Source organism: Mobula hypostoma, chromosome 3 (genome assembly GCF_963921235.1).
Source record: "Mobula hypostoma chromosome 3, sMobHyp1.1, whole genome shotgun sequence".
Classification (NCBI taxonomy): Eukaryota; Metazoa; Chordata; class Chondrichthyes; order Myliobatiformes; family Myliobatidae; genus Mobula; species Mobula hypostoma.
The window spans coordinates 166,766,287-166,910,465 of NC_086099.1; the positions used below are offsets into that span (position 1 = coordinate 166,766,287).

At 40.5% G+C, this 144,179-nt stretch overlaps 1 protein-coding gene across 1 annotated transcript; it reads right to left on the minus strand.

Annotated features, from left to right (window-relative positions):
- Positions 1–8,454: 8,454 nt before the first annotated feature.
- On the minus strand, positions 8,455–74,909 carry dazl (deleted in azoospermia-like). The gene is made up of 11 exons (XM_063042494.1): positions 74,847–74,909; positions 66,225–66,365; positions 63,326–63,417; positions 58,218–58,272; positions 52,267–52,333; positions 49,611–49,738; positions 47,698–47,772; positions 47,316–47,366; positions 46,162–46,284; positions 34,945–35,040; positions 8,455–10,581 (listed from the first exon to the last, which is right to left on the minus strand). Exons 1-11 carry the CDS (start codon positions 74,907–74,909, stop codon positions 10,552–10,554), a joined length of 921 nt encoding a protein of 306 aa, XP_062898564.1. The 3' UTR covers positions 8,455–10,551.
- Between the last annotated feature and the right edge of the window lie 69,270 nt (positions 74,910–144,179).

Genomic DNA, 144,179 nt, shown 5'->3' on the forward strand with positions numbered 1-144,179 from the left:
AACACATTGTAAAGTGGCTACGATGTTACAAAGTTAAGGAGACAGTTAAGTTGTTGAGTAGGTCAACCTGAAATAGAGAAGTGGGAATTTGTCCTCAGTTATCTGTGAACTGTCCACTGCTTTCAGTAAACAGATCCATTTAAGCACATTCTTTGCTGATGAATAAGGATGAACCATAATCCCATTGTCTCAACATTTAAAATGTAACACAGAATTTTCAAAGCTGTGATGCTGATACCAGCAGTGGGTATCTTCAGCTAAACGTGCCATGACAAATAAGTAGGCAAGTAAATGACTCCTTGAAGATAGGGTAGTTACAGTATAACCTCCCTTTAGTGAGGGCACTTGTGGTTATTTTTATCGGATGGGCCTTAAGATCTTTGTCTGAGTTTAGAACTTTGCAGTCAGCAAATTCAATACCATCAAATTAATTACTTTGTAAACAGGTAAATTACAAAGTAATTTAATTGATGTATCAGATTACGTTAGATTGGATAGATTTTAGCGCAGATGCAATTCAGCTTCTGGGAGTCCACAGAGAGTAACATTATCCTCGGAAACAACACCTGTGCGAAGAGTCTTGAACTCAAGGAATTTTGCTTCAGATTTGTTTGTGCAAATGTCACAATGTATCAGGGAAGGGAAGGGTTATCTGGACCTTTAGACCCTGCAGACCTTCAGATTAGATGTTGGTTTACAAAAGGATGATAAACTGGGATGTTAAGCTGGTGAGGGTTATAATAGCAAAAAATCAATATTTGCTTATTTCAGAAGATTTGGTAAGATGGCAGTGTGTTTGGATGCAGCAGTGACTCCAGGGTCAATCAAACGTGTATTTGTTCACTTTGTATGTCTATTTTATGATCACTAGTCACCACTGGATACCAAGAACCACAAGTACTGCAGGACTATCCCACCAGCGAGCTGCTCCATAGCAATGGAGCTAAACTTATCGTGCACCGTTGCTGTGTTGTCGTCTGGACTTGTCATGTACTGCTGTGTTGAGATGGTGTGTTCCAAAAACAGATGCAAGTGATTGTCTTGGACATGTTTGTAATTGCAAAATCCTACTGGGGCTGGTAACATTGAATACTGCAAGTCCACGTTCATTGGTGAGAACAATGGCGGGGGAGCTGCGTTGCCTTAGTTGTGGTGAGGACTTGACTCAAGCAAGGGGCTCGCCCGGGGCAGCCAGCAGCATTTTCCAGTGGCCCAATATCTACTCTCATCTCTCTTATACACTTTAAATATCTGAAGAAACTTTTGGTATCCCCTTTAATATTATTGGCTAGCTTACCTTCATATTCCTCTTTTCCTTCTTTATGATTTTTTTAGTTGCCTTTTGTGGATTTTTAAAAGCCACCCAATTCTCTAAATTCCCACAAAGTTTTGCTTAGTTATATGCCCTCTCTTTGGCTTTTATGTTGGCTTTGACTTCTCTTGTCAGTCTGTTCTTAGAATACTTATTGTTCCTTGGGATATAACTATGCTGTGCCTTCTGAATTGCTCCAGAAAATCAATTTTGGTCAGCTGTCTCATGCCTCTGTAATTCCTATTATTTCACTGTAGTACTGATTCATCTGACCTTAGCTTCTCCTTCTCAAATTGCACCTATGTTAGAATGCTGTTCGTTGACTATTGCTCAGTGTTTTACACCATTATTCCCACAGTCCTGATTGACAAGCTACAGAACCTGGGCTTCTGTACCTCCCTCTGTAATTGGATTCTCAACTTCCTAATCAGAAGACCACAATCTGTGCAGATTGGTAACAATATCTCCTCCGCGCTAACCATTAACACTGGAGCACCTCAGGGGTGTGTGCTTATCCCACTGCTCAATTCTCTCTATACCCATGACTGTGTGGCTAGGTATTGCTCAAATGCCACCTATAAATTTGCTGATGATACAACCATTGTTGGTAGAATCTTAGATGGAGACGAGAGGGCATACAGGAGTGAGATATAACAGCTAATTGAGTTGTGTCATACCAATAAACTTGCACTCAATATCAGTAAGACCAAAGAGCTGATTGTAGACTTCAGGAAGGGAAAAATGAGAGAAGACGAACCAATCCTCATAGAGGGATCATAAGTGGAGAGAGTGAGTAACTTCAAGTTCCTGCGTGTCAATATCTCTGAGAAACAAACCTGGTCCTAACATGGTGATGCAACTGAAAAAAAAGGCAAGACAGTGGCTATATTTCATTAGGAGTTTGAGGAGATTTGGTTTGTCACCTAAAACTCTTGAAACTTTTACAGATGTACTGTGGAGAGTATTCTGACAGACTGCATCAATGTCCAGTATGGGGATGGGGGTGCAATTGCACAGGATCAAAAGAAGCTACAGAAAGTTGCAAAATTAGTCAGCTCCATCTTGGCTACCAGCCTCCGTAGTATCCAAGACATCTTCAAGGAGCGGTACCTCAGAAGACATAGTCCATCATTCAGGACATCCATCACCTAGGACGCCCTCTTCTCATCAGGAAGGAAGTACAAAAGCCTGGAGGCACATACTCAGCGAGTCAGGAACTGCTTCTTCCCCCATAAACAATACCTCACTATTTCTATATTATTTCTGTTTTTTTGCACTATTTTTAACTTAACTATTTAATATACATATACTTACTGTATTACTTACTTTTTTTCTGTATTATTATCTGTTGCATTGTACTGCCGCCACTAAGTTAACAAATTTCAGGACATATACTGGTGGTATTAAACCTGATTCTGATTCTGCAAGGTGAATTCTGTCATATTGTGATCACTGCACCCCTAAGGGTTCCTTTACCTTAAACTCTCGAATCAATTCTGGTTCATTGCACAACACCCAATCCGGAATAGCTGATTCCCTAGTGAGCTCAACCACAAGCTGCTCTAAAAAGCCATCTCATAGAACAAGCTGGAACAGAACAACTAACCATCAATTCTACAATTATGCAACCCAAGCTATGTTATTTAATTTTCTTTGTGATTGCATCTTTTTCTGAAATTATAACCATATGTGCTATGTGTGATGTGCTGCTGGTAATGTATTTTGCATCGTGGCCCCAGAAGAACACTGTTTCATTTGTCTATATTCATGTATGATTGAATGATAATTAAACTTGAACTTCCCGGTATCTATGAGGTACTTTCTGTAGATGTTAACAAAACAAAGATACACAGATCTAAATGATGGGATTCAGTTTCTAAAGAAATCATATCCATATTATTTGGAGTTTAGAGAAATGAAGGGAAATCTTATTGAAACAAATTAAGATCCATTAGGACACAATAGGTTAGGCACTAAAGTGGGAGACTCTCAACCCGGGGGAACAGTTTCAAGATTAGGGGGTGATCATTTAAAACTGAGGTGTGCAGGAATATCTCCTCACAGAAGGCGGCAAATCCCTGGAATTCTCTATCCTGGGGTGTTGTGAAGGATAAATTATTGAGGGTGTATAAAGAGGAAGTGGATACATTTTTGGAAGGTCATTAAATTTAGGCTATCGTGAACTAAAATTGAAGAGCTGAAATCTGAAGAAGAGCAGCCATAATCAAATTGAATGACAAGGCAGGTACAAGGGGCTGAGTGGCCTATGCCTCCAGTTTTGTTATGTTCTTAAAACCATAGACTGTTGTAATTGTTATATGGTTATAAATAGGAGGAAAGAAAAAGAAATAGAGAATGGGATTGGTCTGCATCATTTTAATGAAATGGCAGAGTAGATTAGAGAGAATCTTGTTCTAAAAACTTAATTTCATGTAAAGAAAATCTTGCATTGAATTGCCATCCATATTCAATGTATTATCGAATGGAGCATATGCTTGACTGCTCAAGAAATCTATCATTTTTGAGATAATTGGTAAATTAATTCTTAATTAAAGGATTAAAATCCTTCCATAAGTATTATGCTATCTAGCCAATGACTGTCACTTTCTAAAATTTAGTTCTACATTAGCTACATACAAAAGGGCCAGAGTGTGCCTTCATTTTCATGGCCGTTCACAAGTAAAGAACATGTTGGAAATTGAATTCCTGGGCTTAGTCAGGAATTGCTGAGCCAAGGGGCCAGATACTGTATGGTTTGGATCTGGTCTAAGCTTTATGCCAATCATAGCAGACATATCTAAAGCGGCCCCTTTCATTCAAATATAGTTCCCAATATATAACGTATGTTAAAGACACACAGTGGAGATAGGCAGACAATTGAAAAAGCATTTGAACGGGTGATCAATGTAAGATGTCAGGAACCATGACACAAAAATCAGTACTTGCAGTGCTTCATAGGACACTTCTCACTGCCAAACCTGAAGCTAGAATAGATAATTTTGTTCCTTTATTTGATAAAAGCAGCCGGGATACGCCTGCACACTGGTAAGCATTGCATCAGTGGTGGGGTAGTTACTGGAAGGCATTCGAGAGACAGAACTTATTTACATTTGGAAAGAAAACAAATGACTGTGCTGGGTCCATATATCCTCTTTAAGCATGTAAGATCCCAAAAGTTTGGAGAACAGATACTGTTCTTTTAAGAAGTACAACAGAAATAAACCTGGAAATTACATGCTGGTGATCATTACATCAGTTGTTGGGAAACTATTAGAGAAGACTCTCATACACCAGCTTTACCTTTGTGAAAAATATGGACTTGATAGGGATAGTTAACAGGCTGGCTGGTGGTGTAGTGACACCACCACTGGACTTCTAGGCGGATGGTCCTGAGTTCAAATCCAGTCGAATCCCAACCTGGGCAAACAGCAGTATCTGCTTGGAAGAAAGGCCTGGCAATCTACTTTCATATCTTGCCTCAAAAACCCTATAGACAACATCTATATAGTTTCCATGAGTCAATGACGACTCAACAACAGCGAAAGCAAACATTGCCTTTTGCAATGATAGCTCTTGACTTGTCTCACAAATTTGATTAAATTTTTGAGGAAGTAATAAAGATGATTAATAAGGTAGGGGCAGTGGACTTTAATAAAGAACTTGACAAGATCTCTCATGGAACGATTGCTTAGAAGATTAAGTCAATTTGAGTTAGTAAGTTATGTATAAAATAGGCTTGGTCATAAATGACAGAAAGTGGAGGAATGTTATTCTGACTGGAGGTCAGCGACCAGTCGTATTCTGTAAGGATCAGTACTTTTGTTTGTCATATCTAAATGATTTAGACAGGATATAGATGAGATAAAAGTATGAACAAAGAAGTAGAAAATGATTTTTATCCTGGGCAAGATTGAGAAGTGTTGCAGTCTGTGAACCAAATGCAAGGGGAAAGTATACAGTAAATAGCAGGAACCTTAAAAGCATCGATAAACCAGAGGTCTTGGGATGCAAGTTCATACCTCCCTGAAAGTGGCAACACAATGAATAGGGTCAGAAAGAAGGCATACAGCACACTTGCCTTCAAAAGTCAGAGCACTGAGTATAAAAGCTTGCAAGTTATGGAGCAGCTCTTTCAAACTTCGGTTAGGCTACATTTACTGTGTACTGTGTGCACTTCCAGTTGCTACACTATAGGATGGACCTAGAGGGTTTGGAGAGGCTGCTGAAGAGGTTTCCAGTATGTTGAGAGTATTAGCTGCAAGGAGAGGTTGGACAAAAAAAAGATTGTTTGCACTGGAGGACTGGAGGCTGATGGGATGACCTCAGTACATAAAATGATGAGAGGCATGGATTGGATAGATATTGTAAATCTCTTTCTTAGGATGGAAATGTCAAATACTAGAGGGCAGAAGTTTAAGGAGAGAGTTAGATGGAAATGTGCAAGACAATTTTTTTTATACACTGGGTGTAGTAGGTACCTGGAACACACTGCCAGTGGAGGTGGCAAAAGTTAGTACAACAGCATTTAAGAGGCATTTAGAGAAGTACATGAACTAACAGTAATTGATGGTTGTAGACTACACTCAGGTAGATCGGATTACTTTTTTTAGATTGACAGTATGGTCATCACAGATATAGTGAACAAAAGAACCTGCCCATGTTCTGTTGTTCTGTGTTCTAAACTAGAGCAGAATACACAGAAAAAGGTACAGCCATGTGGAATGTTTCTGATAGACATGGGTACAAGTACATAATTTCCTTAAAGTAGCAACACAGGGCAGTAAATAATGTATGCCATGCTTGCAGTCTTTAGCCAAGGCAATGACTATGGGCTGGGTCTTTGAATAAAACTTCAGTTTGGCTGCACTTGGGAGTACTGTGTGCAGTTCTGGTCACCACACTATTATGAAAGGTATATTTAAGCATGAGAGGGTGCAAGAATGGGTAATGAGTGACAAAGAGAAAATGAATCTGCTGGGTCTGTTTTCCCAAGCGCAAAGGAGGCCAAGAAGTGAAATAACAAAAGTATGTAAAATTATGAGGGGCAAACAACAGGAATTCTGCAGATGCTGGAAATTCAAGCAACACACATCAAAGTTGCTGGTGAATGCAGCAGGTCAGGCAGCATCTGTAGGAAGAGGTACAGTCGACGTTTCAGGCTGAGACCCTTCGTCAGGACTAACTGAAGGAAGAGTTAGTAAGAGATTTGAAAGTGGGAGGGGGAGGGGGAGATCCAAAATGATAGGAGAAGACAGGAGGGGGAGGGATGGTGCCAAGAGCTGGACAGATGATTAGCAAAGGGGATATGAGAGCATCATGGGACAGGTCCGGGGAGAAAGACAAGCGGAGGGGGGACCAGGGGACGGACAAGGGGTATAGTCAGAGGGAAGAAAAGGAGAGTGAGAGAAAGAATGTGTATAAAAATAAATAACGGATGGGGTACGAGGGGGAGGTGGGGCATTAGCGGAAGTTAGAGAAGTCGATGTTCATGCCATCAGGTTGGAGGCTACCCAGACAGAATACAAGGTGTTGTTCCTCCAACCTGAGTGTGGTTTCATCTTTACAGTAGAGGAGGCCGTGGACAGACATGTCAGAATGGGAATGGAATGTGGAATTAAAATGTGTGGCCACTGGGAGATCCTGCTTTCTCTGGTGGACAGAGAGTAGGTGTTCAGCAAAGCGGTCACCCGACACAGACTGCTTTTTCTGAGCATTGAATAGACTGTGACGTCAGCCTCTCCCTCCCACATTACCTCTCCCAAGCTCCCCTTATGCACTGCTGACTGACTTATGGGAGCAAACTCTACCTGTGTAGTTTTTGGTTACTTTACTATTCAACATTGTCAATAAATCTTCATGTTGTAAATAGCATTAATTAAAATCAATTTACAATTTTATTTAAATCTACCTAGCCAAACTTTATAAAAATTAAATTTGTTAAAATTTATTGTTTGCCTTTTAAAATTTAAGGGGAAGGAGGAGATTAATTTTAAGGTAGGTAAGCTACCTTTAACTCTCCCCCCCCCCGCCAAGGTTGGCTAAAAATTCTCTACTCAAGAGCATTGTCAATTATTTTTGGATTATATTTATAACTTACTGATACATTAATATACTGTGAGCTGTAGATATATTTTATGCAGGGATTCCATGAGACCTGAAAATTACTTCAAGGGTTCCTCCAGGGCAAAAAGGTTAAGAAAGGCTGCACGAGAAAAAAAAGGTGGTGGCAGGGGTTGGAAGGTAGCTAGAAGGTGATAAGTGATGGGGGTGGAAAGAAAGAGGTAAAAATGTTTGGTGGTAGGATCGCTTTGGAGATGACAGAAGTTGCAGAGAATGATGTGCTGGATGCAGAGGCTTTCAGGCTGCTAGGTAAGGACAAGAGTCGCTGTTAAGGTGGTGGGAAGATGGAGAGAGTGCAGATGTTTGGGAAATGGAGTTGCGGGTGAGGACAGCAGCAATCGTGGAGGAAGGGAAACCCCATTCTTTGGAGGATATCTTTGATATCTTGGAAAGCCTCATCCTGGGAACAGGTATGATGGAGATGAAGGAATTGAAAAAAGAATGGCAGTTTTACAGGCAACAGGTTGGGAAGTGGTATAGTCAAGATAATCATGGGAATGGGGCTTCCCTTCCTCCACCATTGATGCTGCTCTTACCCTCACCTCTATTTCCCAAGCATCCACACTCACACCATCTTCCCACCACCTTTACAGCGATAAGAGTGGTAGTTAAGGACAGGAGGAACTACGAGCCACCGCATCCAACACTCTGGCTTCTTACCTCTTTTCATTTGCCTATCACCTCCCCTGGGTCCCCTTCTCCTTTGATCCACTCTCCTCCATCAGATTCCTTCCTACCCATCTGGTTTCACTCACCACTTTCTAGGTATCCTCCAACCTTTTTATTCTGGCACCATCCCCTTTCCTTTCTAGTCCTGAAGAAGGGTCTCAGCTCAAAAAAAAAGTCAACTGTTTATTCATTTCCATAGTGTCCACAGGAAGTTCCTCCAGTATTTTCTGTACGTTGCTTTGGATTTCCAGCATCTGCATAATTTCTCATGTTTACTATCAATCAGAATTGTAATGCAATTCAGAAATGGGAAAAAAAAATCACTTTCCAGCCAGTATATTTAGCTATGATTATTAATCTTTACTGCAGATTACTTCAAACTACAATAGATCAAAAAACAAAGGACAGGAATGCATACTGAACCACACATAAATTTAAGCAAAACAATATTTTACAGTGTTCAACAGTTTAGTATAAAATCAGCAAGTGTTTACATTTACAAATTATGATACGTGAAAGTGAGACTTTAAGGCATTCAGCAAAGTATTCTATATTTTAAATCACTGACAAGAAATTCAAAAGTTAAAGCTTCACACATCTACAACTTACAAAGAAATTTTTCATTTTCACGACAGCTTGTTTCTACCAATATGTTAGATTTTTACAGATTTAAACAAAATGCTTTAAGTTTCACCACCAACACAGCTCAAGAATTTTTTTTTAAATCTGAGTTTACATTTTTCCACTGATTTGATACCAGACAACTTGAAGGAAGTACTGACTCTGCTAAACTCTGGAAAGTATGATCCCTATTGAAAGTTAAAATTGGATTTGTCATTCTGTACACAAAAATAGATTTTGCATTAGTGTTACAGTATTAATCACAAACCCAAGTTGATGCCAGGTTACCAAATAAGGTCTTGCATTATTAAAACACACTTTATGAAGAGTGCCAATTAACCTTTATTTTTCAATGCAGGAAGCTCCAATATTTGTACATGCAGCAGATAGACTATTTTATCTAAGGTGTATTCTTCCAAATGGCTGCTTTAAAGGAAAGTAAAGCCAAGTAAATAATACTTGATAAAGATGATTAAGAGGCATGGAGTTTTATTTAAAATCAAGAACTTCAGGAATAGTTTATAGTTCAATCAAGTTAAAGCCTGTATAAGATAGCATTCAGCATGTTAAATTTCTTAATGTTCCCAAGCACTTCAGGAAGCACAAAGCAATCAAATTTATGGAGAAAAACTGTCCAGGCTCTAAAATACTTAGGTAATAAGAAATTTAAAAAGTAAACAATATCAGATCAAACATAATAGTGATGGCAGCTAAATATTGTCACATTTTGTAAAATAAAAGTTGCTTGCATTGTCAAGTTTTATTTGCTTTCAAAGCCATTATTAGTGACTAAATTAAAATTCAAAATATTAAAAATAGATCCGTTAAGTTACTGTAGGTCACAAATCAATTATTTTGGTGAAAGGGAAAGTATGTGCTAAAAAGATTTTAGGTTAGAACTGAGCTTTTAAATGAAGGCACAAGTGATTGAGTCCTTAGTCCTATAATATATGAAAAGTTGTGTCTCATGTGTAAGAGGGCCTGGATATAAAATACAAAATTACAATGCCAATAGTGAAATCTCAATATTTGGAGCAGTACATTGAATATTCGTAATTACATATTGAAATTCATCTACCATGTGACATCCTCTGATATGATAATAAAATCTTTCTCCAGATTTATGGTAATGGTTCACTTGGTCTTTTGCAGCTGCATTAATATTTTTAAAATAGAATGTTGCTTATGAGTAAGTCAATATCACAATATTCTCTTTGGAAGCCATACAATATACTTTAAAGAAATAAATTGTTCATTTCTTCACATATGCTGATTGTTTCTTCAGTATTTTATGCAATTTGTAAAGGTTTGGTCAAATGGGTACTTTAATTAAACAAGTAAGTTTTACTCTTAGAATGAAAAATAATTATGCTCTCCTGAAATTTGATGGTATTACCATCAAGGTAATGTTGCCATTTCTGTTAATGACCATACATCTTATTTTATTCAGAATTCAATTCTGTCAAAAAAGTCAAACTTAAACTCATAGATCACAGGTCATAACCATCTAAACTTCACGAAAAGGCAATTCCAAAGAAACCTACAAGATAAATTATAACCCTGGGACATAATAACCAAGTTTGTACAATAGAAATTGAAATCAGAAATATAAAAAGGGTATACAGTCGATATAGATACAATTGTGATTTTACATAATGCTTCCAGTAAGAAAATGGATTTGTTTTACATGATCAAAAGTGCTTACGACAAAACCAACATAAATAACTTAGCCCAGTTTTAAGGATCAACAGTATAGACATTAGCAAAGATCAGCTTCATCCATCCTATAAACAGGACCAGTCACTTCACTTCAGACACTGAGACTGCTTCTAAACTGTAAACCTGTGTACTCTCTTCCCCTGAACAAAAACAAATTAACAAAATTAGCAAAGTCACAGTACATTTCAACTGGGCTGCTGAGTTATGTACAAAGTGTATAATTTTGCCTTCGTTTTCTCAAATGCATTTTAGAAATATTTTTATTAGTTCAGTTGTTAAAAGCCTGTGTACATTTCCATAGATCCAGACAAGCCAGGAGTCTAAGGAAATGATAGATAGGAGCTACAGGAATGCAATCACATCACTATCTCACCAGCATAATTTCCCAGTGGTCCATTATCAACTCTCATCTCCCTTTTACTCTTTACATAACTGAAAAAACTTCTGGTATCCAGTTATATATTATTGGCTAGTCTGCCCTTGTATTTCATTAGGTTGGTGTCGGATCGCCAAGAGAGGGAACTTGTTGAATGCCTACAAGATGTTTTTTTTTTAATATAAAAGAGCTGCTTGCACTTGAGCCTACGCAGGGGAAAGGCTATGTTAGACTGGGAGATTATTATAACCTGGATCTTAGAGAGCTTAATGTAAAGGAACCCTTAGGAAGCAGTGATCATAATATGATTGAATTCATACTGCAATTTGAGAGGGAGAAGCATAACTCACATGCATCAGTAATGCAATGGAACAAAGGAAATTATAGATGCATGAGAAGAGCTTGCCCAGGTGAGTTGGAGGAGGATGATGGCAGAGCAGAGATGGCTGAAGTTTCTAGGAATAGTTCACAAGGCGCAGGATATGTCCCACAGAGGAAGAAATTCTCAAATGGCAAGTGTAGGCAACAGTAGCTGACAAGAAAAGTTAAGGACTGCACAAAAGCCAAAGAAAGGGCATATAAGGTAGCAAAAGTGAGTAAGAAGATGGATGATTGGAAGCTTTTAAAATCCAACAAAAGGCAACTAAAAAAGCTGCAAGGGAAAAGATGATATATGAAGGCAAACTAGCCAATAATATAAAGCAGTATACTAGAATGTCTTTTTCAGTTATATAAAGACTAAAAGAGATGTGAGAGTTGATATTGGACCACTGGAAAAAGATGCTGGTGAGGTAGTAATGGGGGAAATGGCAGATGAACTTAATGGGCATCTTGCATCAGCCTTCACGATGAAAGACACTGGCAGTATGCCAGAGGCCCGAGAGTGTCAGGGAGCAGGAGTGAGTGCTATTGCTATTACAAAGGAAAATGTGCTAGACAAACTGAAAGGACTTAAGGTGGATTAGTCACCTGGATCAGATGGACTACATCCCAGAGTCCTGAGAGATGTTGGTGAAGAGATAACAGAGGCATTGGTCATGATCTTTCAAGAATCAAGTGATTCTGAAATGGTCCTGGAGGACCAGAAGATTGCAAATGTCACTCCACTCTTTAAGAAGGGAGGAAGGCAAATGAAAGGAAATTACAGGCCAGTCAGCCTAACCTTTGATCAGAGCATCAAAAGATATAGCCAGAAGGCACATGTATGTGGTTGAGTGGAATCCGAGATTAGCCATGATGGAATGGCAGAGACTTGACGGGTTGAAGGGCCTATTTCTGCTCCTATATCTTATGGTCTTATTTAATATCATGGTTGACTAGACCAACCCAAGAACTAATTTTCTTGCCCAACTCAGAAATCTTTAGTCTTTGCTCAACAACAATGCTTAAAAATTCACTTGCACATGCTTTTTTGCCCCTTGAGGAAAAGGGTTCCTAAGACACAGCCCTGATTGAAAAAGAAGTCACCCTGAAAGGGGACAAGTTAATGTGGAGTGTGAGATAAAGTCCAATACAAAAGTGGCACATTTTACAACTTCAGCTACAAATTCACAAGGGAACCAGAGTGCTTCAGAATCATTACTTCCTACATCCTGTGAACATACTGCTGGTATTTTGTGATTTCAGTAATGAAGCTGGAAGTTATCAAAACTTCTTCCATTGCAATGCAAATTAGCTTTCACAGATGTAGAGATACGGAAGCCATATGCCTGACAACATTTGAATGAGGAACTTCATGCTCCAGATAGTGGACCAGTTTGACAAAATGGGGGCTTTGCTGATTTCCTACATTAAACTGTTATCAAGCCCACATGAGCTGGTAAAAGTTGAACAGAGTACTGTAATAAAAATGCATGTTATTTAGTAAATGTAATACATCACTGGATTTCCGATGACTTACAAAAACCCAACTTTACAGAAGATCCCGCATATATTATTAAATAAATTTTCAAGAAAGTAATTATGTTTCATGGTATTCATTAACAACTGGATACATGTATTCCATTGCTTTATGGGTAACATTTGTGATTAATCAATTAAATTTAAAAATATAGCAAATGTAGAGTGATGCAATATTGGCAACTATCAAAAATGGACTTTTCTGACTTTGAGAAAGCGTCTTAGAGACAATTCTCAGGAATGGAAATCTTAAGTTTGACACTCCCTACATGTCAATGGCATTTTCAAAAGGCAATTTATACCAAAATGTAACAAAATTGACAAAACTATAGCACAGCAATAATCTACTACTTAATCAGCAACTTCATGGCTCAGCACATAAATCACCATATTAAAATCAAATCAGATAAAAATAATGGCACTGCTTACAAATAGGATCAACCCTGGAATACACAGTCAAGGTAGGAGCAACAGCAGAGGGCTTCATAATGAAATGCAAGTCTGAAGCTGCAACACATGATACAGTGAAACAGCTTGCAATAAAGATTAAAGACGAAAAAGGATTAGCTTTATTAGTCACATGTACATTGAAACATGAAATTCATCTTTTGTTCCAATGATCAACACATTCTAAGGACGTGTTGGAGAAGGCCCACAAATGTCAAAAACATACCTTGCTCACAATTCACTAACCAAAACCCAGTACATTTTGAAAAGTGGGAAGAAACCACAGCAATAGGAGGAAATCCAGTCACAGGGAGAACATACAAACTTCTTACAGACAGCAGAAAGAATTGAAACCTGATCACGGATCGCTGGCACTGTGAGCATTGTGCTAACCACTACAGTACTACTACAATCCCACAATCAGATCAGATTTGAGCATTACATTCATGGATCCAGTTATACAGCATGGAAACAGGCTCGTTAGCCCAACGCCCATGCGAACCATGACGTCCTCTTAAACCTACTTCCTGTTTTAGCCTGTGGAAAAGTAAATTTCTATCCTATGACTCAAGCTTCTATAAAGTTACCCCAAAGCCATCTTTGCTGAAATGAAAACAGTCCCAGCCTATCCAGTTTCTCTTCATAGATCCTAAAAGAATACCGGACAGGAAAAGGCCCTTGAGCCCATGTGTGTGTCAAACAAAGCCAAATCAAACTAAACCTCTCTTGCATGCACATGATCCATAGCCCTTGATTTTCTGTATATGCATCTTGTCTATCTACAAGTGTCTTAAACAGCACTATCATTATCAGCCCATTCCAGGCACCCACAACTATGGAAAACTTGCCCTGCAAAGTTCCTTAAACTCTTTCTCTCACCTTAACTTCATGTCCTTATTACATGACATTTCTACCCTGGTATAAAGGATTCTATCATTCTACTTCTCAATGTTATACACTTCTATGAAATATACTCTCAGTCTCCAATGATTCAAGGAAAACAACCCAAGTTTGGTTAACCTCTTATAAGCAGCATCCTGGTAAACCTCATTCATACCCTTTTCAAGGCTTTCCTATCATTCCTATAAAAGAGCATCCAAAATTGCACACAATTCTTCAAGCAAAGTCTAAAGAGTCTTGTATAGTTGCAACACAGCTTCCCAATGCAGTGGATTCTGGTTAACTAGGACAGCCGCTCATTTGGGATAAATCTTAAATAACAGAAACTAATCAATAGAATAGCTGGGATTCCATCTGTTGATTTGGGACACTATGCCACTTATTTGGAGCAGGAGACTGTTGCCAAACAGCTTCTAACTAGTATCAGTCATATGCACTTGCAAGGTCATTGGATAACAACCATGCTATGAGTGAAAAGTTTTTAAAATTGTATCAGTTGTGTATGACTGTATTCTAAAAGCAGAGAATTTTGTCACCGAAAGTTGTCAAGAAATAAGCAGTAAGACAGTTTAGAACAGTTCTGCTCACTGCAGTTTGAGACATTCATGCTTGGAGATACCTGGAATGGCAAGTAAAACTAAACCAATTTCACTACTGCAAAAAAAATTAGGAATCATGAAGAACTTGAAAGGCATCAACAATCATCTTGAATGTTACAAATGGAAATGAAGATTTGGAGGATGTAATTGTCAAAAGCATTGTCTGAAGGGAGTCCATTATCTATACTAGTTGTTCATTGACAATCACTCAAAAGAACAACAACAGCATACACCACTCCATCAATGACCATTAGGAATTAATGAAGTTTTGTAGTACTATAGTAGTATTGATAGGGTTCTAATTTTTTTGTTTTGTATTTCATTTAAGTACATAATTTGTTACTCAGTTAATCAGCTGTTTGATTTTTTTCCCTTTCTAAATATTTCCATGAAACTTCGGCTAACTGGAACAGCCATTAAATTGGGCCAATAAACTGGTCCCAATGAGCCCAATTATACTTTATTGTCACCAAACAATTGGAACTAGAACGTACAATTATCACAGCGATATTTGATTCTGTGCTTCACACTCCCTGGATTACAAATATTAAATATTATAAATATTAAAAAGTTAAAATTAGAAAACATTAAAAATTTAAATTATTAATCATAAATAGAAAATAGAAAAATGGGAAGTAAGGTAGTGCAAAAAAACTGAGACGCAGGTCCGGATATTTGGAGGGTATGGCCCAGATCCGGGTCAGGATCCGTTCAGCAGTCTTATCACAGTTGGAAAGATGCTGTTCCCAAATCTGGCCATACCAGTCTTCAAGCTCCTGAACCTTCTCCCGGAGGGAAGAGGGACAAAAAGTCTGTTGGCTGGGTGGGATCTACTGTACTTGAGTTCAGTGGCCTGAGCAATAAAGGCAAGCACACAGTATACCTTCTTTATCACCCTACTTGTGGTCTCTTTCAAGGAGATACTAACTTGGACTACAAGTTCCATCTGTACATTAATGCTGTAAGCACCCTGTCATAAACATTATAGATTCTCTTTGCATTTGACCTCTTAAAATGCAACATCTCACTTGCCTGGATTAAACTCCATTTGCAATTTCTCTGCCCAAATCTGTAACTGATCTATAATGTGCTGCATCTTTTGACAGCCATCTTCACTGTCCGCAACTATCTTGGTGTCACCTGCAAACTTACTAACCCACACATGTATATTTACATCCAAGTCATTTATATATCACAAACAGAGGTCCCAGCACTGGTATCTGCAGGATACCATTAGTAACAGACTTCCAGATAGGATAATACCTTCCCACCAATACTGTTTTCTATAGGCAAGCCAATTCCAAATCCCAACTACCAAGACACCATGGATCCCATGCAATTTTCTGGATCAGCCTACTGTAAAGGACCTTGTTAAATGCCCTATTAAAATCCATGTAGATAGTATCCACTGCTCTACCCTCACTTTCATCAATACCTCAACAAAACTCAGTCATGTTCAAGAGACACAATCTGAATCATATAATGCCACAGTATTACAGTGGAGTGAAAGGAATTAGAGGCATGAGAGGAGCTGGTCAAAGTTGATTGGACAGGGACACTAGTGGGGATGACAGAACAGCTACGGCGTGTTTTTCGGGGGGAAATTCCAAAGGCGCAGGGAAGATTCAGTACATCCCAAATATTAAGTAGGATTCTAAAGGGAGGATGAAGCAACCGTGGCTCACAAAGGAAGTCAAAGACAGCATAAAAACCAACTGAGCAAAAATTAGTGGAAAGATAGAGGATTGGGAAGCTTTTAAAAAAGCTGAAGTGAACAAAAAAAGCTGTAAGGAGAGAAAAAAATGAAATATGAAGAGAAGCTCAGATATAAGGAGCAAAAGAGACAAGAGTGGTTATCGGACCACTGGAAAATAACGTTGGACAGGTAGTAATGGGGGACAAAGAAATGGGAGAGAAACTCAAGTATTTTTCATTCGTCTTCACTGTGGAAGGCACTAGCACAATGCTAGAAATGTGAGAATGTCAGGAGGCAGAAGTGAATGTCATTATTAGTAAGGAGAAAATGCTTGGGAAGCTGAAAGGCCTGTAGGTAGGTAAGTCACCTGGACCAGATGGACTACACTGCAGGGTTCTGAAAGAGATAGCTGAAGAGGTTGTGGAGGCATTAGTAATAATCAAGAATCACTGGAAAATTGCAAATGTCACCTCACTCCAAGAATGGAGGCAGGCAGAAGCAAATAAATATATAAGCCAGCTAGCTTGACTTCAGTGATTAGAAAGAGTTGGAGTCTATTACTAAGGATACAGTTTCAAGGTACTTGGAGGCACGATAAAATAGGGAGAATAAATTGCAGGGTTGCAGGAAAAATAAAGAGTGGAATATAACCCAATGGACTGCTCCTCCAGAGATGGTACCAACCCAATGGCCTTTCTGTGAATTATAACTGCTTGATTGTTACCTCATGAATTATGCTAATTATTCATACCCTTCACAAGCACACACTGAATGCATTATGTACCATCAACAAAATACATTGCAATCATTCAAATGAGCTATTCCAGGCTTCCAAAACTGTTACATCTACCATCAAGGACAACAGATACAAGGAAATTTCAACACCTGCCAATTTCCAAAAATCAGACATCTGATTAATATATATTATCATTCTTTCAGTCTCAAAACTGAAATGTCATTCCTTGTCCTCTTCTTGGACTAGAGCAGCTCACCACTTCTAAATTATAGCTGGAATGGATAAAGCTGCAGATCTTATCAAAATGTCCCATCATTAAACAAGTTCTGGTCTTTGCACTTTAGGAAGGACTTGAAAGGTCTGAGAGGGTACAGAAAAAATATGCAATATAAAATGAGTATTTCAACAGAGTGGTTAGAACATATAAAAAGGTTAATCATACTGAAGCAAAGCTTGACTGAAAAATTTCATAAAGATGTCAAAAAAAATCAATTTCTACATGGGACAAGAGGTAACTAGTCTCCTCAACAAGTGCAGAATATCTATTCACAAACAAGAGAAAGCCTGCAGATGCTGGAAATCCAAACAACTGCTCCCCGCTTTTCTTACTTCCATGGTCTTCTGTCCTCTATTAGATTCCCCCTTCTCCAACCCTGTATCTCATTCACCAATCACTTCCCAGCTTTTTACTTCACCCCCACCTTCCTCCCGGTTTCACCTATCACCTTGTGTTCCCCCCCCCCACCCCCCTTCAAATCCACTCCTCATCTTTCTCTCTCCAGTCATGCTGAAGGATTTTGGCCAGAAACATCAACTGTACTATTTTCCATTGATGCTGCCTGGCCTGCTGAATTCCTCCAGCATTTTGTGTGTGTTGCCAGAATATCCATCATTTGAAAAGATGCAGGTATTCGCTGCACAGGAAATATTTTCAATGGAAGTTCAAGTAAAAATATCTAGGCTAGGGTTGCAAACCATCGACACACACAAAAATTCAGCTCACATGTAGCGTTCCCACATGATTCTTTAAAACCCATCCATAATAAAATACCTGATCATCTTTACTGCCAAATGAAGCAGTGAATGGTGTTTTTTTTTTACAACCGAAGAGTTGTAACATGTTTTAACAAGAAATGCCTCATGTTGGCTTGGCACCAGCTGAACAGTTTTGAGAGTAGGTGACATTAGATGATACTTTTTGTATAGTGTTTGGATAGTAAATGGTTACAATACATTAGAAATGTTATTTTTCAATTTTCTTTTTAAGATTAAAAGTTACATTCATTTTTAAATGTCTGCTATACTTTCAATGGGAAAACAATGAATTACACCTAAAGTAACAGGACACATCCTTTATCAGTAAAGAGCCTAACTGTGACTTAGTTCATTAATCAATGATAATCTCTGCTCAAGATTACTGTGGCACACGATAGAATTTTTTTTTTAAAAAGAAGATTTTTAAAAGATTATTGTCAACATGGGTACATGCTTTCAAAAAGATGTACCACCTCGATACAGGCTCACTGAAAATAAATAGTGGATTCTGGTTAAATGGGACACATCAGGACCAGTACATTCTGCCCCAACTAAGTATTGCCCCAATTAGCTGAAGTTCCACGGAAATAGTTAAAAAGGAATAAAAAAGACAAACTACTGTTTAACTGAATAACAAATTACGTATTTACATGAAATACTGATCAAATTAGAACACATACTATACTATAAAACAGTACAAATTCTTACTAGAGGGTTCATCCAGTGTATACTGCTGTTTTTTTTTTGTTGACTGTAAATGAACAAAATCAGCACAAACACCTAGTGCAAATAATACTTCTTCACACAATGCTTTTGATGATTGCATCCTGCAAATCTTTATTTTCAGTGTAACATTCAAGATGATTGCCGATACCTTCAAATTCTTCGTAGTGCCAAACTTGTTGAAATAGTGAAATCATTTCATTTTCATTCCCAGCATTTCTGATATCTCCAAGCTTGAACGCTTGCAACTACACTGAGCAAAACAGTTCTTAATTGTCTTACTGTTTATTTCTCACCATCAGTGACAAGAGTCATTGCTTTTTGAACACAAACTCACACAACTGACATTATTTAAAAGTTGTTCGCTCTAAGTATGGTGTAGCATCTAACGGCTACACAAGTGTGCACATCTAGTGCTAGATAGAAACAGTTCATCAATAGTCTCCTATCCCAATTCAGCAGCATTGTGTCCCAAATAAATGAAGGGAATCCCAGTTATTTTCTTGATTAGTTTTAGTTCAATAAAAGTGATGACCCAGTTAACAGATGGCCTAATTAACTGGAATGATAGATAGATAGACAATTTAGGGCATGCATCACATTGTGCCAGTGAAGGCCAAAACACTTGTTTCATCTTACAGTTTAGTTTCCATTACAATTATCAGTAGAGTAGTTACAAAAATTTTAGTCTTAAATTGTGAATTTTGTGTCAAGTGTGGTCCACCACATAGTCCCTCTAGTTCCACCTGCTGTTTACTTTTCCAATTACTACTCCTTCCAAAAATGTAGGAGGCACCTCAGCCTCCCACACTGGAAAACAAAATCTTAGCATGTCCAACCCCATGCTCTAACTCAGACCCTAGAATCTTGGAAACAGTCTTGTAAATCATTTCTGAACCTCTTACCAATTTCATAATAGCTTTCCTATAAAAGGGTGACCAAAACTGAACAATACTTCAAATGTGGCCTCTCCAGCATCCTGTTCAACTGCCAATAATCTCCTAACTCGTATACTAAATGCTCCAAGGTCAGCATGCCAAAAACCACTATGTGTCTACTTGTAACTATGTACATGAACTCCAAGCTCCTTCTGTTGTACAATACTTCAATTCTCCCCCCGTTCACTATGAAATTCCTACCTTGATTGGATTTTCAAAATGTTTCACACTTAACCTGAATTAACTCCATCTGCCATTTTTGGCCATTTATCCAGCTGATCACAATCTCACTGGAAATCATAATATTCATCCTCCGCAAATTTACTAAGAAAGCATTGTACATTAGAACATAGAACATAGAGTACAGCACAGTACAGGCCTTCCACCCACGTTGTTGTGCCGACCCTTAAACCCTGCCTCCCATATAACCCCAAACCTTAAACTCCTCCATATACTTGTCTAGTAGTCTCTTAAACTTCACTAGTGTATCTGCCTCCACCACTGACTCAGGCAGTGCATTCCACGCACCAACCACTCTCTGAGTAAAAAACCTTCCTCTAATATCCCCCTTGAACTTCCCACCCCTTACCTTAAAGCCATGTCCTCTTGTATTGAGCAGTGGTGCCCTGGGGAAGAGGCACTGGCTATCCACTCTACCTATTCCTCTTAATATCTTGTATACCTCTATCATGTCTCCTCTCATCCTCCTTCTCTCCAAAGAGCAAAGGCCTAGCTCCCTTAATCTCTGATAATAATCCATACTCTCTAAACCAGGCAGCATCCTGGTAAATCTCCTCTGTACCCTTTCCAATGCTTCCACATCCTTCCTATAGTGAGTTGACCAGAACTGGACACAGTACTCCAAGTGTGGCCTAACCAGAGTTTTATAGAGCTACAGCATTATCTTGTGACTTTTAAACTCTAACCCTTGATTTATGAAAGCTAACACCCCATAAACTTTCTTAACAACCCTATCTACCTGTGAGGCAACTTTCAGGGATCTGTGGACATGTACCCCCAGATTCCTCTGCTCCTCCACACCACCAGGTATCCTGCTTAAACCACTGACATAGATGGCAAATAATAATGTGCCCAACACCAACTCCTGAGACACACCATTGGTCACAGGCTGTTTAATCCAAGTGGAATTTTAAACAGAAGAGATAATACAGATTCTTGAAATCTGACCTGCTCCTTTCCTCCCCCCACTGTACTGATAAAGGGCCTTGGCCCAAAACCAACTTCATTCCTCTTCATAGAAGTTGCCTGACTTGCTGAGTTCCTCCAGTATTTTGTGTGTGCTGCAAATTTTGATTGCTGCCTCTGGAATGCATTTTCATTCCTAGCTTTTTCACTTTTGTTCCAGTTCAAATGCCCCTTCCTTGTTGGGCTTAAAATTGCTCGAGAAGAATTTGAGGTCTGTACCTTCTGTGTCATTCTTAAGGTATTCTTCTCCTAGCTCAGTTTTTTCCCCCTGCATACCAACCTCATCCTGCGCAAAACTTCTCAGCATTTAGACATCACTGGAAGAGGAAACATCTGTTCAGTCCTGATGAAGGGTCTCCGCCTGAAACGTCGACTGTGCTTCTTCCTATGGATGCTGTCTGGCCTGCTGCATTCCACCAGCATTTTGTGTGTGTTGCTTGAATTTCCAGCATCTGCAGATTTCCTCCTGTTTGCATCTATTATCAACTGTTTATGGAAAAGTGCCCGGGGGGGGGGGGGGGGCACATTCTTGACCTGCTGCAATCCTTCTGAAATACTATGATATTGCTACTGAATAGGGCAAGGTTAGCTAGTTTAGATATCAGAATGATACTGTCAGATGTAAGTCATGCAAAACTAGGAATCAAAATGGAGAGATATGGCAGACAGGAAATCTGTAACAAAATTAAAGGACAGAAATCCAATTTGCAGTGGAGCTTTGGCTATATTCCATTTGAGAACTGCATTCAGGTTCTGGGGACAGTCCACATGGATCCTGGGATCCTACAAGCAGGTGGTGAGCAGATTCATCAAAAATGTTATCATACATTAAATTAAGAGAATACTCAAATAGAAACAATGCAACCAGCTTTCCCCAATGCTATTATGTAAAATTTAGATAGGACAGTTTTTATTTCATCTATCCTCCAGTAGGGCTCCACAACAAGGGACAACAGTGTGTCAAGGATTTAGGAGTGAAACGAGAGAATCAGATTGGTTGGTTGAAAGTGAAATGACAATATTCATGTTTGGTCTCAAAGGATAACACAGTCATTACAGCAGTTGGTATTGCTGGAAAAGCTCCAATCACCCAGGTTCAATTCTGATTTCCAATGCTGTTAGTCTCTGATTATGTTTCTCTTGTGTGCTGCAGTTTCCTCCTACACCCCAAAGATGTGCTAATAGGTTGAAATACCCCCTAGTGTTGGTAAGAATACAAGAAACCAGATCCCGCCATTCATTGCTACCATCAAGGAGGTACAGAAGCCTGAAGGCTTCAACAATTCAGGAACAGCTTCTTCCTCTCTGCCATTGGATTTCTGAATGGACATTGAACCATGCAAAGGCAACACATTTCACAACATATGCCAGTGATTTAAATCTGATTCTGATGATCATGCTGATCTACCCAGGCCACTGTCTCAATTCCCTGATTTTTTCAAAAATACCTGCATTAAATAAACTAATGATCTAATGAACTAAGGATACACTTTCACAATCCTCCAGGGAAAAAGAACTCAAGAGATCCAAGCTATGAGTAGCTCCTATGCGCTTCAGCTTTAAATGATCATTCCCAATTTCTGAACTTTATACCGTTATTCCTGAAATAGAGTTTTTGAATAAAAAGTATGAACAAACATTTTTTTACCCAATCAAATTAAGGAAATTGTCACAAAAAGTTAACCAAACACCTCACGGGATTCTGATTAAAGTATATGGATGAAACAAAACCAACACAGGAACCAAGTGTACATTTATGAATTAGGCATTAGACAAATTAATAATCAAATGGCAAAACAGTGTAGCTGATTACTTCAGCAATGCAATCATATTGATTTAGATACAGTGGCATGAAAATGTTTGGGCACCCATGGTCAAAATTTCTGTTACTGTCAATAGCTAAGCAAGTAAAAGATGAACTGATTTCCAAAAGGCATAAAGTTAAAGATGATACATTTCTTTAATATATTAAGCAAGAAAACTTTTATTTCCATCTTTTACAAAATAACATAAAAGGAAAAGGGCACAAAGCAATAGTTTGGGCACCCTTCATGGTCAGTACTTAGTAACACCCCCTTTGGCAAGTATCACAGCTCTGTAGCCAGCTAAGAGTCTTTCAATTCTTGTTTGGGGGATTTTCGCCCATTCTTCCTTACAAAAAGCTTCTAGTTCTGTAAGATTCTTGGGCCGTCTTGCATGCACTGCTCTTGAGGTCTATCCACAGATTCTCAATGATGTTTAGGTCAGGAGACTGGGAGGGCCATGGCAAAACCTTCAGCTTGCACCTCTTGAGGTAGTCCATTGTGGATTTTGAGGTGTGTTTAGGATCATTATCCTGTTGCAGAAGCCATCCTCTTTTCATCTTTGGCTTTTTTACAGACGATGTGATGTTCGCTTCTAGAACTTGTTGGTATTTAGTTGAATTCATTCTTCCCTCTATGTTCCGTGTGCCACTGGCTACAACACAAGCCCAAAGCATGATCTATCCACCCCCGTGTTTAACAGTTGGAGAGGGGATCATTTCATTAAATTCTGCACCCTATTTTCTCCAAACATACCATTGCTCATTGCGGCCAAAAAGTTCCTTTGAAATTTTTCAATAGAACATCTAAACAAGCCTGACGCATTTTGGAAACAAGTCCTGTGGACTGATGAAGTTGAAATAGAACTTTTTGGCCTTCTGCAGGCAAGCCAATTCTGAATCCACCTGGCCAAACTTCCCTGGATCCCATGCCTTCTTACTTTCTGAATAAGCCTAGCGTGTGGAACCCTGTCAAATGCCTTACTAAAGTCCATAAAGATCACATCCACTGCACTACCCTCATCTATATGCCTGGTCACCTCCTCAAAGAACTATCAGGCTTGTTAGACACATTCTGCCCTTCACAAAGCCATGCTAACCGTCCTTGATCAGACCATGATTCTCTAAATGCCCAGAGATCCTATCTCTAAGAATCTTTTCCAACAGCTTTCCCACCACAGACGTAAGGACGTGTGTCCCCCAGATGCTCACCCACTGAGAGATCTGTGACCTGACCCGGTTCATTACCTAGTCCTAGATGTAGTATGGCATTCCCCCCAGTCGGCCTCTCCACATACTGTGACCGGAATCTATCCTGGACACACTTAAACTCTGCCCCATCTAAACCCTTGGAACTAATCAGGTGCCAATCAATATTAGGGTAATCTATAATTACCCAGACTATCCCTACTACCTTTTTTGAACAGGGGGACAACAATTGCCTCCCTCCAATCCTCTGGTACCATTCCTGTGGACAACAAGGACATAAAGATCCTAGCCAGAGGCTCAGCATTCTCTTCCCTCGCCTCGTGGAGCAGCCTGGGGAATATTCTGTCAGGCCCCGGGGACTTATTCATCCTAATGTATTTTAACAACTCCAACACCTCCCCTCCCTTAATATCAACATGTTCCAGAACATCAACCTCACTGATCTTGTCCTCACCATCAAGTTCCCTCTCATTGGTGAATACCGAAGAGAAGTATTCATTGAGGACCTTGCTCACTTCCACAGCCTCCAGGCACATCTTCCCACCTTTATCTCTAATCGGTCCTATCTTCACTCCTGTCAACCTTTTGTTCTTCATATAATTGAAAAATGCCTTGGGGTTTTCCTTTACCCTACTCGCCAAGGCCTTCTCATGCCCCCTTCTTGCTCTTCTCAGCCCCTTCTTAAGCTCCTTTCTTGCTTCCCTATATTCCTCAATAGACCCATCTGATTTTTGCTTCCTAAACCTCATGTATGCTGCCTTCTTCCACCTGACTAGATTCTCCACCTCACTTGTCATGCATGGTTCCTTCACCCTACCATTCTTTATCTTCCTCACCAGGACAAATTCATCCCTAACATCCTGCAAGAGATCGCTAAACATCGACCACATATCCATAATACATTTCCCTGCAAAAACATCATCTGAATTCACACCCACAAGTTCTAGCCTTATAGCCTCATAAATTGCCCTTCCCCAATTAAAAATTTTCCTGTCCTCTCTGATTCTATCCTTTTCCATGATAATGCTAAAGGCTAGGGAGTGGTGGCCACTGTCCCCCAGATGCTCACACACTGAGAGATCTGTGACCTGACCCGGTTCATTACCTAGTCCTAGATCTAGTATGGCATTCCCCCCAGTCGGCCTGTCCACATACTGTGACAGGAATCTAACCTGGTCACACTTAAACTCTGCCCCATCTAAACTCTTGGAACTAATCAGGTGCCAATCAATATTAGGGAAGTTAAAGTCACCCATGAAAACAACCCTGTTATTTTTGCACCTTTTCTAGGGTTACCCATAGCCCTCTATTTTTCTAAGCTCAATGTCCCTATTAGGAGTCTCTTAAAAGACCCTATCATATCCGCCTCCACGATAGCTGGCAGCCCATTCCACGCACTCACCACTCTGCGTAAAAAACTTACCCCTGACAACTCCTCAGTATCAAATTCCAAACACATTAAAACTGTGCCCTCTTGTGCTAGCCATTTCAACCCTGAGAAAAAGCCTCTGACTATCCACATGATCAATGCCTCTCATCATCTTATACACCTCTCATCCTCCACCACTCCAAGGAGAAAAGGCCAAGTTCACCCAACCTATTCGCATAAGCCATGCTCCCCAATCCAGGCAACAAACTTGTAAATCTCCTCTGCATCCTTTCTGTAGTTTCCACATCCTTCCTGTAGTGAGGTGACCAGAACTGAGCACAGTACTCCAAGTGGGGTCTGACCAAGGTCCTATATAACTGTAACACTACTTCTCGGCTCTTAAATTCAATCCACGATTGATGAAGGCCAATGCACCGTATACCTTCTTAACCACAGTCAACCTGCACTGCAGTTTTGAGTGTCCTATGGACTTCGACCCCAAGATCCCTCTGATCCTCCACACTACCAAGGGTCTTACTATTAATGCTATATTCTGCCATATTTGACCTACCAAAATGAACCACCTCACACCTATCTGGGTTGAACTCCATCTGCCACTTCTCAGCCCAGTTTTGCATCCTATCAATGTCCCACTGCAACCTCTGACAGCCCTCCACACTACCCACAACACCCCCAACCTTTGTGTCATCAGCAAATTTACTTGTCTTGTTACATACACCTGTTAGGGTGCATCCTCCAAATACCTTACAAGGTCAGGAGCAGATGTCATCAGGTGGTTCCCAACCTTCACAGAATGTTTTGACCCTTAACCACAACACACTCCAGTTGGTGGGCTGGCAGTGGTAGCCAAATCACTGCCCATCTGCTCCTGGCTTCCAGCTTCCCTCTTCTTGCCTACTCTGAGTCCAACAAGCGGCTCGTTCTGCCTTTTCCCTCATCCTACAAGTTGCTTGTTTTTTGCTCCTTTCGTCCCGGCCCAGAGCTGACAACAACCACCATGCTGATTTGGCTGGGAAACCTCTACAGCCGATCTCCACAGGGAACAACCATGCCTGCCATCCCTTGTCTTTGCACACCTGTACTAAGGGCTGGTACTTCAAGGCCTTTTTCTCATGGGCCTCTTCCCATCTCTCCTCCCACGGCACAGTCAGCTCAACCAGAATTATTTTCCTGTCTTCAGTTGACCACAGTACAATGTCCAGGTGTAGGGTTGTATGCACCACATCCGGGAACTGCAGCCTCCTTCCCACACTACCCTCATCTCCCAGGACCTAGCCATTAGCAGCAGATTGTGCTTTGGTTGTCTGGTTACGAAAGGCCTGGCTCCCTCTTTGATGAAGGTGATGGCCTTCCTCAAATCTGTGCCAGCCGTCCTCTTCTTGCATCTCTCTTGCTCTAGTGTGTCAGCAAGTGCCGGAAGCACCTTATCATGGTACCACCTATACCGTCCTTGAGTTAGAGCTGTTTTACACCCAGACAGTATATGAACCAGTATCCCCTTCTGACCACAGAGCTTACAGTTTGGGTCCTCTCTCATCTGCCATGTGTACAGATGTAATGGCGAAAGAAGGGTGTCATACACAGATCGCAAGAGGAAGGAAATAAGGAAGGGCTCTAGTCTCCATAAGTTTGCCCATGAGATCTTGCGCTTGGGCAGATCCCATTTTGTCCAGGCACCCTGGGAAATTTGTTCCACTGCCTTTGACATCCACCTTTCTTCCTCATGGTTCTGTACTTCTGCCCCTACCATGTCTTGCCTGTTCCTTATGCTTGCGTTTCCCCACTGCTGGGAGTGAACTGAGCCGAGGCCTTGCCGCCCGACGCAGGGGTTGCCAATGATATCTCGCAGCTTCAGAGAACACACTGCCTGCTCCACAGCTGCGTTGGCTGCCCACTTGCACCCAGATCTGGTTGTAACACCTGTTTGCTTTACCAAGATTAGATTATGAGGACACTCAGTCCTCATTTGTCATTTAAAAATGCATGCATTTAAAAAAAAAAGATACAACGTTCCTCCAGAATGATATCACAAGAAAACACAGGACAAACCAAGGCTAAAACTGACAAAGCCACATAATTATAACATATAGTTACAACAGTGCAGAGCAGTACCATAATTTGATAAAGAGCAGACCATGGGCACGGTAAAAAAAAAAGTCTCAAAGTCCCAATAGACTCATCATCTCACGCAGGCGGCAGAAGGGAGAAACTCTCCCTGCCATGAACCTCCAAGCTCCGCCAACTTGCCAATGCAGCACCACTGGAAGCATCCGACCACAGCGGACTTTGAGTCCATCCGAAAACTTCGAGCCTCTGACCAGCCCCTCCGAGCACCATCCTCTGCCGAGCACTTAAACCCCGCCCGCCGAGCAACAAGCAAAGCCGAGGACTCGGGGCCTTCTCCTCCAGAGATTCTGGACCACACAGTAGCAGCAGCAGCGAAGTAGGCATTTCAGAAGTTTCACCAGATGTTCCTCCATGCTCTCATATCCGTCTCCATCAAATCAGGATTGCGCACGGCACCCTACTTGGCAAATAACAGACATCACCACCGGAGTAGCCGCTGCAAGCTGCATCGCACCGCCATCTTCTTGTTTTACGTCATTGGAATCCCTCAAACTTAATAAGGCTCTCCATTTTGCCACCTTGAATTCCTCCACAACAGATGAGAGGGGAAGCTGCAGTTGCACAGATCGAATATAGAGGCCCACTGAAGAGAAGCTTGGGGGAACACCCAACCATCTCCACAGGTGCTTGTTGATTTTCCTCTCGATGCCCTCTACAGCAGTCATGGGGTACTCAAAAGTGTGAAGAGCCAGAGAAGCCTGGGCGGAAGGCCGTATTGGTACAGCCAGGTCTTGAATTTACTAGTCCAGATTTGTCGATCTTCTTCAGCTATTCGTTTGTCTGCTTCACAGCATTGGTGATATTGGCCCCATCTGTCAGTGCCACATTAAATCATTTCCCCAAACATTTTATTGGGTTATCTTTGATTGAAGGGATGAACTCACCCTAAACTTGGAGGCTAAACTTGCTAGTAACTTTGCCCTTTCTGATCACCATGCACCTGGACTTCTTGGCCTTAAAGGACATCCTCACCCAAGTGGCAACATTGTCCAGGGTTTCCAATACCCATCTTGCTTGGACATGTGACACAGTTGTTATAGTGATGTGCCCATGAACCCTCGTAGATTCGGCTGAACAATGCCCAACTCCAGCGTCGGGTCGCGGGTTACATTTTCTGCTGCTGATATTAGGAAGTTCATTCCCATAACAAATAGGGTGGGGGAGATGGTGCACCCTGTTGAAATCCCCTTCTGGAGGTCCTGCCAACTAGTTGTTAAACGGGCTGATGTAAATCTGAGTTTGAATCCTCCTAGGTAGCTGGTGAACATGTCTCAAATAGCCACTGGGATGTAGTAGTGGTCAAGTCCTTCTAGGATGAGGTCATGTGGAATAGATACGTAGGCGTTTGCAAGATCAAACCAGACAACTGTTAGGTCGCCTTTTTTCTGCTTGGCCTCACCGATCAAATGGTTAATCATTGAAATGTGTTCCAGACACCCCGAAAAGCCTGGAATACCGCCTTTGTGGATGAATGTGTTGATATAGTGGTTCTACGTCATGTAAGAAGTCAGCCTTATGAGCACGGAATCTACACTATCCACAACACCAACCGTTGTGTCATCAGCAAATTTACTAACCCATCCCTCCACTTCCTCATCCAGGTCATTTATAAAAATCATGGAGAAGGGGTCCCAGAACAGATCCCTGAGGCACACCACTGGTCACCGACCTCCATACAGTATTTGGCCCACCTACAACCACTCTTTGCCTTCTGTGGGCAAGCCAAGTCAGGACCCGCAAAGCAAGGTCCCCTTGGATCACATGCCTCCTTACTTTCTCAATAAGTCTCGTATGGGATACCTTATCAAATGCATTGCTGAAATCCATATACACTACATCCACTGCTCTACCTTCATCAACATGTTTAGTCACATCCTCAGAAAATTCAATCACACTCGTAAGGCATGACCCGCCTTTAACAAAGCCATGCTGATAATTCCTAATCATACTGTGCCTCTCCAAATGTTCATAAATTCTGCCTCTCAGTATCTTTTCCATCAACTTACCTACCACTGAACTAAGACTCACTGACCTATAATTTCCTGGGCTATCCCTAGTCCCTTTCGTGAATAAGGGAACATCCACAACCCTCCAATCCTCTGGAACCTCTCCTGTCCCCACTGATGATGCAAAGGTCATTGCCAGGGGCTCAGCAAGCTCCTTCCTTACTTCCCACAGAAGCCTGGGGTACATCTTGTCTGGTCCTGGAGACTTATCCAACTTGATGCTTTCCAAAATCTCCAGCCCATCCTCTTTCTTAATGTTTATATGCTCAAGCTTTCAATCCACTGTAAATCATCCCTACAATCGCCAAGATCCTTTTCCGTAGTGAATACTGGAGCAAAGTATTCATTAAGTACCTCTGCTATCTCCTCGGTTCCATAGACATTTTTCCACTGTGACACCTCACAGGTTCTAATCTCTCACGTCTTATCCTCTTGCTCTTCACATACTTTTAGAATGCCTTAGGGTTTTCTTTAATCCTGCTTGCCAAGGCCTTCTCATGGCCCCTTCTGGCTCTCCAAATTTCACTCTTGAGCTCCTTTCTGCTAGCCTTATGAAGTTATTATCCCTCAACCATCAGGCCCTTGAACCAAAGTGGATAACTTCATTCACCCCAAAAGTGAAATGATTCTACAACCTATGAACTCACTTTCAAGGATGCTACAATTCATGCTCTCAATATTTATTACTCATTATTTCTACTCTTTTTCCCTTTTGTACTTGCACAATGTATTGCTTCTTTGCACATTGGCTGTTTGTCCATCTTTGATATGTGTAGCTCATAAGATCACAAGACCATAAGACATAGGAGCAGAATTAAGCTACTCAGCACATTATTCTGCTATTCAATCACTGCTGCTTTATTATCCCCCTCAACCTTACTTTCTTTCTTTCCTCCTGTAACCTTTGACACCCTGACTAACCAAGAACCTATCAACCTCTACTTTAAATACACTCAATTACTTTGCCTTAACAGCCATCCATGGCAATAAATTCCACAGATTCACCAACATCTGGCTAAAGAAATTCCTTCTCATCTGTTCTACTCTAAGTGGATGACACTATTCCGAGGCTGTGCCCTCTGGTCCTAAACTCACCCACTATAAGAAACATGCACTCTCTCTAGGCCTTTCAAGTTTTGAAAGGTTTCAATGAGATCCCTCACTCATTCTTCTAAACTCCAGCAAGTACAGGCCCAAAGCCATCAAATGTACCTCATGCATTATTCCTTCATTCCTGGAATTATTCTTATGACTTTCTCTGGACACTCGCCACATTTTCTGAGGCAAGGGGCCCTAACTCGCTCATGATACTCCAAGTGCTGTCTGACTAATGCCTTATAAAGCCTCAGCATCACTCATCTCAAAATGAATGCATTTGTCTTCCTTACTACCGACTCAACCTGCAAGTTACCATTCAGGGAATCTTGCACATGGACTCCCATGTAATTCTGCATCTCTGATTTTTGAATTTTCTTCCCATTTAGAAAATAGTCTTTACCTTTATTCCTTCTACCAAAGTGCATAACCATATACTTTCCTGTACTATATTCCATCTGCCACTTATCCCATTCTCCCAATCTATCCAAATCCTTCTGTAGAATCCTTGCTTCCTCAACACTACCTGCCCCTCGACTTATCTTTATATCATCCGCAATTACATTATATCAATTACATTATCCAAATCCTTGACATGTAATGTAAAAAGAAGTGGTCCCAATATCAACCCTGCAGAACATTTGTCACTGGCAGCTAACCAGGATAGCTCCTCTTTATTCCAACTGCCTCCCACCAATAATCCAATCTTCCATCTATGCTAGTATCTTTCCTGTAATACCATGGGCTCTTATCTTGTTAAGAAACCCAATGTGTCCCACCTTGTCAAAGCTTTTTGAAAATCCAAGTAAACAACATCCATTGACTCTCCTCTTTCTATCTGTTACTTCCTCAAAGAATTCCAACAGATTTTTTTGGCAAGAATTCCCCTTAAGGAAACGTGCTGACTTTGGCCTCCTTTATCTTGCATGTCCAAGTACCCTGAAACATCCTTAATAAGGAACTCCAGAATGTTGGAGGTGGAGTTAAGATGGCACTAAATGGCAATTCCTTTGCTTGCATCTTTGGAAACAGCTCGATTTCCATCTTTAATATCTTTATTTTCCCTTTTCAGGGTTCTTTTGAAGACCCTGACCTGAAGTTACATGCAGACTTTGGTTCTTTGCGGGAATGGGACCTGTTCTTGGGGTTTCAGGACTGGCCATTGTTGTTCCGCATGCCAAGAGTTCAGTCCGAGAGTCCAGCTCAAATTCGAAAGCCCAAGATCTCAAGGGTCTGGAGACAGGCAGACCGAGGGTCAGTGTCACAGCAGGAAACTCGTGTGTCGTCGGGGAGGCCGGAAAATCTTTCGCTGTGAGACCAAAGACCCGAGATCTTTGCGATCTTCTGACACAGAGCTCGTAAAAAGCAATGAAACAGACTTTTAAACGTTGTAAACCAGCTGGTTATTGTTATGTCTCCTGCTCGCTGTGAAAATGGGGGACACCTCCCTCTCCCTTATTAGGGAGAGAATGAGAGAACCTGTGGTTTGTCAAATGCCGGATGAAATGCAATAGTCTTGGAGTAAGTGCAAGGTCTGTGTCTTTGCTATCACCCAGCTCATGCTTGTGCTTGGTAGCGGGTGTACTGTTTTTTGCTGGGGGGGGGCGAGGGGGGACTTTGGGGTTCTCACATCTAACTGCCGTTCATTCTTTGGGGCACCTGTTTTCGTGGACGTTTGTGAAGAAAAAGCATTTCAGGATGTATATTGTATACATTTCTCTGACATTAAGTTGGACCTTTGAACCTTTGAGCTTCCCAGCCACTGAAGACAAGCTAATTGGCATACAATTTCCTTTCTTCTGCCCCCCCCTCCCTTTTTAAAAGAGTGAAGTGGTAAATTTTCTAGTCCTCTAGAACCATTCCAGAATATAGTGATATTTGAAATATCATTAGAAATGCCTCCACAATCTCTTCAGCCACCTTTTTCAGAACCTTGAGGTGTAGTCCATTTGGTTCAGATAAATTCAGACCATTCCGCTTCCCAAGCACTTTCTCCTTAGTAACAGCAACTGCACTCACTTCTGCTGACACTCAAATTGCAGCCAGACTGCTAGTGTCTTCCACAGTGAAGAATGACATAAAATACTTAAGTTCCTCCATTTCTTTGTCGTTCATTACCTCTGTTGCATTATTTTCCAGCGGTCCATTATCCATTCTTGCCTCTTGCTCTATATCTGAAAAATACTTTTAGCATTCCTTCATTTTATTGGATAGCATACCTTCATATTTCACCTTCTCTCCACGGCTTTTTTAGTTGCTTCTTGCTAGTTATTTAAATGGCTCCCAATCCTTCAACTTCCAACTAATTTTTGTTGTATATGCCATCGCTTGCTTTTATGCTCTTTTATTTCTCTTGTCACTTAAGTTACCTTAATCTCCCTAGCGAATACTTAGAAATATATCTATTCTGTGCCTTCCAAATTGCCCCCAGAAACTCCATTGCTCTTCTGCCATCATCCCTACTAGTGTCCCCTTCCAATCAACTTCAGCCAGCTCCTCACTCTCACACCCCTGTAACTCCCCATACTCCACTGTAATACTGATACAGATGACTTCAGCATCTCTCTCAAACTGCAGGATGAATTCTATCAAGTGATCACTGCCTCCCAAGGGTGCTCTCTAATCAATCTGGTTCATTACACAATGCCTAGTCCAGACTTGCCTTTCGCCTGGTGGGCTCAACCACAAGCTGCTCCAAAAACCCATCCCATAGGCATTCAACAAGTTCCCTTTCTTGGGATCCAGCACCAACCCGACTTTCCCAATCTACCTGCATAGTGAAATTCCCCATGACTATTGTAACATTGCATTTATTACTTTACATTTCTCACTGAAATTTATATCCCACATCCTGGCTATTGCTTGGTTGGTGTATATAACTCCAATCAGGGAGATTTTACCCTTATAGTTTCTTAACTCTATCACAAGCATTCTACATCTTCCAATCCTACATTACCTCTAAGAATTTGATTTCATTTTTACCAACAGAGCCACACCACCCTACCCCCAACCTACCTGCCTGTCCTTTTGATACAACATGCAATTACGTACAATATTCAGTGGAAATACTGAACTATCCTTGGATGTTAAGCTATCAACTATGATCTTTTTTTCCCATCCACATCTCAGTGATGCCCACAAAGTCATACCTATCAATCTCTAACTGCACTATAAGTTCCTTTCCCCAGAAGGTGGTGAATCTATGGAATTCATTGCCATAGACAACTGTGCAAGCAAAGTTATTGGGTATATCGAAAGCAGAGGTTCACAGGTTCTTGATTAATCAGGGTGTCAAAAGCTACAGTGAAAAAGTAGGAGAATGGGGATGAGAGGGATTCAGCCATGATTGAATGGTGGATCAAACTTGATAAGACAAATGGTCTAATTCTGCTCCTGTCTTAAAGTTGTGGTCACTGCTTTCAAAATGTTCACCCAAGTATTATTTCCAGAGTACAGCACTGGTGGGGGGGGGAGAAAGTGGGACCAATTACGTAGTTTATTCAAGTAGTTGGCATTAGTATGACCATTAATTGGTGACCTTTTTCAGACAGACCATTTGCAAGTTTATTGAAACCCTCCACCACAAGCTATTCATAGTTGATTAAACATTTATACCTTTACCCCTTAACATGAACAGAATCCAAATACAAATTTCGTTAGTTCAAAGGGTCTTCAAGACAGCTTTAGAATTTATTACTGGATAGAAAAGAAACTTCAAGTTAGCAATGGACAAAATATAGACTACTCAGTATTAATACACATCTTGAACAAATCACTGAGTAAAAGAGGCATCACCGTAACGGGTCTAACATTGTATTTCAGTTAGATCAAGCTGGTTCACACATACTGCTATTCTGGGCTTCTTATATGAATAGATGAGACATTAGTGTAAACAAAAAAAATATTAAATCTAAGATGATTCTCAGGCAAGAAACAACCCACGTCTTCTCTGGAAAAAGTATATTATGACTTAAGTCTTTGAAACAATGAAAAAAAAATGGTAGGCTAAACCTGAATGTTGTTCAAAGTCAGGTGTTCAGAATATAATCTAAAGATCCATTCGTTCAGATAAATGGCAAAGATAATTTTATGGGGAATATGTCAAATATGAAAAGGACAAAGGAACAATATTCTGCAATGGGTAAGTGTGAAGATATTTTCATGGGGCATAAAATAACCACAGCAAATACCCTGCTCCTTTTCCACAATTTCAATCCTACATAAATATTTAACTATATACATTAAGTAAATGAAAATCCTTCATAAAGAAATTTTTAAAAAAGCAGTACATCTATTCAACACATTGTAAATATAACATGCCTTTATGTAATCATCTGATGCTTGACGTTGGGATCTGTGCCTATTCATTGGCAAATATGTCCATGACTGCGTCTGCACTCCACGATCAACGTACTTCTGAAAAAATAAATGTTTAAACAAAAGCACTTATTTTTGGGTAGAGTGTAAAGACAAAAACCATCAATTCCTGGAAGTAAAATATGCTTAAAAATTGAGATTAATAAGGAACATTTGATCGTCAATGGGACAGCAGAAGACACAAGAACATGTTCTCTATATTAACAAGAAACCGGTCATAAGTCTTGTCTGTACCACAGTGTATGTTCCATTTAAATTTTAACCTGTCCTTCATCTAATTGGAATAATCTGTTGAAAATAAACTCCAGGTATTAATTGAGAGTGGGCCATTGGGGGTAGGCTGGTAAAAACAGAAATGATAGCAGTGGATGATAGGTGGAAGTGACAAAAGGAACATGGAATAAAGGAAGGAAAGTGGTCAGGGAATAACCATTGGGAGAAGTTTGTGGATGTGGGCAGAAGGGAGAGGGCTAGGGAGAGAGAGGAGATAGGGTGAATTGGGCTGGAAGAGGTAAAAAGGACAGAGGGAGTTATCTGAAAGTGAGAGCTCGATGTTCATGCTGCCAGTTTGGAGACTGCCCAAGCAGAATACAAGATGTTGTTTATAAGATGCATTTCACCTCAACTTGGCAAAGGAAGAGACAAAGGACAAATGTTAATGTGAGAATGCGAAGTGGAGTTAAAGAAGATGGCCACCGATCAATAAATAACACTAAAGCAATAACTAACACTATGGGATCTACATGTGAAATACTGCATCATCTGGAAGGCCCTCTAAGGTCCTGAATGATGAAAGTAATGCAAGAGGCAGGTATTAACCTTTGAGGTTACAGACGAGCATGCCTAGAGAGCCAGGAAGATGTCTGGCGAGGGTTGAACAAACAAGGGAGTTATGGAGATAGTGATTCTTGTGGAAAGTGGATGGGCTGGGAGGAGGTGTGATGCAGGAATCCAATGAAGATGGTGGAAATAGCTAAGAATATGCTGAATGCATATGCAGATGGAATGGCAAATAAGTACCAGGGGATCTCTAACAGCCACTACCCTAGGTGGTGGGGGAACCCCAAATTCTGAAAAAGGAAAATATCACATCACATGGACTGGCAGAGAAGGCCTCATCATGAGAACAGCTGCAGCAGAGAAACTGAGAAAACAGAATAGCTACCTTTTAAGTGATAAAGTGAAAGGAAGTATTGTTGAGGTTACTATGGCTCTCAATGGGTTTGTATATGTCAGTGGAGAAATCTCCACCAATAATTACTACAGTTAGCAGACCATCCATATACATTTTCATTTCTCAATTAGGGAGACAGTTTTGCAACTGAAGCAGTGACTACTTGTACTTCTTACAATGTAGTCTATTGCACTGAAGAAACTAAACAGATTACATGATCACGTAATGTCCAAAACCTTCTAAATGCCTGCCATTTTAATTCATCCCACTCAGATCCATCTATTACTCCTTGCGCTGTTAGGGAACCCAACACAAGTTTGAGGAATAACAAAACAAAAATACTAAATCGTTTTCTATACATTTCCACTTGCCATTTTCTATCTGTGTTTATTGTGTGGCCTGCTGATAATATCCCAGACCCATAGCCACAAATTGAACAACCATAGCATTTTATCCCATTTGCCAATGCCACCTCAGAAAATCCATTGATTCCACAGAGTCAATATTTCCAAGACAAGTTCTTTTCTCAAGTCTGAAGGAAATAGGAATACAAATATGCCATCATCTGAAACATTTCTCTTTCCATAGATGCTGACTGGTCTGCATAGTTTTGTTTCCCAGCATTTGCATTCCTTTTGCTTTTCCTGCCTCTTCCCACTCCTATTTCTATAAGCAGAAGCTTACAGCGGCCAACTCATTACTCAGGTCTAGTGCCTTCATGTTCAGGTAACAGTCCCGATCAGGTTCTTCTCCCCCTCCCCCTTCAGTGTATTACACATTCCATCTTCCCATCTACTATAATCCTACACACATTTCCCAGTTCTAATGGATCAAAAACCCAAACTTAGCTGTTTCTCTTTCCACACGTTCTTCACTTGAGTTTTTAAAAGAATTTTTGCTTTTATTTCAGAATATGCTATCCCTTTCTCCATCATGTCTGTTGCAATTTTATATAATTGTACCTGTAACATGCACCTCAACTATCTTGTTTCTTATCTGCATAAAATTCCCCAATTGACTTTCTTGGTGGCAATCTTATAATGATGACCTTTATTTTTATTCTTTCCCACAAATGGAATTAGACAGGAGGAAAAATTGGTCTTTGATCATTTGTGTATGTATGATATCATAACATGCTATTATAGCACACTGCTCCAAAATTAAGTCTCCAACTTCAACTTGTGATAGCTTGCTTTATGTATTGTTAACTCCCCAAACCGTGATCCAAGATGAACAACAAATGGGATTTATATCCAGCCACTTCAACATCTAGCACAGATATAGGAACACAACTTTGAAGTGCAGATGACATTTCCCGTTCATCTCTAATTAGACCTTTCCTTTGCCACTATACTGCTGTTATAGCCTCTTGCCCACTCCCTCATCCATTTCCAGCTTGTAACACCCATTTTTTCCTCTAATGTACAAATCTGGCAGAATCAGTCCTAAAGACTGGAGATGCTATCTGATTTATTGAGTCTGAATTAAAATTTGTTAATTAGCTTCTACAAAAGCAAATTTTGAGATTAATTTGCATTCAATACACACTGATGAGCCATTAAGATTTTCTTAAAAGTTCTAGATGCTATTCACCCTTTTAAAATAGTCTACTTTTGCTCACATAATTCAATGATCATGAATAAAGGTTCACCTGTTTTTACACCACATGAATAGAATATTTTACTAATATTTGTACTAATTCTATTTCAAGGTCTTAACCTGGACCTGGCACACTTCATATTCAATGCCAGTTTACTAGTAAAGCTTGATGCAAGATATGGTTATGCCACTTCATGCTGAGCATGCTTCATCAAAATCTGTTATCAATGCCATCTTTTTGCACTATTCCATATTCATAGATTACCTTCAAATACAGAAAATTATCGATCTGTGATGAATGAACGAAATAGTGTCTCCATAGTCCTCCAGGATGAGAATTTCAAAGACTCACCAGCCTCCAAATGAACATTCATCCCTTTTTTGAGGGGGGAAATTAATCCTCTTGAGCATCACAGTGGTCATTTATGCATGGAGCAGAAAGAAATCAGTAAGAGCGTACATGGAATTTTTACATCTACATTTACTCAGGAGACAAGCGGTCTACAGAAGGGAGGCAAAACACCAGTGTGGTCACAGATTACAGAGGAGGCGTTTGCCATCTTGAGGCAAATTAGGGTGGATAAATCCACAGACCTTGACAAGGTGTTCCCTTCAACTTTCCAGGAGACTATTGCAGAGATTATGGAGGCTCTATCAGAGATACTTAAATCATCCTTAGCAACGGGTGAGGTGCAGAGGATTGAAGGATAGCTAATGCTGTTCCACTGTTAAAAATAAGCCAAGAAATCAGTTCATGAGCCTGATGTCAGTAGAGAGCAAGTTAATGGAAGGCATTCTAAGGTACCAGAATACAAGTATTTGGATAGACAGAGTGATAAGGGATAGTCCGTGTGGCTTTGTGTGGTTGTGTCTGACCAATCTTGTAGTTTTGAGGAAGTAGCTAATAAATTTGAAGGCAAGGCAGTGGATGTTGGCTACATGGACTCTGACAAGGTCCCAAATAAGATGCTGGTCAAGGTGGTTCAGACGCTTGGCATTCAAGATTAGACAACAAATTGGACTAGACATGGGCTTCGGGCAAGAGTGCTAGTAGATGGCTGCCTCTCTGACTGGAGGCTTGTGATAAGTGGTGTGCTATGTGCCAAGTGTGATAAGTGATGGGCATGTTGTTGTTTATCATCTTTATCAATGATATGGATGATAATGTAGTAAACTGGATCAGCAAATTTGCTAATGACATCAACAGTGGGCACATTGTGGACAGAGAGCAAGAATATCAAAAGCTTGTAGTGGGATCTGCACCAGCTGAAAAAACTGAGCAGAAATTTTTCAGAGTGAATTTAATGCGGATACAAGTAGGATGTTACACTTTGGGAGGCCACATCAAGATTGAATTTACTTGGTGAGTGGTAGGGCATTGAAGAATGTGGTAAGAGGAGGATCTGGGGACACAGATACACAATTCCTTGTAGGTGGTGTCAGAAGTAGAGGGGGTTATAAAGAGCTTTTGGCACATGAGGCTTTGTAAAACAAAGTAAGAGTACAGGGGTTGGATGTTATGTTGAAGTTTATCAAGACATTGGTGAGGTCTAATTTGAAGACTTACAAAGATGTTGCTAGGTGTTGAGGACTTAAGTTTATAGGGAAAGGTTGAAATAGTTAGGACTTAATTCCTACAGTGTAGGAGACTAAGGGGAAATTTGAGAAGAGATACAAAATTGAGTGGGTATAGATAGAGGCTTTTTCACTGAGGTTGGGTGAGACTAGAACTACAGGTCATGGGTTAAAGGTGAATGGTGAAATATTTAAGGCGAACATGCGGAGGAGCTTCTTCACTCAACAAGGGCGGTGGGAATGTTGAACAAGCTGCCAGTGGAAGTGGTGGATTCAGGTTTGATGTCAGTACTTAGACAAATTTGCATCAATGCAAGAGGAATATGGAGGGCTATGATCCTAAGAGAGCTACAAGAGATATTGAGGTCGATAGGACAGGACAAATTAATAGTTTGGCACAGACTAAATGTGTCAAAGGGTCTACTTCTGTGCCGTGTTTTGTGACTGACTCAATTGTAGATGTCATTCTCTTTAGTCCAAGACTATGTCAGATTCTAAATTCTATTGTCATACGAATTAGCCAACATGCACACACACACACTGAAATTTGCAACTTGTAACAGCATTTTTGCTCTCATTCTGCAGAGTTTAGAAAATATAGGCCTCAAGTCAATCAACCCCAACAGAGCAAATCCATCCTAGAAACAGTGTAATTAATCTTCACTATGCTACCTCTATTGCAAGGATCTCCTTTCCCAGATTGAGACCAAACAATGCACAAAAACCCTAGGTGCAATCTCTTGAAGGCCCTATATTATTGCAATCAGATTTTCATTCACATCCTTTCACAATGTAGACCAACATCTATTCAACTTCCTAATCTCTTGCTTAATCCAAATGTTGGTTTTCAATTACTCAGATATTTTAGTGCACAAAGCCAAAAGAGCAAGAGACAATGTTACTTTCACATTTTTCCCTATGACAGGCAAGAACACACCTGACACAATACAGTCAGCTTGTTTGTTTTCTTTTGAAATATTGGTTCAAATGCCATAATTTACTCAGCCAAATAACTAATATAAAGTGATCAGTCTTTACAGAGTTCTGACTCCACACTGAAGACATCTGCAAACATGATGCAACACTGCAAATATGTTAAATGGCTTGGAATTGCAACAGCTCTGGCAGCTCAAACTGTGAATCCACGTGGCCACTGCACATCAGCAGCAGCACACACCATCACAATCTGTAACATTGTGGATTATACAGAAACACATCACATCATCAAACCAGGGATGTTGATGCAGGTTGTGTATTTGAAAGATGCCCTTCCAAAAGCCTGGGCAAGTAACTCCAGTACTTTCTATAAATAGTACATACTGCAGCCTGTGTGCTGGTGATGGAGGCAATGGATATTTATGGTGATTGAAACGCCATCAAACAAATGTTTTGTTTTCATTTTGAGCTCCTGGAGAGTCATGGTCCTTACACTCATTCAGGCAAGTAGGAATAATCAAACACATTCCTATGCTTTCACGGTGGGGTTAAAGTCTTTAAGCAGACAGGCTACTCACTATTAGTTCGGACTTCTGACATGCTTGCAACTGATCCATTTGGAGCTTCTGGTCAATAACAACTCCCAGAATAAGTCAACTATAATCACATTAAATAGCGCAGCAACTTTGAAAGGCCAAAATCTTGCTCCCAGTTCATTTGCTCATATGCTGAAAAGTATCAACATTTGCTATATGTTATTTGCAAGTATCAGCCCATGTTTGAATATTGCTGTCATTCTGTACATGCAGTTTTGGCTTTTTTATTAGCATAGCACAGATATACAATTATCTGTCTGTCATTAGCATTTTTGGAAAGGTCATTTTGAGGCAGTTAGATGGTTGAGCATAGGACACTGTTCCAAGTACAACATTTGGGGTCTCTTAATTAAAAAAAGCCTCTCGTGCCAAGTACAATTCCACCAATGAATCAAATTTTACTGGGGCCCTGCGACTCTTGATAAATATTGCTTCCTTAAATGCAGTCATTCACTCTGATCACACCTTTGGAACTGGCCTTTTAGTAGCTTTGTTCCAAAATGACAAGTAGACAAACTAAATGGTCTTGATAAAACCCAAGACGAACATATTACTGACAATTTAAAATTTAGATTTTCATGTTACCACATGACTGCCAATATTTTATCTCTACAATATGGGTAACAGTGCAGTTGCTAGTGGACATTTTCAGCACCACAGTTGGGATACTCATTGTTTCCAACAGTCTCAGGCATTGCTGAGATCAGATTGAATTGTACTGGCTTCTGTCACAGTGAGAAGGTCAGGAGACAGATAATACAAATAACGGATTCCAGTTAATCAGGACAGCTGCTTATTTGGGCCTACTCTTAAAGAACAAAAACTAATCAAGAAAGTAGTCGGGATTCTCTTTGTCTATTTTGGACACTATGCTGCTTAACTGGAGCAGGAGATGGCTGGCGAATTGTTTCCAACTAGCATCAGACACGTGCACTTGCATGGGCATCAGACAACAGTGCTTAGAGTGCAGAGTTTTTAAAATAGCATCAGTTGTGTGTGTTTGTGTTCAAAAGACAATGTTTTTCATCAGAGTTGACAAGAAATAAGCAATGACAATTCTGAACTGTTTTGCTCACTGTAGTTTCAAACATACAGGCTTGGAGATGCCAGAAACAGTCAGGAGTGAAAATGAAATTATTTTACTACTTTAACAAATTTGGAACTACAAAGATTTTGAAGTTATCGACAATCATCTTGAATGTTACAATAATAATGAAGATTTGGAGGATGTACTGTCCATACTTGATAGTAATAGTGCAAGAGTCACTGGCCTAAAATTTAGTTCTGCCTTTGCTGCACAATGCTCGTGGATATCTAGCTTTGGTCTTCCTAATTTGTTTTAAATCCATCGTAACTTCAGAGGTGCCATAAAGTTTGACGTCCTTAGTATGAAGTTGAGACCATCAGAAGTTCAGAATAATGATTACTCTTACAAATATCATGACAGGTGCAACAGTTAATAGTCATACTTTATTGATCCCGGGGGAAATTACCAGAATGGACAGCTGGTTTACCTTGGCTGCTGTTTCTCAGTACCTTTTCAGTCTAGAAACTTCACACTATGATGAATATCAATGTCATTTTCCCAGGAAATATCTACCTACTCTATGCTTCTAAGTGATGTTCAACATGAAGCACTACTGATTCTTCAGCTGATGGACAGTAGATTACAAACATGTAGGAAGTTTTTTGCTACCCGAGCTGATATCTTCAGATTTTATGGAATCCATATTCTCAAGGTCACTATCCAAAATGCACATCAATTCCAGACAACTAATGTTGAGACTTCAAATTAAGAAAAGACTAAGTTCAAATTAGAATTAACATTCTTTACACTGAAAACGCAGTAATCTTCCAGTTGAGGACTACTCAGGGAAAGCTGAGGAAACCAATAGTACAGAAAATAAAGGACTCATTTTCCACTATATTAACCAATTTGTTTTACATTTGCTAGCTTAAGGATAGCAGTTATTATGCTGTGCCCTAAGCATTCATCACCTTTTTACAAAATAAATATGAGCTATTGTTATTTGACCTTTCGAAGACCCAACAGCACCGAGTCTCCTACCATAAACCAACTTAACTCTGATGTTGTGCAAGGAACCATATCAAGCCAGAAGCTACCTCACCTTACCCTGCACTTATGCATCTTTAAAAGAATCTGCAACTATTTCATACTAGAATCACTATTACTGTCGGTCCACTATCTTGACTAGGACATATAGTGTTAGTTTTATTGCTGCTGGGTCAATATTGGAATATGTGTTCTAACGTCAATGTGGAAGTATCAAAGACCACATTGGATAAGACTAATTATCACTTTCTTTGGATAACTAAGATTACTAAAATATGGCCTCTAATTCCATCCTTATCCTGAAATTAAAGTGGAAAGGATTAAGGATGAACAAAACTATTCACTACACAGTTCTGACAGTGGCCCCTTTTCCCTCTAAAAATTACAGCAACAATATCCCCAGCATAACCACTTTGGTGACTCCTACAATCAGTTTGAACTTACATCAGCATTTATTCATAATTAATGTATTAGAGTCAGAGTCATAGAGCACTGCAGCACTGAGACGGACTGTTTGGCCCAACTTCCTACATTTAGTTCATATTCCTCCAAGCCCTACCCTTCCTCATACTTATCCAAGTGCATGTTAAATACTATTGTACCTGCAGAAACCACATGCTCATCACGCTTTACAAAATTAGTTACCCCTCAAGTCCATTTCAAATTTTTCCTTTCACTCAAAATCTGTATCCTCTAGGTTTGGACTCCTTTATCCTGGGGGTAAAGATTGTTGCTGTCTATCCCATCTATGCCTAAGAAATGTTTGAAATTATATCAGGTGGTCTTTCATTTTGCTACATTCTGAGGAATTAAGAACTAGTCTGACCAACCTTTCCCTATGACTCAGGCCCTTTAGTCCTAGCAACATCCTCAAATCCTTTCTTCACTCTTTCCAGTATAACCACACATTCCCCATAGCAAAATTTGTTATAGGATGACCAAAACTGCACACAGTTTTCCAAATGCAGCCACATTAATGACTTATTTAACTGCAACATCTCCTCCTCACTGACAACAGTGCACTTCAAAGACCGCCTTAAACCCGCTGCTCTATTCTCTCTACACCCATGATTGTGTGGTAAGGCACAAACTCAAATGTGATCTATAAATTTGCCAATGATACCTGTTTGTTGGCAAAATCTCAGATAGTGATGAGGTGGTGTACAGGAATGAGGGAGATCAACTAGCTGAGCGGTGTTGCAACAACAACCTTGCACTTAATGTCAGTAAGACCAAGGAACTGCCCATGGACTTTAGGTAGAGGAAGTCAAGGAAACACACCCTGGTCCTCTAAGGGATAAAGCAGTGGAAAGGGAGAGGGATTTCAAGGTCCTGGGTGTCAACATCTTGAAAGATCCACCCAAGCTCCAACCTATTGATGCCATTATGAATGATCAGTGGCTATATTCCATTAGGAATTGGAAGAGATTTGGTATGTCAGCAAAGACGCTCACAAATTTCTAAAGACGTACCATGGAGAGCATTCTAAGTGGTTGTAACACCCTCTGATATGGAGGTACCACTGCACAGGATTAGCCGGCATGTAGTGGCATCCTCATCGTTCTTCAAGGCAAGTGGTCCCGGGTTTGAATCTGGTCAGCTCCTTGCATGCTTTCCACATGTGCTGATTTGAGCACTAAGCTAGCAACTCTGCCTCAGAAAACAGACAAAAATGCTAAAGAAATGGCAAGGTTGCTGCCCAATGTGCCACAAGGCACGAAAAGGAACAGCAACTGCACAGGACCAGAAAAGGCTGCAGAAGGTTGCAAATTCTGCCAACTTTATCATGGGAACTAGCCAGGTTTACCATTCACCTTAACAGAAACATGCCTCTCCAGGATACTTGATCTCACACTCAAAGTTCTTCCACTTACCATTCATTCACTTTGAAATAATTGACATCTGCTGGATTGGGTCCAACTCCCTCAAAATTAGCCCTGCTTCAGTTTAGAAACCTCTCCTGCATACCTACATAGTAATGGTCATTACCAGCTTAAAACCAACACAAATATGATCACTGGTGCCATTCAGGTACTTGTCCTGCTTTGTTCCCCAACAAGATCCAGTTATTGCACCCTTCCAAGTAAGGCCTTCTGTACGTTGACTCAAGAAGCTTTCCTGGTCACAACTCACAAAGTCAACATCATTCAGGTTCCTAACACATAGTGGGAAATATGGGAAAATAGTGGGAAAATTAAAGTCTACCACTTATACAACCCCATTATTCTTACAACTGAGAAAATTCTCTACACACATGCTGCTCGACTTCCCACTGACGATTGTGGGGTCTATAATACAGCTCCACTAGAATGATTCTTTTTGTTTTTACATTCTACCCATATGGTCTCAATGGACAATCCCCCAAGAATGCCCTCCCTTATCAAAAATGCTACACTTTTTCCTCACTTACTTATACATCTGTCACATGTGCAGCACTGGTATCCTGAATATTGAGCTCACAGTACTGTCCTTTACTTAGCCATGTTACTATTATGACTATAACATCCTAGTCCTCAGTCAATCCACACTTGAGTTCATCTGCCTTGCGTGTTAAACCTCAGGCATTGAAATAAATACCACTTAATTAAGTATTCCTTTCCCTGCTTTAACTGTGTCCTGGCTATCCTGATCACTAGACTTGCTCTCACTGGATACGGCTTTATTCCTGCTCAAAGCCCCAATGCACTCACCATTCTAGTTTAAACCTTCCCATGTAGAACAAGAAAATTTCCCTGCGGGATTATTGGTCCTCCTTACCTTGATGTTCCCTCCCAATAATGTCTACCAAGGCTGTAGCTGCTCAACATGCATTAACTCAGCCTCTATGGAGCAGGGATAGGATACCAGTTCTGCCCATTAAAAAAATAATCACATATGAGTAAGGAACTAAAACAATTAGCATGAACCAGCAGATGCATTATTGGAGAGAAGCAGTGAAGGAACAAGGAAAGCGAGGAAAAAGAATCCAAATAAAATTTCAGTCATTTCAAGCAGTATAGGAGGTTATTTCATATTAATACCACAAAATTCAACCTGTGCAGAAATTAAAACAATTATGCAAGGCTATCAACATTTGACGTTCAAGCCAAGGGGACAGACAACAGAACCAAAATAAAATGGAAATTTGGCTGAAAATAACCCTCTTTCTTCTTAAAATTGATTTCATGCAGTTTTACAAGAACAGTCTTTATAGGTTTGTTAATTACCTTTTCTACAGTGTCTGGCGGTGATGTTGAAGTTTGTTGTACATCACATTCCCTCTGCACAAATACAGTTCCTGGATTAATCATTTCAGAACAGGGAAAGTTTGCATATCCCCCTGTGGTAGGCTAATAATGCGAGAAGGGGCAAGAGAGGTGGAGAAGAATAGGAGTTACAGAAATTTTAGTCCTTTACACTTAAGCTTAAGAAAATCTATGTAGGAACCTCAATTCTATTATCTAAATATATTCTAGTTAATTTCAGCTCATACTCAAATGCTACATCAAAGAAGATGTCATATTTTCTAAGCACAAAACAAAAATAAAGGCAATGAAATAATTGAAGCCAGTAATTTCGCTTGAGTGCAATGCTCCTTTATTGCTGAAAAGAGAAAAAAAAACAAAAGAACTGTTACTTTCACAAGTTAAAGTACTGTGGATTACACCTAGCCCTAGGATGCTTCCAAAATGAAAAATTGCTCCCGAGCAAATATCGGGCCAATAAAATTTTGAATGCAATTTTTCATTCACACTAACTGGAATATATGGGCCTCAGAACTCATGGATCCTTAAAATATCTCTGACAAATATTTAGCCCTTGCAATGAAAACAAAAATAATGTTTCCTTGCATTAGCAACAGCCCAATTTTAATTTAATCAGAATTAATCTATATGTATTCATTTATTATACAATGATATAAAGTACCATCTTGTCCTCCATTTCGCTTCATTAATACACATTAAGTGCATGCTTACTGTATGACAGCTACATCCAGTTAATATTTTTGAATTTCCTTCACGTTTGTTAAATGTAAATGTAAACCAATACATTATGTACTCTATTACTGCAGATGCAATTTGTTGCATCCTACAGACACAGATTTTAAATTAAATTTTACTTATTCTTTTTCATAATCAAGATACCTCAATGAATGAATTAAAATGAATGCACTCATATTTACTGTTAGTACATTACTGGACACTATAAAGTAAGGAACCTTTATATTAAGAAACATACATGAAATGATCACTGTCTCTAATCAACTTGCATTTGTGATAGCCCACCCTATTTGACAATTACTTCCAATGTTATGTTAGATATACAGGAAAGAACACCTTAGTTAAAAGTACAACTTAATAGATTTGTCTATTAATTTCACCTGAGGCATCATCCATCTCCATTGACCACCTGGTGACCACTGCGTCGCTGCCTGTAATGATAGCAAAAAAAGTAAAACTTCAAAGTATAATATGAAGCCAATTTGATACCTGTTTTGCAGGCATAACATTAGCATTTTTAATAAACATTAAAGAACTAAAGCTTGATAATTGTTATTCTGAAGGTTTGCTTTTGCACTCCAAAAGTCCACTTTCAGGAATCATCTTCCTCCTTTAAATAATCCAAGCAAATCCAACACAAGTTAGCAATCCATTAAATTCTCTACCAAATCCAAAAATAATCTTTAAAGTTTCTTATTACTGCCAACTCCATGTCCTGTTTATTTCACGTCAAAAGAAATACATTCTTATACAAAATATTACCTGATAATTATACATGGGATGTGAATAACCCACTTGAATTTGTGGTACTGTCTGAGAACTGGGATACGAATAGGTCTGCAGAACAAAATCATGCAAAACTTATTTTCCTTCGGGTACAACTACAGAGCAATTTGAAAATGTAGTTAGTGATCACAATACTGTAACCAAAGGTTAACTAAAATATTTGAAAAATGAATTAGAGGACCATGTACAGTCATTTTTGGACAGTAGAGTCTAAGTGAATGACTCTACTGTTCACCATGTTCATGCACCCATCTACAATAACCCCACCATAGGAAAAGAAAAAGAAAGTCATCCACCTCATCTATTCCCTCAATTTTGTACACCTCCATCATGCAACCCATCCGGCTCTTCCACTCTAGGGAAAAATCAATCCCACCTTATCCAGTATCTCCTTACAACTGAAATGCCCTAATCCAGGCAATACCAGTGAATCCCGATCTAGCACAATCACATCCTTCGTAGATGCGATAACCTCAAATACACAATGCTCCAGGTGTGGCCTAGTAAATTGTAATACGACTACCCATCTCTTTTATGCAACAGCCAATGAAGGCTGAAACCTAATACACTTTTACTTTTTCATTCTGCTACCATTTTTTGTATCAGTGGATTTGTACCCAAAGGTTGCTGGATTCATTACTCAATGGAGCCCTATCATTTAATTATGCATATCCCACCTTTTTCTGTCCTCCCAAAATTCAGGACCTTGCACTTTGAGATGGAATTCCATTTGTCATTGTTCCACCTAACTGTCCACCTGATCAATATTAAGCTGCAGCCTTAAAGTTCTTTGCAATGTCCACCAAGCTTTGTAACACCTACAAATTTATCATATCTTACAGGAACAAAAACTTCATTATTCACTACCAGTCTCCCATTAAGGAAAACCTCTCTTCAACCACCTTTGGCCTTCTATTACTAAATTATTTTCAGAATCAATTTGTCAGCCTCTCTCATAACATCATTAATAGCCTTACTAACCTCCATGATATCTACTGCAATCATATCTACCCCCACCTCACTCAAAATATGGTTTGTCTCCTTAATAATTCAATCCAATTTCAGAATAGGATTTCCCAAGAACAAAGCCTTGCTGACAATACCTCACCAACCCTCGCCATTTCATAGATGCTGTCCCTGAGAATTCTTTTCCCCAATAGCTGGGAAATAAGACAAAGGACGCTGAATAAACAAGACTCACATTTTCCTCCAATAGTTCTCAGGCTATGCACAGTAGACTCTGGCTCTACACCTCATAGTCATACTTTATTGATCCCGGGGGAAATTGGTTTTCGTTAAAGTTGCACCATAAATAATTAAATAGTAATAAAACCATAAATAGTTAAATAGTAATATGTAAATAATGCCAGGATTTCTCCTTGATGTATTTCTATAGGGACTGACTTCTGTTAATTGCCAAATCATCCAGCATACTGTATATCATGATGAAGTCTGTAATAATGCTAATCAGATTTGCGAAGTGCCCATAAACAAATGATGAAAACAATGAATTACACCTTGTTATTTTTCGCCAGTATCCTGTTTCTTCTGCACCTCAATTTTATGACCAACTTCAGTGTACTCTAGTATAATCAGCTGGAAAAGTAGAGAATAGTACATCTATGCAAATACTGAGTAAGATGAGTTGAATTCATAAGTTGCTAAGGGATAACATTTGATCACTTATAATGCTCCTAAACTGCAAATGCAATTAAATCAAACATTGTTGGGATATTTACAAAACAGAGTCCATCCTTAATTTTCTGAATCCTCACCTGTTACTAGGACAGACAGATCTAATACAAAGACACCAAACTTCTAATGCAGCAAGATGTTTAAAATGTTCAAAGTGCATATACATGTACACACAGGAAGTCTCTTTAACTTGCCTGTACATACTGAAGAGCTGACCCAGGAAATGTAGGAGAATGAAAATAGGTGTCTGTGTTTTGGCACACACAGGAAGGTGGTGATGTAATAATGGGAGCTGATCTTGCCTGGACCAAATGAATTGGATCTGATAAAAGGAAAAATAAACTTGATTATTCAAAAAGAAAAATAAAAACCTCAAAATGGAAAGTTCAATGCAGGAAATAAACTCTTACATTATGACATTTAGGTTGTGGAAGTTCACAGTATAGAATTCAAACTTCAAAATAAAATTATCAAAACATATTATACATGCATTACCACCTTGAGATACTTTGCATTCTTGCATTTTCTTAAGATACATTTTCTTGAATTTACAGGAACAAAATACAATCTTATGGAAAACTATGCAGACAAATCACTATACAAGAATTTGAGTAACAGTATAAATAATTCCCAAAAAGAAATCTGTGGAGGGTGGAGAGGGGTGTTAAATAAACAGTACAAAAGAAACATTTCTGTTTTGCCCACACCCCAAATACTTTTAACACATTTAGATAATGCTATATTACTCTATATACGCATACATATATTATATACACATACATATATTATATACACTGCCTAGCAATGTCCTCTCCTCACTCTCCATGTCCCCCTCCAAAGAGCTTTCCATGTTATTACCAGTTGAGATTTTCATCAAACTAATATGAGATGCATGTTTATAAGTTTGTACCTCCATTCAAACTGAAGGCCGGAAAGTGGCAAGTGAAATCACAAGAGGCTGCTCCTGCTGTCATCCCCCCACTCTCCTAGATGCCTCTGCTCTTCCTATGCTTCCCCCTCCACAAATTTATTATCTCTCTACCCATCACACATAAGGTAATTCTTGCTCCACAAAGCAGCATCTGGAATTGCTTACTTCTCCAAATATAGCTAATGGCCTCTTAAAGGAATTGGTCTGGATACTTAAGGCTTTTCCTCCACTATAAACCAGCAGCTGTGGTACTTTCTTTACCATTAAGAGAAAATAAATCTTGGAAGAATACAACTGCAATTATAAATTCGGTGCAGTGGGAAATAGGGTTTTGCATTACTGGTGTCCCCCACTCGAAACCTCACTGTTACGAAAGATCTACATTAGTTACCTGCTTTTGCTAACAGAAGGTGTTTTCACTGTTATGAAAAAAGGCAGCGTGCGAATAAAAAGCAGCGCGCGATAAAAAGCAGCCGCTCTGCCCCGGATTTGGAATGGCATTCTCGCCGGCATTGCTTAAACACGTGCCTGTGAGCAGCCGTTAGCAAGATGAGTTCTAGGGTATCGGAAAAGCCTGAAAGAGCTCGTAAGAGTGTTACACTTAGTGTAAAACCAGACATAATTAAGCGTTTCGGTCGTGGTGAACGAAATAAGAACAAAGTGAGTTTGGCTTGTGAAAGTTGACGAAGATCATATTGAAGAGGTTTTGGCATCCCCTGACCAAGAACTGATTGATGAAGAGCTGATGCAATTGAAAGAAAAAAGGATAACAATCAAAAACAAACGCAGTAGCGAACGGATCGAAAGTGAAGTCATCTAGGAACTGAACGTGAGGCAACTGCGTGAGATTTTCGCTGCAATCAGAGGCAATTGCCGATTGCGTCACCTCTGATCTGGGCCGACATTTACGTGCCGGGCGGCACCTAATTAATTAGCTTGTTTGTTATGGCTTTTCTCTTAAAGATGTGTTGGGTGCGTACCGGGCACCGCTGTACCCCTGCATACTTCGCAGATCGGTATTGGGTCGCTGCCCAGAGGTTGGGAGCCACTGCACCACCCCAACCTCCGACGACTCAGCCTAACACACCATCAGTGTGCTCGGCGCTGTCCCAATTCCGGTAAGTGATACTACACTGTACATACATTATTTCTATTTCTACTTCATATCGGCTGTGTATTTTTACGTGTTATTTGGTATGATTTGGTAGCTTCATAGCTTAAAGGTTACTGGAGAGCGCTTGCGCGGTGTTTTTGCCGAGAGTGCTGCCTGAGATTTTCGCTACGGAGAACGGTGTGGCAATTATTGTGGAAAAGTATTTCTACTTTATATAGGTTGTGTATTCATCATATCATTCCTGCTTTTACTATATGTTACTGTTATTTTAGGTTTTATGTGTTATTTGGCATGATTTGGTAGGTTATTTTTGGGTCTGTGAACGCTCACAAAATTTTCCCATATAAATAAATGGTAATTGCTTCTTCGCTTTACAACATTCCGGCTTATGAACAGTTTCATAGGAACGCTCTACCTTTGGATGGCGGGGGAAACCTGTATACAGAATCATGATACCAAATATTTTCTAGAACCAACTCTTCCATCATAGAGGAATCACTTTTATACCAAACTAAACACCATGGATTCCATTAGTACCCTCAATTCTGGAATCACCTTGAGAATGAAGGTAGTGATGTACAGAGGAAAGAACATTGAAAATATTTTTGTACTTGATAAAGGCAAAATTACTGCTGTGCATACCCCACGTCAAGTATCTGAGATACAACAGAATTGTGATATCCATAATTAAATCAACATCTATTATAATTGAAGCAACTGACCCTAATAAGAGATGCACTGTATCTATACAGAATAATCAATGGAATGCATATAACCTTCAGGTTTAAGGCAGAATTCCACTTACACGAGTCTTGGTGCTTCCTGATTGCCGGTCCGATCTTCAACTTCTTCCCCTTGAAGTTAATCTGAGACTACAAACAAAGAACACATTTTTTCATACCCTGAATTATTGCATAATAGAAATTACAAAAGATACTCCATTTTCCAGTATATCTAGCAATGCAACTGAAGTAATTTGCCTGAACTACTAGACAGAAGTTCTAACATCCTTAATTTTTAATACTACAAATTCCTTGGTAAAGGGAAAAAAAATCATGTCGTTTCACTAGGAATAGTGAAGTGGTTTACAAAGCAAGTTAGGGATAGCTTAATCATTTCAAGTTCAACTCGAAAGTTCAGTAAGTTACTTGGATGTAGACATTGAAGATTAATTGGCTAAATTTGCTGATGTCATAAAGATAGAAAGGTTGCAAAAAGACAGACTATAACAGGTATAGTCAAGTAGATAAAGACATGGCAAGTGGAGGATGCCTCATCAGAAAGTACAGATTAGGTAAGATTAAGTGTTACACCTCCTGCAATTGCAGGGAGAAGTGCCACAGTCAGGGAGAAATGAGCAGACAAGGGAGCCACAGATTAAGTGGCTTCTACAGAAGGCAAGAAGTGGTATGGAGAAGTTGTGGCTGACAGTGGCATCTCGTTGCAGCTGGCAGACATGGTAAAAGATGATAGGCTAAATCACAGATGTTGTTCTTTTACAGTCCACAAGGAATAGGGAATGACTTGATTCCACTAGTTTTGTGGATTCCAAGGTAGCCAACAAGTAAAATGGGGGAAATGCAGATTGGGCAGGTGGTTACTCAGGGGCAGAGAGCTAGGTAAGCTTGAGGGAGTTTTCTCCTCTCACTGCTTAGGGCCTTTGTTTTCCCCAGTGATGACTTCAAGATTCTCAATACCATCCTAAATTCTCCCCCAATTTTAGCAATCAAGCTGAGAAAAGCTTTTCAACTACTGGCGATACCCTTGACAATGATTCCATTGTACATGGCAAAGGCTTGGAAAATAAATGATATTGGAAGAAACATTCTGTGGATCAAAAGCAGACTGATACAAGGGTCAGAGCTTAGGAGGAAGTAGTAAGCTGTAGAGCTGGGGAAGAAACGAGTCTAGAAAGAAATATCAGTTGCTGTCTAGGATTTTAAAAAGCCCATGTTCAATGCCAAGGTCACCATCCAATGGGGTATCAAGTGTTACAGAACTGACATCAGGCTTTGCAAGGAAGGAGTCAGTTCACTAAATGACAACAGCACTGCTTTCATCAACATGTTTCAACCCCCAACAGTGTTGGAGTTAGTGAGCAAGTTCTGCCAGTTCAGCAGGATGATTACCCGAGAGTGACTAAAAGGCACAGAACAATTGATCTTACATAAATTGAGCAAGGAATCCATAACATTTTTAATTGGATTAGAAGTTCTGGATATACAGGAAAAGAGTTCATAGTCCAGAATGAGATGCAATGCTTTGACAACTTCATCAGTGAAAGAGCTCAAAATCATGATGGGTGACAAAAAAAAACAATGGAGATGTAGTGGGAAATAAGGTGTAGACTGCCCTTGGGAATCAGTGGCTGGGCAGAATATTAGAAGTTATAGCAAGTGGATCCTTGACTTCCTCACCACTATTAGTGCAGATCAGACATAACATCTCCTCCACAATCGACAAAGGTGCAACTGAAGGATGCATGCTTAGCCCAATGTTCTATTCTCTCTACACATGACTGTACGGCTAGGTACAATTCAAGTGCTATCTACAAATTCACCGATGGCACTAATGTTGGCAGTATCTCAGCTGGTGGTGAGGTGGTATACAAGAGTGAAATAAATCAGCTAATTGATGGCTTCACAGCAACTACCTTTCACTCAAATGTCAGTAACAGCAAGGAATTTATTATGGACTTCAGAAAAGGGAAAATTTGGAGAACACAGCAGTTTTCAGAGATGGGTCCAAAAATGGAAAGCGTGAGCAGTTTCAATTCAATTCCAGTGTGTCAACATCTCTGAAGATCTACCCTGGGCTCAACATATTTACAAAGAAGGCATGCCAGCGGCTATATTTCATTAGGAGTTTAAGGAGATTTGGCATGTCAAATACTCTAGCAAAATTCTATACACATGTACTGGGGAGAGCACTCTGACTGGTTGCATCACCATCTGGTTCAGACATGCCAATGCACAGGATTAGAAAAAAAGCTCCAGAGTGTTGTAAACTCAGCCACTTCCATCATTAAGGGCTCTCACCATCCAGAATATGCCTTCTTTGCAACACTACTATCCTCGAGGTGGCAGAGGAGCCCGAAGATACACTCACTCACTCTTTAGGAATAGCGACTTGCCCTCTGCCATAACATTTCTGAATGGTCCATTAACCCATGAAGACTGCTTCACATTTTTGTACTTCTATATATTCTTGCTATTTATAGCAATGTTTATGCATTGCACTGTACTGCTGCCATAAATCAAATTTTTGACATACAGATTGCCAATGATAACAATTTTGACTTAACTGACGTGGGAATGGGCTGAAAGAAGTGTGATTAGAGTAAACAGCATCTGAAGAGCAAGTGGGTGTAGGGAAAATAGAGGATCATTCAGGATAGAACTTGCTTGTATTTGGAAAAGCATAAACATTACAGATAGGCAATAACCGTCAGGGACTTCATGTCTTAAGAACTTGAAGTGTGCAATGAAGATAAAGAAGATTGATGAACATAGGGCAATGACTTTGGTAACGCTTTCAACAAGTTCCTTAACAGAAGGCCAATCCAAAAAAGAGGGCCAAAGATCCATGATAATTTGGAAGACTGGATTTAAAAATTGCCAAGGAAGAGAGGGGGTCAATGCTGGGACCTCTGGATAGCAAGGAAGGCTGTCAAAAGATACAGCAGAATATTGAACTACAAGTGGAAAAATAGTAGATATAGTTCATCAAGGTATTGCACTGTAGGAGGTCAAATGCAAAAGTATACAGTAAATGGCAGAATCCTTAGTAGTGATGTACAGTGAGATCTTGGAGTACAAGTCCATAGTGCTCTTAAAGAGGCAACACAAGTAGACAGGGTGGAAAGATTAAGGGTAGCATGCCTTCATTGGTCAGGAGACCAGATACAAAAGTTGGGTATACTATATACAATTACAGTGTCTATTAGAAGTATTCACACCTCCTCCTTAGAAGTTTTCATGTTTTATTGTTTTAATTTAATTTGGCTTTTTTGACACTGATCAACAGAAAAGACTCCTTCGTGTCACAGTGAAAACAAATTTTTACGAAGTGAAATAAACTAATTACAAATATAAAACACAAAATAATTGAATGCAGAAGTATTCACCCACTTCAAGTATGTATTTAGTAGATGCATCTTTGGCAGCAATTACAGCCTAGGATAGGTCTCCATCAGCTTTGCACATCTGGATCCTGCAATTTCTCTCCCCATTCTTCTTAAAAAGACTGCTCAAGCTCTGTCAAATTGCATAGGGATTGTGAGTGAACAGCCCTTTTCAAGTCCAGCCACAAATTCGCAATTGGATTGAGGTCTTGACTCTGATTTGGCCATTCTAGGACATTAACTTTGTTGATTTCAAGCTATTTCTGTGAAGCTTTGGCTTTATGCTTAGGATCATTGTCTTGCTGGAAAACAAATCTTCTCCCAAGTCGCAGTTCTCTTGCAGATTGCATCAGGTTTTCCTCCAAAATTTCCCTGTAATTTTGCTGCATTCATTTTACCCTCTACCTTCACAAGCCTTCCAGGGCCTGCTGCAGAGAAGCATCCCTACAGCATGACGCAGTCACCACTATGCTTCAAGTTAGGGATGGTGTACTTTTGATGATGGTTCAGTGTTTGGCTTATGTCAAATATGTATAGCTTTTTGGCCATCAGACTAAATGCTCAATTTTGGTTTCATCAGACTACAGAACCTTCTTCCAGCTGACTTCAGAGTCTCCCACATGCCGTCTGGCAATCTCTATCTGAGTTTTCGTGAGAGTTTTTCCAACAGCGACTTTCCCTTTGCCACTCTCCTCTAAAGCTGCGATTGGTGATGCACCAATGCAACAGTTGTATGCGCAGAATCTCCCATCTCAGCCACTGAAACTTGTAACTCTCCAGAAAATCATCAGTCTCTTGGTGGCCTCCCTCATTAGTCCCCTTCTTGCATAGTCACTTTGCTTTGAGGATTGCCTGCTCTAGGTAGATTTACAACTGTGCCATATTCTTTCCGTTTCTTGATGACTGACTTAACTGTACTCCAAGGAACATTTAGCAACTTGGAAATTTTCTTGTATCCATCTGACTTGTGCTTTTCAATTATCTTTTTGTGGAGTTATTTGGAGTGCTCGCTTGCCTTTATGGTGTAGTTTTTGCCAGGATACTGACCCGCCAGCAGTTGGATCTTCCAGATTCAGGTGTACTTTTACTACAATCAATTGAAACAACTTGACTGCACATAGGTGATCTCTATTTAACTAATTATATGACTTCTAAAAGCAATTGGCAGCACAAGTGATGATTTGGTGTGTCATATTAAGAGGGGGAAGAATACTCAAACAATCAATTATTTTGTGTTTTTATTTACAATTAATTTAGATCACTTTGTAGAGATCTGTTTTTATTTTGATACAAAAGTCTTTATGTTGATCAGTGTCAAAAAAAAAGCGGAATTAAATCCACTGTGATTCAATGTTGTAAAACTACAAACATGAAAATTTCCAAGGGAGTGAATACTTTTTATAGGCACTGTATGTTCACCACATTATGAGGAGGATGAGGTAACTTTGTCTGGATTGGAGACTATTATCTATAATGAGAGGTTGGACAAACCTGGATTGTTTCTCTGGAGCACTGGATGCTGAGGCGTGACCAAATAGAAATATACAAAGTTTATGAGGGACATAGGATAAGCACAGTTACTTTCCCCTCTAGGGCAGAAATGTCAAATAGTGTGCATGTGCATATTTAAAATTTACCTTGCACATCTACTTTAAACTCCCACACACCTTGGAACATAATACCACAGTGGGTTGTGGAATCAGATATAACATTAAAAAAAACATTTGTACAGGCATGCTTGGAAATCACATACAAAAAAAGCTAGCAGGCAGCATAGTAAGCAAATGAGAAAGATGGAATGTCAGTGTTCACTGAACAGTAATGGAACAAAAAAACTTTTCACAGTACACCATACCCGCTGCACTGCATAAACTATTGATCTCCTTAACGTACTTAAATTACAAGCAGGTCAAAAATGATTCAACTAATCTATTTCAGAACTGTAAATGCCGAATATTATATTCAAGTGTATTGGTTACTTGTTAGTTCACAATATGAGGACTCGGAAAGAAAACAAAACTAAGGCAAAAATGGCTTGACAGGCCTAAAACTTCCTATTCCTATTTTCTTTTTATTCTAGTCATTAACAGGTACATGGGTGCGAATGTACCACGAAGAAGAAAAAAATAAGCAACAGATTAATGATAATTTGGTAAGTACTTTTAGAAAATGATAGCCAAGCAAATGATAGTTTCAAACCGAATTTTAAATAGTTTGTGCAGGCTTAGGAGACAAGAACAGGGCAGGGACCAGATAGATAATTTAAGGCAACACTGGTATTGTGTGTCGCCCCCGATTTTGAAAGGATAAAACTGTGCAACTCTACCTACATAGTTAGGAGGGGCCCAATTCAAAATTTTGTTGTAAGTTTGGTTCCTTTAAAGATACAGATATCTATTTTGAACAAAATCTATTTCCTCTGCAATGAATCTAGTATATCTTTTAAGCTTCAATTACAAAAATTCCAGACTTCTTGCAAGTGATTAATTAAATATACTGATTAATTTTCAAATGCAGTCTCAATTAAAATTAATGTTTAATTACTTTCATTCAAACAATTTTAACTTAAAGACTCAACATACTATAGTTGAACTTTATCATCTTAAATCATCTTTGTGGAAAACTTCACTTACTTCTGAAATAATCTTCTGTACATCCACATCATTGTGAAATGAAACAAAACCATATCTGAATACAAAGAAAGATAGTTTAAATTCATGATTTAATTAGTATCACATAAAAGGTACAATCAACGAATTCAAGACAAGGTGATTTACTTCCAAAAACCACATGTAATCACTGTTGTAAAGGAGGAAACATGGCATTTAATTTGCACGGACTGATATTGAAGCAGAAATATTGTATAGGGACCAAGAAGCAATCCATGGCACTCCGTTACACCACCTCAGTTTTTACTTAGAGTCATGGAGTCAGAAGTACAGCACAGGAACAGGTCCCTTGGCCCATCTAGTTCATGCCAAAGCCATTAAACTGCCTACTCTCATCTACCTGCACCAGGACCATAGCCCTCCATAACCCTACTATCCAAACTTCTCTTCAAGGTTGAAATCTAGCTCACATGCACCACTTGCACTGGCAGCTAATTCCACACTCTCACGACCTTCTGAGTGAAGTTTCCCCCCACCCCCACACATTCCCTTTAAACTTCTCACCTTTCACCCTTCAGCCATGGCCTCTATCTGTACTCCCAACTCAACCTCAGTGGAAAAAGCCTGCTTGTATTTATAGCCTATCTATACCCCTCATAATTTTATATACCTATCAAATCTGCTTTCAATCTTCTATGTTCTACAGGACACAGTCCTAACCTAATCAATCTTTCCTTATAATTTGGGTTCTCCAGACATGGGAATATCCTTCACATAATATCCCATCTTCTGCACTTTATATTGATTTATAAAGGCTAATGTGCCAAAAGCTTTTTTCATGGCCCTATCTACTTGTGACACCACTTTCAACGAATTATGTACCTGTATTCCCAGATCACTTTATGTTACCACACTCAGTGTACTACTGTTCTCTGTGCAACTCCTACCCTGGTTGGTCCTAGCAAAGTGCAAAACTTCACTTGTCTGCATTAAATTCCACCTGCCATTTTTCAGCCCATTTTTCCAGCTGATGTAGATCCCTCTGCAAGCCATGATAGCCTTCCTCGCTGTCCATTACACCCCCAATACTAGTGTCATCTGCAAATTTGCTGATTCAGTTAACTACATTATCACCCAGATGATTGATAATAGATGAAAAACAACAACGGATCCAGCGCTGATTCCTGCAGCATACCACTAGTCACAGGTCTCTAATGAGAGAGGCAGCACTCTACTATCACTCTCTGGCTAGTTCTACAAAGCTAATATCTAATCCAATTTACTATCTCATCTTGAATGCTGACCTTCTGATCCTTCTTCACCAACATCCCATGCGAGACCTTGCCAAAGGCCTTACTAAAGTCCATGTACACAACATCCACTGCTTTGCCTTCATTAACTTTCCTGGTAACTTCTTCTCCATGGATTGTCACCTTGTCGTGGTGGAGAAGCTTGTGTGGTCCTGTGATCCCGAGAGCAATGCCGTCTGGAGCTATGCTCCTGGTAGGGACACCCATGGTGGTAAGGTCAAGGGTGAGGTCCCTGACAAAGAACAATCCATCCAAGACCTCAACGGTGGAACAGGTGGACAAAGTTACTTCAAACTCAATGGCTGTGAAGACAGATGAAGGCTGCAACAAATCCATCAGCTCCAATTGTCGTGGTTTCCATGCCATTGGAATCAGTTGGTTGACTTGTGAAGTATCGTGTGCTTCTTGGTGTGCAACAGCAAGTACACGTAAAACAAATACACGCACAGGCGTCTTCACTCTGTGGGCCACTTCTTCAGAATGAAGACCATCATCCTCGACCTCGAGGGATAGCCAAGACGACGAACTTCCTCGAAAGACCTAAGATTGGCTAGACATGACCTACCATGCACGATGCTGTGCCAAATATCCTTAATCAGTCCATGTTTATCCAACTACTTATATACCCAGTTCTTTAGAATTCCTTCCAACACCGTTCCCTCAACTGATGTCAGACTCACTTGCCCATAATTTCCTGGTCTCTATATACAACCTTTTTTAAAAAAAAAAGTGGAACATCATTGGCTATCCCTCCAATCCTCTGATACTTCTCCTGTTGCTCAGAATTTTTAAAATATCTCTGCTAGGGCTCTAGCAATTTCTGCACATCTCCTATAGAGTCCGAGGAACACCATGACAGGCCCTGGGGATTTATCCAGCCAGATTTGCCTCAGGATAGCAAAGACCTCCTCCGTAATCTATACAGGGTCCATGAAGTTGATGCTGCTTTGCCTCACTTCTATAGACTCTGTAACTGCCTAAGTATATATAGATGCAAAGAATGAATTTAATATCTCCTACATCTGTTTTGGATCCACACTTGGATTGCCATTCTTGTGTTCCAGAGGGCGAATTTTGTCCTTTGCAATCCTTTTGCTCTTAACATATCTGTATAATCTCCTACAACTTATCTGCTAAAGCAACTTCATGCCTTCTTTTAGCCTTCCTGATTTCTTTCTTGTCTTATCTTGCATTTCTTGCACTCCATAAGCACCTCATTTGTTCCCACTTGCCTATACTTGCTATACATCATTTTTTTTTTCTCTTAAGCACACACTCAATACCTCTTGAAAACCAAGGTACCCTACACTTGTTACCTTTACTTTTTCTGACAGGTTATATTATTCTATATTTGATTTTTATTTAATAAAGCAGAGATGATAACCAAAGTTTAACAGTTTATCTTAAAAATCATCTGCCAGGGGCAGCGATATTGAGAGGTTTGGATCCAAGTTCCTCAAGTGGACTATCCAAGGTAAACTTGCCTCACGGAAAGGATCATTTTGATTTTTACAGTCTAACTTTACAGAAGGAAATCAAAACCAATTATTAAGTGATCAGCAGCACTGAGGCTCCACAGGGGACTGTCTTGTCTTCCTTTCTCTTCACCATTTACACCGCGGACTTCAACTACTGCACAGAGTCTTGTCATCTTCAGAAATTTTCTGATGACTCTGCCATAGTTGGATACAACAGCAAGGGAGCTGAGGCTGAGCACAGGGCTATGGTAGGAAACTTTGTCACATGGTGTGAGCAGAATTACCTGCAGCTTTATGTGAAAAAGACTAAGGAGCTGGTGGTAGACCTGAGGAGAGCTAAGGTACTGGTGACCCCTGTTTCCATCCAGGGGGTCAGTGTGGACATGGTGGAGGATTACAAATACCTGGGGATACGAATTGACAATAAACTGGACTGGTCAAAGAACACTGAGGCTGTCTACAAGAAGGGTCAGAGCCGTCTCTATTTCCTGAGGAGACTGAGGTCCTTTAACATCTGTCGGACGATGCTGAGGATGTTCTATGAGTCTGTGGTGACCAGTGCGATCATGTTTGCTGTTGTGTGCTGAGGCAGCAGGCTGAGGGTAGCAGACACCAACAGAATCAGCAAGCTCACTCGTAAGGCCAGTGATGTTGTAGGGATGGAACTGGACTCTCTCACGGTGGTGTCTGAAAAGAGGATGCTGTCCAAGTTGCATGCCATCTTGGACAATGTCTCCCATCCACTACATAATGTACTGGGTGGGCACAGGAGTACATTCAGCCAGAGACTCATTCCACCGAGAGGCAACACAGAGCGTCATAGGAAGTCATTCCTGCCTGTGGCCATCAAACTTTACAACTCCTCCCTTGGAGGGTCAGACACCCTGAGCCAATAGGCTGGTCCTGGACTTATTTCCTGACATAATTTACATATTACTATTTAATTATTTATGGTTTTATCACTATTTAATTATTTAAGGTACAACTGTAACGAAAACCAATTTCCCTCAGGATCAATAAAGTATGACTATGACTAAACAAATACATTCAGACGCAACTTTGTTGCTTCTTAATTCTTTTAAATCAGCCACAGAGCTTGGATTTCAGGATTATTATCCTGATGACTGGCTGAATGCAAAAGAAATATCGGCATTCCAATGTCCACAACACACTCCCCCAGCTCCCTACAAATTCACTGCCACCTACTCATAATATCAATTTTTTCAGAGCAGAAAAGGCATTTAAATAAAACATTGGTTACCTTCTTTGAACCTAGAATTCCATTTATTCATTTTAACTGATGAAATAATTGCATAAAATTAGATGTGTGCTATGCTGTCCCCAAAAATGATTTATAACCATATAACAATTATAGCATGGAAACAGGCCATCTCGGCCCTTCTAGTCCGTGCCGAACTCTTATTCTCACCTAGTCCCACCGACCTGCACTCAGCCCATAACCCTCTATTCCTTTCCTGTCCATGTAGCTCTCCAATCTAACTTTAAATTACAACATCGAACCTGCCTCAACCAGTTCTGCTGGAAGCTCGTTCCACACAGCTACCACTCTCTGAGTAAAGTTCCCCCTCATGTTACCCCTAAACTTTTGCCCCCTCTCAACTCATGTCCTCTTGTTTGAATCTCCCCCACTCTCAATGAAAAAAGCCTATCCACGTCAACTCTATCCCCCTCATAATTTTAAATACCTCTATCAAGTCCCCCCTTCAACCTTCTACGCTCCAAAGACTTTTAAACTTGTAAAGCAGAAGACAATACTTAGCAGCCAAAATCTAATGAAGATTGGCATGATTTCCAGGGTAAAATACAGAGCAAGCAATGTACTCCAGAATACAAGAGTCACAGAAAGTTTAATTTGACATACCAGTTAGGAAGAAATTACTTGTGGGGAAGCAATACAATTTGTAGATTGCACAGTCCTATCTCATTCTATATATTAGAATTCACACAAAATTCATTTATCCCCACTGCAGTGTTAGCAATTTCTCTACACAAACATTTCTCCTGACACTGGAGTTCTAACATCACTACACTATTAAATGCTTTTTTTTATATATACAAAATTCAAATACATTACATCCACTTATTTCCCCTTTATCCACTCAGTATAGCTCAAATTTGTCAAACACTAATTTTCTACCAGTCAATTCCACTTGTGTATTTTGATTTTCCAAGTGTTTTGCCACTATATAGAGGGTTATGAATAGATCTGCTTTTAATAAATTATGCCAAATGCTGGAATTTAGTCAATCAACACTTCTTCCCAATCTTTCATAGTCACCAATACCATAGTGTAATAATTAACTTCAAATAAGGAACTTCTTACCCTCTTGAAACACCACCTCCATCACTGATTATTTTAACTTGCTTCACAGCACCATACTTCGTAAAGAAGTTTCGCATTTCATCCTCACCCATCTATCATGAAAAATAAAAATCAGTAGCATTTGTTTAATAGGGATTTAAATGTTTATGCATTACTAAAATTAGGTAATCTTTACATATCTTTTGGGTCTGCACAGCTCCAGAAAACTACTGAAACCTCAAGACTGATCAATTCTACGTAAAGACAATTGAACAAATGTACAACTCACAAATGACTCAAAGGTATTCTTCAGATGGGCCTAGTGACAAGATAATGAAGTATCATGCTGAAGGCTGGTTAGTAAAGAACAAGCCTAGGTGACCACAACAATAGTCAATGAGGATCGAGTGAGAATTATGAACATCAACCCTGAATGACTGCACAGAAGCCAACAAATATCTGAGAACACAGATATAACTGAGAACACAGAACATTTAAAAAAATTGGAAACACTCAAAGGTGCAACATTAAGCCCAAAATTAAGTCAGGATTAGAAAATTGTGAAGTTTTACTTCACCACGGAACAGAAGACAGACTTTCTGCAGTGTTGCTTGCAAAAATCAAAATATTACTCAATGGGGGCTGTTGTATATTTTCCCCATCTCATTACTTCTGGCTTGAGAACAGTTTTCTACAGCTAATAGATTTGCTTGACATAACAGCACAAAAAACAACCATCCTCCTGATTTTTCCTAGCTTTAAATTATCACACTAGACAAGAGCATTATTTTCTCCTCCTATCTCCATGTACAATTCACTAAGTGTAATTTCCTTTTCACTTTTGGCTAAGTGTAAAGGAGTTCTGAGGGGCACACAGAATGGTGGGTGCTTGGAATACACTGCCAGAGATGGTAGTGGAGATATGATAGATGTATTTAAGGAGGCTTTTAGGTAGATCCATGAATATTCAGCAAATGGAAGGATATGGGCATTATATAGGCAATAGATTTTAGTGTAGTGAACCGTTTAATTACTAATTTAATTATTTCAGCACAACATCATGTGCCAAGGGGCCCATTCCTGTGCTGTACTAATGTTTAAAAAAGCACTCAAGCACATACATAAATATGAAAAGATGTGAGGGCTATAGGCCAAATGCTAGCAAAATGAACTGGCTTAGATGGAAATCTTAGTCAACGTGAACCAATTAGGCCAAAGAGTCCATTTCCATGCTGTATGATTATGACCACAGCTTTTAGAAGTCAGTTTGAGACTTAATTATCTGTAGCATTTAAAAACTCAATCAACTGCAAAATTATTCAATGTGCAACATTATATGATGCCCAATTTTTTTTTTATATATATATATATAAAAAGGACCCACCACTAGGTCTGAAATGAGTAGATTGTCTTTGAGGACCGGCTGTATAGTTAAGATTTGAAACCAGCAGTTTATAATTGAAGTCAGCAGTTTAGAAAGTGAAACAACTTGAAATCAAGAACAAGATTCTGGGGGGTCTTGAGAGGTGCTTATGAAGAATGTTCCCTCTTATTGGATAAGCTGGAATCAGGGGCACTGCATAAAAAAGATCACTAATTTAAGATCGGTGAAATCTTCTCCAAGATTTGATTGAAGCAGAATATTAAAATATTTTAAGATAGAAGCAGATAGCCAAGCAAAGGGGTGAATAGTTATCAGTGGTAGACAAGAATTTGGAGTTCAGATTACAATCACATCAGCTATAATCACATCAAATGCAGAGCAGTTATAGGCTAAGCAGCTTGATTTTCTCTCAATTCCTACAAATTTTCACCAGAATATCTTATAGTATTTTTCTTTGTAAAGGGTATAATAATGGTGTTAGGGAAACAAAGCCCATGGTCTACGTTCATACTCCAGGTTTCCTTTAAGATTTCTTTTTCTAGCCTTGCCGCACCCCAGCCATGTGACTATTTTTCTTGAAGAAACCATACATTTCGGTGCCTACCAGGAGATCTGTCCTCACACTTTAGACATCATAATCCTGGTTAACCTCAAAGCCTGCAATCTTCAGGAACTTTCACAATTCCTCCAGGTGCTCTTTACTTCATTTAATCATCAACCTTAATACTGGGTGGTTGTTACTATAGATAGGTCTCCAGGCAAAGGAGAGTTTCGTGGCCATGGATGGGTAGACAGAAGCTTCCATCACACCAAACAGGAAGGTTACATGAGACCACATGGCAGAAATAGCAACTGCTAGTGGCCCATATTCACCATTCTGGCCTGCAGTCCTGAGCAACAGATCTCAGTGCGAGTGATTGCAATGCTCATTCCAACCTGCTCTATGACAACCATCTCAGGTAGTCATCCATTTCCTCAGAGGCCCACTCCACACAGAGCTATACAGCTGAGATTGTTTTAAAGCATTTAAAGCAGTGAACAGATTAAACTGGGAATTCACACCAGGTTTACAGCACTGCAACCTTTGCACCCAAGAGCTTTCTTATTTCCATATTCATACCTTCGTGTAATTCAGAAGTTGCCAATTTTAACTTTTCTTTTGGCATATTACTAATCTACAGAATGTGTCTTTTCTTCAGATTTTGTCCTATCCTTTACTTCCTTAGCTAGATGCAGATTCACTCTCTCAATGAAACTTGCCTTTGTTGAAAAGCTTCTCGGAGACTCCCTCCTCCTTACCTCTGCTGTTGAATGTCTACTTTGCTTCTTTTCTTCAGAATCACGAAACAAAGGAAAGCTCAGTGATTCCAAATAGAAGAATTGTTGTTTTGCTTGGTATATTTAGACCAAGTTCTTCCAGCAGTGAAAAGTTGTGGAAGGAAGGTATAGATTTTAGTCCTGTTGTTCTCTTAGCTACAGAGGTGCTAAAATTGAGGGGATGAAAGAATGTCACAATCTAGCAAAGTAAAAACATACCTCAAAATCAATTCCACCAACAAAAATAGTGTTTGGCATGATTTTTCCACTTGGCAAAACATATCTTCGATTCACAGCAGATGCTGAAGACTGGCTGTCCAATTCCTGATTGACATCTTGTGATTCAATGATTCTTCCAGACTGCAAACAAAAGGAAGTGTTCAGGAATAACATGAAAACAATTCAACCTATTTTAAGTTCTAAGTATGTTGGTCGAAGTTACAGAGCACATGGAATTAAAGGCAATATACCAATGTGGGCCAAGAACTAGTTGTTAGACCGAAGACACTTTCTGAACAGGTGGATTTTTCTCAGGTTGGCAGGTTGCAACTTGTAGTTCCCCTCAGGATCTCTCAGCCCCAGCTATATTATTTTACCGATGTATTTGCCAAGGACACCCAGTGTCATTTTCAAATTTACAGCTAATTGAAGTGTAGGTTTGGGAATGAGAGATTGTAATGAAATTTTTAAAAAGCAATAGCACACAGTTAAGTCTAAGCCAAGATCAACTTTTTTCAAATACTAAATAAACTTTTGTACCCATTTTGGGATAGATGAGTCAGAACTGCACTTGACAGAAATAGATTCACAAGTCCACTATGTTATGCAACCATCATGCCATCTTTACTAATCTCACTTTAGTCAAAATCCCTCTATGTTCTGCTTATTCAAGGATCTGCCTGGATGTCTCAAATGTTGTACTGCTCCTGCCTCTATCACCACCTCTGGCAGCTCATTCCAGATATCAACTACTCTAAAATTATCCCTTAGATCCCCATTAAACTTCTTTCCTTTCAGCTTCAACTTATGTTCTCTAGTTTTAGACACCTCTAACACGGGAAACTCTAGCTATCTACCTATGCCTCAATTTCATATAATGATCATGTCACTTCTCCACCTCCTTTTCATTGTCACCGAAGTGACCAAAATGTTTGCTACAAAGACAACATGAAATGCATCATACAAGAAAAATGCACACTCACCCTAGTGAACCAGTCAAAGACTGTTCAAGGAAGAATATTTATTGGCAACCACCTATGAGCTGGAGGTGGAGCCAGGAACACTCACAGCAACATACATTATATGTTACAAAATTATCAAATGTTTAAAAAATCCAAAGTATTTTGCCAGAAATTGGGTGATGTTATAAACAAATTAGGTGCATAAAAATTTGCTTTGTGAACACAAAGCTTGATTAACCAAGGAACTCTCGAACCTCCACTCAACTGGATATACTATATGCAGCCCAAAGTCAAATTCCTCAAAATCAAAATGAAACTGTGTACATTTAGTGTAAACCTCATCCACACCAGTTATCAGCATTAGTAAGTGTTCTAAATTGGTTTATTTTATCAGCAAGTCACATTTTACCACTACTCTCACACACCATCCCAAAAGATGATTGCAAAAACAATTTGAGCAATCTCCTCCAAAGACAACTTTTCTTTGAATAAACAAAGGAAATCTAGAATCAACTCAAATAAATTTGACCTGCTCACCAGAGTGATCGGACATGTTATACAAGACCAGGCGCTAAGGACTCCACAGCACTTAAATTTATTTTTTTTTATTTAGAGATACAGCAGGAAATAGGCCCTCCTGGCTCTAAAAGCTGTGTAACCCAGCAACCCTCGACAACTCCAAATTAGCCCTAACCAAATTGAGATAATTCACAATGACCAATTAACCTAACTAGTATGTCTTTAGACTTTGTGAGGAAATCAGAGCACCCAGAGATAGCCCACGCATTCCATGAGGTCATACAAAGACTCCTTGGAGGACACAAGGATTGAACTCCAAATTCCTATGTCCCTCAGCTGTAATAGTATGGCAATAGGCTATGCCATCTTATTTTTGACTATTCTGAGAAACTGACACATACTGATATCAGAGAGCTAGATAAGGCTGTGGAGAGATTTAAGAAGGTTTGGAAGCTTACATAAAAACAAGGCTTTGCTGGAGAGGGGACCAACACAGCCTGTAGCAAGCTGTTCATTTCAAGGATTAGGTAGATTGACAATAAATGATATGCTAGATCCGGAATCAGCAACCTTTCTGCCTCTGTGGGCCGGATCGCGTATTAATGAGCAGACTGTGGGCCAGATAAATGCCATAAAAAACTTGAAATATGGGAATTATCCATTTAAATACATCTAGTTATGTTTTGCCTCAACTTAATGAATAACACATGCTAGAAAATCATTTGTGCTTAACCAAGGATGCCAATTAGTAATCAAAGAACTCAGTTTAGTTTTTCTGTCCCACCATTGCTGGTACCCTATCAGTTGTGATGCCAATTAGCTTCGACACATTAAGTTTCATTTCTGACATCATTTTCAGCAAAGCTTCAAAAATGTCTGCTCCAGTAACCGTGTCCTTCATAGGAATTAATTGAATCAACTCTTCAAAAATTTGAAAAGTTGAGGTCACTCCTCGCACAAACACTGCAAGTTGAGCAATGTCTCTCAAGTCTGTACTCTCATCAAGCGCAATTGGAAACAAATGCAATTCGTTGCAGGCATCCCTTAAACAACTTTTAATATCTGCTGACATTTCTTCAACTCACCGTGTGATCATTCTTCCTGACAGGCTGATAGATGCAAATAAAGATTTCTTTTCAGGACAAACAATATTCACCACTGCCAGTAAACATTTTTTGACAAACTCTCCATTTGTAAAAGGCTTTATCTTTTCTGCAATACGTTTTGAGGCTTCGTAGCAGGGTATTTCCTTCATTTTCACTGCTTTTTCTGCACTCAGCATCTACCTTCCTGCGTTTTGCATTCATTGCCATTAGAATTTTTTTCTTCGATTTTATTTCAAAATGCGAGTTATTCAACAATTATCGTAGCACATGTAAATATCTGGATATTTAATGTGAATTTCTTGTTAAAATACAGTGACACTGTTTCTGTTTATAAATTTGAACGATCCCATCTGAAAACCTGCACGTGCACGGAGAGTAGCTAATACATATTAATAAGGTGGTCTGCCATCCCGTCATTTGTATATACCAGTGTTGGGTTTGGAACAAAACGGAACCTGGGGCCAGTGTAACAAGACGCCATGCATGTCCATCAGTGTGGCCGTGTGAAACACTCAGAATAAGGAAAAATCGCTCGCGGGCCGGATAAGCATAATACCTCAATATTTGCTTGCAAGCCGGTCAAACTACCTTCATGGGCCGGATTTGGCCCGTGGGCCATAGGTTGCCTACCCCTGTGCTAGATAGTACTAGCCACATTGTATAAACAAATTAAACAAAACCCAAGTATACCTGTTACATTCAAATATCATGAAAGTGAGGAAAGAGTTTAGTTTTAATGCTGATGCCCAAGCCATTCAATATGTTTCTGCAAATTTAATTATCAGAGAATAATGCAGAGCATGTGAACAAAAAACAAATTTTAAAAGTTGTAAATATACCCCAGAAATCAAAATACTGTTGTGTTCAAAATACTTGCCAGAGTTTAAGTTTTCTCACCCCATCCCCTTCACCTACCCCACCTCATCCTCCAATCTTTCCCCCACCACACTCAAAAAGCAAATAGTGGATTCCAGTTAATTAGGACACATCAGGACCTGTACATTTTGGCCCAAGTGGCTGCCCCAATTAACTAAAGTTTCAAAAAGATACAGAAGAAAACTGAGTAAAAAATTACGTACTTAAATGAAATACAGAACAAGTTAGGACATTACCAATACTACTAAAGTACGATACAACTGTATTAGTTCCTCAGTCATCAATACAGAATTCATCCAGTGTCTGCTGCCGTATTTACTTGGCCAACTGTAAATGAACAAATGAAGTGCGTCGAGCTGCAGCTCCTTAGTGACCACGTTAAGGAACTAGAGATGCAACAGAATGACCTTCGGCTCATATGAGCAAAATGAGATGGTGATAGGAGCTAGTCAGGTAATCATCCCTGAATTGCAGGAGGCAGGTACCTGGGTGACTGTCAGTAGAGGGAAAGGGAACAGGCAGCCATTGTAGAGTACCCCTGTGGCTGTTTCCCTCAATAATAACTATATGGCTTTGGATACTGTTGCGGGGAGGAGGAGAACAATCTACTAAGAAGTAGCTGCTGCAAGCAGGTCTCTGGCACACAGTCTGGTTCGGTGGCTCGGAAGGGAAGGGGTGAGGAGTGTGGTAACAAAAGTGGATTCCATAATTAGAAGAGCAGAAAGCAGATTCTGTGGACGTAAAAGAGACATACAGATGGTATGTTGCCTTCCAGGTGCCAGTCAGAAATGGTCTCGGATCAGGTTCACAGCATTCTAAAGAGGGAAGAGTGAACTACCTGAAGTCATAATTTATATTGGGGTCAAAAACATAGGTAAGAAAAGGGATCAGGTCTTGAAGACAGAATATAGCAAGTTAGGCAGAAAACTGAAATGCAGGACACCCGGTTACTAATCTCAGGATTGTGGCCTGTGCACATGCCTGTGAAGGCAAGAATAAAATGATTTGGTAGATGAAGGTGTGGCTTAAAAATTGGCGTGGAGGCAAGGTTTCAAATTTCTGGATAACTGAGATCTCTTTTGGGGAAGGTATGACCTGTAGAAAAACGATGGATTACACCTGAACCCGATGGGGACCAATATCTTTGCAGGCAGATTTGCTAGAGCAGTTGGGGAGGGGTTAAAGGGGGATGTGAAATCATCAGGCTGAGGATGGGGCAATTGGTTTACAACTAGATGCAGTGTGTAGTGATACTGTGAGGAAGGACAGGCAGATGACAGGGTAAAATTGCGGTCAGTGGGATGAATTAAAGTGTAACAGGGGGTCAAAATCAAAAAAGTGATTAATATAGGACCGAACATGTTATACTTGAATGCATACACTATACTGAATAAGACACAAGATCTCGCGGAGCAGTTTAAGATTGGCAGGTATGGTGTGGGCATCGAGTTGTAGCTGGAAGTAAATAAATAGATGGGAGCTTCACATCCAAGGTTACACATTGTATTGAAAGGACAGATGGGTGGACAGAGAGGGTGCCACAGCTGTTGCTAAAAAATGAAATCAAATCCTTGGAAAGAAGTGACATAGGACTGGAAGATGCAAAATCCTTGTGGGGAAGAGTTAAGAAACAGAAAGGGTAAAAAGATCCTGAAGGGAGCTGTATACAAATCTCTGAACAGCAGCCAGTACATGGGCTATAAATTACAAAGGGAGATGGAAAGGGCACGTCAAAAGGGCAATGTTGTAATAATCATGAAAATTTCAATGTGCAAGTAAATTGCGAAAATCCAGTTGGAGCGGGAGCTCAAGAAGGAATCTGCAGAATGCCTACGAGATGGCTTTTTAAGAAAAGTTTGTGTTTGAGCACACTATGGAAATAGCAATTCTGGATTGGTGTTATGTGAAGACCAAATTTGATCAGGGAGCTTAAGGTAGAATAACCCTTAGGAGACATTATAATATTATAGAATTCATCCTGAGGTTTGAGGGAGAGAGGCTAAAATCAGATGTATCAGTATTACAGTGGAGTAAAGGAAATTAGAGGCATGAGAGAGGAATTGGCCAAAGTTGACTGGAAGGGTACATGAGCAGGGATGATGCTAGGATAGCAATGGTTATTGTTTCTGGTAGAAACTCAAAAGGCACAGGAAAGATGCACCTCAAAGTTGAAGTATTCTGAAAGGACAATGAGGCAACCATGGCTGACAAGAGAAATCAAAGACAGCAAGCAAAAGAGAGGGTGTAAAATATAGCAAAAATCAGTGGGAAGGTAAAGAATTGGAAAGCTTTTAAAACCAACAGAATGCAACTAAAAAGCCATAAAGAGAGAAGACGTGAAATAACATAACAAGATAATAAATAATAAAGCCAATAACGTAAGAGATACAAAGTTTTTCCAGATATGTAAAGAATAAAAGAGATGAGAATGGGTATCAGACCGCTGGAGATGTTGTAATGGAGACAAAGAAATGGAGGAGGAACTTAAGTATTTTAAGTCAACCTTCACTGTGGAAGATACTAGCAGAATGCCAGAAATGTGAGAATGTCAGGGGCAGAAGTGAGTGTCATTGATAATACTAATGAGAAGATGCTTAAGCAGAAAAGTCTGAATGTAGTCAAGTTACCTGGACCAGATGGACTACATAGGAGGGTTCTAAAAGAGGTAACTGAAGACATTGTGGAGACATTAATGATCTTTCAAGAATTACTAGATTCTGGAATGGTTCCCAAGGACTGGAAAACAGCATGTTACTCCACTCTTTAAGAAATGAGGGAAGCAGAAGAAAGGGAAATATAGGTCAGTTAGCCTGACCTCAGTGATTGCAAAGATATCGGGAGTCCATTATTAAAGTTGAGGTTTCAGGGTATTTGGAGGCACATGATAAAATAGGCCAAAGTCAGCATACTGTTCTAATGGGGAATTCTTGCCTAAAAAATCCATTAGAATTCCTTGACGAATAAACAGGCATCTAAACAGTGAATGTTTATCTGGATTTTTAGAAGGTCTCTGACAAAGTGCCACACAAGGCTGCTTAACAAGAGCCCATCATATTACAGGAAAGATACCAAAATGAATAGAGCACTGGCTGATTGGCAAGAGGAAAAAAGTGGGAATGAAGGGAGCCTTTTTTAATTGACTGCTGGTGTGCTTCAGGGGTCAGTTTTGGGATCACGTTGTATGTTAATGATTTGGATGAAGGAATTAATTGCTTCACAGCCAAGTTTGCGGAAAATACAAAGAAGATAAAGGGGACAGGTAGTGCTGAGGAAGCAAGGATGCTGAAGGAGGACTTGGACAGATCAGTGGAATGGGCAAAGAAGTCACTTAAAAAATATCATGTAGGGAAGTTCATTATTATGCACTTTGGCAAATACAATATAATCCATACCTTTATTCGAAGTGGGGAGAAAGTTCAAAACTCAGAACTGCAAAGGGACTTGAGCCCTTGTGCAGGATTCCCTAAAGATTAACTTGCAAGTTCAGTTGGTGATAAGGAAGGCAAATGCAATGTTTGCATTCATTGTGAGAGGACTAGAATACAAAAGCAAGATGTAATGTTGAGGCTTTATAAGGCATGGTCAGACTGAGTACTGTGAACAGCTTTGGGCTCCTTGTGCTGGCTTTGGAAAGGGTCCAGAGGTCGTCCACGAGAATTATCCCGAGGATGAAAGGGTTAACACAAGGAGCATTTGATAGCTCTGGGCCTGCACTCATTGGAGTTTAGAAGAATGAGGGGCCAGATACTGCTTAATGGACTGATAAGGAATTGTAATTAACTAAAATGGCAAATAACAGTCAACCCATCTAATATTTTAAGTCCTGGATAAAGTGGATGTGGAGAGGATGTTTCCTGTAGTTGGGAATCTATAGTGGGACTGATCTGCTGGCTCCTGCAGCATTATGGGGAGAAGTGAGATACTGTTTAATAGACTGCTAAGGAATTGTAATTAACTAAAATGGCAAATAATACTCTAAATGTTTTAGCACAGTACCAAAGAAAACCAGAGCATTAATAAAAGCTTAGCTTTTACACTTAAATATTAGCTACAAAACAAGTGTCATGAAAGTTGGATAAATAGTTGAAACAGACTAGTAACCTTTTCTCCCCAATTGTTACTAGCAATTCAACAATCATTAGAATGATGCACTCCCACCTGAAAGCTTGAACAATAAGTACCTTCAAATTGAGGGATGTGGCTGCTCTTACGCAACTATGCAATGTTCTGCACAGATTGGCATTGATGTACGTTAGTATTTAAAACTCATTACTGGCTGCAAATACTTTAAAATTTCATTAGTTTTTAAGCTACATAGAACAAATTCAGTTAAGTGCCGCAAGATGTTCTGAAAATATTGGCAAATGATTAGCTAGCCGTACTTCAAAAATTTATTTATGGTTGCAGTTTGTTAAAAGTAAAACTGGAACTTTACAATCATCTTCATACTGAAGATGCAAGAAGGGGAGTTCTACAAAAGTAATCGAATTATTATTAAAAAGCAATAGTTTTGAATCAGATACAGTTCATTGTTTCTAAAAGTTTATCCAGAAAAACACAAGCTACAATTAAAATTAAAACTTGGCAAAACACATTTGGTACAATTAGCATTACAAGTCTCCTTTATCCAAAAAGATTATGAAAAACAAATAATCAACCTCAGAACATCCCAAACCAATGAATTATTTCTCTCATTGTCGCCATTACTACTTGGGTGCAGCAGTTACAAGTTTGCAGAGTAAAGCTTATATATAGTCCAATTCAATATTATTTGCTCAACATACACTTCAATATCAATGCCTTCAATACTATTATTAATGCATCCTATTAAATGTGGTAGCAACTTCAAAGAGAAAAGATTAAAATTTCTTATGCAAATCATGTTTTTAAAATTCTGTCATATAGAAAAGTAAATAATGCATAGCAATGAACACCTCAATTTGTTGCTCGACAAAATCTTGTCTTGTATCTTTTCTGCACCTTGCAAGCCAAAGAGGTGGAGAAAACAATATAGACTGCAAAACTGTTCATCTGACACTCTACTTGAGGCCTTCAGGTTCAAACCCAGGGAATAATCGTCAAACACAGCTTACTTAAAATTACATACTGTTTATTAGCAAGCTTGCGCTGTTCAGTTGAACTACAGAGTCCCCACTCACAGAGCTTGGGAAAATCTGCAACCCAGGTGATCCGAGTATGGTCTGAGCTGCTGTTAAAAACATTCGTTATCACATACATACTGATAAGGGTACACAGTGCAGTTTCTCATGCAACAAACACTTCTTTGTTCATACATTAGTCTCACAGCACGACTTGTCAAACTGCCAATAAGTCAGTTGGGTTTTAGCCCTTTTAATTCTGCATATAATTCCTCTATACAACATCTGGGGTCTACTGTTTTAGACAAGTTAATATAACTTCCTTGCTCTGTACCTGTGTGCTTCTTTAAAGCTGCACATCTCACTTGCCTTTTAAAACAGCACTCAGGATTTGCCAGAAATAAATCTGAGCTTACATATTCTTAAGAGTTCACTTTGCTTCATAATTTTAATATTTATGGAGTCAGTAAAAAATGGAAACAGGCCCTTTGGCCCATCAACGCTGCAGCTGCAAATCAAACATTTACCAATAATTCCTTTTCTCAACTCAAACCCCATGGCATTATATGCTACAATGCTTCAAATACTTACCTATACTAGCAATTAAATACAAGTGTACCTGCCTCCTCAATCCCTGAGTGTAGTCCAGATTTCAACCACCCTATGAGTGAAAAATAAAATCTTCCTCAGATCCCCTCCAAGTCTCCCATCCTTTAGTCTGACATTTGAGGGGAAAATTTTTACATTATCTATGCACCTTGTAATTTTATATAGCTCTACCAGATTCACCCGCAGCCTTCCTTACAGTAAAAACAAACCCAGCCAAATCACTTTCTCAGGTTGAAGTTCAATCCAGGCAACATTCTGGTGAATCCGGCGTAACACAGAAAGAAAGCAGTGGAAGAACTTAGCAAGTCAGGTGGTATCAATGGAAGGAAATGAACAGTCGCTATTTGTATCAAGACTCCTCACATGGCCTGGAGAGGAGGAAATAACTAGTACAGACAGGTGAAGGGAAGAGGTGCAGCAAGACCTTATTGATGGACTTCTTCCTTACTGATGTTCAATTAAATTACCATCATGTAACTCCATACAAAACATGCTGGGGTCACCACTATTCATGAAGGTCAGAAGCTGGATAATTGGCACAAGTAACATTACCTTACTCAAATACTCTACCACTAATGACTTAGTGCATCACTAAATTTAACACTTGTAAAATAAACTCAATAAATCTAGATAAAGTAGTCTGATTGGTACCCAATCCACAAATCTATAATATTCCCCAATTCCCCTTTTAGGCTGCAGTGAATACCATTTAGGGATTCACTGAATCATGTTGATGAACTTTACTCAAATTCACAGCCTTTAATATCAGGAAAACAAACAAGAAAAATATCACTTTCAAGTCTCTTAGTTGCATTATGGAAGCGTTTTTCACTCCTTATCATTTAAAACCTAGAATTCTGTTCTGAGGAACCTAATAATATCAAAACCACAGAGATCCTGCGGATGCTGGAAATCAAGAGCAATATACACAAAATGCTGGCGGAACTCAGCAAGTCAGGCAGCATCTATGGAAATGAATAAACAGTTGGGTTTCAGACCGAAACTCTTCTTCAGCACTGAAAAGGGGAAAGAAGCAGAATAAGGAGGTGGGAGGACGACAAGCTAGGTAATAGATGAAGCCAGCTGGGTGGGGGAGGGGGAGGGAGATGAAGAAAGAAGCTGGGAGGTGATAGGTGGAAAAGGCAAATGACTAGAGAAAGGAGTAATCTGATAGGAAAGTGGATCGTGGGAGAAAGAAGGTGTCACTCTTCAGCCACGATGAGGACGCTCCCAGGTTCAAGGAGCAACATCTCATTCAGTCAAGGTAACCTCCAACCTGATGGTATTATCAGCAATTTCTCCCACTTCAGATTTTCCCCTCCCCTTTCACTCTTCTGTCCACCCACTCTGGCTACTTACCTCTTCTCCTCACCTGTATCACCTTCCTCCACCCCTTTCTTGCATGATCTACTCTTCTCTATCAGATTTCTTCTTCTCTAGCCCTTTGCCTTTTCCATGTCACCTCCCAGCTTCTTACTTCATTACCCCCAACCATTTGGCTTTACCCATCACCTTCTAGCTTGTCCTCCTCCCACTACCCCATCTTCTCATTCTGGCTTCTTTCTCCTTCCTTTCCAGTCTTGATGAACGGTCTCAGCCCAAAATGTCAACTATTTATTCATTTCCATAGGTGCTGTCTGACTCGCTGAGTTTCACAAGCATTTTGTGTATGTCGCTAATAATTTTATCACAAATTGCAGCAACTCAGTAGCTTTCAGATTACCATAATGCTATTATAGCACGAGCTACCTGGGTTCATTTCCCACTACTGACTGCAAGGCATTGGTACCTTCTCCCCTAACTATGTGGATTCCCTCCAGGTACTCTGGCTTCCACCTACATTCCAAAGACGTATAGTTAGATTCATTATGTAATTAGATAGCACAGGCTCCTTCAGCTAAAAGGAGACACAGACTTGTTCACTGTGCTGTATCGATAAATAAAAACTCCTCCCCATGTTACCAAGACCCACTGTTATGGGCAATCAACTGTAAGAAGGGAAGTTCAGTTGAATGACAATTATACTCCTCCATTCCAATGGACAACTCTGTCCATTCCTCTACTACTTCTGTCAACAAGATTGGTTGTGAAACTAACTTCCAATTTAATACAAGACTGAAGGCATTTCCAATCCACACTGTCTGCAGAATCAAAAGGATGCATGTAACATGCCAGCCTGAAGTGATTTTGCTGATTATAGGGATGACTTACAGCGGATTGAAAAGCTTGAGCATATAGACATTAGGAAAGAGGATGTGCTGCAGCGTTTGGAAAGGCACTGTTGGATAAGTCTCCAGGACCAGACGAGATGTACACCAAACTACTGTAGGAGGTGAAGGAGGAGATTGCTGAGCTTCTGGCGATGATACTTGCATCATCAATGGGGATGGGAGAGATTCCAGAGGATTGGAGGATTGCAGATGTTGCTCCCTTATTCAAGAAAGGAAGTAGAGATAGCCCAGCAAGTTATAGACCAGTAAGTCTTACTTCAGTGGTTGGTAAGTTGATGGAAAAGATCTTGAGAGGCAGGATTTATGAACATTTGGGGAGGCTCAATATGATTTAGAATAACCAGCATGGCTTTCTCAAAGGCAGGTTGTCCCTTACGAGCCTGTTTGAATTTTTTGAGGATGTGACTAAACATGTTGATGAAGGTAGAGCAGAAGATGTAGTGTATATGGATTTTAGCAAGACATTTGATAAGGTACCCCATGCAAGGCTTATTGAGAAAGTAAGGAGGCATGGGATCCAAGGAGACCTTGCTTTGTGGATCCAGATTTGGCTTGCCCGCAGAAGGCAAAGGGCAGTTGTAGACGGGTCATATTCAGCATGGAGGTCAGTGACCAGTGGTGTGCCTCAGGAATCTGCTCTGGGACACCTTCTCTTCGTGATTTTTATAAATGGCCTGGATGAGGAAGTAGAAGGATGGATTAGTAAATTTGCTGATGACACAAAGGTTGAGGGTGTTGTGGATAGTGTGGAGGGCTGTCAGAGGTTACAGCAGGATATCCATAGGATGCCAAACTGGGCTGAGAAGTGGCAGATGGAGTTTAACCCAGATAAGTGTGAAGTGGTTCATTTTGGTAGATCAAATATGATGGCAGAATATAGTATTAATGGTAAGACTCTTGGCAGTGTGGAGGATCAGAAGGATCTTGGGGTCGAAGTCCATAGGACACTCAAAACTGCTGCACAGGTTGACTGTGGGGTTAAGGCGGCATATGGTGCATTGGCCTTCATCAACCATGGAATTGAGTTCAAGAGCAGGGAAGTAATGTTACAGTTACATAGGACCCTGGTCAGACCCCACTTGTGGAGTACTGTGCTCAGTTCTGGTCACTTCACTACAGGAATGATGTGAAAACTATAGAAAGGGTGCAGAGGAGATTTATAAGGATGCTGTCTGGATTGGAGAGCATGCCTTATGAGGACAGGTTGACTGAACTCGGCCTTTTCTCCTTGGAGCAACGGAGGATGAGAGGTGACCCGACAGAGGTGTACAAGATGATGAGAGGCATTGATCATGTGGATAGAAAGAGGCTTTTCCCCAGGGTTGAAATGGCTAACAGTTTTAAGGTGCTTTGAAGTAGGTACAAAGGAGATATCAGGGGCAAGTAGTCGTTTTTTTTTTGAAAAAAAACACGCAGAGTGGTGAGTGAGTGGAATGGGCTGCTGGTGATGGTGGTGGAGGCGGATACATTCGGGTCTTTTAAGATACTCCTGAATAGGTCCATGGAGCTTAGAAAAATAGAGGGCCTTGGGTAGCCCTAGGTAATTTTGAAAGTATGAATATGTTCAGCACAGCATTGTAGGCCAAAGGGCTTGTATTGTGCTGTAGGTTTTCTATGTTTCTAAGTTAATGTATGCTAGCTTCTGCCCTACCCAATCATCTGATCTCTTGTGCTACATCAATATTGAATATCATCTCTCTCCAATAACGACTCTTGCAAATACACAGTTTCCTTTACCTTGTTATTTTATGCTGATCTTTGCCACCTTGGTCGCTCAGTAAATCTCAAATCTTTCTCCTTGCTTCATTAAATATCCTCTGGTTCTTCAGGCTAGTCAACAGCAAGTTTCACTGTATGATGCACAAATAACATCATTGCAAGTGGTTGCTGCCACTCAAATTTCAACATAACGGAGTACTACAGCACAGGAAGTCTTTTTGGCCCATTAAGACCTGCCACACTGATTTTCTGCGTAGTCTCATCTACCTGCACTTAAGACCACAGCCCTCAATACCTCTCTCATCTGTGTACTGATCCAGATTTCTCTTAAATGTTACAATTAAACCAACATCTACCACTTCCACTGACAGTTTGTTCCACGCTCGTACCACGGAGTGAAGTAGTTCCCCTCAGATTCCCTTGACTTGATTCAGATTTAGCTTTTACCCTAAACCTATAACCCCAACCAAACACAAGTCAGCAGATGCTGGAAATTCAAGCAACACAAAATGCTGGAGGAACTCAGCAAGTCGAGACACATCTATGGAAATAAATACTCAACATTTCAGGCTGAGCCCCTTCATCAGAACTGGAAAGGAAGGGGGAAGATGCTAGAATAAAAAAAAGTGAGGGAAAAGGAGGAACTGATAATCAAATTAACACACAAAATGCTGGAGGAACACAGCAGGCCAGGCAGCATCTAAGGAAAGGAGCAAACAGTCAATGTTTCAGGCCAAGACCCTTCATTAGATCTGGAGAAAAAAAGATGGGAAGTCAGAATAAGTAGGTGGAGAGAAGGGAGGAAGAAATACAAGGCAGTAGGTGACAGGTGAAACTGGGGGGAGGGGTAAATTAAAGACCCTGCCCATTCATCCCTTCCCACTGATCTCCCTCCTGGCACTCATCCTAACATGCAGAACAAATGCTACACCTGCTCCTACACCACCTTCCTCTGTACCATTCAGGGCTCCAAACAGTCCTTCCAGGTGAGGCAACACTTCACCTGAGAGTCTGTTGGGTCATCTATTGTATCCAGTGCTCCGGGTGTATCTTCTTGTAATTCCGTGAGACCTGACATTGTTTGGGGGATCACTTTGCCGAGTACCTACCAGAAAAAGTAACCACCATTTTAATCGTAATTCACATTCCAACATGTCAATCCATGGACTCCTCTACTGCTTCAATGAGGCTCCACTCAGGTTGGAGGATCAACACATTGTATTCCATCTGGGTAGCCTCCAACCTGATGGCATGAACGTTCTCTCAAACTTCCAGTAATGACCCCACCACCTCACCATTCCCATTTCCCTCTCTCCCTTTATCAGCTTACCTGTCCATCACCTCCCTCTGGTGCCCCTCCCCCTTCCCTTTCTTCTAAGGCCACCTGCCCTCTATTAGATTCCTCCTTCTCCAGCCCTTTACCTCTTTCAGCAATTGACTTCCCAGCTCTTAACTTTACCCCTCCCAGTTTCATCTATCACCTTGTATTTCTTCCTCCCTGCCTCCATCTTCTTACTGACTTCCCATCTTTTTTCTCCAGCTCTGATGAAGAGTCTCAGTCCAAAACATCAACTGTTTACTTTTTTTTCCCTGAATGCTGCCTGGCTTGCTGAGTTGCTCCGTGTCTCTCCGTGTGTCTCTGTCTGTTGCCTGGATTTCCAGCATTGACAGATTTTCACTTGCTACTGATAATTGAATACTAGCTTTGCTAAAAAAACCTAAGCTGAATTCACATTGATCATGAAGTTCTATTGCCATTAATACCAAATCCATTAACATGATTTCTTCTGAAGATTGTAGCAAAATAAATCAATGTAACCTTTCCATTTACCTAGAACAGAAGAGAACGGTACACAGTTTAAAAGTCAGCAGAATGTTGTGACATCCTATATAAAACTACTCCACAATTAATCTAACCCTAAACTCCAAACAAGAGAAAATCTTCAGATGCCGGAAATCCAAGCAACACACAAAATGCTGGAGGAACAGCAGGCCAGGCAGCATCTATGGAAAAAGTACAGTTGACGTTTAGGGGCAAGACTCTTCTTCAGAACTGGAGAAAACAAAAGGTGGCAAGTCAGAGTAAGAAGATAGGGGAAGGGGAGGAAGAAATAAATGCTGAGTTCCTCCAGCATTTTGTGTGTGTTAACCCTATACTCCTACACAGCTCATAACCCTTCATTTTTCTTACATCAATGTGTCCAAGAGTCTCTAAAGTGTCCTTATTCTATCAGCTCTACCACCACTCCCAGCAGTGGGCTTCAGGCACCCACGACTCTATGTAAAAATCCAATCCCTGACATCTCCACTAAACTTTCCTCACTTCACCCTAAACTTGTGTTCTGTTATATAACTATATAACATGTGTCATATATAACTTGTGTTCTGTTATATAAAAAAAATCACAAAAAAGTGCACCACAAAAAATGTTTTAAGAGGCATAATGCCATAACTATTTCAAGACTATTACAGATAACTGACACTCTCAACAGCTTTACATATGAAATCAAAGGCACAATTTAAGTTCTTTGATCCCTGACCTATACTGCCAGTATACTTTTCAATATCAATTTGCTAATAGAACATGATACATAATACATGTTGTGTTAACAGTGGGGTGGAGATTCTTAGGCTACAGGACAATATTGATTAGTTACTAAAATGGGCAGAGCAATTGTAAATAATTGCAAGGTGATTAATTTGGGATGACTAACTGAATCAAGAGATCCCGCAAAGCATGAGAGCACCCTAGGAAATATTTGAATTTAAAAACCCCTCAAGGCAACACCAAGGGAAGGGAAGGTTATTAAGTAAAGAAGATGCTTGCCAGGGCACAGAATACAATGGAAAGGTTATGATATGAAGCTTTATAAAACATTAACTGCTCTCAGTACTCCTGTGGTTTAATGTCTCCACACTACAAAAAAGATGAGATTGGACCAGAGGACGAGGAGGGGGCTCACAAGGATGTTTTGTGTTGTTGGACTAGAACATGTCAATTACAAGGACAGAATACATCTGCAGAGTTTAGTTTGGCTTGGGGGAGGGAGTGCAGGAAGAATCTGATACAAGTACATGCAGTAGTCAGAAGTGACAGATTCAAGGACAAAGACTCAAGTAAATGAAGTACATTTATCATTAGGTAATAAATGAAAAAAAATTGCAGGAACATGAGCAACAAGATTTCTTAATTAATGAGCCCTTTCAAGAAATAAACAAGAGAAAATCTGTAGATGGTGAAAATCTAGCAACACACACAAAACGCTGGAGGAATTCAGCAGGCCAGACAGCATCTATGGAAAAAAGCAAATGTTGATGTTTTGGCATGAAACATCGACTGTGCTTTTTTCCATAGATGCTGCCTGGCCTGCTGAGTTCCTCTAGCCTTCTGTGTGTGTGTAGCCCTTTCAAGAAACCCAATGCAGGCAGCATATGGAAAATTGCCATAATTAACTATAAAATTCCAGGATCTCTAGGAGTACACTGACACTCCAGTGTATTCAAAAATCAAAACTTGATTTTTCCTCTTCAACCAAAGGACTCCTAACATCACCTCCAACAAACTGATCTGCTGTCATTGCAAACCACCTTATTACCTCCCCTAGCCTTTCTAAACTGCTTTTCTCCAAAACAAACCAAAGATTTCTCAACTTGATCTTTAAAACGCAAGACCAGATGGCCTTTCCTTTTATAAAATTGATCTTTAGAAGATTGTTTCTAAGACATTCTACCCTCACACCTATATTGACAACCATAGCAAAGCCCATCTAAATTTACCAATTTACTCTGCCATTTGAACCTTTTGAACCACCTAGTTAGTGCCTTACTAATATTCAAAGATATTCTACTTTGGAATGTAACATCTTAAGCATACCACTTTACCCCTGCACCATTTTTCCGCTACCTTTTGATTCTTTTAAAATCCAAAAACCCATGAACTCAATTTAAATATACTCAACAGCAGAGTCCTTGGGTGGAGATTTTTAAGGATTCATTTCCATCTGGGTAATTTCTTTGGATTTCAGTCCTTAATAACCAAATCAATATTTCAGGAATGTGACACCAGTCTGAGGTATCTGAGACAGGAAACAGCATCCCTGCATTTATTTTCATTTAGAAATACAATATGGAGCAGGCCGTACAGTCCAGCAAGCCACACTGTGCAGAAATCTATGTATTTAAACTAAGCCTAATCACAGGACAATTTACCATGATCAATTAGTGTACTAACCTATTCATCTTTAGAAAGCAGGAGAAAACCAGAGCATCCAGAGGAAACCCACACACTCACAAGAACATCATCAACTTCTTGCAGATGGCATCAGATTTAAACTTCAAACTCTAACACCCCAAGCTGGAATAGCATTGCTCTACCCACTACACTACCATTGTCAGGCACCAAACAATTTTATTTTGGAGAGATCTCATTCTTCAAAATTCCGGGTAACAGAGACAGCTTGATTAGTTCTTTTTCACAGAACAGTTGCCCCACCAACATCCTACTCATTCAGTAACCTGGTGAACTATGATGCACTCGATCACACACATTCTTTCTTAGATAGGGAGACCAGATCTGTGCATAATCACTTGAGTATGGTTTTATCACAACATCCACATCTGCATTTATATTATGTAATAAATATCAACATATTACCTTCCTAATTTTCACAAACACATAAACTTCCAGCAATTCCTGTGCAAGACCAGATTACTCTGAACACCGACATTTATCGTAATACTGAAAACAGATACAGCACTTTTTTAAATCATTGAAGACCTTTTTCTTCTATATTCCATCTGTCATCTCTCACTCAGTTATTTGTAACGCCTTGAAGGCTTAAATCTTCTTCCATTGTGCTACCTTACTGAAACCATCTCTACAGATTGACAACAGCACTGATCTTGATTTCAAACTGCAGTACCCAACTATTCATAACTTCTCAAACTGAAAGCAAGCATTTATTCAGCTCCTTTTCTATCCATTTAACCACTCCTCATCCAATGTCAGCATGAACTTCATTTTAGAAATTCCCGAAAAACAAAATGTTCTCCATTTTCTCTTCCTTCGATCAAAGCAAAAAGAAACCTAATGCTACCTTTCGATTTCAATGTCTATAAAATGCTGGAAGATGATAAACAGCTATGCACTATCCATACAATCATCTCTATCAAAAACTTCAGGTCATCTCCCGCTCCTGCTCCTGCTCCAGCCTACCCGTCCTCTCAGACACCATTAGGCCATCGTTTAAACGTATTACCAGATTTCTTAAAACAGCAGCTAAAAATACATTCTATCATTGGATGATTTATCTTCATTCAAAAGGTAGCCAGTATATATTAAGAAAACAAGTTTTCAAAACTACGCGAATTTAAAGAACAAATTACTAAGATCTCAAAGAGCAAAGAAAAAATCGTCGACGCTTTATATAAACTTGGTAAAGTCAGAAGTACTAGAAGTCCTTTAAGACACATAACACGTGAAGAAAGTTTCTATATTTACGTTGTCGAAAGTTAATTAAAATCACCCCCTTAAAGCCAGAATACGGAGAATAATTATAATTTGTTTTCGGGGTCTTCGTGCTTTTACCATTTCAGCCATTTTGCCCAGAACCAACCGCCTCTCCACAACCACCGAGCGGAGACAACACGCGCCGCGCCGCGCCGCCGCGCCCGTTATTTATACCCAGCTCCAACCATTCTTTAAAAAGCAGGGGAGGGGGGTTGCTGAGGGCCATTGACCAAATCATCTGAATACAATAAATATTCATTCCTTTTTTTGGTAAATGATCACAAGTCTAAAAACAATAACAATTACACTGAAATCAGATCCACCGCAATATCAAACCAAAGTCGCCAATGTAGAAGTTTGTGTACTTTCACTGTACCCCCCTAGGAAGCGCGCGGTGGTAGGGCCTCGGGCCGCTCACTTTAACTGTTGACCTGTCGCGCGCAGCTGCTTGACGCCATCTTGAATCACGAAGAAGCTCTTAACGCCCGTGGTTCAAACATGGAGAGGGGATTCACAATGGTTTACCTCAAGTTAATGATTAAATCTCACAATCATTTTCCCCATAGCCGAATATAGCCTCACTATGTTACAATTAAAACATGGAATTATGCTAAGAGCAGAAATCTGACGGTGTTGCGACGTTTCATAATAACTCAGTTTAATTTAAGCAGTCCAGTTCCACTCTTGTCTCCCCACAGATGTTTATAGTTGGATAGTTTCTGCTAGTATCTGGTGGGGATTTGATCATTGAACAGTTTGGGCAGTTTGAGCTTTGGAGACTGCAGTAAATCCTCACTATGTTTATGTACAGTATTTAATTTCTCAAATTGCGACGCACACTGCAAGGGAGCATACTTTAACCAGAAGTTTGAAGGGATGATATTTGACCCCATGGAAGTCCTGATCATTGATGGCAAGGTTAGGGTGAGTTTTGATGTAAACTGTTGGCATATTTTCCTGGCAGTACTTGGACGGTATAGACAAGGTTTTTTTTTTGTCGTACTCAAGTAATAGGAGACCTGAGTTTCTTCTGATTGAGATACAGAAATTAATGCAATGAATGTGCTGTTGAGAAATTTGTTTTCATTTGTTACAGTTACCATGAGCTGATCTCCAATCTGAGATGGCCGAGAGAGCCTGCCAGGAAGATAGGATGGTGGCGACTTGCCTGAGTTAGGTGACTGAGGTGACAGAGTCATAAAGCACAAGGGCCACCTGCCCAGGGAAGGGGCAGCTAATGGGTGCCCGAGGTGAGGCCCTGGCCATTGCCCCATCCCAGCAGCCACTGGGTGAAGTAGAATGAGGTCACCCCTGTGGTTGAAAGATGCTGGGAACAGACCAAGCCATCCTAACTACTGGATTGGGCTACAAGGTAAGAAGGCCATGGCCATTCAACATTACATAGGAACAGACTGGCCCAGACACACATATTTATGGAACTCTCCATAAATTGTGGACAGTGGCAGGGTAGGGGGAGGGTCACCTTTCTGGAGACTTGGGTCAGGCTAGATACCTGGGGCCAGAGTCAGCAGGCTACTTTTTAACTTGATGCGTAACAAAGATGAGATCCTTTCCTACCAGCTCTAATGGGATCCATCTGGCATGATTTCCATAAATTCAACCCAATTCTGTTCAATCCTAACATTCATTTCAAGATTCTGTGCTACTACATCATCATTTTTGATTCCAGCATCTTGGCTACAAGTGGTTGCAGTTCTTCCATTCTCCTCTCCTTTTTTCAATAATGGGGTTATTTTTGAGTAATAGAATGTTTTTGAGTCATACAGTGTGGAAACAAACTCTTTGAGCTACTGATACTGTGCATCAAGCTCTTGATCCTATTGTTCCCACATTCCCAACAGATCCTACAATTCTATCGCAGATTCATATAGAAAGAACAATTTACCATAGCCAATTAACCTACACACCTTAAGAGTGTGTGAAAATTGGAGCACCTCGGGTAAAACCATGTGGTGACGGAGAATTCCACCGGATCGCATAGAATGCTAGTATTGTAAATGGGTTGCTGGAGCTATGAGACAGCAGCATGACCAGTCAAATCACTTTACTATCTACCCACAGACACAATTTCGGAATCTATTGAACTTTGAAAGATGATGATCATTATTTCTAAAGCAACTTCTTCAACAACTCTGATGTTGATCAGGTTTTGACTTACACAAATTATTTGTTGTAATGGCATTTTGGATAAGAGTAATGTGGTTAATGGGTATGCACTATTTAAATAGCATATCACTAAGAAATACATGATGCTTTTTTTTCAGAATTTAAATCAAAATGTTAAAAAAGGTGGACGTTAAATTTGAACGCACTTGACAGTATTGCACAAAGTCAGAAAGCTGGAAGAATTCAATGGATCAAACCGTATCTGTAGAGGCAAAATGTGTAAGTCAGTCTTTTGGATTGAGACCTAGCATTAGGACTGAGAGGGACGAAAGCAACATTGCCAATATATAGCAGTACAAGAAAGGTAGGTGTTGTATAGTGGCTAGTAAGTGATGGATAGAACTAGATAAATTGAGGATTATGTCAAAATTGTTTAAAAACCTTTCTGGCTACTTAGAATTAAGAGGAATGGAGTAATAAACCAAGGGCTTTATGCTAAATCTATATAAAAAAAAGTTACATAGGCTCCAACTGGCATTTGTTTTTACTAATTCTGGCTACTACAGTTTAAAGATGACAAGATGTTGGCAAAATCTTGAAAAGGTGACTTTAAACTAGAATGGTTGGGGGGTGGGAATCAAATTAAAGCGGCTAGGTGTGAGGAGGTTAGTTCACAACAGAGGGATGGGAACCAGTGCAGAGAGACAGAGGGGTGTAAAGTGAGCGTAGAAGCAAAAAGTACAAAGGGGAAAAGTAAAAGTGGCAGGCCGACAAATCCAGGGCAAGCATTAAAAAGGGCTAAGAGAGTTGTAAAAGAGCGCCTGAAGGCTTTATGTGTCAATGCAAGGAGCATTCGTAATAAGGTGGATGAATTGAAAGTGCAGATTGTTATTAATGATTATGATATAGTTGGGATCACAGAGACATGGCTCCAGGGTGACCAGGGATGGGAGCTCAACGTTCAGGGATATTCAATATTCAGGAGGGATAGACACGAAGGAAGGGGAGGTGGGGTGGCGTTGCTGGTTAAAAAAGAGATTAACGCAATAGAAAGGAAGGACATAAGCCGGGAAGATGTGGAATCGATATGGGTAGAGCTGCGTAACACTAAGGGGCAGAAGACGCTGGTGGGAGTTGTGTACAGGCCACCTAACAGTAGTAGTGAGGTCGGAGATGGTATTAAACAGGAAATTAGAAATGTGTGCAATAAAGGAACAGCAGTTATAATGGGTGACTTCAATCTACATGTAGACTGGGTGAACCAAATTGGTAAAGGTGCTGAGGAAGAGGATTTCTTGGAATGTATGCGGGATGGTTTTTTGAACCAACATGTCGAGGAACCGACTAGAGAGCAGGCTATTCTGGACTGGGTTTTGAGCAATGAGGAAGGGTTAATTAGCGATCTTGTCGTGAGAGGCCCCTTGGGTAAGAGTGACCATAATATGGTGGAATTCTTCATTAACATGGAGAGTGACGTAGTTAATTCAGAAACAAAGGTTCTGAACTTAAAGAGGGGTAACTTTGAAGGTATGAGACGTGAATTAGCCAAGATAGACTGGCAAGTGACACTTCAAGGATTGACGGTGGATATGCAATGGCAGGCATTTAAAGGTTGCATGGATGAACTACAACAATTGTTCATCCCAGTTTGGCAAAAGAATAAATCAAGGAAGGTAGTGCACCCGTGGCTGACAAGAGAAATTAGGGATAGTATCAATTCCAAAGAAGTAGCATACAAATTAGCCAGAGAAAGTGGCTCACCTGAGGACTGGGAGAAATTCAGAGTTCAGCAGAGGAGGACAAAGGGCTTAATTAGGAAGGGGAAAAAAGATTATGAGAGAAAACTGGCAGAGAACATAAAAACGGACTGTAAAAGCTTTTATAGATATGTAAAAAGGAAAAGACTGATAAAGACAAATGTAGGTCCCCTGCAAACAGAAACAGGTGAATTGATTATGGGGAGCAAGGACATGGCAGACCAATTGAATAATTACTTTGGTTCTGTCTTCACTAAGGAGGACATAAATAATCTTCCAGAAATAGTAAGGGACAGAGGGTCCAGTGAGATGGAGGAACTGAGCGAAATACATGTTAGTAGGGAAGTGGTGTTAGGTAAATTGAAGGGATTGAAGGCAGATAAATCCCCAGGGCCAGATGGTCTGCATCCCAGAGTGCTTAAGGAAGTGGCCCAAGAAATAGTGGATGCATTAGTGATAATTTTTCAAAACTCGTTAGATTCTGGACTAGTTCCTGAGGATTGGAGGGTGGCTAATGTAACCCCACTTTTTAAAAAAGGAGGGAGAGAGAAACCGGGGAATTATAGGCCGGTTAGCCTAACGTCGGTGGTGGGGAAACTGCTGGAGTCAGTTATCAAAGATGTGATAACAGCACATTTGGAAAGCGGTGAAATAATCGGACAAAGTCAGCATGGATTTGTGAAAGGAAAATCATGTCTGACGAATCTCATAGAATTTTTTGAGGATGTAACTAGTAGAGTGGATAGGGGAGAACCAGTGGATGTGGTATATTTGGATTTTCAAAAGGCTTTTGACAAGGTCCCACATAGGAGATTAGTGTGCAAACTTAAAGCACACGGTATTGGGGGTAAGGTATTGGTGTGGGTGGAGAATTGGTTAGCAGACAGGAAGCAAAGAGTGGGAATAAACGGGACCTTTTCAGAATGGCAGGCGGTGACTAGTGGGGTACCGCAAGGCTCAGTGCTGGGACCCCAGTTGTTTACAATATATATTAATGACTTGGATGAGGGAATTAAATGCAGCATCTCCAAGTTTGCGGATGACACAAAGCTGGGTGGCAGTGTTAGCAGTGAGGAGGATGCTAAGAGGATGCAGGGTGACTTGGATAGGTTGGGTGAGTGGGCAAACTCATGGCAGATGCAATTTAATGTGGATAAATGTGAAGTTATCCACTTTGGTGGCAAAAATAGGAAAACAGATTATTATCTGAATGGTGGCCGATTAGGAAAAGGGGAGGTGCAACGAGACCTGGGTGTCATTATACACCAGTCATTGAAAGTGGGCATGCAGGTACAGCAGGCGGTGAAAAAGGCGAATGGTATGCTGGCATTTATAGCGAGAGGATTCGAGTACAGGAGCAGGGAGGTACTACTGCAGTTGTACAAGGCCTTGGTGAGACCACACCTGGAGTATTGTGTGCAGTTTTGGTCCCCTAATCTGAGGAAAGACATCTTTGCCATAGAGGGAGTACAAAGAAGGTTCACCAGATTGATTCCTGGGATGGCAGGTCTTTCATATGAAGAAAGACTGGATGAACTGGGCTTGTACTCGTTGGAATTTAGAAGATTGAGGGGGGATCTGATTGAAACGTATAAGATCCTAAAGGGATTGGACAGGCTAGATGCGGGAAGATTGTTCCCGATGTTGGGGAGGTCTAGAACGAGGGGTCACAGTTTGAGGATAGAGGGGAAGCCTTTTAGGACCGAGGTTAGGAAAAACTTCTTCACACAGAGAGTGGTGAATCTGTGGAATTCTCTGCCACAGCAAACTGTTGAGGCCAGTTCATTAGCTATGTTTAAAAGGAAGTTAGATATGGCCCTTGTGGCTACAGGGGTCAGGGGGTATGGAGGGAAGGCTGGGTTCTGAGTTGGATGATCAGCCATGATCATAATAAATGGCGGTGCAGGCTCGAAGGGCCGAATGGCCTACTCCTGCACCTATTTTCTATGTTTCTATGTTTCTAAAAAATCTTCTGAAACGGGAATAGAAATGAAAATTTACAGGTGCTGAGGGACCAGGGAAGTTAGGATTATTCTCCTGAAGGGAAAAGTGATTAGGTATAGTTTGAAAGTGCCCAAAATATGGTGTCTTCAGAAAGAGTAAATAAAAAGAAACCCTTCCCAGTGGAAAAGAAATACAATCCAAGTAGCTCTGTGAGTCCATGGTCTTTTAATTGACATCTATGAAAATATTATCATGAAAGATGGAAAGTGAAAGTCAGAACAAACTTAATTGATGAATATAATAAATGCAACCAGGGACTAGGAACTGTAAGCTTATTTGGAGAGACAGAATTTTAATTTGATAAAATGTCACATTCTTTTGAAATGTTATGATTCTTTAAACAGTTTGACCACAGAATATTTCCATTATAATGACATAACCAGACTTCAAATAAAAAACACTCAAGATTATTTCAAATGTTAATGATTGAATATGTTCTGAATATTGAGTGATAATCAAGAAATGTCAAGAAAAAATGGAGAGAGAATCTATTGCAATTAATACATTTTAATTGCTTTAGGTAGACAATGCCACCAGCAATTTTTCTGAACCTTTTCATTTTGCAGTTACATTGTAAAAGTATAGTTATCTGTGATCAGATTGAATTCTAGTTTTAATAATTTGAATTTATAGTGAACTATAACTTTGCTGAGTCAATCTTGAAGGCTACAATTGTATTATACTGACTTTTAAAACAAAAAAATGGAAACAGCATTGGGCTTTTCATACCCTTGCTTCTCCTCCACCATTCAACAAAATTGTGGGTGATCTTTTACATCAGTGCCATTCTCCTGTTATCCCATATCTTTTATTCCCTTCACATCCAACAATCGAGCTTCAATTTGTTTCACTGCTGTGTCGCCACACCACTCTTGGGTACAGAGCTTCATAGATTCACTATCCTCTAGTTGAAGAAATTTCCTCTCATGTTAGGCCTGAATTATTAATGTTAAGAGCAATAGATAGAGTGGACAGCCAGTGCCTCTTCCCCAGAGCACCACTGCTCAATACAAGAGAACATGGCTTTAAGGTAAGGGATGGGAAATTTAAGGGGGATATTAGAGGAAGGATTTTTACTCAGAGAGTGGTTGGTGCATGGAATGCACTGCCTGAGTCAGTGGTGGAGACAGATACACTAGTGAAATTTAAGAGAATACTAGACAGGTATATGGAGGAATTTAAGGTGGGAGGTTATATGGGAGGCAGGGTTTGAGGGTTGGCACAACATTGTGGGCCGAAGGGCCTGTACTGTGCTGTACTATTCTATATGTTCTATATATGTAATAGCCAATCCTCTATTTTGACCTTGGATTTTTTTCACCCCAGTCAAGAAAGCTCTGATTCACTGAAATGGATGAGGTGAAGGACTTCAGGGTGTATTGTTATATTCCTGTGCTTTACCATCTATATTCTATTATTGAGAACCATGTAAGATGATGAAATTTGTTGTAGTATTGCTGTATCATCAGTCATGGAGAAGACAATTCAAGCCAAATCCTGTCTTTTAATGGTGATGTCCATGTTGCTCCCTCACCCACACAAGCGTACAAGATTTCCCTACTGTATTTCTCTAGCCATGGCTTCTAATTTTCTTTCAGTAAACTTCGGAGCTCCCTTTCTCTCCCCTCCAGAAGTCTCTGGTACTCATGCTCCATTTCGCATATTAAGGCCCCAATACTCTCTCCCAGCAACCTCACTTTTCTTCCTATTAGCTTTAATGTCTATTGCAGTCATCTGGCTGTCGTGCTGAATGTGCAGAAAACACTATTGATGGGTCATTACCCATCTAGGCACAAAAGAGAATAATAGTATGTTTCAAATGTACTTTCTAAACCCCTCTTATATGTTATGCAAATACTCAGTAGTTTGCTAGTATTGAACCTATGAATAGTTGGCCATACTCAGCAGTCTTCATAAGTAGCTATCACTGTTAATCTTTTCTACTCGTAGGTTTCATGTGCCACTATTTTTTTGGAAATTCATTGTAGATATCTTTTATTCCTGTAGTGACGTTGTGACAGCTATTTTAATAGTCAAGGCATGTTACTCTGCTACACTGCTGCTCAGAGGGCATAAGCCACTGACAGCAGCTCACCAAAGTCCTCTGTTCTGGGACTATAGAAGGTTGTTCGGTTATAGTTACTGGTCAATTTGATGCCAATCATGTAAATCTTTGCTACAGTGGCTTAATTCTGATTTTCATTTGTTGCTAGTTCCTCTTTTAGGTAGTACCTTCCATACGTAAAGTGTATTTCAAACCTTGTATTCTGTTATGCGCTTGACAGACTCATCCTTCCAAAACACCTGTACCTTCTTTGATTATCTCACGTTAGCCATTAGATGGAGTTTAATAAATATAGTTGGCTGCAAATCAGTGATACCTACCCATATTGAGGCATCGGAAATCCTCTGAAGTCAAAGGTCACCTGGAAAATCTAGTAACATGCATATGGTGTTGTATGTCGTTCATCTTTGCTGTGAATTTATATATTTATTAAATCTACATTTCTGATGTTTATGCCATGCCTGCAATGGATCTGATGATGGTGCAATGGTTATGTTATTGAACAAGTAATCTTAAGGCCTAGGCTTATTTCACATTCTCATTTGAGTGAGAGAGAGAACTTTACAAGGTTAAATATAATGAATGTGTGATTATCTTCCACTTGTGCAATATGATAGGTACATAGAAAAAAGGCAGAATTCATTGACACGTACATTGTGATCACAAACAGCTATTCACATTATAATAGGGCTTAGATAAAATATAGTTAAAAATTTGATCTAATACAAATGAGAGCATGTGGAATAGTTGCCAAATAACATGACAACTAGTTGTTAATCAGGAAGTTCGTGTAAGCAATTTAATTAATTATATAGAAAAATTACTTCAGGTGAGTGTAAAATATAGAACTGAGCTTCAGTGAAATTCAGAAAAATTGCTCATATTAATACTCCCTTTAAGCAACAATCCCCTATGGATTGATTGCTCATGTAGAAAGAAGATTGCAGGTAATGGAAATTGCTAAAGATACTTAACAGTCAGACAGCCTTAGTGGAAGGAAAGATTTCAATCCTTTCATCATTGCCAATGTTATTTATCTCAGTTGATTTTTATTGGTTATTTTGAGATGTAATTGCTACTGTACTATTCTGCACAATCATCTGTAAGTTATATGCTCTTCATAATATAAACACTTTAAAATGTAATTTGGTCCTACCTTATAGCATACTCTGAAATCATCAGAGTTACCTTACCTGTTTGATACCTTATTTTACTTGATAAAGCCATCTTTTTGTCATCAAGTTTTCCTTTCCTCACATCAAAGAGAATTATTCTCTTTCTTTAAACAATCTTTATTTTGATTTCAAGCTGAAATACAATATAGTAATTTATAAATAGGTTTCATGTGCCACTATTTTTTTGGAAATTCATTGCAGATATCTTTTATTCCTGTAGTGACATTGTGACAGCTATTTTAATAGTCGAGGCATGTTACTCTCCTACACTGTCTGCTGCTCAGAGGGCATAAGCCACCGACAGCAGCTCACCAAAGTCCTCTGTTCTGGGACTATAGAAGGTTGTTCATCCCTGTGGTTTCTGCTTTCACAACAGGAAGGCAGAAATTCGTATGTTTTTGAGGCGAAGATCCTTCCTCACCCAGGAATGAGGTCTTTGGAGCGCTGTTGCCATTTCTGTAGCATTGGGATTTCATGGGATAGGGTTCCTAGCCCCGTGTCCAACCATCCTCCTTTCGCAGCTGGGCTTGGGACCGTTCATGGTGGAGTTCTTTCTTCCCATGGTCTATCAACATTGTTCATTCAGCAATGCTGAACATTCTACATTTTCAATTCTATAAGTATCTCTGTACTGTAAAACTCTAATGGTTTTGTATTATCAGTACATTGGTGGTGCCAGATTGGCAGATTTTTAGGCTATTTGAATTTACCCCTATTAAAACACCAACACATTTTAATTGAATTTATTTCAGATGTTACACTTGAGAACAGTGATATTTTCAATGAATGAGATGTGTAACTGCACTGGTCCAATGAAATAATGGCCACGCAACATACAGATGTCCTTGAAGATTTATTTTTATTTCTCCCTCTCTCTCTTTCTTCAGTAGACACCATGAAAACTGCAAGAAAATAAAGGACATAAAATGTTTGAAACGTACATGTCTCAGTTTTTTAAAGTTTCTCAAGCTAGTGTCCGCCGATAAACGGCCCCAAAACACGTCGGCACAACAAAAGTGTGCTGAAATCAAATAAAAACAAAGGTTCTGAACTTAAAGAGGGGTAACTTTGAAGGTATGAGACGTGAATTAGCTAAGATAGACTGGCAAATGACACTTAAAGGATTGACGGTGGATATGCAATGGCAAGCATTTAAAGGTTGCATGGATGAACTACAACAATTGTTCATCCCAGTTTGGCAAAAGAATAAATCAAGGAAGGTAGTGCACCTGTGGCTGACAAGGGAAATTAGGGATAGTATCAATTCCAAAGAAGAAGCATACAAATTAGCCAGAGAAAGTGGCTCACCTGAGGACTGGGAGAAATTCAGAGTTCAGCAGAGGAGGACAAAGGGCTTAATTAGGAAGGAGAAAAAAGATTATGAGAGAAAACTGGCAGGGAACATAAAAACGGACTGTAAATGCTTTTATAGATATGTAAAAAGGAAAAGACTGGTAAAGACAAATGTAGGTCCCCTGCAGACAGAAACAGGTGAATTGATTATGGGGAGCAAGGACATGGCAGACCAACTGAATAATTACTTTGGTTCTGTCTTCACTAAGGAGGACATAAATAATCTTCCAGAAATAGTAGGGGACAGAGGGTCCAGTGAGATGGAGGAACTGAGCGAAATACATGTTAGTAGGGAAGTGGTGTTAGGTAAATTGAAGGGATTGAAGGCAGATAAATCCCCAGGGCCAGATGGTCTGCATCCTAGAGTGCTTAAGGAAGTAGCCCAAGAAATAGTGGATGCATTAGTGATAATTTTTCAAAACTCGTTAGATTCTGGACTAGTTCCTGAGGATTGGAGGGTGGCTAATGTAACTCCAATTTTTAAAAAGGGAGGGAGAGAGAAACCAGGGAATTATAGACCGGTTAGCCTAACGTCGGTGGTGGGGAAACTGCTGGAGTCAGTTATCAAAGATGTGATAACAGCACATTTGGAAAGCGGTGAAATGATCGGACAAAGTCAGCATGGATTTGTGAAAGGAAAATCATGTCTGACGAATCTCATAGAATTTTTTGAGGATGTAACTAGTAGAGTGGATAGGGGAGAACCAGTGGATGTGGTATATTTGGATTTTCAAAAGGCTTTTGACAAGGTCCCACACAGGAGATTAGTGTGCAAACTTAAAGCACACGGTATTGGGGGTAAGGTATTGGTGTGGGTGGAGAATTGGTTAACAGACAGGAAGCAAAGAGTGGGAATAAACGGGACCTTTTCAGAATGGCAGGCAGTGACTAGTGGGGTACCGCAAGGCTCAGTGCTGGGACCCCAGTTGTTTACAATATATAGTAATGACTTGGATGAGGGAATTAAATGCAGCATCTCCAAGTTTGCGGATGACACGAAGCTGGGTGGCAGTGTTAGCTGTGAGGAGGATGCTAAGAGGATGCAGGGTGACTTGGATAGGTTGGGTGAGTGGGCAAATTCATGGCAGATGCAATTTAATGTGGATAAATGTGAAGTTATCCACTTTGGTGGCAAAAATAGGAAAACAGATTATTATCTGAATGGTGGCCGATTAGGTAAAGGGGAGGTGCAACGAGACCTGGGTGTCATTATACACCAGTCATTGAAAGTGGGCATGCAGGTACAGCAGGTGGTGAAAAAGGCGAATGGTATGCTGGCATTTATAGCGAGAGGATTCGAGTACAGGAGCAGGGAGGTACTACTGCAGTTGTACAAGGCCTTGGTGATACCACACCTGGAGTATTGTGTGCAGTTTTGGTCCCCTAATCTGAGGAAAGACATCCTTGCCATAGAGGGAGTACAAAGAAGGTTCACCAGATTGATTCCTGGGATGGCAGGACTTTCATATGAAGAACAACTTGATGAACTGGGCTTGTACTCGTTGGAATTTAGAAGATTGAGGAGGGATCTGATTGAAACGTATAAGATCCTAAAGGGATTGGACAGGCTAGATGCAGGAAGATTGTTCCCGATGTTGGGGAAGTCCAAAACGAGGGGCCACAGTTTGAGGATAGAAGGGAAGCCTTTTAGGACCGAGATTAGGAAAAACTTCTTCACACAGAGAGTGGTGAATCTGTGGAATTCTCTGCCACAGGAAACAGTTGAGGCCAGTTCATTGGCTATATTTGAGGGAGTTAGATATGGCCCTTGTGGCTACGGAGGTCAGGGGTATGGAGGGAAGGCTGGGGCGGGGTTCTGAGTTGGATGATCACCCATGATCATAATAAATGGCGGTGCAGGCTCAAAGAGCCGAATGGCCTATTCCTGCACCTATTTTCTATGTTTCTATGTTTAAAGTCACTAAAAATGTATCACACTGTCCATGTAAAGGCACATCAACAACATTATATTAAACAAATAAAAACAACAATTACCAGTTTCGCCTTTTGGACCACATGCAGAATGAGGTTATTTTAGGGCTGTATGTCTTTCTCTGCTTCCATGTTGGTTCTGACCCATAATACCACAGTCATGCTCTTATTAAACTCTGGTCATGTGACCCATTAAACTCTACATTAAATAAAACCTTACATAAAATATTTTAAGATGATAAAATATTCATGAATTTATGATAAAAACATATAAAATAAATCTCAATGAAACATGTCTCTGAGACAGTTACAAGATGAGTTAAAAGAGAGGGCGGAAAACAAAACTCAATGACTTAAAGGGAGCATGGGAAATGAGGCCTTGCTGAGTTTAAAGGAAGCATGGGAATGTGGCCCCCATAAATTTATAAGTATCCTGGGAACAGGTCTTGATGAGTTTGTAAAGCTAAGCTTGAAACAGGATCCTGGTGAATTTATAAGGAGTATGGAAATAGGGTAGTTGCAAAATTATGTGAAGCTTGGGAACAGCCACCTGGTAAGTTTATAAGCTCTGATCTTTAACTTACTCAAAGATCAATTACTTCCAAATAACTCTCCATTTTTCTATCGTACATGTGCCTATCTGAGAGACTCTTAAATGTCCCTAACGTACCTGCCTTTTTTGCATACCCACAACTCTCTGTGTAGAAAAAAACTTACCTCTGATATCTTCCCTATACTTACCTCCAATCACCTTAAAATTATACCTCCTCATATTAGCCATTTCCTTCTGGGGAAAAGTCTTGGCTATCCACTCAATCAATTCCCCTCATCATCTTGTACACCTCTACCAACTCATTTCTCATCCTCCTTCACTCCAAAGAGAAAAGTTTTAGCTTGCTCAACCTATAATCATGCAACATGCTCTCCAATCCAGGCAGGATCCTGTTAAATCTCCTATGCACTGTTTCTAAAGATACAATATCCTTCCGAGAATGAAGCGACCAGAACTGAACACAATATTTCTAGTGTGATATAACCAGGGTTTTATAGAGCTGCAACATTACCTCGCAGTTCTTGAATTCAATCTCCTGACTGTTGAGGACCTACACACCATTTGCCTCCTTAATAGCCATATCAACTAGCACACAACTTTGAGGGTCTATTGATATGGACCCCAAAATCCCTCTGTTCCCACATACCGCTAAGAATTCTACCATTAACCCTGTATTCTGCATTCAAATTCGACCTTCCAGAGTGAATCACCACACTTTCCTGGATTTAACTCCATCCACTACTTCTCTGCCCAGCTCTGCATTTCATGAATATCCCCCTGTAACCCTCAGCAATCTTCTACACCATCTACAACTCTACCGGCATTCGTACCATCTGTAAACTTGCTAAACCACATTTCTACTTCTTTATTTAAGTCATTTATAAAAATCACAAAGAGCAGGGATCCATAACAGAACACCACTGGTCACCAACCTCTCGGCACAATACACTCCACCTACAACAATCTTCTGCCTTCTATGGGTAAGCCAGCTCTGAATCTACGTAGTCATGTTTCCCTGGTTCCCATGTCACCTGATTTTCTGAATGAGCCTGTCATGGGGAAACTTATCAAATGCTTACTAAAATCCATATACCCACATCCATTGTTCTATCTTCATCAGTTTGTTTGGTCACTTTTCAATTCAGTCAGGCTTATGAGACATGACCTGCTCCTTACAAAGCAAAGTTGATTATCCCTAATCAGACTATGCTTTTCCAAATGTCTGTAAGAATCTGTCTCTAAGAATTTTCTCCAATAATTTACCCATTACTGATGAAAGTGTAATTCCCAGATTTATCCGTATTACCTTTTTTGAATAAAGGAATAACATCTTCCACCTTCCATTCATCTGGTACTATTCCTGTGGTCAGTGAGGACGCAAAGATCACCGCCAATGGTGTAGCAACCTCTTCCCTCATTACTCACTGTAACCTGGGATGTATCCCATCTAGCCCCAAGGACTTATCTATCCTAATGTTTTTTTTTAAGTTTCAGCTCAACCTCTTTCTAAGTGTTGACTGAAGTCCAAAGAAATTGAAAAAGTTGTCAATTAAATTTCTCCGAAGAATATTTAAGCAAAAAAAAATGTTATATGCATTGTATGTGGGGGAGATAGATAAAGGTAAAGAACTCATCTCTGATATCTCCTCTATACTTTTCTCCAATCACCTTAAAAGTATGACCCCAGTATTAGGCACACCCAACCTAGGAAAACTCTCTGGCTAGCCACTCAATCTACGCTTTTTATCATTTTGTACACCTCCATCAAATCACTTCTCATTCTCCTCTCCAGAGGGGATTAAAAAGCATAAGCTCGCTCAATCTTTCTTCATAAGACATGCTCTCTAATCCAGCAGCATCCTGGTAAATTTCCTCTGCATGCTTCTTAAAGCACAGAATTCTAAGTGTGGTCTAGCCAGGGTTTTACAGAGCTGCAGCATTAACTTGCGGCTCTTGAACTCAATCCCCTGACTAATGAAGGCCAAAACATCATATCTTAACTATCTTATCAACTTGCCTTGCAAATTTGAGGGATCCATAGTGTGATCCCTAAGATACCTTGGTAACTCCACACTGCCAAGATTTCTACCATAACTTTGTATTCTGCCTTCAAATTCGACCTTTAAAAGTGAATCACTTCATACTTCTGGGTTGAACTCCATCTGCCACTTCTCAGAGCTCTATGTCCTATCAATATACCATTATTGATGATGACAGCTTTCTACACTTCCACAACAACACCAAACTTCGTGTCACCTGAAAACTTCCTAACCTACCCTTCTACTTCCTCATCCAAATCATTTGCAAAAATCACCAAGAGCAGAGGTACCAGAACAGATCTCAGCAGAACACCATAGATCACCAACCTCCAAGCAGAAAACATTCCATCTGCAAACACCCACTATTTCCTCCCTTTCTGCAAAAAGTTACTAAATGTGGATCATCATTATAGAGATTAATGGCCGAGGGTAAGAACGAATCGCATAGTGTTTTTTTGCAGCGCAGTTGTCTTAGTCTATACTAAAAGTGCTGCTCTGTTCAGGCAAGGTGGCATATATAGAGGTTGAGAAATGTCCAGAATTACCAGGATTTTCCATCGGGTCCTTTGTTCTACCACAACCTCGAGTGTGTCCAGCTTGACTCCTATAACAGAGCCAGTCTTTCTATTCATTTTATTAATCCTGTTGGCATCACCCATGTTGATGCCATTGCCCCAGCACACCACTGCATAGTAGATTGTACTGCCAACAACAGACTGGTAGAACATATGAAGGAGAGGCCCTCACCACATCCATGTCCTCACCATCGATAGTAACGGAGCAGTGCAGGCTTAGTCTTCCTAAAGTCCATCACCATTTCCTTTTTCTAACTGATATTGAGCTGCAGATGATTCTGCTTGCAGTATTTGACAAAATCATCCTCCTATCCTCCCTTTATTCATCCAACTTTTGCTGAGTTATCAGAGAATTTCTGGAGATGATGATTCAGTGTTGCAACTAAAGTCCAGGGTAAACAGAAATGGAGCCAGTACAGTTCCCTGTGGGGCCCCAATGCTTATAGCCATGTCTGACACACAGCTCTGAAGCCACACAAACTGTGGTATGCTAGTCAGGTAGTCCATTATCCAGGATACAATGCAAGCGCCAACCGGCATTGAATGGAGCTTTTCCCCCAGCAATGAGGACTGTATGGTATTGAAGGCAGTTGAGAAATCAAAAGACATGATCTTCACAGTGCTGCTGTGCTTATCCAAATGGGAGTAGATTCTGTTCAGCAGATGCATGACAACATCATCAACTCCATATGCTCCAGGTAGGTAAACTGCAAGGAATCATGGGCTAATTTGACCAGGGGTCAGAGGTGAGCCAGGACCAGCCTTCCTAGTGTCTTCATGATGTGAGTTCAGGGCCATTGTATGGTAGTCATTCAAGAGTTTCAGTTGGCCCTTCTTGGGTACTGGGACCACACATGATGTTTTCCACACAGTCGTAGGCATCACTGAATCATAGCTGAAAGAAGATGTGGGAACTTAATGTCCTAGGATACACATTGTATTGAAAGGACAGGCAGCAACACAGAGTGCATGGCATTGCTGTGTTGGTAAAAAAAAAAATGAAATTAAAGCATTTGAAAGCAGTGACTTGGGTCGGCAGATGTTGAATCCTTGTGGATAGAACTAAGGAATTGCAAGAGTAAAAAGGCCTTGATGGGAGTTGTATACCGACCCGAAGACAATAGTAAAGATGTAGTCTACGAATTACAGTGCGAGATACGAAATCTATGCCAAAAATGCAATGTTACAATAATCATGGGGGACTTCAATAAGCAGGTAGATTGGGAAAATCAGAATGGTACTGGATTCCAGAGCAGAAAATTTCTAGAGTGCCTGTGAGATAGCTTTTTAGAGCAACTCGTGTTGAGTCCACCAGGGGATCAGCTAGTCTAGACTGGGTGTTTTGTAATGAACCAGAATTGATTAGATAGCTTAAGGTAAAAGAATGAAGGTAATTATAATATGATCAAATTCACCCTGAAATTTGAGAAGCTAATGTCAGATGTAACAGTATTACAGTAAAGTAAAGGGGATTACAGAGGCATGAGATTGGAGATGGCTAGAACTGATTGGAAAAGAACACTGGTAGGAATGATGGAAGAACAGAAATAGCTGGAATTTCAGGAAGCAATTCAGAAGGCACAGGATATTTGCATCCCAACGAGGAAGAAGTATTCTAAAGGAATGATGACATAACTGTGGCCAACAAGAGGTCAAAGCCAAAGAGAGTGCATATAATAGAGCAAAAATTAATGGGAAGTCAGAGAATTGGAAAGCTTTTAAAAACCAACAGAAGGCAACTAAAAATGTCATTGAGAAAGTAAAGATGGAATATGAAAGTAGACTAGCCAGTAATATGAAAGAGATACCAAAAGTTTCTTTAGATACATAAAGTGTAAAAAAGAGGATGGATGGATATTGGACCGCTGGAAAACGATGCTGGAGAGGTAGTAATGGGGGACAAGGAAATGGCGGATGAACTGAATAAGTATTTTGCATCAGTCTTCACTGTGGAATGTTCTTTTAAGAATCATTAGGTTCTGGAATAGTTCCAGAAAACTGGAAATTGCAAATATCACTCCACTCTTCAAAAAGGGAGAGAGGTAGAAGGAAGAGAACTATAGGGCAGTTAGCCTGACCTCAGTGGTGGGGAAGATATTGGAGTCAATTATTAAGGATGAGGTCTCAGAGTACTTGGAGGCACATGACAAAATAGGGCATAGTCAGCATGGTTTCCTCAAGAGAAAGTCTCGCCTGATAAATTTGTTGGAATTCTTTGAAGAAATAACAAGCAGGATAGACAAAGGAAAAATGATTGATGTAGTGTACTTGGATTTTCAGAAAGCCTTTGACAAGATGCCACACATGAGGCAGCTTAACAAGCTATAAACCCAAGGAAAGATTCCAGCATGGATAAAGCAGTGGCTGACTGGCAGGAGGCAAAGAGTGGGAATAAAGGAGCCTCTTCTGTTTGGCTGCCGGTGAGTTGTTATATTCCACAGGGTTCTGTGTTGGGACTGGTTCTTTTTATAATTCAAAATTTTATTATTATTTATTCTTATTTTACAAAGCATCACAGCATATCATAGAGCAGATACAGTACAGCATATTTACAGAGCCATCCCATGACAGGAAAACAAATAAAACTTAGCGACAGAAAGAAGTTCTAATTTACCTTTAAATTAACATACAACCAAAAGTAATCCCATATGTCTTGCACTTTTCCCTCACTGTTAATTTTTCCCAACATGTGTTCATATGATGAAATTTTAATCATTTCCTCAGTCCATTCCTTCACAGTGGGACATCTAGGATTTTTCCAGTTTTGCAATACAGGTGTCCCTCAGTTTTCGAACTTTCGCTTTACGACACCTCGCTATTACAAAAGACCTACATTAGTTACCTGTTTTTGCTAACAGAAGGTGTTTTCACTGTTATGAAAAAAGGCAGCACACACCCTGAACAGCCAAGCTCCTCCCCCCGGAACTGCATTCTAGCCAGCATTGCTTAAACACATGCCTGTGAGCATCCGTGCTTTATGTCGGTTTATTTTGAGCATCCGTTAGCAAGGTGAGTTCTAAGGTATCAGAAAAGCCTAAAAGAGCTCATAAGGGTGTTACATTTGGCGTAAAACTAGACATAATTAAGCGTTTCGATCATGGTGAACTAAGTAAGGACAAAGTGAGTTTGGCTTGTGGAAGTTGACGAAGATGATGTTGAAGAGGTTTTGACATCCTATGACCAAGAACTGATAGATGAAGAGCTGATGCAATTGGAAGAGGAAAGGATAACAATCGAAACTGAATGCAGTAGTGAATGGACGGAAAGTGAAGTCATCCAGGAACTGAACGTGAAGCAACTGCGTGAGATTTTTGCTGCAATTGACAACAATGATTGCAGAAAAGTACGATTTTAATTTTGAAAAGGTACATAGATTTAGGGCATATTTGCAGGATGGTTTGAGTGCTTACAAAGAACTGTATGATAGAAAAATGCGCAAGGCTAAGCAGTCAAGCATACTGTCGTTTTTCAAGCCTTCCACATCAGCCACAGCAGACGACGAACCTCAACCTTCGACATTGAGGCAGACAGACATATAGACATAGAAGAAGATGACCTGCCTGCCCTGATGGAAACAGACGACGATGAGATGACACCCCAGTGTCCCACCACCCCAACTTCCGACGATTCAGCCTAACACACAATCATCAGCGTGCTCGCTGTCTTCCCGATTCTGGTAAGTGATACTACACTGTACATACATTATTTCTACTGTATATAGGCTGTGCATTTTTATGTGTTATTTGGTATGATTTGGCAGCTTCATAGCTTAAAGATTACTGGAGAGAGTGTTTCTGCCGAGAGCGCTTGCGCCGAGTGTTTCTGCCGAGAGCGCTTGCGTGAGATTTTCGCAACTGTGGTCAGTGCAATGATTGCAGAAAAGAATTTCTACTTTATATAGGCTGTGTATTTATCATATCATTCCTGCTTTTACTTTATGTTACTGTTAGGTTTTATGTGTTATTTGGCATGATTTGGTAGGTTATTTTTTGGGTGTGTGAATGCTCACAAATTTTTCCCATATAAATAAATGGTAATTGCATCTTCACTTTACGACATTCTGGCTTACAAACCATTTCATAGGAATGCTCTACCTTTGGATGGCGGGGGAAACCTGTATAATTCTTGCAACTGTGATGAGACCCACCTTTAAAATAGTAAATTTGTCTTTGCTTACATTAGGTATCATTGTCCTATCACCCAAGAGACAAAGCTGTGGGCACAAGGGCAGTGTGGTTCTTTTTCTGTAATATGTAAATGGTTTGTCTTTGTTGCAAAGTTTGCAGCTGATAAGAAGATAAGTGGAGGGGCAGATAGTTTTGAAGAAGTAGAGAGGCTACAGAAGAACAAACAGATTAGGAGAGTAGGTAAAGAAATGGTAGATAGAATACAATGTCAGGAAGTGTACAGTCATACACTTTGGTAGAAGAAGTGAAAGGGTTGACTATTTTCTAAATAGTGAAAAAAATACAAAAAAAATGAGACGCAAAGAGATTTGGGAGTGCTTGTGCAGGATTCCCTAAAGGTTAATTTGCACGTTGGTAAGGAAGGCAAATGCAAGGTAAGCATTTATTTCAAGAGGACTAGAATACAAAAGCAAGGATGTAATGGTGAGACCTCATAAAGCACTGGTGAGGCCTCACTTGAAATATTGTGAGCAGTTTTGGGCCCTTTATCTTAGAAAGGATGTGCTGAACCTAGAGAGGGTTCAAAGGAGGTTCACGAAAATTATTCCAGGATTGAACAGCTTGTCATATGAAGACCATTTGATGTTTCTGGGCCTGTATTCAGTAGAATTCAGAAGAATGAGGGATGATCTCATTGAAACCTATCGAGTGGTTAAAGTCCTTGATAGAGTGGATGTGAAGAGGATGTTTCCTGCAGTAGGAGAGTCTAAGACCAGAGGACACAGCCTCAGAATAGAGGAGTCATTTTAAAATGGAGGTGAGGATGAATTTCTTTAGGCAGAGAGTGGCAAACCTGTGGAATTCTTTGCCACAGGCAGCTGTGGAGGCTAAGTTTTTATGTACATTTAAGACAGAGGTTGATAGATTCTTGATTGGTCAGGGCATGAAAGGATATGGGGAGAAGGCAGGAGATTGGGGCTGAGAGGAAAATTGGATCAGCCATGATGAAGTGGCAGAGCAGACTCAATGGGTCAAATGGCATAATTCTGATCCTATATCTTATGGTCTATGGTCTCAATCACTTGCCCCGACTCATTTTTCTATCAGGAAGGCTAGTGCTTACTCCTCTCTAATACTGTAGTGGTATCTACATATTACTTAAGAAGACTTTCCTGGGCACACTTAATAAATTTTGCTCCATCCAGAGCTTTAAGACTTGCTTTTATGTACAACATACTTTGTACATGTGAATATTCTATGTTCGGTGAGAAGAGAAGTACTTCTGCTTCTGCTTGGTACTGCGCAAGCACTGCCGGACGGCTGTTATAACGCGCAGTCAGTGTGAACAGAGTGGGAGTTAAATTGAAAGTAAGCTTTTTTTGACTAAGTCCCCTAAATCGAATTGATTGAGTCTATCTTTAAAAATATTAATGTCAGAAACACTGCGCAGGTCTGGCAGCAGAAGATTCCACTCTCTTATTGATCTTGGGTAGAGGGAGTACTGGTAGCAAATCTTATTGAATGAAGGAGTTTCCAATATGTGAGGTCTAGTTTGCTGTTGAGTTGAGAACGGTGTGATGAATTTGGATGTTTGATGGAGTGATGTTGCGAACTTTGAAAATGAAAATTAACCGTAGTTTAATACGTCGGTTTTCAAGTGATTCCCATTGAAGGTTAGAGAGCATATTGGTGAGACTGGTTTTCCTGCTGTAATCGTTTAACACAAAGCAAGTAGCACAGCATTGGATTTTTTCAATGGACTTCTTATTGTTAGCTTGATGGGGACCCCATATGGCCACGCAATACTCAAGCTTGGACGGACGAGTGGCTTATATGCCATGTCCTTGATGGATTTACTACATGAGTGAAGGCTTCTACTCAGGATACCCAGCATTTTAAGCAACACACATCAAAGTTGCTGGTGAACGCAGCAGGCCAGGCAGCATCTGTAGGAAGAGGTGCAGTCGACGTTTCAGGCCGAGACCCTTCGTCAGGACTAACTGAAGGAAGAGTGAGTAAGGGATTTGAAAGTTGGAGGGGGAGGGGGAGATCCAAAATGATAGGACAAGACAGGAGAGGGAGGGATAGAGCCAAGAGCTGGACAAGTGATAGGCAAAAGGGGATACGAGAGGATCATGGGACAGGAGGTCCGGGAAGAAAGACAAGGGGGGGGGACCCAGAGGATGGGCAAGAGGTATATTCAGAGGGACAGAGGGAGAAAAAGGAGAGTGAGAGAAAGAATGTGTGCATAAAAATAAGTAACAGATGGGGTACGAGGGGGAGGTGGGGCCTTAGCGGAAGTTAGAGAAGTCGATGTTCATACCATCAGGTTGGAGGCTACCCAGACGGAATATAAGGTGTTGTTCCTCCAACCTGAGTGTGGCTTCATCTTTACAGTAGAGGAGGCCGTGGTATTTGCTTTGGCTGTAATCTGATTGATGTGGCATGCCTAGTTAAGATCCTTGCTAATTTCAACACAAAGATATGGGTGGTGGGTGACTGTTTCAAGAATCTGTCCATTCATATCATATGTCGTGTTGATTGGTTTAACTTTGTGACTAACATGCATAGCATAACATTTAAATGAGTTGAAGGACATTTGCCATTGAGACTCCCATTGACATAATGTATCAACATCGTTTTGCAGCAGCTGAGCATTTTGGTCATTTTTTTATCTCATGGTAGATTATGCAGTCATCTGCAAAAAGTCTGACTTTGGACTTGACTATATTTGGCAAGTCGTTGATGTAAATGAGAAAAAGTAAGGGTCCCAACATGGTCCCCTGGGGCACTCCAGATGTTTCTGGAGATTCAGGGGACTCTGCCCCCTCAAGGAGTACACGTTGCTGTCTGTTGGTAAGGAACATGTTTAACCAATGTAGAAGGCTGTTGTTAATGCCCACATGTTCAAGCTTACCTAGCAGTCTCTGGTGGGGGACCATGTCAAATGCCTTACTGAAGTCGAGTATGATCGAGTATGCTTGGCTTCGGTTGTCAAGGATCTTTGCTAAGTCGTTGACCAACCCGGAAAGTTGCATGTCACAAGATCTGCCCGGACGGAATCCATGTTGATGATGAGTAACAGCATTGTGTTCATCTAGATGGTCCATAATGTGACAGTGAATAATATGTTCAAGAATTTTACAAGGGATAGAAGTGAGTGAAACCGGTCTGTAATTTCCCAGGTTTGTACACTCGCCTTTCTTATAAATTGGAACGACATTTGCTTTCAACCAATCGCCCGGTAATGTCCCAGTATCAATAGACTTCTGGAATATCTTTTGCAAAACAGGAGCTAGTCTGGAAGCACAACTCTTTAGAATCACAGCTGGTATTTGATCAGGTCCTGGTGCTTTCTTAGGCTGTAATTCCTCAAGAAGCTTCTTCACACCTTTTACAGTTATAATGAGATCTGGCAAGTCTGGGGAATTATGGGGGTCTAAAGTGGGGAGTTCATTCAAATTTTCCCTTGTAAACACGGAGCAAAACTGCTGGTTAAATGCTTGTGCTTTGTCTGCAGCAAGAGATACAATGCGGATCCTGGATGAGAGAGAAGAAATTCCAAAAACTTCTTGCCTTGTAGATTTAGTAAAGCTGCAGAAGGGTTTGGTGTTGTCACTCTTTAAGCTCTCGCCTATTACCTCATTAACATACTGATGGTGAGCTTTCCTGATGTTTCTATCAATAAGTCGGCGCAAGGATTTAAACTTTTGCCAGTCTTCACTATGACCGGATTTCCTAGCTTTATTACAGAGTCTTTGCTTTCTACGTATTGCTTGAACCTGGAAGAGCTCATTTTAGAGGGGACATATTTGTCAATTGCTGCTTGAAGGACCTCTTGGAAGTTAGACCAAAGAATATTAATACTGACCGATGCTAAATATTTCTTAGTTAGTGACTGGTTGAAATCACTAACAAGTTTTGCAATTCCACTAAAATCTGCTTTCCTATACAGAAATATTTTCCTTTTAGGGGTTTAATTAATTTTGCAGTAAGTTTTGCATTCACTACAATAACATCATGGTTGCTAATCCCTGCAGTGACATGGTGATTCACAACTAAAACTGGATTTGACATAAAACATAAATCCAGTACGTTACTTTCTCTAGTTGGATGTCTAACAATTTGTGTCCAATTAAAATCAGCTACAATATCAAGCATTAGTTTACTAACTGCCCCCTTGGCGGACAATACTGTTGTCCCAATCCACACTAGGCAAATTAAAATCTCCAAGAAGCCAAATAGATGCTGATTGAGGGATTTTTGAAAGAGACGAATCCAGTTCCTTTAGGTAATCAACATCAGATGATGGAGGATGATAGAGTGCTCCAACATACACCGGTTTTAGCTATTTAACATGAATACCAATCCACTTTATTTCACAATTTGAGTCTAGGGTATTCTCTTCAGTAACTATGTGAGTATTTTTCACTGCAATAAACACCCCACCATGGGAGCTAGATTTCCTGTCTTTCCTAAAAACCTGGAAGTAGGGGGGAAAGATTTCTCCCAAAGCAATATCGTTGTTGAGCCATGACTCAGTACCAACTATTATGTCGGGGTTTTCATTGTTAATCAAGGCTTGAAAATGAGCTTTCTTTGCTCTCAAGCTCTGACAATTCATGTTTATAATTTTTAAAGTCTTAAACTTCTGCTGGTTGCACGTCTTTGTAGGTCTACGACTCTTCCCTTTAATTTTAAAGTATGGTGTGGATGCCTTGGTAGGGGATCCAATATCTGGGGGGACATTTAAGTCCGACTCTGACTCTGAGGGATCCGAGGACTGAGATGCAAGTAAATCAAATCTATTATAAGTTTCAATATTATCAACAGTGAAGAGGGAAAAATCAAAATTGGCGAGACCACAGTTACAACAGGTCCAGGAGTAGGATGGATGCTGTACTAAAATCTTATAAATCTGTACATTCATTTCAATACATGCACAATGAAACCAAAAATTACAAGTTTCACACTTAATTGCTTGTTGCCCATCTTTAGCAGCTTTGTTACAAACCATACAAGGGAATTTTGGCTGATACAGCCCTGGATTTAAATTAATGTCATTTGCGAGATTGAGTATAAAAAACACACAAGTCTTTGGTCTAGAAGTCAGAAGCGTGATGTTCATCTTATTAATGCAATTTGCATAAATAGTAAAGTGGGACAAACTCACCCGATCCACTGGGTTGGTGATTGTACCCAATAGAGGTGTGGGCCAATGTTCGGCAAAATGCAAGCGTGGCACTGACAGTGATGTGCAATTCGGAGTTCTACTTAGAAGCAAAATTCCGATCCCGGTAATCAAGTGCCAAAGTGATTGAAAGGGAAAGGAAGGCTAAGGGTGTCAAGTCAAGTCAAATCACTTTTTATTGTCATTTCGACCATAAACTGCTGGTACAGTACACAGTAAAAACGAAACAACGTTCCTCCAGGACCATGGTGCTACATGAAACAACACAAAACTACACTAGACTAAGTGAGACAACACAAGGCTACACTAGACTACATAAGACAGCACAAAAACTACACTAGACTACAGACCTGCACAGGACTACATAAAGTGCACAAAACAGTGTAGGGCAGCACAATAAATAATAAACAAGACAATAGGCACGGTACAGGACAAATTACAATATAATAATAAATGATGTAGATGTCAGTCAAGTGTCTTGGTATTAAGGAGTCTGATGGCTTGGGGGAAGAAACTGTTCCACAGTCTGGTCATGAGAGCCCGAATGCTTCGGTACCTTTTTCCAGATGGCAAGAGGGAGAAGAGTTTGTATGAGGGGTGTATGGGGTCCTTCACAATGCTGTTGGCTTTAAGGGTGCAGTGTGTAGTGTAAATGTCTGTAATGGCAGGAAGAGAGACCCCGATGATCTTCTCAGCTGACCTCACTATCTGCTGCAGGATCTTGCGATCCGAAATGGTGCAATTCCCGAACCAGGCAGTGATGCAGCCGCTCAGGATGCTCTCGAGAAATCCTCTGTAGAATGTGGTGAGGATGGGGGTAGGAGATGGACTTCTCTCAGCCTTCACAGAAAGTAGAGACACTGATGTGCTTTCTTGGCTATGGAGCTGGTGTTGAGGGACCAGGTGAGATTCTCCGCCAGGTGAACACCAAGAAATTTGGTGCTCTTAACGATCTCAATGGAGGAGCCATCAATGTTCAGCGGAGAGTGCTCACTCCGTGCTCTCCTGAAGTCAACAACCATCTCTTTTGTTTTGTTCACATTCAGAGACAGGTTGTTAGCTCTGCACCAGTCCGTTAGCCGCTGCACCTCCTCTCTGTATGCTGACTCATTGTTCTTATTAATGAGACCCACCATGGTCGTATCATCGGCGAACTTGATGATGTGATTCGAGCTGTGTATTACTGCATAGTCGTGGGTCAGCAGAGTGAATAGCAGTGGACTGAGCACACAGCCCTGGGGGGCCCCCGTGCTCAGTGTGATGGTGTTGGAGATGCTGCTCCAGATCTGGACTGACTGAGGTTTCCCAGTCAGGAAGTCTAGCGGTTTCAGCTTTCCAATCAGGTGCTGTGGAATGATTGTGTTGAATGCTGAACTGAAGTCTATAAACAGCATTCGAACGTACGTGTCTTTTTTGTCCAGGTGGGTGAGGGCCAGGTAGAGGGTGCTGGCGGTGGTGTCGTCTGTTGAGTGGTTGGGACGATATGTGAACTGCAGGGGGTCCAGTGAGGGGGGCAGCAGGGTCTTGATGTGCCTCATGAGGAGCCTCTCGAAACACTTCATGATGATGGATGTGAGTGCAACGGGACAGTAGTTGTTGAGGCAGGACACTGAAGACTTATTCGGCATGGGGACGAATGTGGCGGCCTTGAAGCACATTGGAACGATGGCGCTACTCAGGGAAGTGTGTGTTTCATTTTATGTAACTTTACATTTTCAATGAGCTCAAGGGTATTAGGATAGGCACAGTCTGGTCAGAAGGCCAGACAGTAAAGGAGATGATGGGAGCTATAGGGAGGAGAGAATGTTTGAAAGGAAATGAGACATGGTCCACTTTTAATAATAATAATTACTTTATTGATCCCGAGTAGGAAAGATTTTCTGTAAAAATCCTTGTGACAGCTGAATGAGTCTGTTCAAAAGGGTGCTGCACTGCTTATTCAAAGTAGGTCATGGATTGTCAGATTGTCCATAATGGATATCAGCTTGTTCAGTGACCTCCTCTCCACCACTAACTCAAAGGAGTCTGGGTTGTTTTCAAGGACAGATCCAGGCTTTTTGATGAGTTTATATCTTTTTTGCATCACCAGCACCGATGCTGCTCCCTCAACATAATGCCACAAAGAAGATCGCACTTGCTACAACAGACTGGTGAAACATCACCAACATCCTGCTTTTTTTTTAGCGTGTCGCACCAGAGAGTCAGCCATTCTTGTCTGGCATGTAGTGTCAGGATTGGTCTCCTTTTGGATTAACTGGGTCACGATATGCACGTTCCTGACTCGACCCTTTTTTTAACGAGGCCAAGTGGCTAGCTCGACGCTCAACCCAGCACGGATGGAAAGCGTGCTTGGGGGGTGGCCCGACTTGGATTCGAAGTCAGGAGCCTTCGCTTCGGAGTCCAGCGCTGATGCCATTGCGCCACCAGCCGGCCAACATCCTGCTGCATACATTGAAGGATTTTAGCTTCCTTAGGAAATAGTCTGTTCATTCCCTTGTAAACGCCTTGGTTTTCTAGTCAAGTCTGTTGTCGGGGTGAACACCCAAGAATTTGTACTCCTCCACCACCACAACTTCTTCTCCCAGAATATATACTGGACTCATCACAGTCCCCTTCCTCTTAAAATCAATCAGCATCTCCCTGGCTTTGGCCACATTTAGGAGCAGGTGATTCCTCTCACACCACTCCACAAACTTGTCCACCACACTTCTGTACTCAGACTCTTGCCTATCTCTAATACATCCAACCACTGCAAAGTCATCAGAGAACTTCTACAAATGACAAGACTCAAGATTTGTACTGAAAGTCTGAGGTGTACAGTATGAGCAGAAATGGAGACAGGACAGTCCCTTGTGGTGCTTCAGTGCCACTCACCACCCTCTCAGACAGAGAACTACCCAGCTGTACAAGTTGGGGTTTATCCGTCAGGTAGTCAGTAATCCAGAAGTTAGTGGATTTGCTATGCTCATCCTTTGCAGCTTCTCGCTCAGAAGTGGTGGCTGGATTGTATTGAAGGCACTAGAGAAATCAAAAAATGTGATTCTCACAATGTCACCAGCATCGTCTAGGTGGCTCTCTCCCAAAATGTTCTTTTGCGCTCCAAACCACTTCCTAACAAAATGAAATAGAGGAAAAAAAGAAGCAATCTGAAGAGGGCAAGACAAAAAGAAGATAAATGGATGATTGACTGAGAACCAGTAAAGGCATCAGATCCAATCATAAAGTTGGTGATCTTCTGACAGTTTAATATGTAAAATTCTGAATGATTGACTAGAATACTATAAAATCAGCAAATTTATTCCTGTCCCCTTACTTCCAGCTTCTTTCGGTTAAGACTTAAGTTTTTTTTTGATATGTAAACATATTATAGCTCAGGTAGTAGGCAATATTCCTTTTTATAGATACAGCTCTGTGGTGATAGAAGTTCTGATTAACTTCTCTATATATTGTAAGGTTGGCTTGAAGTTGGGTATTGGAGGTTGGGGTGGTAAATAACTTTATATGATTCTATTATGGGTGCTTTTCCTTAATTGTTACAAACTGTACATTTGATATGTCTGTTTTGCACTGTATAAATCTTTTTTTACTGTTTTTTTGCTGCATTGTAAAAACTTATTAAAAAAACTAATTAAAAAAATTGTTCCTGTCATTTTTAAAATTTTATTTGGGTTCTGATGAAGGTTCTTTTGATGAACTCTGTTTCTCTGCAAGCATATGGTGCCTGACCTGATAAATGTCTGTTTTCTGTTTTTCTGTTTTTATTTTAGATTCCCTAATACTAACAATTTTTGATTTTACTCTAAATCCTAATGGTGCTAATTCACTCATGGTTCTTTTTTGTATGTGGCAGAGTATATTTTCCAATTGAGGCCTGGCAGATCTTTGTCTTATTTAGCAGGCACAAATATTTCAGACTCTGCGGTCAGTTCTACATCCTAGCCACTAGATGCCACTAGAACTTTCTACCATGTTGCATTTCCTGCTGTCCAAATAAATGCTTCTGTTTTTTAAAGTGTCTGTTGTTTTTTTTGCCTGCAGATGATGCTCTTCAAACATTTTCTTTGTGCAGTTTCCCAAACCTCCAATATGAATATCTGGTTCCTTCCTATTCTCCAACTGAAGCACAGAGCCCAAACCTCCTCTCCTCCATGCCCCCACCACCAATGTATCAAATGCCCACTGTGGCCAGAAGAACCTCACCTCAAGGTAGAGATGAGGGGCCTCCTAGCTAGCAGGCTCTCCCTGGACCTTTGTTCCAGTACCATAGGCTGTCTCACTCTCTGTGGATCCCTCTGGACCTTTTGTGATAGATGTGAACTCATTGGACATCTGTGCCGAGGCTATCCTCTCTTAACGAGGGCTGAATGGGTACAACTTCAAACCTAAACAGCACTGTTATGGAGAAGGAGAAAAGAAGCTCCTCACTATCAAATAGGCCTTGGATAAATGGAAATGTTTGCTGATGGGAAACACTAAATCCTTCCTGATCTGGAATGACCACCAGAACCTCATATCTGACCTCATAACAGACCCACCCACTCAAACCATGTCAGACTCACTGGGTCCTCATCTCAAGCAATTCAATTTGCTTCTACTGACCTGGTTCCAAGAACAAAAAGACAGACACCCTGTCACAACAGTTCAACCCAACTGAACCAGAGACCAATTTATCAACTCATCATTCCATCCTCCCAGACCCTTATCCCTGTCATCTGGGACCTTGAGAACCAGATCCGCCTGGCTGTACAGCACAAGCCAGCTCCAGCCAACATACCTGACAACCATATGTACGTATCTGCCACCGTCCTTGTGCTCTGATACCCTCCAGTGATCCTATTCCTCATTCTTCTCTGGCTATCCATGGACTTTGGATTTTCTGCAATGACGGCTTTAGTGGCCCAACATGATTGCAGATGTGCATCAGTTTGTCGCTGACAGCCCTCAGTGCAGGTAGTAGAATTCCTCCAACCAGCAGGCCACTGGGCTCCTGCTATCTCTATGACCATGGTCCTACATCGCCATGTATTTCATCATGGGTTTGCCACCTTCCAATGGAGCCACAGTGATCGTGACAGTAGTGGATTGGTTCTTTTGCATGTAGTTCGTCTCTGTTATGTTTTGTAACTCCAAAACATAAAACTAATTGCATGAAAACAAGGAGTCAGGAGAGTTATGTACTTAGTTTCATTTTTTACTTCAAGCAAGGTGCGCACTTACTACATGGTGGCCATTGATAATGTATGCCATTTATATTCTTTTACAAAATAACCCACAGTGAATTATATTAAAAGTGAAGAACGGTTAATCAAACAATGTATTTACAATATTACTGATATATTAAATACACAACACTCCACAAACTCCAACTCAACATAAAATGCATCTCAAGTTAGATACGTAATGCAAACACAAGGAAATCTGCAGATGCTGGAAATTCAAGCAACATACACAAAAAATGCTAGTGAACGCAGCAGGCCAGGTGAAGGGTCTTGACCCGAAACGTTGACTGTACCTCTTCCTATAGATGCTGCCTGGCTTGCTGCGTTCACCAGCATTTTTTGTGCATGTTGCTCAAAAATGTAATGTATTACTCTCTAGTCGTCTTATACACACAGAATACAATATAATACAACTACTATATGCACATCTACAGCAGAGTAAATTTTAAATTGCCCAATTCAGGCAATTCTGACTCTTGTTGGATAACATTTTTCCTGATTTTGGGGGGGGGTGTTGGTGGTTCACTCTGTTTGACAGATGAGACTTGTAGCTGTCAAACAATCTTATGTTCTGGGGCCTCCTCCATGGTGGTTGTAGGAGTTGACTCTGGGACTGCCGGAAGTGGTTCTGACTGCTCTGGACACCTTTTTTCTCGATGTGTTGGCATCCTGAACAGTGCATGGCAAGCTGCTCAAGCTGCTAATCTGTCGCAGGCTACCAGACAAAGCTTTGAGCCAATGTTTTTATTTCGACCACACCTAGATAACCTGCATGTAGTTCCTCCAACACTTTAGCTCTGAGCCTGGATCATAAAAAAACTCTCACACCCTACATAATATAGCTTCCGTCAAGGGCAAATTCTGCCCAGCTCTGGTGAAAATAGGAGAACTGGAATTTCTACTGAACTTTCCAACCATTTTGGGTGGCCACATAGACATGAGACAATGTGGGATTTTTTTCTGGTTTATGTTTGGACCATCCCTGCCATAATAGGGAGACATTTTATTTGTGTTAGGGAGAATACATCAGGAGGAGCAAATTTTGTGAATTTTTCCGGTATTTCCTTTTCCAAGGGTAAACGGGACAATTCATCAGCATTTCCATGATTAGTCATCCTCTTCAATTTGATCTTGTAATTGTGTCCTCCAAGAAACAGAGCCCATCTCAGTATTCATGCTGCTGCTGTTGGTGGAATACCCTTCTGTGGATTGAAAATGGGCACTAGTGTTCAATAGTTAGAAATGAGGGTAAACTCTCTCCCATACAAATACTGGTTGAAACATCTTACACCCTAAACTAAACTTGAGGCCTCTGTCAATCTGTACATAATTTTTCTCTGCAGCAAAAAGGAAATGTGATGCAAAGGCTATGAGGTGTTCATTTCCATCACTGATAACATATGAAGTGATTGCACCTATACCAAAAGAATGTAGATCATGGAAATTTACAGCACATTTACAGACCCTTTGGTCCACAATGTTGTGCCGACCACGTAATCTACTCTCTCTGGAAGGTGAGGCATCACAAGCAAACTTCACTGGATGATGTGGATCATAATGTGTGAGTACAGTGTCTGCCATCATGATTTCCTTTGCCTTTTGGAAAGCCACCTTCCACTACTTTGTCTATTGCCATTTCTTCCCAATCTGTTGTAATGAGTTCAAGGGGTGAAGCACAGTAGCCAGGTTTGGCGGGAACCTGTTGTAGTAATTGTCAAATTCTAAAAAAGGATTGCAACAACTCTGACACATTATTTGGGCTTGGGGCATCCACCACTGCTTGAATTTCCTCAGGACATTTGTGTAAATCTTGTGCATCAATGGCATGAATACAGTAAGTGATGCCTGGTGTAAGGAATGCACACTTTTTGCATCATGCTCTGACCCTATAATCTTCTACTCTTTTTAAACACTGTCTTGAGATTTTGGAGATGTTCCCTGTCATCCTTGCTGGTAACAATTGCCTATGTCATTTCTCTCCTGATTGGATGAGCTCTGATTGAGCCCACTGCTAACTGGGACAGTAAAACCACCATTTGCAATAAATACAAGAAATTCACTGCTCAGTTGCTCAGTTTTCAACCATCCAGGAAATGGAAGTGGGCCAGCTGACTGGATAATTTGCCTACATTAATCTCACACTCGATGCTGGATTACACTGTGGAATTCAGGACCCTTGTGGCAGAGTGGAGCTGGAATGTTGAAATGCTGCTGGCCCAAGACCATCATGGCCTCTAAGAGTATTTGAAAGGTAGGCTGTCTATCCGGGAGATGCCCACCAACCTCAAAATCCTCATCACTCTGGTCCTCTGAATTGATAAGTATCTGATGGAATAACCCTCCAGGTCATCAGCCAGAACCCCAGTTCCATTCCCAGAACCATTTCAGGCTGCAGCACTCACATCATGAATGCCTCCAGAACCCATGCCGGTAGCAAGAGCTCCGTTAACCACCCCCCCTCCCCACCCCGCAAGAGCTTGAGCATTGGTGGAGAAACAACTTGTGCACTTACTGCAGGGTCACCGATTATCCACGCCTGAAATGGCCACTGCATCTGGGAAAACGGCACCACCAGGTAGAGATGAAGGGCATTCTATTTGGTAAGCTACCCCTGGCCTCTAATTCCAGCACCATAGCTCAACTCACTCTGCCCTCCTCCACACACACACACACACACACACACACACACACACACACACACACACACAGGAGGCTCTGATGTATTCTGGTACAGCATGCAACTTACAGGATGGGATTCACTCTGTGTGTGCAGTTTGGATTCATTGCCGAGCCTATCTCTCACCCCTTCTGCATCACAGTGATTGGCAAACTTCCCTTGGAATCTGCGATGGTCAGAATGCGCACATAAATTGTCCACTTGAACAACAGAGAGCACTGTAAGTCCATCCAATTCCTTTTTATCAACTTACCCAACACTCCTCTCATCTTGGGTTACTCCTGGCTTTCCACTCACAACCCTCACTTTGCCAGGTGATTCAATTCATTGCTCAGTTGGGCACCTACCTGCCAGATCACGTGCATGCAACCTAAGTTGACTTCACCCTACAAATCCTTGGAAATGGAGGAAACAATGGACCTCACCAAATTCCCACAGGAATACCATGACTTAGCCATCGCCTCCAGTAAAAGGGAAACCAGCACCCTGCTGCCTGACAGACCACACGACTGCATGATCGACCTCCTCCTGGGCACCACTCTCCCCAATATCATTTATTCTCCTTCTCCCCTCCTGAGACCTAAGCCATGAATGACTACATTGCTGAAGCGCTGCAGCAGGATTTTATTTGACCATCCCAGTCCCCAGCCAGAGCAAGATTCTTCTTTGTTGAAAAGCAAGATGGGGGTCTTCGTCCCTGCATTGACTACCATGGACTCAGCAAAATCACCGTTAAGAAATATTATCCCCTCCCCTTGATGGATAACACATTTGAAACACTCTACGGGGCCCAGATCTTCACCAAACTGAATCTGCGGAGTGCAGCCAGGGAGGTGAGTGGCAGAAAGAACATAGAACAGTACAGCACAGTAAGGGCCCTTCAGCCCACAATGTTGTGCTGACCCTTAAACCCTGTCTCCCATATATCCCCCCACCTTAAATTCCTCCATATACCATTCATAACATCCACTTGCCACTACTTGGTGATGCCTTTCCGCCTTTCCAACTTTCCAACCATTGAACTGTTTTCCAAGCCTCTACCAATGAGATCATCCAAAACATTCTATACAGTTACGTGCTTGTCTACCTCAATGACATCTTCATCTTCTCCAAGGATGCCTAAGACCACATCTGTCATGCCCATTCAGTCCTATAACATCTCCTAAAACCAGCTGTACTGCAAGTTAGAAAAATACCAGTTCCACATCCTCGGCATTTCTATCCTAGGTTATGTCCTTTCACCCCAAGGCATAACAATGGATCCAGAGAAAGTGTGTGCCATCATTGGATGGCTGCCAAAGTGCTCCCTCAAACATCTACAGTACTTTTTGGGCTTCTCCAGCTTCTACCACCATTTCATCAAGAGCTGCAACTAAATCACAGCTCCTCTCACCTCCTTCACCAAACCACTGGCCTTATGGACAAGCTGATTTGCTGTGGACCACACTTTCAAGGAGCTCAAGAGACACTTCTCCACCACCCCCATTCTTTGCTATCCAAATCCCTCTGTTCTTTTTGTGATGGAGATGGATACATCTAACATGGGCACCAGGACTTTTCTCTCACCGAGGACTGGACAAGAAGACACACTTTCATGACTTCTTCTCGTACAATTTTAAGCCTATACAGTGCCGTTATGGAGTAGGAGACAGGGAGCTACCTGTCTTTCAGTGGGCTTTGGAGGAATGGAGACATTGGCTGATTGGAAACACTAGCCCTTCTTGGTCTGGACTAACTACCAGAACCTCATATCCATACAACAGACCCAGCGAGGCAAGCAATTCAACTTCACCATCTCCCACCAACCCATCTCCAAGAACACTAAGATAGATGCCCTGTCATGACAGTTCGACCCAGCTGAAGCGGAGATGATCCTTATCATCATTTCATCCTTGTAACATGATCCTTGTCAATCATTTAATCTTGCTCAAGATCCAACTGATGGGGATCTTGAGCAAGAGCCTGCTCTGGCCGACACATCTGATGACCTCCATGTATATATCAACAGCCGTGTGCTCTGAGGCACTCCAGTGGGCCCACTTCTCACCCCTCTTAGGCCATCTCGATGCATGACAGACTGAATTTTCTGCAGCACCTGTTTTGATGGCCCACCATGATTGCAATTGTACATCAGTTCATCACTCACTGCCCTCAATGTGCCTAGTCAATTTCCTCCAACCTGCGATCCTCTGGGTTCTTGCAACCCCATCTGTCTGTCCACACCCTTGGCCTCACATTGCCATGGATTTTACCAAGGGGTTTGCCACCTTCCAATGGGGCCCATGGTGATCATGACAACAGTGGACTGGTTCTGTAGAGCAGCAAATTTCAATGCCCTCCCCAAACTTCCGTCAGCCATTGAGACAATAGACCTAGTTCTTCAACATGTAGCTCATCTCCATAGTTTCTTTCAGGACATTATGTCAGTCTGTGGCCCGTTATTCTTCTCCCATTTTGGGTGAGCCTTCTGCTCCTTCCTCCACACCTCAGTGAGTTTGTCCTTTGCCTATTATCTACAAACCATCGGTCAATCAAAGAGAGCCGATCAGCAAGTGGAGAAGTTTCTTCAATGCTCCACTACTTCCAATCCTTCCACCTGGAAGTAGTATCTGTTCTGGGGCGAACTGGCCCACAGTCTAGACACCTCCTCTGCTGCAGATATGTCACCTTTTAAAGTGCTTCATGGCTACCAGCTCCTGTTGTTTCCAGCAGAGGAGCCAACAGTGAAGATCTTGTCCACCAGTGTCCTAGTTTGCCGATGCTGGAATACTTGGAAGAGGGCACTGAGAGCCATCCTAGCAGCCAACTGTGCCTACTATAAGACCAGAAGATACAGGAGCAGAATTAGGCCATTTGGCCCATTGAGTCTAGTCTGCCATTTCGTCATGGCAGAGCCATTTTCCTCTCAACCCAATTCTCCTGCCTTCTACCTGTAACCTTTCATTCCCTGACATCAAGAATCTATCAACCTCCGCCTTAAATACACCCAATGACCTGACCTCCAGGACCACCTGTAGTAATGAATTCCAGATTTACCACCCTCTGGCTAAAGAAATTCCTCCTCAACTCCATTCAAAGTGGATGTCTGTCTATTTTGAGGCTGTGCCATCTGGTCCTAGATTCCTCCACTATAGGAAACATCCGAGCCACATCCACTCTACCCAGGCTTTTCAACAATCAATAGGTTTAAATGAGATTCTCCCCCCTCCTGCCCCCACCCTCCATTATTCTAAATCCAGCAAGTCTGGATCCAGAGTTAGCAAACACTCCTCATACGATAAGACTTTCATTCCTGGAATCATTTTCATGAACCTTTCTTGAACCCTGTCCAACGTCAGCATCTCCTTTCGTAGATGAGGGGCCCAAAACTGCTCACAATATTTCAAGTGAGGCCTCTCCTTATACATCCTCAGCATTACCTCCTCATGTTTATATTCCAGTCCTCTCGAAATAAATACATACATTGCATTTGGCTTCCTCATCTCTGACTCAAACTGAGAGTTAACCCTCAGGGAAGGCAGCATGAAGACTCCCAAGTTGCTTTGTACGTTGGATTTTTTAATTTTCTCCCCATTTTGAAAATAGTCTACACTATTATTCCTTCTACTAAAGGGCATGACCATACACTTCCTGACACTGTATTCCATCTGCCACTTTTTTCCTATTCACCTTATCTGTCTAAGTCTTTTTGCAGCCTCTCTGCTTCCTCAATGCTACCTATCCCTCCACCTATCTTTGTATTGTCTGCAAACTTGGACACAAAGCCATCAATCCCATTATCCGAACCATTGACATACAATGTAAAAAGAAGAGATCCCAACACCAACCCCTGGGGAACACCAATAATCACCAGCATCCAACTAGAAAAGGCTCCCTTTATTCCCATTCTTTGCCTCCTGCCAATCAACCAATGCTCTATCCATGCTTGTATCTTTCCTGTAATACCATGGGGTTGTAGCTTATTAAGCAGCCTCATGTGCGGTACCTTGTCAAAGGCTTTCTGAAAATCCAGGTGCAAAGTATCAATTGATTTTCTTTGTCTATCCTGTTTTATGTTTTTTCAAATAATTCCAACAGATTTATAAGACAAAATTTTCTGTTAAAATACCATGCTGAGTTTGGCATATTTTACCATGTGCCTCGAAGTGCCCAGAAACCTCATCCTTAACAATCTACTCCAATATTTCCCCAATCACTGAGTTCAGGCTAACTGCTCTGTAAATTCCTTCCTTCTGCCTTCCTCCCTTCTTGGAGTGAAATTTGCAATTTTCCAGTCCTTTAGAACCATTCCAGAAACTAGTGATTTTTGAAAGATTATTACTAATGCCTCCACAATCCCTTCAGCTACTTCTTTCAGCACCCTAAGGTCCAGTCCTTCTAGTCCAGGTGAGTTATCTACATTCAGACTTCCAGCTTCCCAAGCACCTTTTCCTGAGTAATAGCAAGTACACCCACATCTGCCCCAATACTCTCAAACCTCCTACATACTGCCAGTACCTTCCATATTGTTTTATGCAAAATACTTATTCTGCTGGTCTTCCATTTCCTGTTCCATAAGACCATAAGATATAGGAACAGAATTAGGCTATTTGGTCCATTCGAGTCTACTCCCCCATTTCATCATGGATGATCCAATTTTCCTCTCAGCCCTACTCTCCTGCCTTTTCCCCCTATCCCTTCATGCCCTGACTAATCAAGAATCTATCAACCTCTGTCTTAAATGTACTGAAAGACTTAGCCTCTGCAGCTACCTGTGACAAGAATTCCACAGATTCACCACTCTCTGGCGAACGAAATTCCACCTCATCTCTATCTGAAAGTATGTCTCTCTATTCTGAGGCTGTGTCCTCTGGTCTTAGACTCTCCTACCACAGGAAGCATCCTCTCTATCAAGGCCTTTCACCATTCGATAAGTTTCAATGAGGTCACTCACATTCTGAATTCCAATGAATACAGGCCCAGAGACCATAAGACATAGGAGCATAATTAGGCCATTTGGCAATCAATTCCAACATCTTTCCAACCACTGAGGTCAGACTTATAATTTCCTTTCTCCTTCCTCTCCCCCTCTTTAAGAGCAGACTGATAGTTGCAATTTTTCAGTCTTCTAGAACCATTCCAAGATCTAGTGGTTCTTGAAGGATCATTATTAATACCTGCACAATCTCTTTAGCCACCTCTTTCAGGTCCCTGCAGTGTACACCATCTAGTCCAGGTGACTTTATCTACCTTCAGACCTTTCAGCTTCCCAAGAAACCTCTCTTATTATGGTAACTTCACACTCTTCATGACCCCTAAAACTTGGAACTTCCACCGTATTGCTGGTGTCATCCACAGTGAAGACTGACACAAAATACTTATTCAGTTCATCCGCCATTTCCTTATCCCCCATTATTACCTATCCAGTATCGTTGCTCAGCGGTCTAATATCCATTCTCAGCTCTCTTCTACATTTTATGTATCCGAAGAAACTTTTGGCATCCTCTTTCATATTATTGGCTAGCTTACTTTCGTATTCCATTTTTACCTCCTTAAGGCTGATTTATACTTGTGCGTACTAGCTTGCACCATAGCCTACGCAAGTGGGCCAGACCGTTGTGAGCATTTATACTTGTGCATTGGTGTGTCTGCGTCACTCTGCAATTCGGGCATGTACACGCACATGCACGTCACGCATTCACATGTCACACATGCACACACACCTGCCCGTGCAAGGCTTCATGGTCATGGTAGTCTTTCTCGGGGTAAACAAGTTTAAAGCGAGCATCTTTTTTCGTAAAAGCAAAATGTGTCCTCCATAATTTCAGAGGTCTGTAAAGCTTTATGGAAAGCATTGCAGCCAGAGTTCCTTCCCTGCCCTTCAGTCGCCCAATGGGAAGCAATTGCAGCGTAGGAGGAAGTGTGATGTTACCAAGCGGACTAATCACAGTTGTTGTGGTCTGCGTTGCCACGACGTGTAGTTACATTTTGGGAGAGATGCACTTCAGACTACCGTGTAGGGATCTGCGTAGGCACTGCATAGGGTTCACGGCTACGCCGTACCTACGGCGTTGATTTGATGCACAAGTATAAATCAGCCTTTTATGACATTGGTTTTTAAAAGTTCTCCAATCCTGTAGCTTCCTATTAATTTTTGCTCTATCTTATGCCCCCTCTTTGGCTTTTATGTTGGCTTTGACTTCTCTTGTTAGCTATGGTTGTTTCATCTTTCCTTTAGAACACTTCTTCCTCTTTGGGATGCAAATATCCTGTGCCTTCCAAATTGCTTCCAAAAAGTCCAGCCATTGGACTTTTGAGTGAACTCGGCCTTTTTTCCTTGGAGCGGCAGAGGATGAGAAGTGACCTGACAGAGGTGTATAAGATGATGAGAGGCATCGATCATGTGGATAGTCAGAGGCTTTTTTCCCAGGGCTGAAATGGCTAAAACGAGAGGGCAAAGTTTTAAGGTGCTTGGAAGTAGGTACAGAAGAGATGTCAGGGGTAAGTTTTTTATGCAGAGAGCGGTGAGTGCATGGTATAAGCTGCCAGTTACGGTGGTGGAGGCGGACATGCTAGGGTCTTTTAAGAGGCTGCTGGACAGGTACATGGAGCTTAGAAAAATAGAGGGCTATGGGTAATCCTAGGTAATTTCTAAAGTGAGTACATGTTCGGCACAGCATTGTGGGCCAAAGGGCCTGTATTGTGCTGTAGGTTTTCTATGTTTCTATCGCTGCTCTTAGTCCTGGCTATGACTCTAAATTGCAACCAGTGATTAGGCTGTGATTGAGGACTTTCAGAGCTTTGGGGAAAGTGGAGTTACCCATTAGTCATTCATTGCTCACAGGGCCGCTCTGACCTGGAACAGTAGCACCTGCAAGGGTTCCTACTCAGGATACGAGCCAAGGCCAGTGGTGGATCCAGCAGGTTCAGTAACTGAACTTATGACGGAGAAGGCGGATGAGCTAGGACCTCAAATGTCAACAGCTATAGTACAGGCGGATGAACATTTGGGAAGAGAAATGGCGATTTCTTTAGTTCACCCAACGGAAGGCAATAGCAAACCACGTTGCTAGGTACTAGGATTCCTAGAATCTATTTGCTAAGAAAACCATGATCAAACTCACAAAATGTATCGCACAACAACAGCGTCAAGAGGATCTTCAAGACAATTCTGAAGATGCTTCGCACGGTAGGGTTGATTCTGGGCAGCAGGGGATCCCCGACTGTCATCAAGCTACTGCTTATGAAATTCAAGTAACACAATAGAAAATTATTGCCACTTGGAATATAAGAACCCTATATCGAGCAGGAAGATTGGACAATCTGATAAATGAAATGGAAAGACTAAAGATTAACATCATGGGAATTAGCGAAGTTCGTTGGACAGGTGCTGGAACATGTTAGAATAGAAATAAAACACTAATTTATTTTTGTGGAACATCTTATGGATGAAAACAAGGCAAAAAGTGTTTTAGGACATTGGGCAATATCAGAAAGAGTGCTCTTTGTTAGATTCAGAGGACAACCATTTGATTTAGCAATTATACAGGAAATGCACCAACAACAGATGGAACAAATGAGGATATAGATAAATTCTATGAAGAGCTTGAACAAGCAAAGAATGGATGCAAATCTCAAGATATTGTTATTGTCATGGGAGATCTAAATGCTAAAGTAGGACAAGGTGCTGATGGAAATACCACAGGAAAATTTGGACCAGAGGAAAGAAATGAAAGAGGTGAAAGATGGGTAGAGTGGTGCAAGATGAATAATCAGGTCATTATGAATAATATCTACTTTAAAAACCATTCAAGACACTTACGGACCTGGAGAAGTCCAGGTGATAACACCAGAAATCAAATTGACTTTATTACTATAAACCAAAGATTTAGAAACTCAGTGACTCAATGCAAAACATATCCAGGAGCAGATTGTAATAGTGACCATAACCCAGTAATATGTCATGTAAAAGTAAAACTTCAAAAACTAAAGAAGCAAAAACCTGAACAATCCCTTGACTACTCACAATTAATTAAATAAGAAAACTTAAGACAAAAATTTACAATTGAAGTAAGGAATAGATTTCAAAGTCCAGAAATAGAATCTGTTAAAGATGATAGCAATCATGTAGAAATGAAGTTTAACTCTCTAAAGGATGCCCTGGTAGAATCAGCAAAGTCAGTGATTCCTAAAAAAGAAAAAAGCGCAAAGAATAAATGGACGACAGATGAAATCAAAAATCTAATGGAAGAAAGGAGACGGAAGAAAGCAAATCCTATAGAATATAAATCCTTAGATTAAAAAGTTAAAAGTTTATGTCAAAAAGCTAAAGAAGAATGGTTAAACCGGGAATGTGAGCAATTAGAAAGAATCCCTGTTACTGATCCAAAAAGGTTACATCAACAAATCACGAATATTACTGGTAAAAAGCTCCTCTGTTCTTCAGGTGGATGTTTGAAAGCAAAGGGTAGTACTATTATCATGGAAAAAGATGAGATTATGAACAGATGGTCTGAGTATATTCAGGAATTGTTTGAAGACGATCGAGGTGAAAAACCAAAAATTAAGAAGAAAATTGAAGGTCCAATTATTTTAAAATCTGAAGTTCGTAATGCAATAAATAAGATGAAGAAAGGAAAAGCAGCAGGTCCTGATGGATTAGTAATAGAACAAATTATTGCCCTTGGAGATTATGGAATTGTAAAACTTACTGATTTAATCAATGACATTTATGAGACTGGAATAATACCAGAAGAGATGAAAAAAATCAGTATTTATCACTCTTCCTAAGAAACCTGGAGCAATAGAATGTGAATTACATAAGGACCATAAGTTTAATGAGTCATATCACTAAGATACTTATAAAAATTTTGATGACAAGAGCTGAAAGTAAGATACAAGCTGAAATAGGTAAAGAACAATGTGGTTTTATGAAAGACAGAAGTACAAGAAATGCGATATTGATGTTAAGGATACTATCAGAACGAGCTATTCAAGTGCAAAAAGATTATTTGTATTATTGACTACACAGAGCATTTGATAAAGTGAAGCACAATAAGTTATTCAAAATATTACAAGAAACTCAAGATCTAGATTCGAAAGACCTCTGCCTAATCAGAAATCTGTACTAGGAACAAACTCCTGCTGTAAGAATAAATGGAGAAGTGAGTCAGTTTACAAAAATCAAGAGAGGCATTAGACGGGTGTGTTTTCTCCCCCATTTGTTTTATGTGTACAGTGAAACAGTATTACAAAAAATGAGAGACATCTTGGGAATCAGAATTCACGGTGAAAACATCAATAATTTTAGATGTGCAGATGATACTGTGTTAATTGCAAGTACGGAGTGTTACGTACCCCGTAACTGGGTTGCCAAACCAGCAGAAATAGATCACTCAGTTGGAGTCTGGATTACTAGAACTAAGAAAGTTTTATTAAAGAAACAAGCAACACAGTAATCGAAAGAATAATAAATGCAACAGTTCAGCAATAATAAACACACATGTGCACAGAATTAAGATAACAGGATCAATCAAGCTCTATCGTTGTCTAGGGGTAAATGACCAATTTCAAAGTAACACAAAGTCCAGTTCAATTTAGTTCAGTTCGCAGTAATCATTGCCATGGCGATGGACAACGTGGGGGGAGGGAGAGAGAGAACGAGAATGACTGATCACTCAACACGGCTTCCACTCACAGACCTGCGATATTGCTCACAAGCAGCTTTCGGGCGGGTCCTTTGTGATGTCACCTGGGGTCACAGACTGTGACCCCTCCTCCAGATGCGGTCGATCCTCTGCAGTGAACCCGGCACCCAAGCAAGGGCGGACACACACCGGGTTCCCGCTGATCGTACCTTTCCACCCTGTGCGTTTAAGGCTGATCCCCCGATCAGCCGTCCAAGAGCTTTCCACCGACTTGTGAGAGGCGCACCGCTTCCAGGGTCTCGTTACCTCGGGGTGTCGTGTGTGTCCTGCCTTAGCGAACCTGTCCCTTTTTATCCCCCTGCTGGGGTATCGCCTGTCCATCACTTCAAACAGTTCAGGGTTCAAAGGGGGAGCTGCTCTAGACAGCTCTCTCTCCCGTCCCTTCATTACACATCTCCAGATCGCCTGCCCATCACTTCAAACAGTTCAGGGTTCAAAGGGGGAGCCGATCTTGACAATACCCAGACTGATGGCTCCTTCATTAACACCTCCAAATGCTGCTTCATTGTTCCTTATCTCTCCCTCCCCTGAGGACATGTGGCAGACCAACTGCTGATGCCACTGGTGCTATCCCAGGCCAGCAAACATCTTAATTTATGTGTATTCTCGTCACGGGAGGAAGAACTACAAAACTTAATTGATATAGTTGTTGAAGAAAGTGCAAAAATGGGTCTATCTATCAATTGCAAAAAGACAGAATATATAATGATATCCAAAAAGAAGGAGAATCCTATCTGCAGGCTGAGAATAAACTGGGAAGACAGAACAAGTACAGAACCTTTACTACTTAGGAAGCTGGGTGACATCAGATGGCAGGTGCGACATGGACATCAAAAGAAGAATAGGGATGGCAAAAGACACCTTTATGAGAATGAAGAGTATACTGACCAACACTAAACTAGGCATGATAACTCGCCTCAGAACACTGAAATGTTACATTTATCCAGTTATGTTATATGGCTCAGAATGTTGGACAATATCTCGTAACATGAGGAAATGAATTGAAGCAGCAGAGATATGGCTTTTGAGGAGGATGCAAAGAATACCACGGACAAAATGAATATCTAATGAGGATGTCATGAACAGAGCAAGCACAAAAAGAGAAATAATGTATGAGATCGTGAAAAGCCAACGTGACTTCATTGGACATGTGATTAGGAAAGGGGAGTTAGAATGCATGGTAATTATGGGAAAGATTGAAGGGAAGAAAGCAAGAGGAAGGCAAAGACAAATGATGATGGGGAGACAGCAGCCAGAGAACTGGAAATGAATACCAATGAATTGATCCACTTGACCCGAAACAGGAGTGTGTGGGCCATGGCAGTCAAAGCTCAAACTGGCCATGGCACCTGATGATGATGATGATTGCTGCTCTGCCATCATCCCTGCTAATGTTCTTTTCCAATCAATTCTGGCCAACTCCACTCTCATGCCTCAAATTCCCTTTACTCCATTTAATACTGATACTTCTGACTTTTGCTTCTCCTTCTGAAATTTCAGGTGATTTCAATTATATTATGATCACTTGCCCCTTAAGGTTCTTTTATCTTTAGCTCTCTAATCAATTCTGGACCAGTGGCGGTAATGCACCATTAAGCTAGATGCCAACCGCCGTAAAACAAGATACAGACAGACAATTCTGGACCATTACACAACACCCAATCCAGAATAGCTGATCCCCTAGTGGGTTCAACAATGAGCTGCTCTAAAAAGCCATCTGGTAGGTACTCTAGAATTCCTCCTCTTGGAATCCAGCACCAACCTGATTTTGACAATATACCTGCATATTGAAGTCCCCCTTGACTATTGTAACATTGCCTCTTTGGCATGCATTTTTTACCTCCCGTTGTAATTTGTAGGCCACATCCTTACTAATGTTTGGGGGTCTACATACAACTCCATCAGGGTCTTTTTACTCTTGCAGTTACTTAGTTCTATCCACAATGATTCAACACCTTCTGCCCATAGTCACCTCTCTCAAATGACTTGATTTCATTTTTTTACCAACAGAGCAATGCTGAACCCTCTACCTTCCTGCCTGCCCTTTGGATACAATGCGTATCCTTGAACATTAAGCCCCAGCTATAATCATCTTTCAGCCATGATTCAGTGATGCCTACAATATCATACCTACCAATTCCTTATTCCGTATACTGCACATATTCAAATATAACAACTTCAATCCTGAATGCGCCCTTTTCAATTTTGTCCTTTTTACATTGGAACCCATCCTGTTGACTGCAATTTTGCCCCATCAGTGGCCTCTCCTCATTACATATTGTTTGTTTGTAAACCAGCTACCTCATCTTCAGCACTGTTATCATAAGATCATAAGACATAGGAGCAGTATTAGGCCATTTGGCCCATCAAGTCTGCTCTGCCATTCAATCATGGCTGATCCATTTATTTCCTCCACCTCAACCTCATTTCCCGGCCTTCTCCGACTACCTTTGGTGCCATGTCCAATCAAAAACCTATCAATCTCTGCCTTAAATATACCCAATGACCTGGCCTCCACAGCTGCACATGACAACAAGTTCCACTAATTCACCAACCCCTGGCTAAAAAGATTTCTCCATATCTCTGTTTTGAATGGACACCCCCCCCCCCATCTTGAGGCTGTATCCTCTTGTCCTTGACCCTCCCACCATGGGAAACAACCTTTCCACAGCTATTCAGTCTCGACCTTTCAACATTCGAAAGGTTTCAATGAGATCCCCACTCATCCTTCTAAACTCCAGTGAGTACAGACCCAGAGTCATCAAACGTTGCTCGTATGATAACCCTTTCATTTCTGGAATCGTCCTTGTGGACCTCCTCTGGAACCTCTCCAATGCCATTACATCTCTTCCAAGATGAGGAGCCCAAAACTGTACACAATACTCAAGGTGAAGCCTCACCAGAGTCTTAGAAAGCCTCAGCAACACATCCCTGCTCTTGTATTCTAGACCTCTTGAAATGAATGCTAACATTGCATTTGCCTTCCTTACCACTGACTCAACCTGCAAGTTAACTATGTACTTTTGGGTCTTTCAGCTTTTTGAGCACCTTCTCCCTTGTAAAAGTAACTGCACTCACTTCTCTTCCTTCACACACTACAACAGCGGTCCCCAACCACTGGGACGCAGATCGGTACCAGGCCAGAAAGCTTGTGCTACCGGGCCGCAAGGAAACGATATGAGTCAGCTGCACCTTTCCTCATTCCCTGTCACGCACTGTTGAACTTGTACATAGGGTTGCCAACTGTCCCGTATTTGCCGGGACATCCCGTATATTGGGCTAAATTGGTTTGTCCCATACGGGACCGCCCTTGTCCCGTATTTCCCCCACTAAGGTAGAGCGTTCCTATGAAACCTTCCGTGCCGAAATGGCGTAAAGCACAGAAGCAATTACCATTAATTTATATGGAAAAAATTTTAGAGTGTTGCCAGACCCAAAAAATAACCTACCAAATAACACATAAAACCTAAAATAACACTAATGTATAGTAAAAGCAGGAATGATATGATAAATACACAGTGTATATAAAGTAGAAATAATGTATGTACAGTATAGTTGGGAAGATTAAGCCAAAACCGATTTGTGGAAAAAAAATCGGCATGTACACGCATGTGCAGACAGATGCCCGCGCAAGGCTTCATGGTCATAGTAGTCTTTCCTGGGGTAAGCACGTGTCCCGGGATTTGACTGCTACTTTTGTCCCTTATTTGGGAGTGAGAAAGTTGGCAACACTAACTGTAAAAGACATGTTAAGGTGAGTTTAACCCGACTTGACCACCCACCCCCGCCCCCCAGGTTGGCTAGTCTGCAAGAATATTGTCAATATTAAACTGGTCCGCGGTGCAAAAAAGGTTGGGGACCCCTGCACTACAACATCTGGCATATTGCTCATGTCTTCAACAGTGAAGACTGATGCAAAATACTCATTTAGTTCATCTGTCATCTCCTTGTCCCCCAATATTATTTCTCCTGCCTCATTTTCTAGTGATCCTATATCCACTCTCATCTCTTTTATTTTTTACATACTTGAAAAAGCTTTTAGTATCCACTTTGATATTTGCTAGCTTGCTTTCATATTTCATCCTTTCCCTTCTAATGATTGTTTTTGTTGCTCTCTGTAGGTTTTTAAAAACTTCCCAATCCTCTGTCTTCCCACTAATTTTTGCTTTGTTGTATGCCCTCTCTTTTGTTTTTATATTCACTTTGCCTTCCCTTGTCAACCATGGTTGTACTATTTTGCCATTTGAGTATTTCATCATGTTTGGAATACACACACACGTCCTGCACCTTCCTTATTCCTAGAAACACACGCCATTGCTGCTCTGCTGACATCCCTGCCAGCTGCTCCTTCCAATTTACTTTGGCCAACTCCTCTCTCATACCACTGTAATTTCCCTCACTCCACTGAAATACTGCTACATCAGACTTTACTTTTTCCCTGTCAAATTTCAAGTTGAACTCAATCATATTGTGATCACTGGTTCCTAAGGGTTCTTTTACCTTAAGCTCTCTAATCGTCTCCGGTTCATTACATAACACCCAATCCAGTATAGCTGATTCCCCTAGTAGGCTCAATGACAAACTGCTCTAAAAAGCCATCTCTTAGGCATTCAACAAACTCGCTCTCTTGAGATCCATTACCAACCTGATTTTCCCAGTCGACCTACATGTTAAAATCTCTCATGACTATCATAACATTGCCCTTTTGACATGCCTTTTCTATTTCCTGCTGTAATCTGTGGTCCACCTCCCAGCCACTGTTGGGAGGCCTGTATATAACTGCCATCAAGGTACTTTTACTCTTGCAGTTTCTTAACTCAACCCACAAGGATTTCACATCTTCCAATCCTATGTCATATCGTTCTACTGATTTAATGCCATTCTTTAGTAGTAGAGCCACACCACCCCCCTGCCTATCCCTGCAATATAATGTGTAACCTTTGACATTCAGGTCCCAACTACAACCATCCTTCAGCCACGATTCAGTGATGGCCACGACATAATACCTGGCTAGCTGTAATAGTGCAACAAGATCATCTACCTTATTTCTTATATTCCACACGTTGAGATCCAACACCTTGAGTACCGTACTTGCTACCCTTTTTGATTTTGCATCGCTGATGTACTGATACTCACCTTGTTGGTTGAGGCTATGTCCCATCACCTGCCTGCCCTTCCTAACAATCTGATTGCACGCTATCTTTACTTTACCATCTGTCCTATCCTGAGTCCCATCATTCTGGTTCCCACCCCCTGCTGAATTAGTTTAAACCCTCCCCAACAGCCCTAACAAACCTGCCCTCAAGAATATTGCTCCCCCTCGGGTTCAGGAGCAACACATCACTTTTGATCAGGTCATACCTCCGCCAGAAGAGATCCCAATGATCCAAGAATCTGAAGCCCTGCCTCCTGCACCAGCTTCTCAGCCATGCATTTATCTGCCAAATCATCCTGTTTCTACCCTCACTGGTGCATGGCACAGGCAACAATCTGCCTTTCCTACTATACTTCTGGCATTGAAATATAGGCAACTCAGGACACTAGTTACATCATGTTCAACCTTTGGATTCGTAACATTGTCTGAGGTCTTACCAATATCTGCCTCCACAACCTCTTCACCAACTGTTCTGGCACTCTGGTTCCCATCCGCCGCAACTGTAGTTAAGACAGCATTGTGCAGCATTAACAATCCTTCCCATCAGGACATTAACCCCCTCCAGTTCAGGTGTAAACCATCCGTTTTGTACAGGATCCACATTCCCTGGAAGACACCAAATGATCCAAAAATCTTATGCCCTTCTTCCTACACCAACTCCTCAGCCACGTATTAAACTGTATAATCTTCCTAGTTCTAGCCTCACATGCGCATTGAATGGGCAGCAATCCTGAGATCACAACCCTGGAGGTTCTGCCCTTTAACTTAGGAACTGATTGAAGTCCCATCCTTGCAAAACTTCCAATATCCAGATTGCCAGCTGGTCATAGCTCTTTCACCCCATCACTACCTCTCCAAAGTCATTTTCCAGCAGTCTGATATCTGCTCTCACCTTGCTTTTACTCTTTATACTTCTGAAAAATCGTTTGGTATTCTTTTTGATTTTATTGGCTAGCTTATCTTCATATCTCATCTTTTTTCCCCTTATGGCTTCTTTAGTTCATTTCTGTTGGTTTTTAAAAGCCTCCCAAGCCAAAAACTTCACACTAATTTTTGCTCTATTATATACCCTGTCTTTTGATTTTACAGGTATGTTGGTTTTTTACTTCCCTCGTCAGCCACGGTTGTGTCATCCTGCCCTTACAATACTACTTTTTTGGGATGTATCTATCCTGTGTCTTCTGAATTGCTCTCAGAAACTCCAGTCATTGCCGCTCCGTTGTCATCCCCGCTAGTGTCCCCTTCCACTCGACATTGGCCAGCTACTCTCTCATGCCTTTGTAATTCCCTTCACTCTACTGTAAAATATTACATTTGACTTTAGCTGCTTCCTCTCAAATTGCACTGTGAATTTTATCATGTTATGATCACTGCCTCCTAAGGACCCCTTTACCTTAAAGTCTGTAATCTTACTTAGTCAAATCCTGTTTTTGACACAACATCCAATCCAGAATAGATCCCAGTGAACCAGAAATCTGAAACCTGCTCTCTGCACCAGTTCCTCTGCCATGCATTCATTTGCCGTATAAATTCTTACCCTTACTGGTGCATGGCACCAGCAGAAAGCCAGAGATTGCTACCTGGAGGTCCTGCTTTTCAACTTTCTACCTAGCTCCCCAAATTCGCTCTTCAGGACCCCCTCCTACTTATGTGATTGGTGCCAATATGTACCAAGGGCTGCTCACCCTCCCCTTTTGGAATGCCTACTACCACCAGGCTTACCGCTGTTGGAACCCTGCCAGACTACTCCTGTCTGGCTGACAGTGTGGTATCTGCCCTTCTGCACCAACTCTCACAAGATCTCATCCCTGTTCATTGGTCCTTTTAAAATTACTCATCACATCAACCCAGATCTTACCATCTCCAGCTGCACTATCCCTCAGGACTATACTTACCTTCCATGTGTCCTGCCTCCTGCACATTGTCAACGGACCACTTAGCCTACCTGAGCCTGCACTCCTGAACCAAGGATGGTAGAAGGTGGGCCAGTGTTTATGATTCGCTGGTTGATGGATTCATGTTATTATGGATGGATGTGCAGTACCTGGTTGACTGGGAAGGGCATGGTATGGAGGAGAGGTCTTTGGTGCTGCCAGTATCTTTTTTGATCCATCACTCATTGAGGACTTCCACCGAACCAATTCTTATCACCCTGGGCTGTCAGATGCCGGTTGAGGGTGGGTTCCTACCAGGCTTGCACAGGCAGGCACTTCCCCGTCTCTACCCAGCTAACAGAAGACACCTGCCACTTGTTTCCAACTCATCACTGGCAGCCTATTGAAGGAGAAAATATATAAACCCAGCTCTCATCCATAGTCCTTTTTTCATCTGTCAAAACAGTCAGCCTCAGCCTGCTGCTCCTAGCCTTCAGTTACTGTCACCGGCTTCGGATATGGCCCAAGTGTGGAGTGAGAGACACTGAAGCAGGTGGATAGTTCAGATTTTAATGTGAACAGTGTTAAAGGGAAAAGAAACAATAAACACTAGGCCAAACAGGGCCATTAACTAAACCTTTCAAATGGTCAACAAAGACTACACTGCGGCTGAAAAGAACAATTAAGAATAAAATGAATACCGCTAGTCTTCAGAGTCAGTTGACTCAACAGTCCAATTTCTCAGGCAAGGCGGAATGCAAGCAGACAGTGAAGCATTGCTGTGTCCAAGTCTTGATAAATACTTGGACACAGTATTGTGAGAATGAATGGAGTTAAATACTATCACAATGAAATATTCACAAGTGCAATTGGTGTATCTGCTGTGCTGTCGAATCTGTTGTTGTGACAGTTACCATGTGTTTAGTTCTTGTTTTGTGACCCCCCCCCAAGGCTCGTTATTTTGTAGTATTTACTGCTAAATTATCTCCATTGCTCTGCTTTTGGGTCAAGCCTCCTCTCCAATTCCTGACAAGTAGGGAAGCATAAGTGATGATGCTGGCTCATGGAAAGTTGCATCTCTCAGATAGAGCATCAGATTTATTTCTGGATATGTCTTTATTTTCCCTCATAGATCCACTAGAGAACTCTGAATTAGGAGGTTAACTGTAGAGTGAATATACAGCAAAGTTTACATTATCAATAAAACTGTGGACTTGATGGACAAAACTGTCTGTTTACATTTTACTTTTTTGTGTTTTATATTATCAAACTCATTATTTAATGAAGATGTTTATGCTCCATTTATTTTACTGCATTATGTTTGCATATCAGCTAATAAGAAAATACGAAGTAGCGATCTGGGAGTTAATTCCAGTGTACACGTCTAACATTTCAAAAGTTTGTGAAGTAAGGTCATTTAAATTCATAACTAATTTTAGGTAAATAGCCTGATTGAATGAGTGGTTTCAAAAATTACATAAGGGATTAAAAAGGTTCTAAGTAATTTTGCAAGAGTGGTCCAGGTATTCATTCTGTGATGAAGGAAAAGTACTTGACATTCAATGTACTTACAGCTGCCCACTGAATCTTTCAAGGTTTTTAACATTTAGCAGCATCAGGTCCTTTATCCATTAAGATGTTTCCGCAAGCAATGACCTTACTTCAAGGACTCTTTTTTTTCTGATTATTTCATGCTCTTCTTATTTATTGATATTTTATTTATAGTTGCATTTCAACAGCTTGTTGTCTTGTATGCTCTTGCTCTTTCATTGATGCTGTTTACAGTTACTATTCTATAGATTTGCTGAGTGTGCCCACAGAAAATAGAATCTCAGGGTTGTATGTGGTGATATACTATATGTACTCTAATAATAAATTTTACTCTGAACTTTAATGTAGCATCTTCTACACATGTGGAATATTACATATTGGAAATGCATCCTCTTCACAAGAAGGTAGAAGTTGGTAGCCAAGAGCATTGGCAACAGTATGTGGCAGATATGTGAAACGACACGGGGGCGGGGGGGGGGGACACATGTCTGAAGAATATTATATAGAATTGTACTAGGTTTGAGGTCTGATCTTCGGACACACTTCTTGAGATGGCCAGAGCAATGCTGCCAAACTAGAGGTGATCCTTCAGGATCCTGTCATAGGCATTTATTATCAGGGTGCAGTGTTGTGCAACGGACAGGTTAATAGGAGAACTTTGTTTTATGGATGTTCAGTTAAGATCCATTCTCTCATGTTTCAAAGCATGAGTCAATAATGACATGGAGCACTGCCTCTAAATACACACAACAAAAATACTACATGCAACTTGACGACGGCTACCAAGCAGCAAAGATTCCTACACTCCCCTGTATACTTCTGCGAGGACTGCTGACAGCAGGAATCTCAAAGCAGTTGAGAGGTACCACAAATACTGTCTCTGCAAAACCATCCATGTCCACTAGTGAGATTAATGAAGGAATATCAATAACCTATTCCAAACCAAAACCATAGCACTGAGGTTCTATTCATATTTTGCATTCTCCACGTCATGGGCTACATCAATTGCATGCTTGAAACAATCATTCTGTTATGAGCTCTGTCACAGCAAGAATTTATCAGGAGAGAAGAATTGCTTCAAAGATGTTTTTGAAGCCTTCTAAAAATGATTTAAAATTCTCACTGGCTCATGGGAATCCCTGGCCTGTGACCACTCAAAATGGAGGAGGAGCATTCAGGATTACACCAAGACCCTCAATTCACTTGTTCAGGAACATGTTGAAACACTGAAGATAGCGGAAGTCACATACCACCATTCCTACCTTCCACCAAATGTTCCATTCAGCACCTCCTATCACAATTCTGGCAAAGTATCTGTTATTTCCAATAAATCCCATGTGTAAAGAGCTCTTCAGGCCTGTGCTGGGAGCCAGAGAGCATGGGGTGTTGAGCTTTTTAGAGCATCTGCATTGGTTAATAGTTGTTTAATGAGAGTCATTAATTGTTTAGAGGCACTTCTGTTATTTTTCAAGTGACTCACTCTTTGTAATGCTTTTTGTTTAAACTTGTTAAGTTTATTTTGACAGGTTCAGGGATTCTGTTGCTTGTATTACTTAAGCAGATGGCCGATTAGTGCCCATCACAGGTTTCTAGTTTTGAGAATGTTACATCTTGCGGTGTCGCTTGGCTGGGTCATCAATGTTCTGTTGGAATGCTTATGAATAAACTCTAGTGGTTGTCTCGCTTTGGAAGTCCTTCTTTCCTCTGCACTATGGTTCCGACATTACCAAAACTCCACTAAGGAATGGACCCAGTGGAGGTTGAAGTGGTGTTTTGACATCAGTCACCTTTAGTTGAGAATGTCATCTATTCCCAAGTCCACGTTCAGAGTCTAGTCTATGTTCTGAGTTTCTCAAGTTCATGTACCAAGTTTACATTCCAAGTGTCCCTAGTCTATGTTCAAGGCTTTTTCTGGGTCTTGAGGCTCTTTCCACATCTAAGCATCCCCAGTTCTCAAGGTCATCAACGTTCCTAAGATTGTCAAGGTTCATCAAGGTTCTCAAGGTCAAAAAAGTCATCATGGTCCTCAAGGTTCATCAGGGTTCTCAAAGTCATCAAGGTCATTAAGGTTCTCCAGGTCATCAAGTCCATCAAGGTTTTCCAGGTCATCCAGATCTTCCATGGCCTTCCAGGTCTCTGGGGTTTACGCATTCAGTGTTCCCTGGGTTTATTCAATTTTCCTAGGGTTTATTCACTGATCTACCTACCTTGAGTTTCCCAGGTCTCCTTGTGCTGTCAGGTGCCAGCCATAGGGAGAGGAATACTGTAAAGGGTTCTTCGGGCCTCTGCTGGGAGCCAGAGAGCATTGGGCTCTGAGGAGTTTCTAGCACCTGAATTGGTTAATTGTTGTTTAATAAGAGTTGTTAATCATTTAGAGTTTCTTGTGTTTATCTCAAGTGACACACTATTTGTAGTGCAGTCTCCTGGTGCTTTCTGTTTAAACGTTAAGTTTATTTTGATAGGCACAGGAATTCCATGTTATTTGTATTGTTTAAGTGGACAACCGATTAGTTCCAGTTTTGAGAATATTACATCCCCTGTGTTGCTTGGCCAAGCCACTGATGATCTGTTGGAATTCTTATGAATAAACCCTGGTCACTGTCTTTTTTTAGGAGTCTGTCTTGCCTCTGTACTTCGGTAGTCGCATTGCCAGCACACATTGTGACACCCATGTATAATTGAGAAACAGACCACAAGCAAAATGCTACAGAAAATCAAAATCACAAGTAGCAAATGTTAGATCAACAGGTCAGATTGTATCTGTGAAGATGAACACAGAATTAATTTTTCAGATTGATGAAAAAGGAAAACACTTTTCTAGAAATGGATGATTTAACCCAAATGTTCATGCCGTTGTTTATATTCCTTGTGAACCTCTTTCATCTAGCTCTATCAGTGCATTCTCATATTTGTTACCCTTTTATATATTTATCTAGCATCTCCTCATATATCTCAACTGTTATGAGTTTCATGTTGTTAACCACTCAAAGTTAATAATATCAAAGTGGATAGTGAAAGCTTTTTAAAGTATGTAAAAAATAAAGGAGAGCTGAGAGTGGATATAGGACCAATAGAAAATGAGGCCGGAGAAATAATAACAGGGGCCAAGGAGATAGCAGATGAACTAACTGAATATTTTGCATCAGTCTTCACTGTGGAAGACACTAGCAGAGCACCAGGTGTTGAAGGGTGTGAGGGAAGAGAAGTGAGTGCGGTTACTATTACAAGGCAGAAGGTGTGCAAAAAGCTGAAAAACCTAAGGGTACACAAGTCAACCGCGCCAGATGAAATACACACTAGGGTTCTGAGAGAGGTAGTGTTAGAGATTGTGGAAGCATTAGTAATGATTTTTCAAAAATCATTGGACTCTGGCATGGTGCCAGATGACTGGAAAATTGAAAATGTCACCCCACTCCTTAAGAAAGGAGGAAGGCAGCAGAAAGGAAATTATAGACCGGTTAGCCTGACCTCAGTGGTTGGGAAGATGTTGGGGTGAATTGTTAAAGATGAAGTTATGGAGTACTTGGTGACACAGGATAAGATAGGACAAAATCATCATGGTACCCTTAAGGGAAAATCTTGCCTGACAAACCTGTTAGAATTCTTTGATGAGATTACACGCAGGATATGTAAAGGGGATTCAGTGGATGTTGTATATTTGGACTTCCAAAAGGCATTTGACAAGGTGCACACATGAGGCTGCTTATTAAGTTAAGAGCATATAGCATTACGGGAAAGTTACTGGCGTGGTTAGAGCATTGGCTGATTGATTAGAGGCATCGAGTGGGAATAAAAGGATCCTTTTCTGGTTGGCTACCAGTGAATAGTGGTGTTCTGCAGGGGTCAGTGTTGGGACCATTTCTTTTTATACTGTATATCAGTGATTTAGATGATGAAATGGATGGTTCTGTTGCCAAGTTTGCAGATGATACAAAGATTGGTGGAGGGGGCAGGTGGTGTTGCGGAAACAGGTAGGCTGCAGAAGGACTTAGTGGGAGAGTCTAGGATAAGAGGGCACAGCCTCAGGATAGAGGGAAATCCATTTAAAACAGAGGTGCAGAGAAATTTCTTTAGCCAGTGGGTGTTGAATTTGTGGAATTTGTTACCATAGGTAGCTGTGGAGGCCAGGTCGTTAGGTGTATTTAAGGCAGAGCTTGATCAGTTCTTGATTAGACATGGCATCAAAGGTTAGGGGAGAAGGCTGGGAGGTGAGGCTGAGGAGGGGAAAAAGGGATCAGCATGATTCAATGCTGGAGCAGGCTCGATGGGCCTGATGGCCTAATTCTGATTCTATATCTTAAGGTTTTATGGTCACTCAATTTATTTTAAAAAATCCTTCTTAATTCTGCTTTGAATTTATGGTGCCTAAATTTGACCTCTCTGAATGAAGTTTGTTTATGACATCTTTGTTATAATTTGTTGCAATCATATAGACCTTGATCAGGTTACCACTTAGCCTTTCCCTTTCCAGAGAAAAGAGTATGCCTTGAACATTAAGTAGTACCGCTCTATCTCACTCATACGATTTTATTAAATATATTCATAGCCAGATCAAGATTATATTGGCACATTATCAGCAAGGAACAAGTAGAAATCTCAGCTAAATATTTTGCCATATTCCAAAATTTAGCTGGCTAAAACTACAATTTATCTAAAAATACGTGCTGGATAAGTGGTATGGTGATATGGCAGTATAGAGGTAAAAGAGGAGTATTTGGGAAACTGAGCAGATGGTTCATGTAATTGTCATTTTATGTGTGAAGCTGAGCCATGTCTTCAGAAAATATCACAGTGAAATAGCATACAGGTAAGGATGAGGAAAGGAGCTAAGTAAGGAATCTAGAGGCAATAATGTGAAAAGTAAGAATCATTACCAATGTTGAAGAGCTCTGTCTGCAAATTTCACTGTGATATTTTCTGAAGGTATGGACTCAGCTTCACATGTAAAATAACAATCACATGAACAATATGCTCATTCTCCCAAATGCACCTCTTTACCTCTATACCAGTGGTCCCCAACCACCGGGCCGCAAAGCATGTGCTACTGGGCTGCGAGGAAACGATATGATTTGGCGATATGCAATGATATGAGTCAGCTGCACCTTTCCTCATTCCCTGTCGCATACTGTTGAACTTGAAATAACCTACTAAATCATACCAAATAACACATAAAACCTAAAATAACACTAACATATAGTAAAAGCAGGAATGATATGATAAATCCATAGCCTATATAAAGTAGAAATAATGTATATACAGTGTAGATTCACTTAACAGAATCAGGAAGATTAAGCCAAAACCGATTTGTAGAAAAAAAATCGGCACATGCACACATGCACACATCATGTATGCGCACGTCACGCATGCGCACACAGGTGCCCGCGCAAGGCTTCATGGTCATGGTAGTCTTTCTTGGGATAAACACAAGTGTCCCGTATTTGACTGCTACTTTTGTCCCTTATTTGGGAGTGAGAAAGTTGACAACTCTACTTGAACACCACCCCCGCCCCACCCCGTCGGCTGGTCCACAAGAATATTGTCAATACTAAACCGGTCCGCGGTGCAAAAAAGGTTGGGGACCCCTGCTGTGTACTGCCATATCATCATACCACTTATACAGCATTTATTTTTAGATAAATAGTAATTTTACCCAGCTAAATTTTGGAATCTGGAAAAATGTTTAGCTGACATATCTATCTATTCCTTGCTAACGATGTGCCAATATAATCATGATCTGGCTATAAATATATTTAATAAAATCATATTAGTGAAATAGAACTGTACTATTCTATATTCTCTTTAATGAGGCATAGCAAACAATTTGGAGTTTGCATCAAGTTTGTTTGTAGTATTCAGGCAGAAGCCTCACCCAAAGGTATTTCTGCCTCTAAAAACAGATGGGAAAGACAAACAGCTTAAAGCTGTCATTTAAAGAAATAGAGCAAATCAGATATTTGTTGAATTATAATTGTTTTGATCCATTTTGTTATTTGTATAAGGTTAAGTGGTGCAGCTAATTTAATAATTTTTTTAATTGAACAGGGATCGGAAAGAGCAATTACTTATTGTACGCTAAGTGTGTTTTCTAACATTCATTGAGTTAGTTAATGGTAAGAATATTTATGAGAGGACAAAAGTAACAACATCAAGGTTATCATTATCAGAAAAAAACTGATTGGAGAAATTATTTCCAAGAACTGTACTAAACATCAAGATCCATCAGTCAAACAGAATCTGTAGAGAATATTTGTTTTTTTTTAATTCATCTTTTTACTGCTAAACCTAACTGGAAATCACACCAAATGCAATTATGTTCCACAAATCACTTTTTTTTAAACTTTGAAAGCACCCCAAACAATGAATTGAAAACAATACAGTGTTCTTGAGATATGAAGTGGATAACCAGATTATTACATTTAGCAGCATTTACAGATATCATTGTAAAAAGAAACAGTGACACCTTACATTCATAGTTAGGAGAGAGACCAAAAACAGTACTGTTGAAATTGTACAGAATCTTAATCTGCCATCAGTTATTATTATTCACGTGTTTTGGCAAAAGTCGGGTAAGGGTGTAAAGGTAATGGAAAGCTCTTCTGTTCATGAAATTTATTTCACTTTAATTTAACTATAATCGCTTAAAAGTGAAGATATGCATTTATCCCTCTTTTCGTCCCTCTTCCCTCCGGGAGAAGGTTCAGGAGCTTGAAGACTCGTACGGCCAGAATTGGGAACAGCTGTGTTCCAACTGTGATAAGACTGCTGAACGGATCCTGACCCGGATCTGGGCCGTACCCTCCAAATATCCGGATCTGCCGCTTGGTTTTTTTTCACTACCTTACTTCCCATTTTTCTATTTTCTATTTATGATTTATAATTTACTAATTTTAACTATTTTTAATATTTAATATTTGTAATCCAGGGAGTGTGAAGCGCAGAATCAAATATCACTGTGATGATTGTACATTCTAGTACCAATTGTTTGGCGACAATAAAGTATAAAGTATAAAGTATCTGACATATTTCATAACCTCTATGGTTTTTACAACTAATAAGGTATTTGATATGTAGCCGTTGTTGTAAGGTAGAAAATGTGGTAATAATTTTGCATGTAGCAATATCTCATAAATAATAACATAATAATAAACAATATATATGCATGAATAGACACAGAATAGAGGGATATGGGCCTAGTGCAGGCAGGTGGGTTAAGTTTAGATTGGCATCATGGTCAGCACAGACATCATCGATCAAAGGATTTGTTCCTGTGCTGGTACTGTTCTATGTTCTATGATAATCATCAACTAATCTGCTAGTTAAGAGTTAAATATTGGCCATAACATAATATTTGGGGGAACTTAAGAGACAAGGCAGTACCTTAACTTAACATTTTATTTGAAAGATGACTTCTCTGACAATACACCACTTCCTTAGTATTTTGGTAAATTGACAATCTAGATGGTTTTCATCAAGTCTCTGGAGTGGGACTTAACCTACAACTGAGTTACACTTGACATGTCTTCACTTTGTTGAGATCTACCATCAACATGACAGGCTTGGTATACAGCTATTGATTCCTTTGAAGCTCCCGTTCTTCAATTGCCACCAACTGCTCCTCCATTACATTAGAGCTCATAACTTTTCTTGCATGTACTATGCATAAGTACATGAAGTATAAGTCCAGAAGCAAGTAGGCCAGTATATGTTGCACATTATTTCAGTTTCATCTGTTAAATCCTATTTTTTCCAATTAAAATAATTATTACAAACTGATCTATATGTCTAATATAAATATGAAGTTCTAATTTAGATAGTGACTTAAACTTTTCAAAAGGTATTGTTTGAAATAAATCACAGTAAAGTGAAATTCATTTTGTCAAGATCAGTGATCAATGCAAAAAGGACACCAGCAATGTTTTCTTGAAACTGATTGATTATTCACTGAAAGACGCTGTAACCATTTTGTGATGGCAAGTAAGTTGAATTTCTTTTTGAAGTGTACAGACATACAACATGCAAACATTTGAGATATGCCGGGGGGTGTATTTTATGAGATTGAAAAAATGAAGTTTCAACTTTGCAAGTCTGAAGTTTTATGCAAAATGTTGCAAATATGGGTCAATAACGTGATCTATAAGTTTGCAAATATTTGTAGTACCGATAAATGATTGAATTTTATGACCTAGTGCTTGTTTCCGCAGGGGTAAAATTTAAAATTCTGGATAACGTACCTTATTAACAAGCTCTCCTTGACAGACCAAGCTC

Coding starts and splice junctions, on each gene's coding strand:
- dazl (XM_063042494.1), bottom strand. CDS start 74,909: ATGTTTTTAACAGCAGCTCAGACCATACTCGGATCACCTGGGTTGCAG. Junction 66,366..74,846: donor TGCAGATTTTCCCAAGCTCT/GTGAGTGGGGAC, acceptor TTTTGTTTGCAG/TCTGGAAGAATCATTGAATC. Junction 49,739..52,266: donor CAGGAAGCACCAAGACTCGT/GTAAGTGGAATT, acceptor TCCTTTTATCAG/ATCCAATTCATTTGGTCCAG.